This window comes from Struthio camelus, chromosome 10 (genome assembly GCF_040807025.1).
Source record: "Struthio camelus isolate bStrCam1 chromosome 10, bStrCam1.hap1, whole genome shotgun sequence".
Lineage (NCBI taxonomy): Eukaryota > Metazoa > Chordata > Aves > Struthioniformes > Struthionidae > Struthio > Struthio camelus.
This window is the reverse complement of record NC_090951.1, coordinates 197,244-334,479: the sequence shown is the minus strand read 5'-3', so window position 1 is coordinate 334,479 and position 137,236 is coordinate 197,244. Positions and strand designations below refer to the sequence as shown.

At 49.1% G+C, this 137,236-nt stretch overlaps 7 protein-coding genes and 1 long non-coding RNA gene across 19 annotated transcripts; 5 read left to right on the top strand and 3 right to left on the bottom strand.

Moving 5' to 3' along the window:
• The first annotated feature begins 9,061 nt into the window (after positions 1–9,061).
• LOC104151911 (carbohydrate sulfotransferase 4) lies at positions 9,062–15,492 on the top strand. 2 transcript variants are annotated; one of them, XM_068956008.1, is made up of 2 exons: positions 9,062–9,190; positions 13,582–15,492. In XM_068956008.1, the coding sequence occupies exon 2, from the start codon at positions 13,598–13,600 to the stop codon at positions 14,732–14,734; it is 1,137 nt and encodes a 378-aa protein (XP_068812109.1). In that variant the 5' UTR covers positions 9,062–9,190; positions 13,582–13,597; the 3' UTR covers positions 14,735–15,492. The 2 variants fall into 2 exon arrangements, with proteins under 2 accessions (XP_068812109.1, XP_009685269.1); XM_009686974.2 differs by lacking the exon at positions 9,062–9,190 and adding an exon at positions 11,990–13,455 and having other exon boundaries at positions 13,582–15,483.
• A 4,915-nt stretch (positions 15,493–20,407) lies between these two features.
• On the bottom strand, positions 20,408–26,374 carry TERF2IP (TERF2 interacting protein; the record flags this gene model as incomplete). The annotated part of the gene is made up of 3 exons (XM_068956330.1): positions 20,408–24,454; positions 25,070–25,153; positions 25,835–26,374. Coding segments are annotated over 3 exons (1,059 nt in total), but the record flags the coding sequence as incomplete, so codon positions are not given.
• Positions 26,356–37,067, top strand: KARS1 (lysyl-tRNA synthetase 1). 2 transcript variants are annotated; one of them, XM_068956091.1, is made up of 14 exons: positions 26,356–26,489; positions 27,145–27,295; positions 27,498–27,663; positions 28,084–28,177; positions 28,450–28,636; positions 28,823–28,948; positions 31,629–31,748; positions 32,003–32,165; positions 32,270–32,443; positions 33,182–33,267; positions 33,971–34,056; positions 34,374–34,500; positions 36,357–36,500; positions 36,948–37,067. In XM_068956091.1, exons 1-14 carry the CDS (start codon positions 26,428–26,430, stop codon positions 37,032–37,034), a joined length of 1,773 nt encoding a protein of 590 aa, XP_068812192.1. In that variant the 5' UTR covers positions 26,356–26,427; the 3' UTR covers positions 37,035–37,067. The 2 variants fall into 2 exon arrangements, with proteins under 2 accessions (XP_068812192.1, XP_068812191.1); XM_068956090.1 differs by having other exon boundaries at positions 26,433–26,731.
• A 148-nt stretch (positions 37,068–37,215) lies between these two features.
• ADAT1 (adenosine deaminase tRNA specific 1) lies at positions 37,216–73,170 on the top strand. Of its 6 annotated transcripts, XR_011143319.1 has the most exons (11): positions 37,219–37,704; positions 38,464–38,532; positions 41,441–41,495; positions 42,259–42,389; positions 43,753–44,380; positions 47,159–47,304; positions 50,501–50,600; positions 54,413–54,499; positions 60,151–60,295; positions 69,823–70,177; positions 72,927–73,169. XR_011143319.1 is itself a non-coding variant. In XM_009686972.2 (9 exons), exons 1-9 carry the CDS (start codon positions 37,536–37,538, stop codon positions 62,660–62,662), a joined length of 1,518 nt encoding a protein of 505 aa, XP_009685267.2. In that variant the 5' UTR covers positions 37,216–37,535; the 3' UTR covers positions 62,663–66,686. The 6 variants fall into 6 exon arrangements, 2 of the variants coding, with proteins under 2 accessions (XP_009685267.2, XP_068812278.1); XR_011143320.1 differs by lacking the exon at positions 60,151–60,295 and having other exon boundaries at positions 72,927–73,170; XR_695880.2 differs by lacking the exon at positions 72,927–73,169 and having other exon boundaries at positions 69,823–70,457.
• LOC104151908 (uncharacterized) lies at positions 48,038–54,166 on the bottom strand. Its single transcript, XR_695878.2, has 3 exons — positions 54,037–54,166; positions 50,640–50,718; positions 48,038–49,693 (listed from the first exon to the last, which is right to left on the bottom strand). It is a non-coding gene; the product is annotated as an uncharacterized lncRNA (long non-coding RNA).
• On the bottom strand, positions 67,372–74,493 carry GABARAPL2 (GABA type A receptor associated protein like 2). The gene is made up of 4 exons (XM_068956183.1): positions 74,210–74,493; positions 73,858–73,913; positions 69,984–70,156; positions 67,372–67,969 (listed from the first exon to the last, which is right to left on the bottom strand). The coding sequence occupies exons 1-4, from the start codon at positions 74,241–74,243 to the stop codon at positions 67,879–67,881; spliced, it is 354 nt and encodes a 117-aa protein (XP_068812284.1). The 5' UTR covers positions 74,244–74,493; the 3' UTR covers positions 67,372–67,878.
• A 124-nt stretch (positions 74,494–74,617) lies between these two features.
• TMEM231 (transmembrane protein 231) lies at positions 74,618–79,871 on the top strand. The gene is made up of 7 exons (XM_068956182.1): positions 74,618–74,897; positions 74,982–75,151; positions 76,025–76,153; positions 77,541–77,684; positions 77,970–78,051; positions 78,185–78,295; positions 79,190–79,871. The coding sequence occupies exons 1-7, from the start codon at positions 74,756–74,758 to the stop codon at positions 79,372–79,374; spliced, it is 963 nt and encodes a 320-aa protein (XP_068812283.1). The 5' UTR covers positions 74,618–74,755; the 3' UTR covers positions 79,375–79,871.
• Positions 79,872–82,351: 2,480 nt separating this feature from the next.
• On the top strand, positions 82,352–91,969 carry LOC104151906 (carbohydrate sulfotransferase 6). Of its 5 annotated transcripts, none has more exons than XM_009686971.2 (3): positions 82,377–82,460; positions 89,459–89,500; positions 90,331–91,955. In XM_009686971.2, exon 3 carries the CDS (start codon positions 90,360–90,362, stop codon positions 91,539–91,541), a length of 1,182 nt encoding a protein of 393 aa, XP_009685266.1. In that variant the 5' UTR covers positions 82,377–82,460; positions 89,459–89,500; positions 90,331–90,359; the 3' UTR covers positions 91,542–91,955. The 5 variants fall into 5 exon arrangements, with proteins under 5 accessions (XP_009685265.1, XP_009685266.1, XP_068812280.1 ...); XM_068956179.1 differs by lacking the exon at positions 82,377–82,460 and adding an exon at positions 82,829–82,982; XM_068956180.1 differs by lacking the exon at positions 82,377–82,460 and adding an exon at positions 86,304–86,375.
• The last annotated feature ends 45,267 nt before the right edge of the window (positions 91,970–137,236 follow it).

Genomic DNA, 137,236 nt, shown 5'->3' with positions numbered 1-137,236 from the left:
CCCCACAGCCCCTCCCTCTGCGTGGCTCTCCCCACGGCCCCCCCTTCAGGGCCCCCCCTTCACAGCTCCCCTCACAGCCGCCCCCCCCCATTGCTTCCCCTCACAGCTCCCCCCATGCCCCCCCCCCCAGCTCCCCTCACGGCCGCCTCCGCCCCCCGCGCGGCTCCCCCCATGCCCCCCTTCCCAGCTTCCCCCTCCCGCCCCCCTTCACGGCTCCCCCCCTCACAGCCCCCCCCCCCACGCGCCCTCAGAGCCCCTGGGGGCGGGGCGGGGCGGGGCGGGGCGGGGCGGGCGCGCCGTTCCCGCCGGCTGCTGGCGCGCGGAGCCGCGGCCGGTGCCGATGGCCGAGCGCGGCCCGGCGGCAGCTCAGCGCGGCACCGCTGGTTCATGGCGCTTTTATTTTTCTCGGGTTGTTGCTGCGGTCCTGGGAGACCAGGAAGATATTTTTTTTGTCTTAGGCGTAGGTCGAAGGCACATACAGCTCCTGATAGGGCATGTTCCAGCATTCAGCGCAAACAGTTAGGCTTTTCCTGGGTTTCTGGATGGGACGTGAGGCTGCATGTTAAAACGTATTCCTGGTCGTTTGAACCCTGAGAACAGGACACAGACAAGGGTTGCGCCTACGTGCTTGTTTCCACAGTTCATTTGTGTTTGTTTTTTATGGGCTTAACCCATAAAAGTAAGACTGCTCTAAAGCATGGATTCGAAAATGCTTACCATAGGCTGCAGAACGCAAGCCTGCTTAGTCTAGGTTATGACTTGGTAAATTTAAAAGAAAACAACTAAAAAAAGGCAGGTAAAGTTTTGTCAGCTGCCTCAGAAGAGCTTCCTGTACCTGCGCGTGGGCGTTGGGCCTTTCAGAAGGCGAGGGAGCGGGTCCCCCTCACCCCCTCCGCAGAGCAGCGAGACTGAGGCCCTCTCGGCCGCAAACAAAAAACCCTTTGCTGCGCTGCTGTTAACGTTACGAGCCCAATAAAGTAATAAGGAAATGATGGCCTGGAAACTGTGCTTTCTGTGGAAATAAGGGTGGTGGTTGTGTAGGCATGGGAGAATAAAATGTGACGAAAAGGACAGCTTGTTTGGTCAGTCAGCTGGTCAGAAGTTTGGGGAGTTTTCTTTGAGGCTTCAAACGCGGCGCCGGGCGCCAGGCGCCATCGCTTGCGCCCGTGTCCCCGGCCTCCCGCAGCCGCAGAACGGGGCAGACCCCAGCGCCCTCCAGCTGCCCCCGACCTCGGCGGCCCAGCACCCTCCGGCCCTCAGCTGGCCGGGGCGTCAGGGCCCACGGCGGGGTGAAGGGGAAGCACGTCCCAGGGCCCTCCAGCCGGCCGCAGCGCGCCCCGCACAGAGCCGGCCGGGTCGGGCCGGGCCGGGCATCGCTGCCCCCGTGGGCCCGGCGAGGCGCCGTCCTCCTCCTCGGCAGCCCTGGCCGCCCGCCGCGGGGCGAGCGCCGTCCGAGCCGGGGCCTGGGCGGCCGCAGGGACGCACCGTGCCTGAGGGGGCTCAGGTGAGGCGCCAGCGTTGCGTTGCGTTGCGGAGGAGCAGCGCCGGGCAGGGCAGCCCCGCAAAGCTCGCTGGTGTGCCGCGCGGGCCCCGCGGGCCGTGGCGGTCGGGCCGGGCCCCTGCCCAGCTCCGGCGGCGTTGCCAGCCCGGGCCGGAGCAAGGAAACGCTCCGCGCGGCAAAGGGCAGCAGAGGCAGGTTTCCGCAAGGCGGCGAAGCGGCCAGGTGCGGGTGGACGGTGGGTGTCGGAGGAGGCGGCAGCAGCGGGCCGAGGCAGTGCCTTCCCAAGGTGACAGGCAGGGACATTTAACCGGGCTGGCGGGGCCCGGAGCGGAAGGAAGGCTCGGCAAGGGTTGAGTCTTGCCACTGACGGGACAGCTGCGCAAGGCGCCTCTGCAGGGCTACTGCCACCCGGCAACTGGAAGGCACCTGAGATGTGGCCAGCTGAGCTTCGCAGCTGGTCAGAGCAAGGCCGAGGCTGTATCTTCCGTGGTGGCCTTCAGCCTGGGCTGCCAGTGCTGGGGAAGCCCTCTGAGGGGACAGAAACCCTGGTTCTTCCTCACAGTGGGGCTGTCCAGCACGGACGCCAGCATGTGCTTGGGAGTCCAGACCTGTGCCTGCCCTTTGCTTTGCCATGCGTTGTCTTTCATTAGCTTATTTGACTTGGTCAATGCCCCTCCTAGCCTTGCTAGTGCAAACAGGTGCTGTCAGTAAGTCTTGATGACTTCCTGGATGCCTGGTGGAGGTGGTCGGAGCTAGCGCAGGGCCTTCTGCACGCTGGGCCATTAGGTGGCCTATGCGTGCCTCAGCTCTGCCTATTGCTGCTGTCCCGCTCAGCTGTAGGCTAGCTGCTCACTCTGAGCTTCAGGGCATGTCCTGATACCAGGTTTTAGATTGTCTACATGTGTAAACAAGGCATAAAACTGACCAGTGAAACTAAACCAATAGCTGAATAAATTTTTCCTTTTTTTTACTATTTTTCTCTTTTTTTCGTAATGTGTCGGTAAAGTATTATGGGCTCTCATTCTTACAGCCTTATTTACATAAGCTTGTATAGTCTTTCTTCTTTCTCCTCTGTGCTCCCATTTTTCCATTCCCCCACCACTTCAAATATTCAAGTGCTGTAGCATGATGAAGCCAATAAATAAGCATTGCCATTGCATTATTCCTGAACGTGGTCCAGGAAGGTCCTTCCTGAGTTACTGATCCCTATCTCCTGCTATTGAACAGACAGCCTTTGAGAGCGTAGGAACAATTTCATATAATTATTGCAGTAAACAGCGCTTAATCTTTGCTCAGACATTTCTAGAGCAGAGCTGTCTTATTTGCCCAGCCTTTTTATATCATTCCATAAGAAAAGGAAAAATTAGATAGACAAAAATAAAGTTAAGGGATAAAAAAGCATCAGTGAGTAGAAGGCTTAGTAATAAGGAGAAAGTAGTAACGTTAATTCAAGTAATGGAAAGGTAGGTGACGTTGAAGACCTGTCAGTCCAGGTGGGAAATGGAATAATGTCAGACAGATATGGCCTTTGTTCATTAAAGCAAGTAATCAGCAATACAGAAGGAACTACAGCTCCTGGTACTATGTTGTACAGTGGCTGAGAGGTATAGATCACGATTGATTGCCAATAATGAATAGAGCACAGCTATCGAAGGACATGCATTCGGGAAGGGTAGAAACACAAGAAAAAGTCACAAGTGACAAGCGTGACAAGTAAGTGTAAAACTGATGAGTAAGTACTGATGGGGGGGATAAAGCACAATTTCTTGGCTCAACAATCTCTTCTTAGAGGAATTACAAGCAGGTGTGATGGGAGGGGTCTTGTTGACCTCTGTATGATTGCATTCACAGAGCACCTTGGTATTAGAGTTATAACTATAGTGAGAGACTGTGTGATTATGGAAGACTTTTCAGCTTCTCAGGTAGAGACTGGAAAACAAACATTACTTACAGTGATAAGAATCTATTGTTCCTGATATGATGGGGAGATTTGTTAACTGAATTAGTCACTAAGCTAGTAAGTGACACTGCCTTAGACATGGTTTTGGCAAGTAGTCATCATCTTGTAAAAGAGGATCATGGAAAATAACCTCCAATCTTGTGATCCTACTGATTCAGTTTAAATAATGGAGAGAGAAAGAAAAGTCATGTGAACTGAGGGGCACAAATGAGGGGCATGTGGATAAGGCTTACGACTTTCTAGACAGTATGTTATCTTCATATTCAACTCTGTAGTTTGGAAACAAAGCAAATAGTTGGTTGCACTCAGCTGTGCTGATTTCATGATACTTGCTAATAGTTTGTGACCCAGTTCGATGTCTTCCTTGTATCCCAGCTGCTACATCCTTGGTAGCACCATGCATTGGGGCCTTTTTATTACTTTGTAGCTGCAGAGCTAGGGCAGAAAGAGGTTCATGTCAGCCCATTTCTCCAGCCTGGTGAGGTGCTTTGAGGAGCAGCCCTCTGGCATGTCAGGCTCTTCCCCTCCTCCCCACCCCAAGTTAGGTATCATCTGCAAAACTGTTGAGAGTGCACCCTGTCCCATCGACCACATCATTAATAAAGACATGAAACAGCATGTCCACAAAACTCTTCCCTTTCATTCAGAAAATTGTTATGTCTCCAGAGTGATGTGTAAATGCTGTTTCTGTAACACAAGTGTTAATTCCCACTTCTGCTGCTTGATTTTGTGAAAAAGATTATATTTTATCTTACTGCCACTTCATTTTGCGAGGGGACACTCAGGAAACCCACATTTTCATTTGTTGTGATATTCTAGGCTCAGGTGCTTTGCTTCCTTGCTTGTAAGGGTAGCTTGGCTCTTTGGTAAAAGAACTATTTACAGAGATATTGCAGGGGTTACAGAGATATTGCAAGCAGAGGTTTACTTTTTTTTTTCTTTTTGTTTTTTTTGCAGGGTGTGGGGGAGAGGGGTTGTTTACAGGGCTTTAACAGTAAACTGTAAATAAGTTACTTGTTCCCTAAATGGTTTGGCCTTTTAGGCTCTTGATCTAGCTACATAAGAGCAAAGTCTAAAGTTCAAGATATTACACTGCTTCTAACACAAAACAGAACTTTACGACTTACTTCAAACACAACAGAAAGGCTTTAGCAATGTCTAAGTCTGGGAGCAAACCAGCCTGCGCCAGATAATTGATACATACCTGCCCATGGGGAGAGGTTTCACACAGGACATCATATCAGTCATTTGTCTCATGGTCTTTCCTTGCTCTGGAGGCTGCGCTCCAGGGCTAGTGTTCGTTATGATTCCAGTAAGAAAGGCATTCATACTCCTTATAGCATTGCTTAAAATACTATTTATTTGAGCTAACTCGAGAAGGAAAACAAGGTAGTATAGATAATCTTATGTCCTTCCAGTTGCTGGGAACCCCAAGTTGTGCTGCATCAGATGGACATGCATATAGTTGACATCTCCTAAAGATACTGTAATTTACGGGTTTATATCTTAAGCTTTTTGGCTACTAGAAAGATTCTTATCTACAAAGCAATTACTACAATTAATAATGCAAGAGCAGTGACAAGTAACATAAATATTGAATGCGAGAATGGGTGTAGAATAGCAGTGGCATTGCAGCTAAGACCACTGAAGATGTCCCACCACTAGGCTGCACCTCTAGTCCCATGTCCGGTAAGACAATGGTGGTGCAAATATCACCAAACAGTCCAGTTGCCTACGCGATGTAGTAGGCAAGAAGGAGGACAGGGGCATCCGGCGCTTTTTGTTCAGCAACACATAGCATGCAGGGAGCAAAAGCAGTCATGCGAGGCTCCACATAGCGGTTCTGCATGAGATAGAGCAAACACACTGTTTCAATGTACAACGCTGTGTTGGGGGGTGGGGGGGTCTTCTCTAGTACCGTGAATGCAGCCATTAGTTCTGCATGCTGACTTCCACCCCTCCTTTCCTTGCCAGGTCGAAGAGATTTGCTTAGTGGGATTAAAGGCAGCAGCCTTCCACCAACCACCTCTCCCCCAAACATATTTCACAGAGCCGTCTGTGAACTAGGAGCACTGTCAGTGCTCAGAGGTGAGATGTTCAGTTGTGGGGCTTCCTGAACCCAGGTGGGGGTAGCAGCTTCAGATTAGGTTGAGTCATGTTTGTCAGTCCTATCTGGGCAATTTTTTCCTGCCAGGCACTGATTTTGTGGGGACCCGGCTTTGCCTGTGTGGAATATGCCATTTCCATTTTGCAATGCTGGATTGCTGTGCTTTCTGTGCATGAATGTCCCAGCCGTGCTCTCCCTTAGTGTCCGCGACACAGCCCCGGCCTCCTCAGCGTCCTGCTCAGGAGGTGCAGCCAGCGGGATGTCCCCAGTGCCACGGGACAGCTCACATCCTAGCAGCAGGCTACACTCCCCAAAGGCTGAGCCACGCTCCACAGACAAATCGTGACACTCTGCAGCTCTCCCTGAGGGAGCCCCGTGAACGGAAAAGGCCTGCCTTTCCAGGGGAAGGCAAATTCTTCCTGCAAGCCTTTAGCGACTGGGAGCCTGCAGAAGGCAAGCGCTGAGTTGGTAAACAGCACGCCAGGTGCTTGCCTTGGCCCCAGAGCACTCTAATAGGGCCCAAAAGCCAGGCCTCTGCAGTTGCACAGCAGGCCCCTCCGGGGCCTTGCCTGGCCAAACGTGGCTATTAGAGGGCACATGTGGCCACCGCATCAGCCCTGCTTCTAACAGCTGCTAATGGTCCGAAAGGCTATAGCATGCCCCTGGCAGCCGGCACTGCTCTGGCATTGTCAGCTTGGAGGGGGAGCACAGCACAGTGTCCACAAGTCTCCCCACAACCAGCTCTCGCAGCCAGGCTGATCGGATACCGAAGGGATATTTCCCGCTGCCATAGGAAAAAATCTCTGCTGCTAACAAATTGCAACCTAGGATCTGCTGGGGCGTTCTCGTAAGCCGCACTGGTGCTGTCAGTGGTGGATAGCTTTCTAGTTGCAAGGTTAGAAACGCATCTCAAGAGGGTTCTTCCACTCCCTGAATGCGTTAACGTTCATTAGTTTATTCCTGAGGTAATGGGACAAATTTCCATGAGTTAGGGTACTCTGCATCGTCCTATGGCCTTCCTCCCCTGCAGGGCAGGGGTGGGGGGCAATTTAAGGAGACCTGTCATTAACAATTAGCAGACTAAGTTTATCCTGCAGCCAAGGGGTATATGCAGAACAGCACAGACCTGAGGGTCAAGCTATACATGCAGCATAGCATAGCGCAGGCCTATGCCTATGCAGATTAACTGTTAGTACCAACTCCTCAACATATGCTAGTCTTGGGTTAGGACCACTACAGAAGCCACATGGGGCAAGTTCTGCTCTGGCTCAGGAGGAACCTGCTCTAACTGGAATTTAGCATAGACATTGCCCTTCTGCTCCTCTGCATCCTGGTGCCTGCCTGACTGCTGCATTCCTCGTCTTCGTTGGGGTATAAGGGATGGAAAGTCTGACTGCATGGGCAGTTCACAGGGCTCACAAGTCTCTGAGTCCTCAGAAAACGTCTTTGACCATGAAAGGAGGGTAGAAAGCAGAAATGCATTGTCAGCCATTGCGTGATGTGGAAGCAAGGTGTGCAAGGCCAGGCAGCACAGGAGAACCCGGTGGAGAAGTTAATAAATGCTGCGTCCGCTGGTACGTCAGCAGTAGCAAGTGAACTGGGGCTCTGTGTCACCTGTATTTAGCTCACCTGAGTGTGATGTCCTCTAGCGTGGGAGCCCTCTGGACTATGTTGAAGTAGGGTTTCAGGCAACGGGCAGGAGGCTGTAAGTGCTGCCAAAGACCTTGCGTGTTTACTGCTGCTACATACAAGGAGAGGTGCAGCATGCAGCTTCCAGCTCGGCTGTGATCTTGAGGCATTTCTGAAACCAAGTGTAAAGCTGCAGGGCAGTGCTCTGGGGCAGTGCTTTGATGGTCAGGCCAGTGGGTTCCCTGGGTGGGAATGAAGTCAGAGTACTGCTTGTACCCTGCCTCCTCTCTTTTCCCTGTGCCCTCTTCCTCCCTGCAGTAGCTGGCAGAGATCGTCAGTGCCCGAGGACAGAGAAGTGACTGACAGTGAACTCCTGAGCTTGGGCTGACTGCCATCTGCTTCATTCGTCTGTCACTTAAAGCTTATGAATCAAACATACAGGGAGAACCATGTCCATTGTTCAAGAGCCAGAAGATCCCTCCTCCACTTTCCACGGGTCTCAGGGAAGGGAGTGTGTCAGAGCATGGTGCCCTCCCCAGCCTTGTCTCCAAAGGAGAGAGCAGTCTTGCCCTCTGCACATTGCTCATGCTGCAGAGTCTGCCCTGCCGTCTGGAAAGCTCAGCCAAGCTGTTTGCTAGCACTTGGGATACGTGCAGCTGAAGGAAATCCTTCCGACCCCTGTGAACAGAGGACTGCACAGCAGTGTTCAGTGCTGTCAAAAAGCCTGAATACTGGGGTCAAGGGACCGGGATATCCTGGGCAAAATACATGCAGGTAGAACAGGGAAGAATAAGGCTCCAGAAAGAGCCACGCAGTTGTGTCAGCACCTTTACAAACCAGGAGTGCTTGTAACACTTACTAACGTACAGGTAAAGCCTTACCAGAGGTGCCAGGGTTTCAGTGGATTACACAGGCATATGTAACTGAAATCCATATTGCACAGACCATTGCACGATTCTCTGTGCAGGGCCCTACGTGGGCCACTGCCAACTTCTCACCTTGTTTCTCAGTCCAGGGTTACCGGGGCTTGACCATCTATGTTTGTAGTGTAGCAAGTGAAAGGAATTGTGACCTGCCCCATTCAGGCTCTCCCTCCTGCTGGGAAGACTAAACTTGCCCAGACTTTTTTGCTTGCGCTGTCTCCCATGCTCAACTAGTTCTCAGAGCAGCACAGTGGGATCCCTGGGGAGAGAGGACACCATCAAGAGAAGGCCAACACCTCAGCAGCAGGTGTGACAGGGAAGATGACGAGAGCTGGAATAGGAGTGACCCAAAGCAATTGTCTCTGCAATAGTTGCAGAATGACACACGTTTGGAGCCCGGCTCCTACCCTGCTTGGCTACTTTACCTGGCACAGTCTCACTGCAGCTCCAGCACACACGTGAACAATTAACAGACCACGTCCAGCTGCCCTTTCACAGCCACCTCTGGGAATCTGCTAGACGAGCGTACTGGGACAGTACAGCCAGTCCTGAGTTGGTCCACTGGCCTGACACAATTTTCTTTGAGCTCAGCCATGGCACATACGGAAAGGGGCCAGATAAGACTGTATGTGAATCTGCATCTGCTGACAACAGGGCAAGCAGCCAGCTCTGATAGGGAAACAGCTAGGCAAATATTCCCTACCTTGCGTTCCTGGTGGGCAACCCTGTCTTTCCTGCAACAAGGTTTCCTGCCTGTCCCTGGCTCTACCAGACATCCCTAACCCTCCTTTTAAGAGCAGTGTCTTTTTGGGCCTGCAATGGGACTTAACGTAAGAGCTCCTCTCAGCGTCCCCCGAGGATTTCCTGGCCATTCTCATTTACTGGCAGTGTTTGGTCATTCCTGCCCTGGGAGAAACTGCCGATCTCACCCTTCTGCGGCCAGTGCAGCAGGGTGGAGTTTTCCAGTTTAAGGCAAGTCCAGGTAGGCGGGCACTGGGTCGTAATAAATCTTAGAGCTAGGACATACTTACACGGATCCAGGGAACAGGAGGGAGCAAGCGCAAGTACAGGTAAGAGCTAAATACATGTGTATGTGAGAGCCTGGCATGAAGGCTGACTGCCCGTACCTGAATGCATAGGTGTTTATATGACTACCTAGAGGTGTGCGTCCCATAAAAGCATAAGCGTAGGAGGGCAGCAGAGATGACCCTTGCTTGAACCAGGTCTAGCGGTATTTCAAGAGGGCATATTAAGGAGATTTTTTTTTTTTCCAACTCTGTGTACATGCTCTGGTGCCTAGAACTATGTTTGCTGTTCATGCTCAGCAGCCTGAATAGGGAGATAACATTTGTAAAGCACTTTAGACATATCGACATTAGTAAAGCGCTACATGATTTCCCGTGAGGGCAGAAGCTGTTGGTCTGGCTCAGAGGGTAGTTCCTGCTTCTCCAGACCTTTATAATGTCTTCTCAGTGCATCTTCTCAGCATTTCCCACTTGTGGCAGCCATACCGTGTCTGCTTTTCTGAATGGGCAGACGCCACTGCTAATTCGGCAGCAGCTGCTCGGGTCGAATTGAAGGCGACTGTAATGAAACTGTGAGCAATCGTCAGAACTCTCAGAGACCAACATCTGGGGCTTCGGTGGCACTAGATGCTCTTTGCTACACCAGTACCACTACAGCAGTGAGGGATCTGTGCACATCTGGAGAGCTCCCTCAGACCTGGGTGGTAGAGCACTGAGCCACAGTCTGCATAGTGTGAGGTATGCATAGTGTGAGTCCAAAGACTGTACTGTCACCCCCTCCCCACACCCCAGACATGCTTCGGTTCAAGCATCCTGTACTCTGGGCAAATGCCACCCGTGCTCAGCATATAGCTGGTGAGTATGTCTCCCTGGGGCTGCTTGCCGCTTTCTGTAATGCTCTTTCTTTGCCAGGATCAAGCTTCCCCAATACCTCTGTATGTTTCCAGAAAAGTTTGAAATTCTGTTCATTTTTTGGAGACTCTCTAGATGTCTCTCTGGGCAGGCAGACCCCAGTTCCTTGTCCCCTCCTCTCTGTGCTGTGGGAGACCCTGACATGGGGACACTGAGGGTTTTTTTTTTTTTTTCCCAGTAGTTCCTCTTCTTCATCCTTGGCACTTGTGATTCTTCTTGTTCTTTCTTCTCTCTGCCAAACCCTGGGTCATCTCTCCACCAGCTGACAGTAACAATGTGCCTTTTTTGTTCTGCGGTTGACGTTGTCTCAGTCATTCTGGGCTGATCTCTACTCTGCGGCGCTGTGAGGGTCTCATATTTCGCTTTTGCAATGTGAAGTAAGTTGAATCACTCCACTTGTGATTCTGGATGTTTGCTGTAGGGGAAAAAGGGTAGTTAAAAACAAAGGTTAGTTTAGAAACATCCCAATGGCCCTGATCGAGAGATCCAGTGGTGAAGAATAAGGTCATATAAATAGTATTTCTTTCCTATTAGGAAATGTCAACTAGAACCTCTACCTCTCTTTGCTGCTCCTGTATTGCCGTTTGCCAGGCACACAGAGCTCATGTCAATCTTTCTAGCCCTCCTTTGCGGCAGACTGGACAGGGCAAGAATTGTCACTGCTTCTTGTGTAAGAGGGAGGAAATTCCCTTTGAAGCTGCGACCTAACATGAATGCCATTTCTTGGGCACACACCAGAAGCAGTCATAGGGATGGTCTATGCGCTGTGTGAAATGTCTAAGGCATCCAGCTATCCCACTCTGGTTTTATTCAAGATAGCTAATGTATAGCAGGTGTCTCTGACACTGCAAATGAGGGAGAGGATGATCCTTCTGTACTCCTAGCCTTGCTTTCTGGGACAGTGGAAGGCCACAGCTGTTGATAAAGGCACATTCTTGCTTCACAGAAAAACTGAACCTATTCTCTTTTACTCAGACTATTCACACAAAGATTTGCAGAGAAATATTTATTTGTAGGCCTTTAAACCTGCTTGGGCATCTTAATGCTCGTGTTCATGCCTGCTCAAACAGAATTTTCTCAATTAATTACAGACATCTGCATATAGTTCAGAAACTCTGCCGGAGGCTGGGGTAAAGATATTAACAGCACTAGATGCAAATGATACCATCAAAGTTCATTTGGCAGCCAGGACTTCGGGTACATGCTGCTGTATTTATCTGAGAGGAAGAGGCTAATGTGGGACCTATTTCTACAATGATGTTCTTTGTTTGCAGCTGTTCCTAGGCTTGGTCCAAAAGTCTATCTGAAGCAGCTTCTTGTCAGAACCGATCACAGGACATCTCTGTGATCAAAAATTAATTTGCCTTGTTGACCAGGAGACTAGAAGCATGTGGTCCCTCACTAAATGTACAGCCCCTGGCAAGACATCACTGAAATAAAATTTATGTTGTGGTAGCACTTATTGGCTTATAATAATATATAAGCCAATAATATAATATTGGCTTATAAGCTTAATAGGCTTTCCTGTTGTGCTGGGGTTTGCTCTAGCTCTGAGAAACGATAATTGCGGCCCTATAAGCCCTAAGCTCAAAAAGAAGGCAGAGCAGGTATATGAGACAAACAAGCAAACTCATGCATATATGCTGAAGCGAGAGAAGAACAAACTTTAGCAAGATGACTGCTGTTCCTTGTTGGTAAGCAGCAGTGACCGCATCTAGAAATCTGAACATCAGTGCTGCAGGAACCTAAATCATGGGAAGAGACAGCACTTTACCGCCCCACTGCAATGCAAACAACCTTGAAGGCTTTATGAATTGAGGGATTATTATAGCAGACCAAGGAGAGAATGTGGTAGCACAGGGTGAGGAAGCAGTATTTGTCTTGCAGCCAGCTGGGGCGCACTTTATACTCGCTCCTCACTTCTGCTGCTTTGTGGCAGGAGGTCGGTCTGCATGGGCATGGTTGCCTGAGCTCGGTGCAATCACAGTCTGCACACAGCTGTAGACCTCATCTCCGTCCCTTCCTGTGTTAGCAGCGGGGCCCTCTCCAGCACAGGACGGACATGGGACTCCTGCACAGAGGAGCTGGCAGGATCAGCAGTGCTGCCATGTCTGGGAGGACTTCCAGCTCATCCTGCAGCCCTGAAGATCTCGGTGCCCCCATCCTCCCAGGCTGTGGAAGCACCTGGAAAGACTGACTGATGACCAATAAGGTTTTATTTAGCTTATGTTGGGAAGCGCAGAGCAGTTGCACTGGCTGGAGAGGCTTGTCCCTGCCGTAGCACAGCTTAAGTGCCAGCCTGGCACGCGCACTGCCCTGTGTGGGTTCGTGGCTGTTTCAGGAGCATGGAGGGTCCTAAGGAGGAGGGAGCGCTACATGCACTCACCTGCATTCGAGGGGTGGTCAGGCCTGTCTGCGTGGCTCGCGCAAGCGGGGAACAGCAGGCAGAGCGTGCTTTCATGCACATTTTGAAATTAAATCCTTTCTATCTCAAATAGATCCCATTCCTGTCAGTGTACTTCCTGCAGGCTCCTGTGCCTGCCTGTACTCAGGTGCGTGAATTGTCCCCAGGCAACGCAATAGCTCTCGGCACTTTTCAACAATGGAGTCATCCCAGGCAGGCGGAGTAATGGGTTAGTGCCAGAAACATTGCGCAGACCTCTGAGCTGCCCTGGCGTATTGCCCTGTACCTCTTCTCTTGAAAGACCTGCAGGATGAGTGGGGTTAGAGGGAGTGGCAGCAGGACTTAGTCTTTAAGAAGGAGCTAGGCTAAGAAAGAAGCTGGGTGTAGGTGAGCCACACAGAGATGGATAAGATAAAGCCTCATGGGCCTTTTTAGCAAAATTGTCTATGATGCTGTGACTGTGGAGGAGATATTGATATACTTGGGTTTATTGCAGTGCAGAATGACTTCCTTTGATATGTGCAGTTTTGCCTGTGATGACAATAAATGTTTCCTGAAAGGCTGTTAAGTACTACAAATATTATATTTAAAAAATATGCAAAAGAAATGGAAGCCTACGTTGTATTTTTCACAGCATTCTGGCATAAAAGTAATTGTAACCAGTGGTCACAGCTGGAGTTTAGAAGTAACAACACGGAACTGTTGCATTCCCAACAAAAACTTTTTGTTCCATCTTTCCACCATAAAAATTGCCAGTAGCATGTCTGCAGGGATGGTATACACCAAGTACACATTTGCGTGTACTGACTGACTTCAATATGCAGCAGTGAGTATATCTCTTAAACTTTGATAAAGGTAAGGACAAGTTTTTTGCGATGTTCTAAGAATACATTAGAATGGCTTACTCATAAACAGTGTTTTCATTACAGAAAAGTTTCAGCCCTACAATATTTGTGTCCTTTCCGAAGATACCTCTTGCCTTGGCTGTCACAAGGTATTGGCTGGTGTGGCAGTCTTCCAAAGCCCTGGGCCTGCAGGGGGATCAGCAGGTCCCTGATTCACCACATCCTGCCTTCTTCATGACCCTGTGAAGCTGAACTTTCTCTGTCTGTCTCTGCAGGTCCCTTGCCACCGTGATGAAATCTAAAGGAGTGCAGGTGCTCATGATTCTTGTAGTTCTGTCCTTCAGTCTGATCCACTTCCGCTTCCGACCCTGCAGCAACGATGCTCCCACGGAAGAAAAACCCTCTCCAGTCCACATCCTCATTCTCTCCTCCTGGAGGTCAGGATCGTCTTTTGTTGGTCAGCTTTTCAGCCAGCACCCCAGCGTCTTCTACCTGATGGAGCCTGCATGGCACGTGTGGGTTACGATGTACCAGAACAGCGCCAAAGTCTTGCACATGGCAGTGCGGGACTTAGTCAGGTCTGTCTTTCTGTGTGACATGTCTGTGTTTGATGCCTACATGTCTAGCCAGAAGAAAAAGTCTGATTTATTTCAGTGGGAGACAAGCCGGGCCTTGTGCTCCCCCCCTGCCTGTGACTTGTTCAGCCGCAGTGACATAATAACTGCAGGAAACTGTAGGACAATCTGTGGCAAGTACCCGTTCAGCAAGGTGGAGGAAGCCTGTAAAACCTACAGCCACATTGTCATCAAGGAGGTCCGGTTCTTTGACCTGAAAGTTCTCTACCCTCTTCTCACTGATCCCTCTCTGAACCTCAAAATCATTCACTTAGTGCGTGATCCTCGTGCTGTGTTCAGGTCCCGAGAGAACACGGTGGCTGACCTTACACGTGACAGTAACATTGTTGTGGGGTCCCAGAAGACAAAGGGAGAAATGGGACCCTACAACACAATGCAGGAAATCTGTAAAAGCCACGTTGAGATTTACAAAGCGGGCAGACAGGCCATTCCCAGCTTCCTCAAAGACCGCTACCTGCTGGTTCGCTATGAAGACATTGTCAGAGACCCACTAGCACATGCTGCTCATATGTATAGGTTTGCAGAACTCCATTTCACACCAGAACTTCAGAAGTGGGTTCACAACATCACCCATGGAACGGGGCAAGGAGCACAGGCCTTCGACATTGGGTCCAGAGATGCAATGAGTGTATCCCAGGCCTGGAGGAAGACCCTTCCCTTCCAGAAAATAGAAAAAGTGCAAAATGTGTGCAAGGATGCGATGGACTTACTGGGCTACCGGCTAGTTCAGTCCGAAGAAGAACAGAAAAATATGTTGCTGGATCTTTTGTTTGCTCATAACTCCTCTGAGTGACAAATTCTGAAGGCAGAAAAGCTGCTCTCTGTGCCTGCTCTCTGAAGGCTGCAGTATATAGACTGTTTGTGGAGCAAAAGAGGACAGAGGTGCGTGCATATGTGTGTGTAAGTGATTGTGCATGTGTGGGCTGTGAAAGGGCCAGTTACACAGGAGCAGAGGGCTGTGAGGCCCTGACTACACTCATGACAGCTTTGCCAGCAGAGCAGCATCATTCTCCAAGGCCAGGCAAGTGCGTTATCCTGGCACGGCTCCCAGAGGCTCAGCCACAAGGCAGGCTGGAGTAATGCAAGTCCATTTTCCAAATAAAGCCCAGGGTTTATGCAAGAGAGGAAGCATGTGCAGATGGGAGCAAATAAAATGTCCAAGGAGCAGGACCAGACAGTAGACTCCGAATCCTTCATGGGCCACAGCTAAATACCAGTGAAACCACACAGAGCAACTGTACTGCAAAAGAAGAGGAGTTATAAGTGGAATCTGAACAAAGAGGACATTTCCTGGTCATGCTGCTACCACTGTTATGCAATGCCAGAAGAGACACAAGGATGACCAGATACTGGTTTCCAGAAAGGTCCCTTTTTTTGAATGGCTGAGTTTTCTAGCTTAGTTTTCCTTTTTCTCTGTTCCTGTGCATGAGCATCCAGCATTGGTAGCAATGCTGGGAAAATGTCTGTTCATTTACTGTATAATGGGAAAATAGAATAAAGCAGCTGTAGCTGAAAATAAAAATACTGCTAGTTTGGATATGGGGATCCATTTCTAGGACTATGTGAATTCATTTATTTTTCTGCTGAAACAATTCTGCCTTGTAGCTTTCAAAACTAGTGATGGTTCCTCCCCCCAGGAGATCTCACAGTCCACATCTGAGACTGAGAGGATTTTATGCTAAGCCTGAGACTATAAAGACAGGGTAAGGACACAGATTCCATTGGTACAAATACTGGAACTGGAAGGATATGTTCATGGCAGTGAGTTCAAGCAGCTCAAAGAAGAACAGAATAGAAGTTATTCTATTTAATTTATTTAATAGCTTGTGCCGTTCTCCATCATCCACAGTGGGAATATATGGTCTGAAAATGAACAAAGGAATTATTTTTATCTCTTCTTTCTGGTGCTCCATCAGATGAGGAGAAAAGCTTGTTATCAGACTTGGGGAATGAAACGCCCACAAACATCTCCTTCCACACATCCGTGTGTAAATTGCCGATCCCCTTTAAGAGGCATCTGTTTAACAATGCGTTCAGAATTACTTGCTCTAAACACCTTCCGGGAGGCTGGTTTGTGTGGCCTGTGGTTTTTTTGTTTATTTGTTTTGTTTTGTTTTAAATGAAAAGTGGCAGCAATGCCCAATCAATCTTTATTTTATGAAGTTCTACCAGACCAGCACTGTGAACTGAAATGGAGCTCCTGTGAAGCTCTTCACAGGCAAGTCTGTTCTGATGTTTGCAGGAGTCCCACCGCCACTGTTCCTCCTCAGCTCAGCCAGTGCAAGGGATCCTATGAGCTGTCTTCATCTGCTTTGGTGTAAAATTACCTAGTTTAGTTTCAGCTGCTGCTGAAGATAGGCTGAGTTGACGTTGCAGCTCGGTGGATTCAGGGAGCTCACAGAAGCTATTTCTGTTGTGGTGGCAGAGCGTCTGAACTCACGGGGCAAATTCGTTGCCCCGTTCGTTCAGTGATTCGTTGATGGTCAAGGATGTGCAGAGGAGGGACAAGGTGGAAAGCACGTTGACGCAGAAGCTCGGGAGCGGAGCGTGAACCTGAGGCAGGAGGATAGGAAGGAGAGTGCTGTTTGGGCAGCAAGCCCAAGAGCAGAGCTTGGCGAAGGGCAAAGGCTGTGGACAGTGTGAATAAGCCAGGGCAGAAGTGGGCAGGTGGTGGGGGAGCAGAACACACGGCGCGTGGGATGGAGGCCCTGCTGCAGGCCGGCTGGCTCAGAGCAGCAGAAATGGGGTTTTGGAAAGTGGAGCTTTAGGGGAGGCAACACACCTGCTGCCTCTGGCAAAGCCTGTTTCCGGGGCGCTGAGCACGTGCGGACCCCAGAGGTGCCGGGCAGGTCCTCAGTTCTTCGCTGCGTGTTGGAGAGGCAGCAGTTTATGAGCATCTCTCGCGTCAGCACAGGAATCCCAAAGCTGAATTCAGCAAGGCCCCGTGCATCCAGCCTCTCCTTGAACCAGCTCCAGAGTCCAGTTGCTGGTTGTCGGGAGAGTCGGGAGGCAAGCAGCCCCACGTGGCATCGCAGGGTAGCTGCCGGGGCAGGGGTGGCCCCCAGCGGTGCCAGGCAAGCTGGGGTACCTCTCTGCTCCATCCAGAATTGTCTCTAGCACAACACTTGCTTGTAAAGTATGTTTCCTTCTAATTTATTTTGCTTGGCATTTTATTGGGTTTTGGTTGGTTTCGGTATTATTCTGTAGTTCTCCCAAACAATGTATTGTGTCAGTGGGTCCGACTGCACTCCAGTTAGCTTGTTTTTTTCCTGTAAGCTTTCTCTGTGTTTGATTTCTTACAATTGACCAACCAATTGCTGTGAAGGTGGGAGGAGAGTCCCCAGCTTGGCTAAATGATTTTATGCCGTTGTTCTCTGATTGTTCTAGCTTCTGCCACGACCCACAAACTGTGAACGCTGCCTCCGTTTGCCCCATGTGTTCGGATGCCCTGCCGCAGCCCTGGGAGGCCAGGCCTTGTGCCCAGGACTCAGTGCCGGGGGAAACCCAGCGTTGCTCACACCACGCTGCCGCTTGGCCCTGCCCGTGCTCCACCGCTGATATTTCCCCAGCGCTGGAACATCTCCACTACCTTGCAGAGACAGCACGGCAGCCGTGCTGAGCGCAGTGCAAGCATCAGCAGGCAGGAGGCTCAGTGCTGAGGATGCGCAGCCTTGGCAGCAGGTGGCCGAGGCAGAGCTGAGCACTGGAGGAGAGATGAGGAGGCTCGAGGCAGGAGGAGGGTGTCCAGGTCCACGGCAAGCTGTGCCCACCCCACCCTCCCCTTGCAGGCTCCCACCGCACAGCCCAGTTGCAGGGTGCTGAGATGGTCGATGGACATCATGGGCTCACAGCTGTGGATCCCAGTGCTCCTCTTCCCTGTCTGCCCCAGCTCTGCCCCGCTGGCCGCAGTCCTTTTCCCCAAGCCCCTGCTCACTGTAGCCGTCAGCTGCTCTCCTCATGCCGATGTAGCTCCAGCAAGGAGCACGCGTATTAAACCTGCTGGCTAGGAAGGTGTTTGCTACCCTCTGTAGAAAAGTGACAACGTCTACGTGAAGGATCAGCCCTCATTTGCATGTCATTAAAAAATTTGCAATAGCGTGTTTAAAAGAAAAAATATAAACTGCTGATTTTCAACTGCTGGGGGAATACAGTGACCGAGTTCATGTTTGAAGGTGTATAGGCAAGAAACTGTGTCCAGCCTCTACGTACCGTGTGTATTAAAAGTAGGGGGGAGGAGGATTCACCCTAACTGATTAGCAACCTCCAGTAGCAGGAAGAAAGCCTTTCTGACAAATTCACAGCAGCTGCGTGGGTTGTTTTTTGTAGCAGAGACTTGCTGCTTGGTCCTGCTGGGTATTGCAGTTAAGCGACTCTGCAGATAGATGCTGAGCAATTATGTTGATTAGCAAGAGAAAGTAGCTACCAGCTAATGAGCAGACTTGTGGAATGAACTAATCAGCCATCCCTAATTAACAGTGAGCCCTGAGAGCACCAGGAGTGGAAGCCTTGAGGAGAAATGAGAGGGCTTCCCAGCCCAGCAGCGGTCCTCCAACATCCTCTGCTGGGGCTGGCAGCAGTGTCCCATGTCCTGCTCGTCCCTTTGGGGTAAGACTGTCGCGCAGCAGCTGGGGAGAGAGCTGCAGGTGTTGGAGGACAGCAGGCTGGGAGGAGGGGGGGTTTAGTTGTCCCCCGAGGCAGCTCTAGGAGCGTAACTGGTCAGCAGTGGGTGAGATGGTATGGGCAGGAGGGAGGAGGGTTTATTTTAATTTCTGTTATAATTCAATATAATTATTGTTAATGATTTAGATTTCATGGGTCAGTGTTTTGTTGCAGCCTTTCTTTTATCCATGAAGTTCTATGCACGCTCGCCCCTTGTAAGGGGTGGGAGGGGGAAGTATCCAGCAGGGAGAGTTTCCCAGGTTGCTGGGTGCAGGGCTGGATCATTGTTAGGCAATGTTTCAGAAGCAGCCTTTTGAATTTGAATTTGAACTTATTTTGCCACTAAGCAGTGCCAGTACCCTGAATTATTCAGATGCATTACTAAGTCTGTGCTCCACAGAAACTAGATTTCTCCTGTAGTGGCAAATGATATCTTCAGTACAAGGTCAGTAGCTATCCAAATTTCACCTTCAGTCGTCTTTTTTCTCTTGGATGGAGCAGTCAGCCCTGACTGCCAAGGCTAAAAACATCTGAAAGCAGCTGTGGATGAGATGTCTGCTTCTCAGGGACTTGGTTTCTTTCTAGAGACCACTCAGATAAGATTTCTACTTAACATTAGAGGAATCCTATTGTTTAAAACTTATTTTCCTAGTGGTTGGAAAGACTTTAGGTGCTTTTTTCTTTCTGTTTCTACAGTCTGATTCTTCTACTTCATCAGCTATAGAATTGGAATATGATCGTCTTGCTTCTTAAGAGGCAGATCTCAATGTAGTCTTACCCTTGTATCCTTTAAATAAGGAAGGTTTGAAGCTGGATCCATAAAGGAGACATCAGATGCTGTATTGAACACTTAGGCTTTAGTGATGCTTAAAGATTACCTGCTACTATTGTACAGTGGATGTCTAAATTGCTAGAGCTGAGCTCTGAATCCCTACAAAGGGTGGGATGTTGTGTGTTCTGGAAATCACAGCCTTCCTACTAGGGATCCTATTGTTAAACTTCAACATCCATGCTGAGCAGGCAGCACAGGCACTGTGGTAGAAAATCCACCAAAAGCAAAGCATCCAAGTCTTCCCTTACGCAATACTCGTGCAAACTTGGAGCAGGCAGGCTGACATAGAGAAGTATGACTCATGCTGCGCCAAGGAAGAGCAGAGCTGCTGCACCTCTTGTAAAGTCCCTTTAAATCGGAGCTGCCTTCAGCATGTTCAGCTAAAAGCAGTCTCAGCGGCCAGTTCTTACTGAAGGGCTTCCCGCTTTAAGCGCTAACAGGCCTGTTTCTGAGCAAACATAGCCTCTCTTCAGTACGTTACTAATTGTAGTTTTACATTAACCAATCTCAGTCTGAGTGGCCCAAGTTTTATTATGAATACTTGTTTTCAGTGTGCTCGGTCAATTCCTTGTATCAAATGCTTAGCTGGACAAAAATGTTCAGTGTTTCCAGTCACCCAACAAACAAATGATATACGGTGTGTGTGTTTTGTTTTTTAATGTACTGTTTTGAAAATTACTCTCACTTCTGCTTAAGTTCACTCAGAGAAAAACCAAGATCATTGATTTCGACATATCTTCCTTACTTTCTGTTAGCAACGTTTCCTCATTACAACAATTGGTAAGACGTTTTGGGAACGTTAAAACCACGCACAATGTGGCCAGATGAAAATCTGAAGTTGCCATAGTGTTAATGCAAGATAACTTAAAATAATTTTGGAGGAAGAGGGGGAAACACAAACAAAAAAACAAACTTCCAAGACAGTGAGCATGACTGATGATAAAACTAAGGCTACATCCTTTGGCATACACATAATAGACTTCCATTATCTTTATTTTTAGAAGCATATGTCAAGTTTATGTTGTGCAAGTTCAGAAGAACAAGCTCTGCTTTTATACTAAAAAGGTATAAGATGGAGAAGTCGCTAATCAAAGGGTAATTTAAAAAAAAAAAACTGTTTGGTAATCCTGTCTATTGCTTTTTGACTTTGTTAACATTTGAACAGTATATACAGTCAATACTTCACTGGTGGGAAATACTCTAACTATGAATGGCCAGAAATCACTGATATTGTTGAATGCCGACTAATTCGGAAGGAAAGCTATTGGAAATAGCCAAAGCTCAGGCATGGCTCGCAGACCCAGCAGCATCTGCTTCTGGAATTGTCTTTAACTCAGCTCTGGCGTGCATGTTTCCACTCTGCTCCTCCTCCCAAGGCTTAAAAATATTGCTCCAGATAGGGATACAAGGAAGAGATAGGTACACTCCTTGACCTGCAAAAATAGTGTTCCTGACGTAAAAAGAAGTACAGGACCCTGAGATAACACCATGTGAAGACAAACTGTCCCTGATACAGGGGAAGGAATGTAACTGTGTCCCTGGTAAGGAAAGGTGGAGCAGATTTTCTTTTTTTTTTTTTTTTTTGGTCATGGGAGAAGGTGGAGCCAGGCTGCCCTGAAACAGAACTGTAGGATGTGGTGCCATCCCTGCATCTTCTTAATGGGAAGAGAAGTGGAATGAAGATACCTAGACCCATGTGCCTGCATGAACAAGAACGAATCCTTGGATAAATGGTGCTTTTCGAGAGCCCAGAACAGGCCACCTTGAATAAGCCGTGCCTTCTCTGTCATATGTCTTATCTGGTTCCCACACCTAACGGGTGAACTGAGTGAATGAGGAAAAGGTCTCAGAGTTAGATAACGCCTTTGCATGGCTCCACAAAGGTTAAAGCACAATATACGTATTTGGAAGATTGCATTGCAGGTCGGACTGGTGCGGCTCTGCAAAAGATAAACTCTTCCTTAAAGGAAACGTCACTTAAAATAGGTAAAACATAGTAATACTAAAAGGCATACATTTGATTTTTCCATGTTGCAGCCACGTACTGTGCACACCCTCTCATTTTGAATTCCAGAGTAGTTTTGGTTATGTGAAGACTCACACTGAACTGAGATGTGGCTGCCATTGATTCTGCTCATCGGCAGTCCTTGGATTTCCAATCCAGCGGGTAAAGTTCCTAACCTTTTTAAATCTTACTGCTTTATTTGGTGTTCTCCTGGGCTTTCTTGTTAAATACTTGTCTGATAGTCCACAAAAAATCCCAAGGAACCGGTCTGAGCAGCATGAACGTACCGAATTCTCCTCGCTCTTCAGGAGGAATTATCTGTACAGTAAAACATTGTACAGTCTAAAACAGAGTTTTGCCACTTATGTGGTTAACGTTGGTTAACTCTCCAGGTAAGTCGGTTGGTGTTTCAGGACAGACATTTTTTTTGAACTGGAGTAGCAGGCATTATATCATTATCATTGGCTTTTAATGCAATTTGAATTTGGCTTAAAATTGGCTATGTTCTAATTCAGACTTCTTTTTTTTTTAAAGAGTACAGTAATGCAATAAGGAAAGAACCTAAACATAATATTAGTTTAAAAAAAAAATCTTTTATAAGCCCATCTATTTCACCAAAAGATGACTGAATGCCAGATTTACAGGAGTTACGATTACTGGCCAGGTGTCATGTTGAGAGTCATTGTTAAAATAGTGACCAGAACATGATTTCAGTCTGAGGTTTTTCAGATTGTGACTGTATTCTCCCAATGTTGTTCTCCCTCTTAGCTGCTAAGATACCTAAATGAACTCTGAGACTTCATTAACTTATACCTAGCTGTATCAGATGTGAAACAGTATGTGCACCTGGTCATGCCAACTACACTCCATGGCCTGATACAAGCATTATTTTGTTTAGACCAAAGAGGCTGGGGCTCTGCCATCTATAGAGATGCAAGCTGGGTGGTGGGAGGGGGAGGTGAAGGGGGTGTATAATCAAGGTTTTTGGAAATCATGAAGGCAGTGGGTATAGTTAATGTTGCTATCGTGCAATACCAGCAGTCAAGAACTGGTAGAGGTCAGCTTAAAGCACACAGGTACCTTCTGGAGCTTTCTGCCACAATAAAGTCGTTTTGGGGGGGGGGGGGGGGGAACGGGATCAGTGGATACAGAAAGGGATCCGAGAGGTTCATGGACAAACAGGTGCATAAATATATACTAAGGAAACGGGCAGGGATGCACCCTCTAACATCCTTCATCTGATGACTGTGAGCGCTGCTACAGGGGAATGCACTGCAGATCGCAGCCAAAGAGCACACTCCCCACCGCTGTTTTGAGATAAAACACTGGGCTAGTAGTAGCACTGACCTGACTTGTACGCTTTCTAAGAACAAAAATCATTCAATCCTAGCTAGAAACTTCACTGACCATTGCAAAAGGTATCCTTCCCTAGGAGGCGAAAGCTAATGTGGGAATGATTTGAGGCTTTCCCTCTAAATCAAGTTAGCTTTGCTTTAGGTGATCCCACCTAAATCAATCAGGTGATAACTTAGGCCAGAGCTGGCTGGCAGACCTTAAAATTCAGCCTGAGACAGTGAAACATCTCTGCTGCCTACTCGAAGATAGGCTGGGCAAGTGCTGTGCCAAACAAAACTGAAAAGCCTTGCTCTCGAGAAGAAAACAAGATAACTGTAATACACAGAAGGTTGGAAGCTGAAAGATCCTCTGGTTCCTTAAGCCATTTTTTGCTGTCTTGTGTCATCTCATGAATGAGTCTGTTTATGTGGAAGATAAGGACACTTATCTGTTTTTAATCACAAAGAAGAATTACAAGGCATAACCCCCATCTGTCAAGGACAGGGGAAAAGTGATGCTAAGCAATTCTACAGATAGCAAAGCAATCTTTCCCATAGAAATTAATGTAATAAGGGAGGGATGCATACAGGAACTTAAATACATACAATTAAATGCAGGGACTACTGTGTATTGTAACTATCCTGTTTATACCCAGTAACATTGCCCCCCAAAATAGTATTTTTCCCCCCCCACCCCCAGAGCTTGCTTTTTAAAATAGAAATCGAGATGGCTGCCTACTGGCCTGAGATGGTAACTGACAGATTGTTTGGCAGAGCAGGGTATTAGATGATCAGCCTCAAAACTCTGAAGCGAGACGCATGGCAGAGAGCAGGCCGCTATTGTGTACTAATGCGGTTAAAGGTCAAAACTACATGCAGTGCTCTGTCACATTTCGGTGCTCTCTCCATTCAATATCCTTTCCATGCAGCAACGCACAGGTAGGAGTGCCCGCTGGTTTATATAGCAGATGTATAATTTCAAGTTTTATCACTGAAAGTTTGCTTTATACTGAACAGGATTCTCTTCACCATTTTTAAGTCTTCAGTATACTCAGTATTACCAAAAAAAATACAAAATAGGTCCTTTATAAAAAAAGAAAATATAATACAGGCTTGCTCATTTTAAAGAATTTGTGAGACTTCAGAATATTAAATTAAATTTTTCCATCACATTTGTACTTGTAAAATGACTGCTTTCATAAGTTTTTGCCACAGTCCTAGATCAGTCATTCTCTGCTACTTTGCTATCTAACTCTTCCTAAATGCTATTCTTTTTGCTACATTTTCGGCTCCAAATTTTGCTATCAGTTTACTTCTGACCTGTTCATCATCTTTTTGCAATTCTAAATCATCCTCTCGGCTCCACACAGGGTATCCATCCAAGCGCTGTCCTGTCTGCAGAAAGTTTAAAGTAGTCTCTACTTCCCCAGTGTTTTTCAGAAAGGCCTGTGTAACAGTGAGTAGGTCCATGCTGAACTTCTCCATGAACTGCTGTATAGTTTTTACAACTTCTCCTACCACACTGGGAGAAGGGCAAGTGCTTGTTGGTCTTTCCTCCCCTCGTAATTGAGTATCAGGGAGAGCGGAGTCCTCCAGTCCTGTTTTCAAACTAGACGCTGTTTCTTCTGGGGACTTTCCATCTTCTGAGGCAAATTCTGAAATGTCTGAGGTGTCGCTTCCTGACTAAAAGTAAGAGAAATGGAGTTATCAGTTAGACATGGTATTTTCTGCAAAGATTCTTATATTGCTGCTACCTAACCGTCTTCCCTAGTGACTCTACAGCGTATAAAAACGCCCAGTAATTACTAAGTATAATAAAATTCAGTGCTTACAACAATATATAAGGCCATGGGAAAGCATGAGATTTAAGGAAGGATTTGAACAAATTAAGTATAAAAGACAAAGTAACTAACTGCAGGACCGTTCTGCACCTAAGGGTGAAAGGATGACACCCATTTGGCAATACAGCTTTTAGCATGTAATAGTGCACGACGCTCTCACGTTAATTTGCTCAAGTCAACTTTGGGCAGGGAATCAAACTAAAAAGATGGCTTCTATTTCTTACACTGCAGCGAGACGCTGTTCAGCTTAAGTGATGTAGTTTGTGACTCACACGAAATTCCCACTTAGCCACAGCGGAAGTGTTGCCATGGTACAAAGTAATTTTAAAAGTTAACTATGAGTTAAGGCACAGGCAAGTCATTTTGTGACAACGAGTAAGGGCTTCCGGGCCAGGGCGCCTGCAGCAGCGGGTGCAGCGATGCTGCAGTGGCCGACGGCCCCCTCAGTGCTTCCTACCTCAGTGCTTTCAAACTCCCGATTAGCCGCTGCGAAAATGCCCATTTCTGGGGCGGGCTGGCCGGCGGCGTCCGCGCGCCGGGGCTCTGCGGGACACGCAGGCGTGGGCCACGGGCTGACACCGGCCGCAGCGGCTCTGCCGCCACGGGGCCAGCAACAGCCGCTGCCGCCCCTGGCCCCCCCAGCCCCGACCCCCCCGCCCCTGCCACCCCCCCGACCCCGTCAGACCCGGCCCCTGCTGCCCCTGGCCCCGCCAGCCCTGACCCCCGCCCCTCCCACCCGGTCCCATCAGCCTCGACCCCTGCCAGCCCCTGCCGCCCCCGGCCCCCCCCCTCCCACCCGGTCCCATCAGCCTCGACCCCTGCCGGCCCCTGCCGCCCCCGGCCCCCCCCTCCCACCCGGTCCCATCAGCCTCGACCCCTGCCGCCCCCGGCCCCCCCCTCCCACCCGGTCCCATCAGCCTCGACCCCTGCCGGCCCCTGCTGCCCCCCCCCCCCCCCCCGGTCCCATCAGCCTCGACCCCTGCCGCCCCCGGCCCCCCCCCCCCCACCCGGTCCCATCAGCCTCGACCCCTGCCGGCCCCTGCTGCCCCCGGCCCCGCCAGCCCCGGTCTTCACCGCCCGCCGGCCCCCGCCAGCCCCCCCCCGGTCCCCGCCGCCCCCCGGCCCCATCAGCCCCGGGCCTCGCCGCCCCCCGGTCCTCACCGCCCGCCGGTCCCCGCCGCCCCGGTCCCCGCCGCCCGCCGGCCCCGCGCTCACCCGCGGCGGCCCGGCCGCGCCGCGGGCGCAGGTGGCGCAGGTAGCGGTCGCGCATGGCCTGCCAGGAGTGCCGCGTCAGGCCGGCCCGCTCCAGCTCCTTCCAGAGCGCCGCGCCGCCCGCCCGCGCCCCGCGCCGCCCGCGCACCGCCCGCAGCAGCGCCGCGTCCTCCGCCTCCGTGAAGGCCAGGCGGCCGCGCGGCGCGGCGGCGGCGGCGGCGCGGGGCGCGGGCGGCAGCCGGAAGGGCTCCAGCGGCAGCCGCCGGTTGCGCTGCACGCACTCCGCCACGTACTCGGTGGAGACGGCGCCGCCGGGCGCGGCCTCGCCGGGCTGCGCCAGGAGCACGGCGCCCGGCTCCTGCACGCGGCACAGCCGCCCGCCGCCCGCCAGCACCAGCGGCGCCAGCCGCAGCTTGGCCAGCCCGGGCCGCACGTAGAAGCGCATGGGGCTGCCGTCGTCCCACAGGAACAGCGTCCGCGAGGGCGAGGGCGCCGCCGCCGCCTCGCCGCCGCGCTCCGCCATCGCCGCCGCCGCCGCCGCCGCCGCCGGGCCCGGGCCGGGCCGTGCCGCGCAGGCGCGGGCGCGCGGGCAGCGCCGGGAAGATGGCGGCCGCGGCGGAGCGCGGGCTGGAGGCCGCCGAGGCCGAGTTGCGCCTCAGCAAAAAGTGAGGGCGGGACGGGGCCGGGCCGGGCCGAGCCGGGCCGGGCCGAGCCGGGCCGGGCCGGGCCGGGCCGGGCGGCGGCGGCGGCGGCGGCGGGCGTCCACCCGGCTGACCCGGCGCGTGTCTCCGCCAGGTGACCGGCCGCAGCGCGCCATGCTGAGCCCCGCCGCCGCGCGGCTGCTGGGCCGCGCCCGCAGCGCCGCGCCCGCGCTCCCGTGGCCGCGGGCCCTCGGCGGCCCAAGCAGGTCGGTGCTCCGCGCTCTGGGCCCGGGCCGCCTCGGGGACCCTGAGCGGCGGCGGTCCCCTCCCGCCGGGGTTTGCCGCACGCCGCCGTCTGCTGCGCGGGGTGGCGCGGCCCCAGCGCACGAAGGGGGCCGCGGGGGGCCTGTGGGCGCACGGCTCCCCTCCCCGAGGCACGTCTACACGGTGCTTGGTTTTGGTTTCCTCTGAGTGTTTGCGCCTCCTCAGAGGCGAGCTGAAGGAATTCAGAGGAGAAGGCATTTAGACATGGTTAAACATTCATCGTGACTTTTGGGTAGAGTAAGGGGAACGGCAGGGTTACGCATACAGCGAGCTTTGGGCAGAATCTTCTGCCACGTGTTTCCGTATAGAAGTCTCAAAAGTTACCTGCTGTGTCTGGTTTCCTCCTTCATTGCAGTGAGCTGAAGAGACGTTTGAAGGCGGAGAGAAAAATGGCCGAAAAAGAGGCAAAGCAGAAAGAGCAAAACGAAAAGCAATCAGATAAGTCTTGCTTGACTCCTGACTCTGAGAATAACATTGGTGCTGATGAGGAAAGCTTGGATCCGAATGTGAGCATCTGGCCCCCTGCTTATTAATGTTCTGAGAATAAGTGTTATTAATTTACACTTGATTTTTAGTTCCACCAAGCTAAAGGGTTAAAAGGGGAGAGACTTCCATTTTCCTAAATCAGGGCAGCTGTGTTTTAGTTTTTAACCTGCAACAGATTTTCAGTTTTTAACAAAATCCTTTGGTTTTGTTTTTTGGTGACAGCAATATTACAAGATCCGTAGCCATGCAGTCCAGCAGCTGAAGGGCACCAGTGAAGATCCTTACCCCCACAAATTCCACGTAGACTCATCTCTCTCAGATTTTATAGAGAAGTACAGCCACCTGCAGCCAGGAGATCACCTGACTGACGTGACAGTGAGAGTGGCAGGTAAAGTTTATTCTCGGGTATAGAAGGATGGTCCGTTGCTTTGTGAAGCCAAGTCCTAGCTGTTTTTAGAGATGGGGTGGTCTGTTTTCTAATTCTGCTGATCCTTTGCTACTCAGTCACGAAGCTAAGTTTGTAGCAGTGTTAGACTATTCAAGACAGGACCTTTCAGACTGAGGGGAGTATTACAACGTCCCTGACAAGCAAGAGATCGGATTATGACTCGGGCTCCATGACCCAATGTTCATATGACCTTTTGTGCAGTGGTATTAATTGTGAGGCGTTAACTGCTTCTCTTTGACAGTTAGCAATCAATTCTGAGCTGACGATCCTTTGTCCAAATGACAAGACTGTGGCTTTTGCCCTAATACCCTTTCTGTTAGGGACACGTTTCCTGATGTCCTGCGTACTTTTGGTATTTAGGTCGAATCCACGCAAAGCGTGCCTCTGGAGGGAAACTGATCTTCTATGATCTTCGAGGCGAAGGAGTCAAGTTGCAGGTCATGGCAAATTCCAGGTAAGTAGAATTATTCCCGCTAGCATTCTAAGCCAAACTACGCTCTGGGGCCTGGGGATCTGCGTTTGGGCATCCTGTTCCTTCATCTCTTTAGCTAGGTTGTTCAGCTAAGGATGGGCTCAGGCAGCCAGGTAGTGGTGTACTAGGATGTTGCGGTTAGCATCCCTCCTAGGTATTTGTTAAAGGATTTGGTCTGGAGAAGAGACTTGCAGGACGCGGTTTGGAAAGTTGAACTTTAAACGAAACTGCTTAAATTGTTATTGTAATTACAGGCTCTACAAGTCGGAGGAAGAATACTTCCGTATTACCAACAAGCTGCGTCGTGGGGACATCATTGGTGTACAGGGGAATCCTGGCAAAACAAAGAAAGGGGAACTGAGTATTATTCCTTATGAAATAACTTTGTTGTCTCCATGCCTGCACATGTTGCCTCATCTTCACTTTGGCCTCAAAGATAAGGTAGCTGTCGCACCTATTGCTCTTGGAGGCTGTTTGAAAGAAGGTCTAAATGGATGACCTTTTGTATCTGCTGGTGGTATCAATGCATTAGTCTTGCTTTGTTCTTGTGTTTTGTTTTGTGGTTCTTTTTTTTCCTTTCACAATACGTTTTGTTTAGGTTTTTCTAAAAGTATTTATTCTTTTCAGGAAACTAGGTATCGTCAGAGATACTTGGATTTAATTCTTAATGATTACGTGAGGCAGAAATTCATAACCCGTGCAAAGATCATTACGTATATTCGGAGCTTTCTAGATGAGTTGGGCTTTCTTGAGGTAAGGCTTCATGGATTATTTTTCTCCATCTACCAGATATTTTTGGAGCTCCTCAGCTTCGAGGCTACCTCATATTCAGGCTCATATGCAAAATGTGTACAGAAGTGAGAATAATGACCTCAGTACAGCATGTTTTTCCAGTTTTACACAATGGGAACTATTCCTTATTTCTGCTTTTAGAGTTAAGACTATTCGTGAGGTGTTAGTGTGTGATTCAGAGAACTTTTATCAAGCTAGCACTTCAAACTATTGATGCCCTTTTCTTATTTCAGTAATTTAAGGTGGGAAATAACATCTTTGAAGCTGCATTTTGCCTCGGGAGGTAAATGCAGGTTTTACTTCATGTAAGTAAAACTGATTCTGTCTTAACATCTATTGGAGAGTAGGGTATTAGAAAATGATACTAGCTGTGCTCTCTTGTTGCATCCACATTCTTTGTTGAGCTTTAAGTTATGATCTGTTCGCTAACTGTGATGTAGCTGGTGTACAAGTGTTTACCAACTGACTCTGCAAAAACTGCCCGTGGAGTTGTTTGAGGGCGGTGGGAATATGTAGCACTCCAAATCTGTCCTGTGTCTTCACTATCTGGCATAGATTGACTTCAGTATGTTTCTTTGATGTGTTTACTTTTTCAAACTAGTCTTAATCTAGTGCTTACAGATTTTACTGCTCTGATTATAACTTGATCCAAAGGAACCCTAAGAGTTTTTCTCAGTTTATACAAAGTGTCAGCTTGTCATTGGGATAGTGGAGTGAGTTACTTATGCTTGTTGGTGAGTGTGTTGGGAATAAAATACAAGGCAGAGGAGTCAGGGAATTGCCTACCATACAGCAGGCTGCAATTGGAAGATACATGAGCCACTGCTGAATCACGGTACAGCGTCATGGCAGGGACGGATACCAGCTTGGACTGGAACAAGTATAGCTAAACCGTAATGAGTATCGTACTGTGCTCTTCGGCTTATTGTCAGGGCTTGTTAGGTTGGGGTCAGTTCCATGCTCATGAGTTAAATTCAGTTTCTAATTCCAGCACTGCCTGGGATGCTGACTGCTTTCTGTTCTCTGCAGCTCAGCTTGTTATACAGTGTCGATCTGTCTGGAGAATCGCATTAATTCAAAATACTTCTTCAGGGAGCTATATTAATTCATATCCTACACAGTTTCTTCTCTTTTTCACATTCTAGATTCACTCTCGTTCTCGTTTTATCACTCGTTGACTTCTGTTTTTGCCCTGAACTTTGTTCTTTCACAGGAGTCCTGAGTCTCTTTCTAATTCATAGAAGGTTTCCTATTCTGCACCATTTTAGTAGTTCTGTTGTGAACTGTGGAATACTTGTTTTCATGATTCTGGGTTAGTAACAGAAGATTAATTCTGGTTGATGCAAAGATGCATTTCAAATATAAGGACAGGCAGTCTGAAGTTCTTTGTGCTAATGGTGTGAAAGGCAAGCTGGTTTGTCAGCGCAGTAGTTTAAACCGGGCATCTCCTGCAGAATCAATTAGAAAATTGTCCTCACTTGGGCAGAGGATAGGAGCAGATGGTTGTTCCGTTTGACCACCTCCACTGGCCCTCTGAGTAGAGTGGATCAGCACCCAAGGTTTGTGCTGTACATCACTCTGCTGTTCCGTTTCTCCATCATTCATAGCTGCTTTTTCTTTATTTTGTCTCTGTGCCCGGCGGGTGGTTCTTGCCCTGGGAACTGTAGTCTGTATTTGATACTGGCCTCAAGTCTGTTTCTTGCGTAGTTAATAGTGTATATTGCCTGAGCCATAACTGCACATCTTTTAAACAGATAAGGAAAAGCAGTTTGTGTGAAAGTAAATTTGTAATGATTTTTTCGGAGCTGCAGCATGCAGTAAGTTGTGTGTGCGTGTGTGTGTGTGTTTTTTAACTTGAATTTGCATATCTTTTCATAAATTAGTTCATTTGGGCTCTGGAATTCCATCTCTCTCTCTATATATGTATATGTATGTACAGATACATATATACACATGCACACAAAATTAGCAGAAACTTTTTTTAAAGTGGACATATCTGTGTATGCATACATTCTCCTCTCCCTCGAATATTTTTGAATGCTCCACATTTAAAGGTGATATTTTTTATTATTTTTTGTTACAAAAGCAGTATTAAATTGCTTAGGTTTTGCAAGGTTTGCAGTAGCCACAGCGTTTCATGTCTTTCAGTATTACCGCTTTCTTGTTGAGACTATTGTAACAAATTTACGATATGAGCAATGATTTGGAAAAGATACTAAGAAAGACTAGTATTTCTTGTAAGTCTTATGAAAGAGCTCTCTATCTTACCAAGTGGATTTTCTGCAATACAGATAGGTGATTTTGTGACAGTGCCACAGCCCGGGTCCTGGCTTATTACCCAACAGGTTCACTTTTATAATAAATACGAATGACTATTGATAGCAGCAGATAGCTTAAGTAACTCGTCTTTATTGACTGCATGGGAGGAATGCCCTTTATTTTAGAACTCTTTTCATATACTGGAATGTCAAATAATAAACACAGAGGTTTTTCATCAAAGCTAGCTGTGTTTTGTTGTTTCTTTTACAGAGTTCTGCTGTGGAAACAGAAATACCCTAAGGACTAAAGCAGAGCACGCACTTGAGTTAGGAACCTGGTAATATTTATGCCGATGTTGCATTCATTGTTGTTTATTTTTCAGATTGAAACTCCTATGATGAATATAATTCCAGGTGGAGCTGTGGCTAAACCTTTCATCACATACCACAACGAGCTGGATATGAATTTATATATGAGAATTGCTCCAGAGCTTTATCATAAGGTAAAATACAAGCCCCTCATGGCCAAGCTGTTTTTCCTCATTCTAAAAAAGTAAATATAGCTGAAGTAAGGATTGTTCTTGAAGAACAGTTGACTCATTGGACTGGAGAAAACAAAATGCGCCTCGAATGAGATTCACTAGGTCTTGTTGCCATTCCCTCAGGTATACTTGTCTGATCTTTCTTTCATTCTCTTGAAAGAAAGCATTTTCTCTTGAAAAAGTTAGCGTTTTTACTAGTGTTTCCTTTTGTTTAGATGGTGGTGGTTGGAGGCATGGACAGAGTATATGAAATTGGGCGTCAGTTCCGTAATGAAGGAATCGATCTGACTCACAATCCCGAGTTCACAACTTGTGAATTCTATATGGCTTATGCGGACTATCATGACGTGATGGAAATTACAGAGAAGTTACTTTCAGGTGACCTATAGCATATTACGTTTAAAAAAAAAAAAAAATCTTCAAGAGGAATGGCGTTTTATGTGACTTGATGCTGTTTTCTAAACTTCAGTTTCCTCTTTTAGGGATGGTGAAGCATGTTACTGGAAGTTACAAGATTGTTTACCATCCAGATGGTCAAGATGGACAGGCCTATGAGATAGATTTTACTCCTCCCTTCCGGCGAATTAGCATGGTGTGTGAACTGGAAAAGGTCCTGGGAGTGAAATTTCCATCAGCTGATTGTTTTGAAACTGAAGGTTAGGCGCTGAGAATGAATATGCTTTAATTCCTCCTTAACGTGAAGAGGGCAAATACCTCAGGTTCTCCATCTGCAGTCTGTTAGCTATTCTTTTGAAGTGGTGGTAATACATGGGCTTGCTTTTCTCTGGATTCGTCTGTTATCTGGGATTCCAGAAAGAAGTCTTTATGCTTTTCAGTCTTTGGCAAGATCTGACTCTTTTGCTTCTCCCTTTCTTGAGTATGTATGATGCTGTTGTAGTTACCGAGGAGATGATGATGTCCCATACCTCCAACAACATCATTTGTGGAGCTCTTGTTGAAGAGACCCATTTTTTTATTTCTCATTTCTTCTGTCCTTAGTGCTGTTTAGTCTCCATGCCTGTGATTGTAGGATAGGATTATTTTGGTCTTTCTTCAACATGTATGCATCTCGCATTTTATCCCTGGAATCTAGCGCCTTAAGGAAACAAGTTCATATGCCTGCTAGTGATTTTGTGCTAATAAGCTCTAGCAGTCATGTTGTGGGATTATGCGTAACTGTTGCCCAAGTCTCTGAAATCTGAAATAACTTTTATTTTAGTGTAAATTGATGGAAACAGACACCCCTTTTCTAGATTGAAACTGACATTTGAATTAACGTTGTCCACAACGTATACTATTAAAATCTTCAAAGTCACTCTAAGATGTGTTGAAGGATGCAGAAAGAAAATACTGCCTGGGTGGCTTTTCTTAACTTCTGTCTACAACAATTCCAGAAACTCGCAAGTTCTTTGATGACCTTTGTGTGGAGAGAAATGTTGAGTGTCCACCCCCCAGGACAACAGCCAGGCTTCTTGACAAGGTAAGAAAAGGGGGTGTTTTCATAATCCTAAGGTCTTTGAGGATCTATTTGTATGAACAGAAGTCCATGCGGAGCAAAAGCTCGGCTGCATGTGGGGAAACACACTGAAATGCAGTTAAACTCTTTCTGTATCAAAGGGAGAAAACTTGCTGTGTCAAAATCTTTTTCTCTGTTGTCTACAGCAGAACGTAGTGATATGTACTGATGCCTGCTTAATGCCAGCTCTAGAGGATTTTAGTTTGATAACTAGTCTCTTGTGCCTAAGATGAATAAGCCTTATCTCACGTCAGTTTTGTCAGTGCAATCTGTGCATTCCTACGTACCTTACCAAACTAGTAGGCTTACCATGTAATACTCAGACCAACTGTATTAAGTCTTTTTCTTTCAATGCAATGTATTGCCTGATAGCTGTTTTTTTCCTGCTTTTCCTATGGGCTTTTGTCACAGTGTCCAAATTAAAACTTAAATTACTTTTTTTTTTTTTAATACTGTTTGTGCTATGTCATTTTTCTTGTCCAACTTGATGACACGTTCTCTGTTAATGAAGACGTTATCATGATTAGACATTATTAGTTGGGAAACTTTTCACTTCTGCAGTACCTTCTTCAGTACTGAAGGGAAGGAAGTAGGATGTTTGGGGTGGGCAGTGCTAGTAAAGCGACATTGTACTCTACCTGTAATCTGTTCTGTTTTGTCTTCCCAGTTAGTTGGTGAATTTCTGGAAGTCACTTGTATCAACCCAACATTCATCTGTGACCACCCACAGGTCATGAGTCCTCTAGCCAAATGGTAAGAGTACCAGAGACAGTCATGATGTAACTCACTTTAACGCTTCTAACTCCTACTTTGTTAAGAAGGTCCCATATGTGAAAATGGAGATTTTGATGCTATATAATGGTTTGTGAATTCTGCCACCAACCCAAATAGATATTGGTTCCTTAGCTGTGAAACCCATCTTCCAGAGAAGTGCACCAATCCTCAGTAGCGGGAAGTTTGGCAGTAACAGCTGTCAAACGTGGGCCACCCTCTTGAAGTAACGTATGCGGTCTTTTGCTTCTGTAAAGCTGTTCGTTTTAAAGCGCGGTTCCTTTGTCGTCTTGATGTAGGCATCGCCGTTGTCCGGGACTGACAGAACGCTTTGAACTCTTTGTGATGAAGAAGGAAGTATGCAATGCGTACACAGAGCTGAATGATCCTTTTCGGCAGCGGCAGCTTTTTGAGGACCAGGCCAAGGTAGGGCGTGTGGATGATAGTGAATCAACGATTTAGGCGCATAAGCAAATAATGTTTCCTGTGTCTATTCCATATCTGGCATTAGTCCCTGCTGCTGAAAAGGGCTGTTAATAATTTGAGAGTAAGTGTTTCTCACTTGAGTGAAAGCCTGTCATTAAAACTTACTAGGTTTCAAAAGTTACTTCCTTCAGAAAGAACTTAACCATGGAGTTTAGACTTGTTTACCTTGGAGAATTTTTTAGTAGTGATACCATGTTTTGGAATATTTCCCCCTTTTATTCTACCTGAAGTGCAAATCTGAAAAAAATCAGATGTGCAGACTGTTTCCTGTCATCTTAAGGTTGACAATGAGTTATTTTTCCACAGTTAAGCTATTATGTAATCATACAACATTATACTTTCTAGTTTATTAAACTAATTTCTGTGTCCAGTAAGAATTTTAATGGTGCATAAGAAATAAACTAATTTCCAGACCTGAGCTATTATTATTTTAAAGTGGCTTACAGAATAGACCCGCAAACTGTTTGGAAATTATTCAGCCTGCAGATTTATATGACTAGGTTTCTCTAGGTAAGCCTAAGAAAGGAGGGACTCGAACTAATTTTGTGACATAGTTACGTATACACATATGCATGCACACCCATTTAATGGAGGTTAGATGATGTCGTCTGCAGAAACAAGAGTTCCTGTTCTTTCTAATCTCTATATGGCTTCATGCTATCTGAGAGGATTAAACAGTGGTCAAAATCAGGAAAATATAGGTATGTTAACTAATTTACTTGTTAGGAAATTTCAAAACATTCAGTCAGCATGAAATAATATTTTAGCTATCTTTCCCCTTTGGTCTGTGTGTGTGTATATGCATGTGTGTACAGATGCATTTTTATATATATGTTTGCTGCTGTTCTCTTACATGCTTATGGCCAGTGTTTGCAGACATGTGATTATATGTATTGATTGAAAATTTGCCTGAAAAATTAATGTTAAGTTGGAAACTCTGATGAATGGTGGCAGTTCACATTTTAGTGTTTCAGACTGAGGCAGAAAATTATTTAACAATCTTTCTTGAAACTGCCTGAGCCAAAATGTTTTGGTTTTGTAGTTTCAACACCTACACTTGATGCTTTCTAAATCTGAGAGGGTTGGCTTGTCTGTATTTTTATTACTATAGCTTTCACCGTTTGGAGGCTGTCACTGTCAATTTATTTAAGAAGTATGAGTTACCATCTCGGCGTTGTTTTTTCAAATCTTTTTACTTGTGGAAAAAAGTGATGCCTACACTTTGTTTCATGGAGCAATTACTGCTGATTCACATGATTCTGGTCTGTGTTTGTTTCTGTAAACACTAAGGGAGGAAGAGGACTGCAAGCAATAAAGAAGCCCAAAAGCCTTGGAAAGCAATGTATTTACTTCCACGGTGGTCTGCTGCCACACAGGTGGTTGAAGTCCAAAGTCAGATGTGGCCCTGGAGATAGCTTTTACTAAAGTGAAGGGGTTGCACCTTTGTCTATAAAGGAAACTCCTAGATCAGCAAGGAAGTGACATAGCAGACACAGATGGGAAAGTTTCAATAAAACCTGTGGAAAAACTGCAGATCAGATAGAGAGCAGGAAGAGGGTTTGCCAACCTAGAGTTAGTGTTGGAAGCACCTGTATGAGTGGCCTCCAGAACTCTCCAGGTGATGAGATTCCTTAATCTGTTATTTGCTGATGTGGCTGTACAGAAGAGCCTTGGTTGTATCAGTTACCTGGCTCCTACAAGTATAAATGTTCATTCTTTTTTGTTAGGAGTTAGTAGAAGTAGTAGTATTTCTAGCTCTGTGCGAACCCTTTTAAACTACTTATGTTCTCATTTAGGCAAAAGCTGCAGGTGATGATGAAGCGATGTTTATTGATGAGAACTTTTGCGTCGCGCTGGAGTATGGTCTTCCCCCTACAGCTGGCTGGGGCATGGGGATTGATCGCCTCACCATGTTCCTTACAGATTCCAATAACATCAAGGTAAATGTTAGAAACGGCAGCGCCTACTGCTGGCTTTGTCAGAGAACTGGGATGGGATTCTGTGAAGCAGGCCCCCTCTGTAACAGAACAGAAGTAACAGGTAACAAACATGGCTGTTTGGAAATGTTTTAAGGCTAGGATTTGCACCTCAGAAAAGCTCTTATTTGTTGCACCTGTTGAGAACTCGCACCAGACTGTACAGCTGCCATGCGGATGGCGGTAACGTACCCGGCTGGGTGCGTGAAGCACAAGCTGAGCTCGCCGCGGTAGCGTGCGCTTTGTGCGGCTGGGCCATGGCGGTGGCCGTGGCGGTGGCCGTGGCGGCTGGGCTGGGGCTGGGGCGGTGGTGGCCGTGGTGGGGCGTGCTTGCCCGTGGGGCTCTTGCTCCCTGGGCCGGGAGGGCGGTGGGGCGGACCTGGCGCCCGCTGACCGCCTCCTCCTTCGCAGGAGGTGCTGCTCTTCCCCGCCATGAAACCGGAGGACAGCAAGAGGGAGGCGCAGCGCGACCCGCCAGCCGAGGGCACCTCCGTGTGACGGCCGCGAATAAAGGCCGCGCTCTCTGCCGCCCGCCTGTGTCCGTGTCTCTGTGCGCCTGCGCGGGAACTACGGCTCCCGGCGGCCCCCGCGCGCCCGGGGGGCGGCCCGGCCCTGGGCGCTTCCGGCGCGGGCAGCGGGGAGCGGGGGCCGCTGGCGCGGGGTAGGGCCGGGCCGGGGTGGGGGCGGGGTGGGGGCGGCGGCCCCGCGGCCCCTCACGGCGAGGGCTGGCGGCTGCTGTGCAGCGGGAGCCTCTGCAGCGCGGCGAGCGTTGTCGCTTCTTCCTAGCGATTCGGGAAAACGCTAAGACGTTTTTGGTTCATAGGACGCAGCTCTGATAAAGAATCCTGAAAGGGATGATGCAAGTGGGTCTCGCAGATTGGGGTCTAGGACGGGAAAGCGTCGCGCGGGACAGGGTGATAGGGTTTGAAGGGACGAGGGGTGCTGATCCGTGTGGCAGCGGCATTCAGCTGTGCAGAAACTGCCCCTGTGCCAGCAGCCATGTGGTCGGCTGATGAAATTGCTGAGCTGTGTTACACACATTATAGTACCAGACTTCCCAAGCAGGGGAAACCAGATCCAAACAGGGAATGGACTCTACTGGCAGCTGTTGTCAAATTGGAGTCAGCGCCTCAAAAAGAGGTTCATGCTAGTCCGGGGAACCTGCGGGGTAAGAACGAGCTGTGTTTTGTCAGTGGGGGGGGTCTCTCCTTGACGCGCTTCCTCCCCCTCCAAGATACCTTAACAGACAAACAAACAAACAAAACCCCCAGACTCCCTGCTGTCTGTCTTCTCTCCTTTCCCAAATTCTTGTCACTCTGTGGTCCTAAGCTTTTTGCAGCTTCTCTCTGAAAAGAGATGGCCATAGTAAAATCCTTCTCTTCCCAGACTCTAAGCAGGTAGAAGCTTGCGTTTGGCTGCTCAGTAAGTGGTGAAACCCTTGGCAGGACCTGCACGCCTAATGTAGACCCCTGCAAAAACGTGTTCATATAGTAGTCATTAGACTCCTAGAAAGCTCTCAGTTCAGTCGTCTTTAACAGACTACATTAGTGCATTGTGTATTTGTGTTAATTTATCCATCATTTTATTTTTGCCTAATTGATGTTTCCTTATTGCCATGCAGATGATATCCTGTGCTGCTTTCCTGCTGTTTTACATCTTTGAGGAGTCCTACATGCCAGGCAGCTAGTGAACACTGATACGCCTGTGCTAGCATTCCTGCTGGGGAAAGTTAGACTTTTGCTGCACCCACTATGTTCAGTTCCTTCCAAGGGATGCTGTCTCCCTTGTCTGGAACGTGTCTTATCACCTCTCTCACTGTACCTTGCCTCCTACGCAATATTCTTTATGTGATTTCTTACCCAAATGACTATATGAGTGTGATGCTTCTGGAGAGAGTTTGTTCAGTTAATGTTATTTCCTTTTTCAGTAACCAAGGAAGTCGTTGCTATGGGAACTGGAACAAAATGTATCGGTCAAAACAAAATGAGAAAAACAGGTAAGTATGGTGGAAAATCCAAGAACTGACTACCTAGTCTAGCTTTTCTTGCTGATGTCATAAAATCAATGAATAATGTCCATGGCATTGAGTTCAGGCTTTCAGAGGGAAGCCAGAAGTGTAAGGCAGACCTCACACCCGGCAAGCAGAGAGCATCTTAGGCAGCCAAAGTGGCTCCCCTGAACGTTTGCTACGCTTGCTGCCTTAAAGGTAAATAAACTTTTTAGATGTAGAAGCATGCAGTTGAGGCCCTGAGTCTGCAAACCCACATGCTTCCTAGCTAAAAGCAAAACAAAGCTTAACGAAAATAATTGCACTCAGTCAATTAGTAGGTGTTAGTAGGGTCTTTTTCCATATATTCTGAAGGTAGTACCAGCATTTGTACAGTAAGTACACGGGATAGATATGTAACTTGCCACAGATATCAGTTCTTACCATTTATTATACGACGTTCCTTGCTCTGCATATCCATTTTTTTATTTGTCAGATTATATCTATCTCAGCTCCTTAGAGAGAGGAGAAGCCATAGTAATTCATGGTGAAAAGTGACCAAGAGGAAAAGCATTCATGAATGTGCCGATACTGGGCTTTCTACCTTCCCTAGACTTTAGAGGAGGAGTAGAGCGAGATGGAGAATTGATTTTGCACATGTCAGTGACAAGCTGTTTCAGGTTCCATATAATGTACTTCGTATCCAAATGAATTTATAGAGCAAAGGAGACAAAAATAACTTCTGTTTCTTAGATTTCTATGGATATTTCTTGCAACTAAGCCATCTTAGAATAGCATTAGTACAGCCATTTTCCTAATTGATTTAGGAAAATGAGGATTGAACTGTTGTGCTATTTGCAATCTGAATATTAAGAATTAGAGGAGAAATTTAACTAGGAGAGAACTAGTTCTTCTCTCTATCATTCGTAAACTTAAAAAATATTTTTCAATTATATTATATTCTTTTCTTGTTAAATTAAACTTGGATAATTTTTAGTTGGTCATGTTAGTAAAGCTATCTGTTAGAAAACATCCAAAGCTTTTTATACTGAAAATATCCATCACATCTTAGATGTGGCTGAGATATTCATACTGTGGGAAATTTTAGTAAATGGCGACGATGAAAATGTACAAATACACGTGATAGTGTTGGAGTTGTTTTTTTGTTGTTTTTAGAAAGGCTTTTGTGCTTTATAACAAAGGGGATATTAGAAGTCAATATATTGCATGAATGTGTATTGGCAATAAATACACTAGGAAGATGTGAATGTGAGGAAGTCATTTATTCTTCATCAAGAAAAATATTAAGATTCACATGGCAGATATTCTCTTCCTTTTTAGCAAATGTGGTACTTCTGTAAAAGACGTACTTCTGTAGCTTCATCTGGTGCATTTTTAGAAGCATTGAAAGAGAAGTAAACGCAATAAATAATGCAGTAAATTGCCAGGTCCATATGTAGCTTAAGAGTAGCCCAGGAAGAAGCAGTTGATCTGCAAGCCAAGAATACATAATTTCTGATTAGAGGTGGCTACTGTTCCAAAAGCTAAGAAGGTAGTAAATGCATTAGCCGTATTTTATTTTAAAGGCTCTAAGTGTGATCTGGAGAATTCCCCTGGTGAGCAGTTTGGCACATTCATTTTCATTAAAGGCCTAGAAGAAAAGGCTATATAATAATGTCATATTAGAGAGGCTTGGTTTCTCTGAGAGACAGACTATTGTCTTCAATCAAGAGCATGAGATACAGAAAGAGAATTATTAAAGGGTTGATGTTACTGTGGCAAAAAGTTCTGGACTAGCTCCTATTCTTACTTTGCCTCAGAAAGGGGATAAGAGTGGTGTGGGAAAATCTTGCAGATGTTGTAGCACGTTTAAGTTAATTAGAGTTGGGAAAAAAAGAGGAAAACTATAAAGGAAATTAATTTTTAAAAAGACCCAGTAGCATGCTTTAGAGCAGAAAATCTCTACCACTTACATCTCCTACAGGTATTAAATTAACTGTATGCATTTGCGATGGTCGGCATTGGCTTATGCAGCCAAAATATCTCTTCAGCAGCTGATTTGGGGATTAAATGAAACCGCAATTTGTAGGATGCATGGGTAGTGCACCAAAAGGGTGCCTTTGTATAAAACAGTAGCCCTGCTTATCTGAATACAGGGTGCTGTTTTAGTTCCCCTTGCCTTACTAGGGTTGTTGTTGAACTGGTAAGGGGTTTAAAGGAGGACTATGTGAATGATTGTGGGCCTGGAAAAACTTGTGGAAAGGCTTCAAAAAGGTCAGGAATTGTGGCTTAAGGAGGAGATGTACCTTTATCACATGATCTTTTATTTTGAAATAGCACCTAGCTTACAGCTTCTGCCCTGTTCCTTTAGATTCAGGGACAGGCAGGCGCTCCAGGAAGTTTAGAGATAGGGTGTATGAACCTGATAGAAATCTGTATAGCTTACGTAAAATGTAGTTTAAATTCTAGTTTTGAGTGCAACAGTAAGTTTTGACCAAAAGTTTAACAAACACTTGAAAATCATTGGATACAATGCTTATGCTGAGAATATCAAGAGTTACTGTTAAAAATGAGTGTCATTGAAGGAAGCCTGTGTTTATTCAACTCAAAGGATTTCAGATTTCAGAAGATTTAAAATTTAGTGTTTAAATGAGTCTCTGACTTACTGAAGGGGTGAGGACTTTGTGTCCTTTGGTATAGGCTTTTGACCTCCTCTTGTAATGATTGAAAGTGTAAATATCTTGGATTAGCCCAGCTGTTTTACCTCACCTAATACCAATGCTAAACCTTCAAATGCTGGTAAATCTAGAGGAGTGTGAGACCTGTCTGTTAAACTCTGTTCTAGCTGTACTGTTTGCTTTGTTCATCTCCTCTTCAGTAATGGTCTGGTATTTTTCTCATTTGGATGTTGCTGCAGGGGACGTTCTGAATGACAGTCACGCTGAAATTGTGGCCAAGAGGAGCTTCCAGAGGTGAGGCATGAAGTCCATGTTATTCAATGCCACTTGAAGTTGTTGTGCTGTGAATGCTTTTTACCTATAATCTGAAATAGCCAAATTTTGTAGCTTCAGGGGTGAGAAGGTAATGAAAGAGAAGGTATTACCTCTGTGTAGGCTATTTTTCTTTGCTCATTTTATCGACAGGAGATTAACCTCATTTTTACAAGTCTGGTTAGTCTTTTAGGGCTCTTTCACAAAAGTTTGTTCTATCCTCGTTATTGTAGAGCCTCTATATGAAGAAACGGAAAGTGATTTCATGTGATATCAGTGGTGGTCTGATGGCTAGATGTCCAAAATGGTAGCGTTTTTGCAAACTAAGCCTATCTTTCACGTGGAATAAACTATCTCAAGGAACTAAACTGGCAGAATAGTAATACTACAAAAAGAAGTGATAAAGTTTCTGCAGTTTGACACCACTAAACTGACTCTCACAGAATCAGATGAGTGGCAATGTTGGTAAAAAGTAAGCATGGGAAAGGGAACCTTAGATCTACAAATTGAGGAGGTAGCTATCCTCCTCCTCTTCTGAATCCAACCCTTTGAGATCTGTTGTTAAGCTTCTGATCGCGTGTTTTGTTTCTGCAACGTGTTGGATCACATCTGTCTATAGAAGCCTAACCAATCATTGGGGTTCCTTCACCATAAATGAACAAGTGCTAGTGGGCATCTAAATTTTATTGTTTTCACTTGCGCCTCAAATTAAGCATGCAATTCTTGTAAACTTTTTGCTCAACAGGTATCTTCTCCATCAGATGTGGCTGGCAGCTTCTTACCAGCAATGCAGTATTTTCATTCCAGGAACTGAAACTGGAAAATGGAAACTCAAACCAAATATCATATTTATTTTCTTCTCCAGTCATACCCCATGTGAGTACACTTGAGAAATAATTTCAAAAAAGAAATATTGAAAGCAAACTAAGAAGAAAATTGGAGCAAACCAATTTCATGGCCCCTTCTTATGGAATCTTTTCTGCCCCTTACCTTTCTCTGGTCTCTCTGGCGTGAGTGAGGCAGTAACTCATGTCACCAGTATGTACCCTGAGAAGTATTTTGACCTGTCTTCCACAGATATTTGGCATTTTGTCTGACTGGATATGAGCCATGAGAACTCAGTAAACCCAGTATCCTACTTATTAGAGTGAAGTGCTTCACTTTGTTTTTTAAACAGGAATTGGTTACCGTTTTCTTTTTCAGCAAATCCTTTATCTGTCAGAGGCCCTGTTATATTTCCTGACTGCTTTGCCTTAAATGCTATTTCCCTGGACTCAAATTTTAATGAAAATTGTTGACGTTTACCTCTGTTCGTAAAACTTATTATGGAATGAAACGCAACCTTTTCTCTTGCTATAGAAAGCACTTACTCCTTGGGCCTTCAAATAAAAAAAAAAAAAGGGGGGGAGGGGGGAAGTAGTAGTCTGTAGGAGACAAAAGTAAGAATATGACTTCCCAGTCTACCAGCTTATCAGATGTCTTGATGTTACCATGTTGTTACCAGCACGTTCTTCTTCAGCAGCTTGTCTGTTACCAGAGCAAATTAGTCTTAAGTATTCTCAAGATATGCCTGATATTGAAAGACTTGCACTGCGCGAAGCACTAAGTAGCACAGTTGCTCACGCTTTTTCAATTTTGATTACATTGCTGGAGTTAGCTATGATGGTTTTCTTCATTAATGCAAATATAAATATAGAATCTACAGCCTCAAATTTAACAGCAGGAGCATAACCCTGGCTATCTTTTCTTCCCATTTCTGTCAGGATCTGTTTGATTTGAACTCAGCCTCTGGATTTTGTTTCTGAGCCTGTTCTAGTGGCCTGGGTTAAAGCTTCCACCCTGATTTGATAGGGTTTGCATTAATTATTCTTTTGGGGTTGACACTGTTTAATCGGATCAAACTGGTTTTACTTTGAGTCTTCAACGCTGCTTATGGTCTGTTAAACCACTTTGGAACTTTTCTATTTATAATTCTCATTTTAAATGTTGCTGTTGAGGTTATTTTTTCTTCTGTAGAACGCAAGAGTTTGAAATTAAACATATATTGGCCCAAATCTCACCTCAGTGTGAGTCATCATTGTACAGGGCTGTGTTGTTTGAAGAGTATGTTCCTGTAGCTACATTTTCCCGAGTGCAAATCTGTGAAAAACAGTGGTAGCTGTAATATTATTGGCATGATGATTTTCAGTCATCTGAGACACATTTTTGCCCAGCTTAGACGTAACTTCTTTTGTTCTAGGTGGAGATGCTTCTATTATTCCAATGGGTGAAGCAGAGAACCAGCCTTCTAAGCCAGTGGTTGGAGAAGATGCAGATGGGCCATCAGCAAAATGTAGTAGAAACCATGATCGTTTGTTTCCAGAAGATAAAAGGAAATCAGAGGAAACGGCAAGTAATCCTATAATCAAGAGAATGAAAACTGTTAATGATGATTGTTTTTCTGTGATCACCGAAGACCTAGCTTCTCAGCAAGTGTCTCGGAAACAAGCAAGCTTAGAAGACGACACAAATCCAAAGAGCTTTGAATGTTCTGCAGAGATGCAAAGACCTGATAAGGAGGCTGGCCTAGGCAGAGCCAAGGTGATCGATGTGTATAGAACTGGAGCAAAGTGCGTACCTGGAGAGTTAGGTGATGCCCAAAGACCTGGGATAGAGTTTCACTGTGTGGGATTATTACGAGTGAAGCCAGGTCGCGGGGACAGAACAAGCTCCATGTCCTGCAGTGATAAACTAGCTCGCTGGAACGTACTAGGGTGTCAAGGAGCTCTTCTGATGCATTTCTTGCAGTATCCAGTGTATCTATCTGCAATTGTAGTGGGGAAGTGTCCATATAGCCAAGAAGCGATGCGAAGAGCAATTATTGAAAGGTAAGTGATTGCCTTTGAAAATTGGGTAAGATGTACAGAGACTGAGTTATGGAAGACAACGTCTGTCACACAAATATCAGGACTTTTCGCTGAAGTCGTTTGCAGAAAATAGGAATTTCTGCAGGTTCACATTTGCAGAAAGTAGGCCTGTGTAGCATGGAGAAAAGGTGACTGCTGCTGGTGTATCAGACTTGAAGACTTTAAGATACTTTCTATTAGGTTCACGGTCCACCTAGTTCTCCCTCCATTAAGTTATAAGATGATGTTACCCACCTGAGCCTTCTTAGAAGTCTTCTAGCAGAAAATATAACCTGAAAGGGGACAAACTCAGGGTGTTTGTGGTTTTTTTTTTTTTTTAAGCATGATAAAGCTGAACTTTTCTTGCATTCTTCTTAAATTTATTTCCTTAAATAGTGTAAAGAAAAGCTTTTAATTTATTCAGTTATTAATACTTCACAAATCATTCTGAATATCCATAACTTCTCTTATATAGAGTCTCTGTGTTGGTGAGGAAAAGATTTTGTTTCCTTGCAAGGGACTGAATAACACAGACCCTTCCTAAAGTTTAGTTGAATTAAAAAAAAAAAAAAAAAGTTCATAAAGGCAATCTGACTAAAAAGAGTCCAAATGAACGCATAGGTAGATTTGTTGCATGTATTTGTAAGTAGGATGGGTTAAGAAGATGCTGGTTTAAACATTAACCGTTACCAGCCTTTTTCCCTCACATACTTACTTGAGATTTATTTGTCATTTTCTGTTTTCACCCTTTCATACTTCAGTCCTGGATGTATCAAATTCTTATGTCTGTGCCTTGTAAATACCTAACACTTTTTTTTTGAGAGTATGTCATTGACTTTAAGAGGCCAGGTGGTTAAGGATTATAGAAAGATTATGTGACTAGCTGCTTTTGATTTCAGGTAGATAACATATGGTAGTCATGTTGAACATCTGTTTGCAGGTTTGGGACTTTGCTCATTAATAGTTTGCTGTTAATATTACATAGATACTGCTTGGGTATACACTGTTATTATATACTGTTGTACAGAATAACTGTGGAAACAATGTCTTTCTGGTTGTCTTTACAAAGCCTGATACAACTTAGCCTTATAGGAACCTACTAGTTCTTCTGCCGGTTTCACTGATTTTAGAAACTGATTTCAGACCTTCTTTTCAGCAAGTACCTAGGTTAACGATGCAGCATTTTAAGCTTGCTTTGAAAAGAATTGTAATAGCAAGTTTCTTTTTTGCTTTTTAAAGTCTTCCTAAGCTTTGATTCAAACTTAACATTTTCTAGAATAATATTATTTGGGTTATTCCATATGCATACAAGTCCAGACAATGTAAAATTTCAAAATCATTGTTTTGCCTGCTCTCAGTAAAGGTTTCTGAAATCTGTCATTCCAAAGTTTTGGCTGTTTGTTTGTGCCGTCGGTGTGCTGCTCAGCCAGGGAGACTGAATTACAGACTTAACACAGAAACTGCTGCGGTGCAGTCCCTTTTGGTTTCGAAGCGCTGTTTGGCAACCAGATTGGAAAATCATGATTTCACATCAACTTTTGTTTGCATCCTTGTTAGTGGTCATTTGGTAACTTTTGAGCAAAACTTCACACACCGACGCATGCTTCACGCTCGCACACAAGCTAATATCTCTCCTTAGTCTTGTCTGCCGTTTGAACACGCGCTGCTGCGGAGGTGGAACGGAAGCTCACCTTCGCAGTCTTCGTGCGTTCTGAGGGACGCGCTTCAGAATTCTGCCGCGAGATCCTGGGCCTTTAGATTCTGTAAGGATGACATTTGCAGCTCTACAGCTCTGGCTTTGGAATACTTGTTTCTTGTCTTGCTGATCTGGAATCTGAAAAAACTAGAACTTTTGAATATTTCCCACCTCTAGGAATGATTGAAATGATGGATCCCTGCAACAGCTCAGGACATCTAACATGTAGACAGCTTTTACTGGTCAATTGGAGAAAGAGTGGGAGTCGTATTAGACTAGAAGCGCAAAGCTTATGTGCATTTCCATGGTGGTAAAATTGTCTGCGTGTTTGATCTGAAACGCATGCAAGATTTTATCTTTCTCCCTGCAGTGAGCAGTAGAGCTCTCATAATGTAACCTGGCACCTCAGAGGAATTTACACAGGAGGCTGAGTCCACTGCTGCTAAATGAGGAAAGTCATCTGCTGTGCAGTGACTTTCATGCTTCTCAAATCCTTGAGTTGATTAAAACTATGCTAGCACAAAAGGATAAAAAGTGGGTATTTTTCTTTTTTTAGGAAGCTGAATCAATTCAACAAAGGAATCGGTGAACGTTAGAGGAAGGTAACAAGGGAATGCACGGAATTTATTGATTAGGAAGGGAGAAAAGGAGAGCAGGAGAAAGATTGGGGAGCAGAACCGCTCCCTTTAAGAAGCAGGTATTAGACCAGATCATCTGAAAGGATTGACTTGGCTTAGTATCTCATTCTCTCTTTCATACCTTATCTCCATGGATTTATACTAGCTTTTAACTTGATCTGTGTTACAATCAATTCATTGCAGTTTTCTGGGATGGACAAGATCTTACTAAACTATTTGACTTTGTTTTTTAGAACCTAAACAGTTACTGTTTAGAAAGAAAAAACAAACAAACAGACCTAAAACCTCGTTGTATCTCTTTGACAACTCGTGTTCAATTCAGTTTAATATTTAATACACTTCAGTTTATGAAGGGAGGTTGCACAAGTCTGCTTGTCTTCCAAGATCAGACTTCAAATTGCTTGCATTCTTCCATGTTTACTTTAGGTGTCAGCAGATCTCATTTTTACCGGATGGTTTTCTCACTCAGGAAGTTAAGCTGTTGCAGTCAAATCTTCAGTTTGAACATAGCCGTCAGGCAATCCAAGAAGTTCAAACTAACAGCAAAACGAAACTTGTTCCCTGTGGTGCAGGTGAGTTAACTTCAACTAGTTGCATAACTATGTGCAAAAGACCAAACAAAAAATGGTCATTTTGGTGAAGTTTTCTAAAATTTAATTTCATTCATTGCCAGTGCTAGAGACAGTGTGGCTTGTAGCAAGAAATTAGTTTCAGGGCAGAACTTAATTGTTAATAACCAATGACATTCACGCTCTCCTGATAGTTCCCTGTAGGCAGTTTTCGCATTGAATAAAAGGCTTGGTTGATGCCATTAGGAATTTATACTCTAAACTTAAAGATGTAAAGTAACAAGTGAAGACAGATGTCCTAATGGTGATAGGAAGACAAAATAGATCAAAAGACTTCTTATTTCAGTTAGTTGCACGTTTTCTCCTGGTAGCGAATGTAACCCAGCATGACAAGTTTTACAGTCTTAAGCTTGCAATCTCTCCAGAAATCTGTGAATGTAGAAAGAATACAGAGTAGTGCAGTATAAAGATTTAATTGATAGAGTTTTGGGACATTGCATTTCTCGTCATGGTGATGAATGAATGTGAAGGTCATGTGATTTAGCAATGTGGTCTTACGACTTTGCAAAAAAAAAAAAAAAAAGAAAAGACAAGAAAATGAGATTGCCACCATAGGTGTGTAGCTGAACAGTTTCTCTAAAATTGGACATGCATACCTTCTGTTGTTGCATACTTTTCTGGATTAATTAGAACTGGAAATTTTTCTATTGGAATAGATCTGATGATAAAACAGAATGGAAACAAAGTACTCTTTAATGAAATTCATAGACTTGTTAAGTTGGAATTAGTTGCAGGTGCCAGGAAGGAAAAGATTTTGATACTGTGATGATGAGTACTCAAAACAAGCATCAGGAGAGATAAAGTTTAAATAGTAAAAAAAAAAAAAAAAATCCATTATTGAATAATGCTGCCAATTCACTTAGGAACAACAACAAACAAATCTGAAACAAACTGTGTATGAATTCCTGCATTCCTTTTGTTTTGTACAGTTACTCAGGTATTATTAGAAAATGGAGAACAATGCTTTATCATGCTTTTTCATATATGAATTATGCTGAATTAGATTTTGGGAAGGGGTGAAAATCAGAAGTCTAAATTCAGAGTTTTTAAACTGAATATTGAAATGTGCTAAATAGGAGCATTGCAGCCGTTTTTAAAGGGTACGAAGCAAAGAATAAGGATCACTAATTCTGGAGAGCTCAGAGTTCTCTTGGGGCTGAGGTTAGTTAGATTTACAACTGAACGACTCTTACAAAGTGTAGCCTCTCTGAGAGAGGCGGCTAGCATAAATGCAGTTTTTCATGGGGGACAGAAAGAGATCCTGGAAGAACCTGTGTGTAAAGGGACTCGCTCACTGGCAACTAGTTAAGTGATGATGTTTGGTGCAATATTATTGGTAATGTCAAATCTAAAGATAGTATATGAAGAGCTGAGGAAAAAGCTGAGATAAAATGAAGTATATAATTAAAAAAAATTAGTTATGATATAGTGGATTCTAGCTTAGCTCTTATTACTCAGCAAAGAGATCTTTGAGCAGTCTTGGATTGTTCTTTGAAATCATGAAGTCCATCCATGTGTTGACTAATTTTTTTTTGTTTCACTCTTACAGTTTCTATTAGTTTGTGTGTTGCAGAAGTCAGAAATATCAGTTTTAGTTCCCATGGCAGCCATGGTATTCTCTTTTAAGAAATGTTCCTTTGCCACATTTGATTTCTCTGGAACTAATGAGGGCTAACGTCATTGTTTTCACACTGCAGTTAAGCCAGTGAACGTGGAAGAACTATCCGTGTTGTGTATGGTCACAGTATCTTCTAGGATTTGTATGTTAAAAAACTTTAATCTCTTTTATTATTATTGGAAGAGGAAAAGAAGACTTTTTTTCAGTTCCTAGCTTCTGAATCAAATCAAAGTGAAATGGAAAAAATGCCCTTTCTGCACCTTTCCGTGTATATTTTTAAAAATAAAAGTATATTCGATTTAATATTTTGAAGCTTGCAGTAAATAGAAGGCATGTGTTAATTTTTAAGCTGATTTTTGTTTACTTGTCAAAGTCCAGTACTCTCTGACCAGGCTCTTTTAGATATTCCACATGTGGAGAGCTTAATGTTTAATCCTAGATTTACTTATTTGAAGTTACTTGATGTTACATAGGATTTTTATTTAGCAGAGTGATACAGGAGTCTACCTAAATCACAATACAAATACAAATTGCACTTAGCAGAGCATAGCAATGGCAATCTACAACTGAAGTCACAATGAAAATGTGATTCTTGTTACCACTTTTTATAATATAATATGTAATTTCTGAGCATCTTCAACAGCAAGATGGTATCATGAAGGAGAGATGCTGTGAAAATTCTCTTTATAGTCAGTGCACGTGCAACTGTTTTACCTGTTAGGAAGACAGAGAAATGAGAGAATTCAGAGAACAAACATCACAAGGCAGGATGACTCAAAGGAGCTGTTGTTAGGCTATGCAGAGGCAGACTGGGCATGTCAATCATTTTTCTGTTAACATGTTACTAGTGCTTTGCTAGTTATTTATAAATCTATAGAGTATGGCATGCAGGGTTCCAGCACCAAGAAGTTTATAGTCTAAGATGGTAATTAGGTATCGGGGTGTGGACAAAGGTTAAGGATGTTGGCATTGATATCTCCTCCAGTAAATTATTGTTAGTTGACTACTCTCTAGTAATATTTTTAAAGAAGTGTCTACAGATATTTGATGTGTGTGAGTATCAAACATAAAGAGAACTATTTAGATGACCTAAGATAAACTAATAAGGAAAACACAGGATGACTAGTACAGGTGGCTGGAGGGGGAGTAGTTTACAGCATAATATGAAAATAAGCCTGGACATTTCTTCATGCTTTGTCCAGATAGGATACACAAAAGAAGGTAAAAAATCCCTCTAAAAAGGGGGCGAATTACGAAGCTGAGCTGGAGGCCAAATGTTTCAAGAGGCATCGGTTTCTGAAGGAGCTGATTAAGGTGAAATCTCTATTTTTAATAGAGTTTACCTGCTCCTTTAGGTGCTAAAATCTTGGCCTAGTGAACCACGGTTCCTAACTCTTTGTAGTTTATCTGAATTATTTTGGATGTAGCACAGTATCATATGAACACATTGAACAGAAGAAGGGGTAAGTTTTGCTTTTGTGATGAGAGTGTCTTCCTTGTTCATAATCCTTTCTTCCCCAGCTATCAGTTGGAGTGCTGTCCCTGAGCGGCCTCTGGATGTCACCTCAAACGGCTTCCGGCAGGGAACAACAAAGAAAGGGATCGGCAGCCATCAGAGCAGGTGTGGGAATCTTGTAATATCTGGATACATATATCTCACCTCTTAGCATACGTGCGTCTCAGCTCTCTGGGATGCGTAGGGCGTTGTCAGAACAGGAAGAAATATCCACTCACCCTTCCTGAATAGATAGGGAATGGGGAAAAACGAGAAGTCACTGTGTAGGGGAGTAGGAATGGGAAAAGTTGAAGGAGAGTTAACAAGCTTATCCCGTTTCTTGCTTGTCAGCTTTGATAAAGGAGAATATTGTAGATGATGGTAGTGGGGGGCTATGACTAATTTTTTATTAAGATACGGTTTATTTATTGATGTAGTTAGCAAAATTATTGCTTTGTACCTTTCAGGTTCATGACTATGAAGCATGTTGCAGGGTCCTGTTTTTACAGATCTCTTTTCTGTAAGGTTAAGTCCAGCTGTTTCCTGACCTGATGTTGCTTTGAAATGCAAGTTTCTGCCTTAAAGTTTGGAAACGTTATGAAATGCTTGCAGCAGATTTCTACACAGAACATGTCACCTTTCCAATTGTCTTTGTGATACTATGCTGTTTTAAGAACTATCATGAGGTTCTGTCACCCGTTAACGTTTAAAGAAAAGCATATGTATTTTTCTTGTGCTTGAGAGGAATTTCTTGTAAACAACCACAAACAAGTTTCTCCATCATCTCTGTCTAGGCTCCCCTCAGTTTAGGTGAGATGACCAAAATTATCATTATTCTGTGGCAGTTCAGCTTGAGGGTTGTGGTAGTGTTTTGGTCATTGACTGCTTACACTACCAATTTATCAGTGCTCATATTGTCTGTTTTTCCCGGACTTTCTGGGAGGATGAAGATAATTCTGGCAAAAGTGAATGAAATGATAGGTAGAGGAGAATTCATGTGAAAGCGTGCCTGTGAGTTGCACGTTCTGAGCTTCTAGAAGTTATGCCTGATTAGACTGAAGTCTATCCTATTGCATCCTAGTATTTCCAACCCCATCTCTGGAAAGAAGAGGACCAGGAACTTTGTGGTTTGTGAAAAGTATTGGTATCTGGGGTATTGTTATCACAGGTGACCTAGGTGACTTATGTGAACAACAGTTTTCAATATGTGGTGTGTAAGCTATTCCAGAGGGTATATGAAAGATAATAAAATGAAAAACGCTAACCTTCTTTTTGTAGGCTTAGATTTGCTATATAGCGTTTGTGTATCAACTGTAAAACTTCTAGGAGCCTTCTGCTAGCTGCCACTTTGCCCAAAACTGAAGGAACTTAGTTATTGTTGAGAGGTTCTCCTCTCTTTTCCAGATATGTTTGAAATCGGTTAAAATACTCAAAAGTTTTTAGAGGAGGCCTATAAGACAGTGTAACTACAAAGGTCTTGTTTCCTTAGGAAATCAGAATTAAAAACTATGTCAAGGAATAAGTAAACGTTTTATGCTTTTGTGATGAAAGTCCAAATACAGAATTTGTATCCGGAGGGGTGTTTAATATTAAACGTTTAAGACTTGCATTTCTACCCTCTTTTTTTCCCCTTGAGGAATCTAGCTGATTAGTGATTTTTTTTCTGTTTTTTTCCCCCTCTCTGTAGCACAGAAATCTATGCTAGATAAGATTAGATACCAAGGAAGGGAAGGTAAACTGACTGACCAGAAGGAATTTGTAGGTAGACTTTCTGGTATGTGCTTTTGTTAATGCTTAATTAACTGAAACACCAAAAACTACAATATGAACCTTTGACAAATTAACATGAAGATGAAAGTTTAGAGCATCTTTGCATGCCAATTTGTGGGTTCTTAAGCAACTTAATAGCAAAATAAGAAAGCTTTTTAAAAATGTTTCTGGAGAATCCGATTGCATGTTTTGGAAAATTGAATCAGTCATTGTGGGGACAAGTATAGAAAAAGATTTAAATCAGTAGAGAAAATAAGTGGGGCTTTCAAAACAACCCCTATTTTAAAAACAGCTATTCTGGTTGCCTGATTTTTGAGGGAAGAAAAGGGCTTAAAACTGACAGCTAGAGATGCCTATGGTATCTTTAAAAGACTTTTTACATTTTGAATGATCTTCTTTATGATGAGCCTTTTTGTAGTTAACTACCCTGCCACTGTTGCTGAATACCTCCTCTCAGCACTCTTGTGAACAGGACAGAATTGTTCCAGATACTTTGTATTAGTCCAAAAAAAAAAAAAAAAAAAAAAAAGGTTGTTGATTTGGTGAAGCACTTGTGATCCTCTGTGGTTTGACCAGTGCTGAGACCAGTCCTGACTCAACCTCTGCTATAGCTGTAGGCTGATGAGGGTGCAGTCTCGCACAGATAACGCTGTGGGGATATTAAAATGTTCTCTCTGCAAAATGACAACTGCTGCTAGGACTCTCGTACAGCTTACTCTTGGGACAATGCAGCCTTTTATGAGTATGGCCCTTTAAATGAAGGGAAAAGGCTGGTGGGCAGTTCAGATGAGCTAGGAGAAGTTAAATTGTGGAGTATCTTTTTACGTTTCTTCAAGAAGTGAACAGATTTTGTTTTTAATTAAAAACATTGAATAGGGACGTACTACTGTGAGCTGTAAGAGGAAGTGTGTCCTTCTAGATTCTCATGCTCCTGCTCTATTCCTATAGAAATCTTGCAGGGAAAGGAAAAGCTGTAAAACTTCCCTGACAGGGTAAAGGGGGAAAGGTAATTTTGTGCCAGCCTGCTACATTTCTGAAGGTTTCGTGGTTGATGGGCGCTTTAAAGGAAACGATGTGAATGACTACCCGTTCCTTAGCTTGATCTTCCCTTTCTCCTCACTCTGTTTCTTTTTCTCTATTATCTAAATATACAAAATTGTCACTAATAAGTGTATTCTCCAATTTCTCTGAGGGCATCATTTCAGAAGAGCTTGAACTGGTCTAAGACAGGCCCTTCTCCTCCCTCTCTCCCCATTTTACTTGCACTGACCTTGCCAAGCTGCTGTGAACTCTTATGGAGAACGGAACCAGCCAAAAATAATCGTTCTCTCCCCCCGCCCTGCTTCTTGTAGGGTTAGATTGGGGCTTTTTTTGCTCCTGGTAGACAATCACGACAGTGTCAGATGAGTACCAGATTGTAGACAAATCCCATTTTTGTGCTAAAGTCCATGACAAATAGTTTCCTGACTGCAGTCAGCAGCTGCAGTGCTGCAACATGCCTTGGACAGAGCACCAGTGCACCCTCCCTGCTGGTGGTCTGGACCACAGTGAGGAAAGCAAACCTGCAAACCCCTGAAGAAAATGTACCAGGGAAGCGTGGAAGGGTGCTGAGAAACAAGAGGGCAGAACTGTGAAAGTCTTAGCTTCCACAGATTGAAACTGAAGAACAGTTTCAGAAACCTGCAAAATAGTTTGCAGCTGTTGTATTTTATTTGAGGAATTATTATTCTAAATATTTATAAATATTTTCTTCCAAAACATGAAAAGATAGTAATCACTTTTTAGAACGTACCGAAACTTTGTTATTAGAATTTGATATTTCCCACTGGTTTATTAGCATGCGTTGTACTTCTCAGGTGCTTTCCTCTTTTTCCAAGACATGAGCGGACACATAGACTTCACTGCTGAAAATCATATGAAACACAAATAAAAAAACAAAAAGTTTTTATGTGCACTCTCTTCAGTTGTGCTTGAAAGTAGTTCTAGGGGGTACATGGCTCTGGGATTTGGTTAGTTTTAAGAATTTCCCAGGCCAAACTTTATTAGAGAGGACAGTATCAAGTGATCAGTCGTGGCTCTAGGCCTGATGTGACAGATCTATTTCAGAAATACTGTTTTATTTACTCTGAGGAGTCTAATTTGAATTTCTAATTTCTTGTTTCCATCAGATCCAAGATCTGTAAAGTAGAGCTCTTCCATACATTCCAAAAGCTGGTGTCAAGTATTTCGCAAGAGAATCTGCCAGATACTCTCAGGTAAAGTTGTTTTCTTTATAGCTAGAAAAGTGGATTTATCTTCATGAATCCCAAGTGTACTATGATGATACCAGAATCTTCTCATGAGTGTTGCTTTTGATAAACCCATTGTTAAAATTTGACACTTGAAGAATATGATTTGTGCTTGATGGGTTAGGAATAATCTTTTTGGGGTCTTTTTAGTCACCTCCTTGGAGAAGTAGCCAGGGCATCTCATATATTCATGAGAGACAGAAGAAATCACAGGTGGTTTCTTAATTTGGAGTTAAGGTAAGAGTTTGGGACAGCTGATCTGATCTAAAGGCTCACTTCTTTAGAAAAGGGTAAATTATGTTCCTAGTCATGGAGCCTTGTCCTTCCCTTGCCCTACTTCTGGTGCACAGTAGGGCAGGGCATAGTTTCATGCATGCAGAAATAGATCCCTAACTTTGGCTTAGGGATTCCAAGTGATGTAGAAGGTTCCAAATCCATTGTTTCGGAAGGCTTTTCTTGTTTTAGTCTTATTTTCAGCTGTAACTTTGCCAGCTCTGGGACATGATTAGACCAGATGTCAAGCTGATTTAATTGGTTGCAGTTGCTGATGGGGCCATATGGTCCTACCACTCCCATCGCTCCTCCTTTGTATCAGTAGTGCTTCTCCAACGCCACGTTGCCAGTTCAACTAGCTAATATGGCAGAAAACAATTTCCTTGTCTTCTCTGATTTCTGCTAGATTAATGAGGGGAATTTGTTCATGGAAACTAAAACAAGTAATAGAACCCATGCAAAAAAAGTAGGAGGTATGTGTGGCTGGAAGCAGGGGAGATAGGCCATCTCTGCCTTTCAGTGGCACCAAGCCCCCAGATGAGGTGAACTCGGCCAAGGGCACCCTGAGTCTTTAATCAATAGATCGTGCTTGCTTTTATGTTTTGTGGGTTAAGGATTCCAGTTATCTTCTTCAGTGTATGTATGAAATGCCTCATAACTGGCATCTTCTTCAGTGTATATACAGAGGTATACTTTCTCCTTAATTCTGTTTTAAATATAAAATTATTAGCCTCTTTGAGGTGAGAGTTGCTCCTCACTTATTTAGCTACCCTGATTTCCTCAGAGCATGAACTGGTGCATTGTTGGGTAGGTGACTCGTTGTGCTAGTCATGTGCTGCTTACGTAAAGTCACTTCACCTCAGGCCTTTTCTAGATTGCAGCGGCTTTGTAATTTCCTTTGACTTTTTTGTCCTTTACCATTTTTCTCTCAGGGTTTCTCCTGACAAAGTCCAGCTGACTCACAGATGTGGCATCGTTTTTAGGCTGCGCAAACTCAGTTTATATTGTAGAGGTATACACCAGTCAGCCTGTCCAGCTGCTTTCCTTTTGAAGCCTTCCTTCTTCCTACTCCTCGATTAAAAAGCAAAATAGCAAATCTTTTTGTATTGCTGTTTCCTCCTTCTTCCCTTTCCCTTTCTAGAAAGTATTCTGATGTTTTCTTTGTTTTATGTAGTCTGAATTTGAGTGGACTTTAGATAAGAGCTTCCACACCCTCATATTCTTTCCTCTAAACTCCCATGTGTTTAATTCTTGCCCATTTTTTTCTTTTATTTTCACTCAAGTGTATCTCGATATCTCTTCCCACAAAGGGGTGGCTTCAGTGCTATGCTATCAGCCCGCTTCCTCTTCCCTCTTTACCTGTAAGCCCCTGCCCTGCCTTTTCTGGTCCACTTTTTGGTCCGTTGTCTCCAGTCCTTTCTGCTCCATCAATGCAATCTTAATCCATAGTCCTTTTCAATTTGCTGTATATCAAGGACAAGGATCACTCTTTGCTTAGCCTTTCCTTCATCTACTCTTGTGCACTGTCAGACACAGGCTACAGGAACCAGTTAGAGCTTTATGCGAAACTAATATAGTGATTATGAAGTTCTGTTTTCTTGTCTCCTTTGCATAGTCTAGCTTCTCCTGCTTTTTGTGCCTTCCTTTCTCTCTTTCTCTTTTCTTCTTCACCTCTTTCTGTAGGATCAGTGCAGGCACTGTTAAATTGGAACAGGTTGAGAGCCTGTTGGGGCAGAACGTTGATGCTGTCTTTCTGGAGAGGCAAAGCATAATAACAAATGCAAAGCCTCTAAGAGGCTAAGCATAATAACATTTAGTAGTTGCATTTTTCAAGACTTGATTTATTAGGTTTCAACTACAACAATAAAAAGGAGGAGATTTTTGGTTGGCTTAATCTGCTTCTTCATCAGGAACCAGATAACGTTCTGTTGTGCGGTCCCACTTTCTTTCTTCCATTCTGATAATCTTTAAGAACTCCATCTTTAGTGCCTTACTTAAATCCTGGATTGTACCTCTAGCTAGATTATCTAAAATGTTGCCAGTTACTCATATATATGTGTGTGTGTGTGTATACACACACACACATATATAAAAAACTTCTTACCTACTAACACTAAACAAAAGAGAGAGTATTTTGAAATTACTAGTACATCAATCCATCCTTATCTGTTACTGCAGCCAATCTGCTACCTCATTCAGATCCGTTTACTGGCTACCTCTCATTTTCTGCATCAATTTCATGTTTTCTGTGCTTGCTGTCACTGGAATGATGGCAAACTTTTGACCTGTGTCAAGGGCTAGTGTTACACCATTGCTAGGCTCAATTGTTACATAAAACCCCCTGTATTAATGTTCTTTGCACAATGTTTAGTGGAAATAATGGCAAAGGAGGTTTTATTTTGCTTTGTTGGGTATTTTACCTGCTGGTAGAGCCGTGCCTTGTCCATTGCATAAGGAAATAAAAGCCTTCTTTTGTCATATAGCGGCATCCACTCGGTAGAGTCAGCTGGCATTGCTTTTTATGCAAGGTTTGGCTGGCTGCCCATCTCTCTGTCTGAGTATAAATGAGACTTTGTAATGTAAACCCGGCCTGAGTTTCTTGCCAGGCTTGTTACATGGATGACTGATCCTCTCCTCTTTTCTCTTGAGCTGTAGTCAGGAGCCATCGCAATTAAGATTGCGCTTTCTTCCTCCTTCCCATTCAGTCTGCATAATCGGTGATTCCAGTTCCAGTGGCACCTAATGGAAGGGGATGGGCTGTTGTACAGGGGAGCGTGTGCCCATGTTGTTGACAGACAGGCGGTTAAGAATACAAGGGCTTTTAGATGACTTTAAATATCGAGACTAAAGCATAGAACTTTCTCTTGGTTTTCACCTTTAAGAATTTTGCCTGTGTTCGTTTTTACAAACAAAAGGCTTTCTCCAGGTGACAGCTAGATGTTTCCTGCTGGAGTGATTGTGGATGACTGTGTGGAAATGGCAGCCTGCTTAGCATACCTCTGTGGGATAGTCAAATCGAAGACTGTCATGGGAAGGTTTTACTGTTAGAGAACGAACTGCTTCAGAGAAGCAAATACATTTGTTTGCAGCCTCGCTTATTAGTGTTTTGAAAACATTGCAGGTAACCAGGCTGATGACATAGTTGAGCTGGATGCATTTATAAACTGTCAGTGAAACAACTTTATCTGCCGTATGGTATAGTCTCTAGTATGAACGTCATCCAGTAATTGCTGCACATCATCTGTTGCTCCTGCTTGAGTTAGACTGTTATCTCTTAGATGTTGAATCTTGATGCAGGGCTTCAACTGATGGATGATCTACCATGTCCTTATGTAAATTCTTGCAATAATCAATCCTCCATATTCTTAAAAATATGTCCCTTCTTTCCAATCTGAATGTTTTGGCTTCATCTTCTGGCCTCTTATTATGAACTTGCTAGGCCTTTTCTGCTAGATCAGAGAGTCTGTAGCTTACATGAAATGATTTATTGGCAGCATGTGTAGAATTATGGTGGTTTAACTTAAACAGGATTTCTCTTTTCTCTTTCACGGGACAAAAGTATCTGAGTTCTGGATTATAATTTCTTCCTAAAATAACGTGCTCCTGTACTTTAAGTGTGCTATATGCTATACAAATCATGCAGTAAACTGTCTTGGAAGGGCTGCAACTTCATTGTTACTACTGTGATGAACCAGAAAAAAAAAAAAAAGGCAATTAAAATTTTTTTTTAATAAATCTTATTGTAATTTTCTAATCCCTTTTAAAATTTTGTTCCTTTCTGAAGTTTGTACACTAAACAATTTCTGAGATGATCCTGCTACTGCAGAGATTTTTAAGGCCTGAGGGATAGTCAGATCCTCTGATCTAACTAAGAAAGTCTTTTCTTTACTGCAGGTCACAGATCCTTGTTAGACCTTTGCCAAATTTCAGAGCTTTTTTATTAAGTAGTATTTTCTGCCCCATGAAGATACATGCATCTAATCCTCTCAAGACTTGATCTTTTTTAATTACTACGGTGAGCTTCTACATTTTTTCCTCTGTGTGACTCATTTTTCCACATCTCAGAAGGCATTTTCCTGAAGCCCCAAAGCTTGTTTTCCAGTTTTTCAATAATGTTTTGAAAACCTGGACTCCAAAGCTAGCCACAACAATGCAGTAGCAATCTCCCAAATGCTGTAGAAAGAGGTGCTTTCAGTTCTTCATTTCCTGTGCCCACTCTTTCCCTGAATGCATGACAGGATTGTAGTAATTCAAGAACAGTAAATTAGCTGTTCACACTCAGCAGCACTGCCTTGGCTTCAGGTTTTGTTCCATTGTGCATAACCTTACGTTAGTGTTAAAATGCAGGCGCTGCAGACAAAGTTTGCAAGAGACACCGGTTGTTAAGAAGATAAAGAACATGTCACAACGTGGGCTAACTCTGTGAGTGAGTTCCACTGAAATATGTATGACAAGTTTTATCTGAAGCATTGATGAAGGTACTAGTAGAATTGGGCTGAGTATGGTTTCCTGGCCCCTAACGTTAGGGATTTGCTGCCGATTTTTATATATCGATGAGCTGTATGCTTTTGTCCTCTTACATGTGATTCATTAATTTTTGTGTAAGAATAGTTTTTGGTCAAATGCCTTGCGATTCCGTCAACATTTTTTCACATGCAATGTGTCTGCAATCTCAAATGTGCATAATGAGTTGAATGTAAAAGTTTGAAACTGAAAATGAGGTTAAAATGGGGTTTGTCTGTTGCTCTGAAGAAAGCGTGGAATCCGCATGCAGCAGTATATTGCTTTTCTGCACAGACTGCCATGCTTGTGGAAAGAATCATTTCTTTTCTGTCTTGCATGCGGCTGAACACATGAATCTTTTCAAGTGTAATGGTGATTTATATAATGCTTTTTTTCCATGAATGGTGATATCTTTAAGAATGGAATTTTGCATCTGTGGATCGCCTCTCTGGCACGTAACCATCAGAACCACCCGACCCCTCTTATGCAGTGAGGTAGGGGCAAGGCAGAAATAGTAAAGGGAGACATAAAAGGAACGTAGACCGGCATACTTGGATAGGCTGGAGACCTTAGGATTGCACTGGGCTTTGCCTGGGGCAGCAGACAAGTGTTCACTTCTGACAAAAAACAAAGAAACACAGATTTTTCATTGCGGATGCGGAGAGACTTAATAGCACAACCAAAGCTGAGATATAATTGAATCACATGAGGTTTTTTTAGACAGATGTAACATACTTTGAATTTGAAAGCGTTTTTCGTGTGTCTGTACTGAATATTTCTCTGAAGCCCAAGGCAGAGAATTAAATAAACGTGAATTAAATAAATCTGTTTGATTTTGGCAGTTCCGTGAAGAAGCTTTTTAAAATGCAGCGACTCCTAAAAGGCTGCAGTCACGTGTGCTCTTGTAGCTGCTGCTGAATGGTCCATCCTGGTTTCCTGCTAGAAATGTATTCCTCTACTGTTTGCTGTAGCAGTTCCCTAACTGAGGTATGTCGGAATAATCTAGGTTAGAGACATCCATATGTGTTTTAGTTAAACTGGGTCAGGCTGCCGGATATGAATTGAAGAGCCGTTGCTTTACCAATAGAGTCAGGAAAAAGAGCAAAGTTTAGCAAGGATGAAATGAAGAGCCGTTAAGGATCAGAGTCCTTTTCTTGGCTCAGTGGCAAAGAGAACACACACATATGCCTGTATCTACAGCAGATCCAAGGAAGAACATTCCCCTAGGAAAAAAAGCTGCTTCACCTTTAACGCTAGTCTAAAATTTTATCTGTGTTGAATGGTTCCTTTTTGAGCTTGGACTGTCTCCCAGGTGATCTAATAAATAAAATTTGCTGTTTTTTGAATATGTTAACAGCATCTGATATTAGCTGTTCTATAATAAAGGACAAATATACATCATTAAATATACTTATAGTGAAGAAGGGCTAGGTCAAAGTCTTAAATAAACTTGTCAGAAGTGTCTTAAGTGCAAGAAGGATGCTAGCACAAGATAATTTCTTCCCACAGGATAAATAGGTCTTCATCCACATCATGCCTCTTGTTCCACAAGGAATGGTCTTGATGTGGAGGAGGAGGAGTTGATGGCTTGTACTGTGTCTCAGAGGTGCATGTTGGAATACCTGGGAGAGGAACAGCTTGCCTGTATTACAGAGATTTGAGGGAGCTGGTTGGGCCCACAACCCTTCTTGGAACTGTGCTGTTTCCTGAATGCTGCATAGGCAGACATTTGCTGGTCTTCTGCCTCTTCAAGGATGCTTGATCCACCATTGATGATGTGATTCTGTGACTGATACACTGAGCAGGTGGGGGAGAGTTGCAGTGGGCCCTTCCATGGAACTTTTCTGAGCAATGGTTAGTTTCAGAGCTTAATTTGTGTGAAAGAACGATAAAGAAAGCAAAATGGATTAGCTGTGACAAGAGGGCAGGCAGGTTTGTAAGACTATATATCTCTCTATGTACTGCAGTGGAGTGGACAGGTTCTTTCCTCCTGTGCTTTCTGAGGTTAAGGTCTGCAGGATGGATAACATCTCATGGCTTGCTATGCAAGTCACAGTGTTCTAGAAATACATTGATAATGGAATGATGAATGTACGAAATACAGCTTGTGATGGTCTGCCGTGTCTAAGCATCGGCCTTCTCAGCATCTGGATTTCCCTTCTGAAATCCTTGTGGTGGTTTTGCTTTTTTGCTTTTTTTGCTTTTGTTTGAGGGGGGAGGCTGGGGAGCAGGGCTGCCTTTAGGCATAAAAGTCTGCTCTGGAACTTTGTGCAGTGGTTCTCAGGCTGTTTAGATTAGGGACCCTGAAATACTTCAGCTCTTCCTCTTTCTTGTTTTTGGCCCGTGTTCATCTGCTCCTATTGGGTCAAGTGTATAAACATTACGTGTTTCCTGTGGCTGACAGACTGATTGGAAGAGGGAAAAGAAAGGATGGGAAAGGACAGCAAGGAGAGGAACAAAGTCTTGATGAAATTGTTTTGGCATTCCTTGTCCTCTCTCTTTCTCGTGTTTCAGTGATAATCTTTACTTGAATTTCCCTATTTTATAAAACTGGTATAATGCACTCAGCAGAGTGTCCAGTGGTTCCACTGAGATTGTGGGGAGCAGGTGCTGCGTAAAGAAGGAGAGCAGATCACAGAAACTGCTGAGTCTCTCATGCTTCAGGGAGAAGATAAAAATATTTTATCCTTGCCTCCTGTTTCTTTCTGTCACACTTCCCATTTATTTTGTGTTGGAAAAGAAAAACTGTCCTCTTCCTCACTGGCCCCTTCCCCTCTGGCCAACGATCATATCCGTTCTAGTGAGACAAAGCCGCTTCCACCCAATTCAAAGCACTCCTCTCTCGCCACCTTTTCTGCTTTGCTTCTACATTTGTTGCTATCATGGAAGTGTTCTGTAACCTGTTGTCACAAAGTCAGACGTTATCACTTCTATTGCTGAGAACTGTGCATGAAGCATGGCAGAAGAGTTGTGTTTTATTTCCTTCTTTTATAAAGACTGCTGACAACGTCAAGAAACACTAACTCCTTTAGGACCTGGACCTCTTCAGTTTCCTTAGAAGTGTAGGAGGGTTTTACTTAGTAGCACAGAAGAGCTCGTGGAACGTCATGCATGCATCAGCATGTTATGAAATGCATTTGATTTTTTTTTTTTTTAATTTTGTGACATTTGCATCCAGTAGGATAATAGAAATTTGTTCATTGTTGTGTATTTTGTGTCAGGATGAAGACTCTAGAAACCTATTGCGACTACAAGGAAGCTGCATTAAATTATCAAGAAGCCTGGGAAGTGCTGCGTAGCCAAGCCCTGCAGGGTTGGGTCAAGAATGCTAAGGAATACCTGCACTTCACGTGAAAAATAAATGAGACTGTGTAAATCCAGCAATAAGCTCTGGTGCACAGCAGATACCTCTGCACTTCAAGAGCCAGGAAAAGACGTACTCTAGTTTCTATGCCTTAAGGAGATACGAGTGAAAAGGAAAGCAGTTTAAAGAAGCCCTTATTTTGGTTTGATTTGAAGCCCCCTTTTTTGTGAGATATGGAAAAGAATCATTGCAGACTTAAAATTCTGAGCTGCAAAAAGCAATGTGTCACCACCAGGAAGGAAGCAGTGGTGTTCCAGCCTCTCTTATCTGAGAACATGATGTATCACCTATAGTCCACTGCAATGAGAGTAATGTCAGCTGAAATTGCTGCGGAAGAAAGTCCGTAACTGTAGAACTCCAGTGCCGAACTCTTCATAACATTATGGTTGATTTTGTGTTGCTGGGACAACCCTAATGTATAGTCAGTAATACTTTTGTAACTCTTGGCTCTCGCTTTGCTTGGTGCCTAGAAAAATTTTGTTCCCTCTAGTCCCATTGCCCCTATAACTGGAAATACTAGTTCTTTTCAAAGGTAGTTTTTCTGGGAGTCCTTCATGTAAGTGTCTATTTCTAAAAGTAGCCAAAGAGAAGCAAAAGAGTGTTGGGAAGACTACATCAAACAGTAAAGCTTATAGCATGCACTGCGTCTCTCTCTTATTTTCAGGACTTTGCCAGATACCCCTTTAACTGCTGTGCTTCTGTGGATGGGAAAGAAACCTCCTGAATTATTTGGTTCAATCCTGTAATATTACAGGCAAATGTTTACCTACTTTTCAGTGCTTCAGGAACTAGTTTTTCCCCAGTGATAAATGATAATGAAAAGCAGGGATGTCTTAGCCATTTACCTCACTGTTTCCTGGCAAGTGTTCATTAATAGCCTGGCAAAGGTGGAGATGCTTTTGGAGGCCTGGAAATAGTCCTTGGCAGTCTTTGCCTTTGTGCTTCATTGCAGCATCTGCATGGCAAAACAGTCCAAAACTGCTAGATGGGGAGAAGCAGCGCGTGATGCTCCTTCCACTTCCTGTCCCAGTTACTGCCTTCTGAGACCAATTTCAGGACCATGTAATTGCTAGTGAGTACATTCCCTCTCATGATAGTGAGTACATTTTTGTGCTTGTGCTATTGTAACCTAATATTCACAAAATACCTGGGCGAAGCAATGGGAGGACGAAAGAAGTGGATGCCTCGGAATTTAAGAATTCCTTAGTGATTTGAGCTTTCTGTTCTTTAGTGATTTGAGCTTTCTGTTCTTTAGTGATTTGAGCTTTCTGTTCTTTAGTGATTTGAGCTTTCTGTTCTTTAGTGATTTGAGCTTTCTGTTCTTTTTGGTATTTCACTACTGTTTTGTTTTTGAAAAATGGGCATGGTCATTCTCGTAACAACCTTTACAGTGCATCTACTGAGCTGCATATGGGACTGGACAGGTGGTAGGAGAAGAGATCAGATTGCAGTCTGAGAATTGGTTACCACAAATCCTTTTGCTTCACACTTGGGTTGACTTTTCAAATAAGAGGAGATAAGGTTGCAGGAATAACAAAGGACTTCAATTCTCTGTGTGTAAGCCTGTCCACTCAAATCCAGCACTGACATCCAGAAAGACCAGTTCACTTGGGGAAGGAGCAGACATTCCGTGTGCGCGTATGTGGAGGGGAGGGGAATATGGAGAATGATGACTTGCCTGAGTTGTCATAAGCTGGAAGTCAGGCCAGATGCCATTGCAGATGGGTTACCAAGTAAACTGCAGAAAAGCAACTGACAGAAATGTTTAGCAGTTACCGAAACTGAGGAAATAGCACTCCAAGGGCAGAGTCTTGTGGCAGCATAGCTATAGAGCTAACCAGTAAGTTTCCAGGCTCCTGAAGTTACCTCTGTCCTTCCTTGAAATCTTGCAGAAACCATACGTGAACATACTTAGTTTTCCTTTGTTAATCATCAACAAGGTCTGTAGGGAACCTGCAGACCAGACTGGATTGTTCCCATTTCCTATCCAGCTGCAATATTAACACGGGTTACTACATAAGACTAGTTGTTCTGTAGTCTTGGCATTGGACTAGTTTTCAGATGAGCAGTTAGATTATGTAAATTTTCAAGACTTTCCTAACATTTGAACCTGGCTGTTAAGAGACATTGTTTCTGATAAGATTTTCCTGTGCATTTGTAAAATACTCATCAACTGTAGACTGCTGCTTTCTGCTGCTTGTCAGATTTAAAAGCAGCTTTAGAGATGCTGAATGCTAATACTAAGCTCACACTTTGGGTAGAGTTGAGGACATATTTTAGCCTGGAATCAGTCAATGAATACACAAAGAGAGGGAAGGAGTTAAAGCAGCATTTGAAAGACTCATTTGCTAAGCTTGCAGGATCTTATTTGTTAGCATTTCTGAGATTGAAAGTAGCAGTGTTTAATGCTGCATCTGATTAATTCCAAAATATCAGGAAATGCTGTAGCCAGTACTGAGAAACAGCTCTGAAAATCAGAACAGAAAGATGCAGAGGTAACCTCTGCTTTTGGAAGAGGTAGCAAACTAAACTTCTGTCATTGTCTGTAGATCTTTGTAAGAATGGCTCCTGGAATGCAGCACTCGATGTGTTCCAAGCTTGTATGACTTTGCTCTTCCATCCTGGAATAGCTCACATGCTGAAAAACAGAGATGGATAAGGTGTGGGGAGGACATCAGAATGCAGAGACCATGCCACAAGAGAGCTGGTTGGGGAGTGAAGCGTCCGCAGTTTATGGTTCATGGGGACAACCGAACAGTTGTCACTGGGAACAGCAAAGCAGATGAGGACACAAGGATTCCCCAGGCATGTGTAAATTGCTCTGTAGAGCATACCTGTATTACCCAGCTAGGTCTTTGACTTTCCCAAACTAGTATGGGCACCAATGGTCCCTGTTTGCCAGAACAAAGAAAACTGTAATCCTTAATTTGAATTGCCTTTAGCAGCTTCGCTGCTAGAGAAACCATTCCATTCTCAATCATAGGAAGAAGGCAGGGCAGACAGCCTCCTTGTCTTTAAGGAAGTCACAACCAGAGCATAGAAACAGGTCCAGTTTTGTCCAGGTCCAGAAGTAAACAATCAACAGTTTGAGTTTGAGGCTGCAGTTTCAGGAGACAACATGCTCTCACCCCCACCACCTCTGAAAGAGCAAGGTTCTGATCTTGGCATCATGCTTCCACTGCTCACTTCATGCTGGCCTGAGTGCTTATTGATCTCAAGAGATTCAAAGTAATTTGAAGACAATTCAAATTACTGCTCCTTGCAGAAAAATCAAACTATTACCCCAAAACAAGATTGCTGATTTAACTCTTAGAGAAAAGCTCTTCGCCCAGTAAGCGCTAGAGCAAAGGAAGAACCAGGCCCGCGTTGCTGAGAGCAGAAAGGGGAGGAGTTAGGCATCCTTTTGGTGGGGACAAACTATCAGGGAGTTATGAAAACACACCTGGAGACGATGTTTGAGGTATAAGCATGAAAATGAAGAGTGAGGTACTCCTGAGAAGCTGCTGTTGGCAAGGAGGAAAGAAAGGCGTTACAGTAACACTGGGAACCAAATGCAGTCGAAAATGCTTAACGGTTTTTCCCCTCAAAGCATAACCATCCTGAATATCTGAAACTGTCATTATGTGGGGCTTGTGGCAGCACTGATATACAGCCAGAAGCGACACAGTTTTTGAGGAAAGACCGTGTCTACATTCAGGTAGTATTGGCTTATTTATGCAGGAGATGATATTTGGGTTACCTTCAAAGTAGGGGATGTAGAAGCATTACTGTAGGAATGGTTTTGTATTTACTCCATATCTTTGTTCAGTGTATAAAATGAAATGCCTTCCTGCTCTTGAAGAGTTAACAGAAAGTAAAGATGTGATCGTATGGGCACCAGATGAACTAGACAAGTTGCTTTTAATCATTTTGCAAGACTGACTGTGCAGAAGGGGGCAGTTCAGAAGAAAATCTCTTGCTCTGTTTTGTTTGTATCTGCAGATGCAAAATAAAGTTATTGCTGTAGAATCTTTATACGTGCGTTCTCTGGACTGACTTGTGTATCTGGGCTGCCAAATCTAAACTAGTGAAACAGTTTAGCAGTAATTACTGGTTTTTCAGGGGCTAATGAAGGGAATTCCAAAAGTCATTTCAGCCATGCCATTGGGAATAAAATTTCATCTTGCCTGCTTTTGGTTAGATATATCTGTGTGCTAGTATACAATTAGATTTCTCTTGTAGTTATAAGGGCTAAAGTTACATTTTTTACTATCTTGTTAATAGTTAGCAAAAAATAATTACTTGCTACCACAGACAAGCTGCAAAGTTTCAGCTAAAGGAAACAATGTTTTTTCAGTAATGAAAAGTATTAAAAATCATAGCTGAAACCATTTTATTTTCTTCCTTCTGAATCAGAAATTCTGTTCAGAGTAAGCATTAATACTAAATCCATGGAAAGGGGGATGGCAGCAATTCACAGTGGAAATGGTGACAATGTTTACTAAAGCACTGCTATTCATTGCAATGCTGTTCAGAATCATGAAGGGCTTTCCTGAAATCAACAGCACGTCCTCAGATGCAGTAAGCACGTGCAGCACGCTTATTGCAGCCAGAATTTTTTTTTTCTTGTATAAGCACCAGCATGTATAAGACCAGTATAGTGTCTAGTAAACGTGATATACGACTTTCTGACCACAATGAAGGCAAAGAAAGGACAGCATTGCCTGTTTGTGGGAGGAATTTTTATTGTACTTGTTTGTTAATTGAGAAAAGGAAAACATTAGCTCAATTCAACATGATCAGCATCTTTCTACTACTCAGAATAATCTAGCAAAGCCAGCGCTCCCATTACTAATTTAACACTTTCATTTGTTGCTAAACTAATACCTCAAAACAAAATCAGAATAAATGCATATTCCTCCTTTTTATCTTTTAGTAGCCCAACTACTTTGCTTTATTACTTAATCAATGTTGTTAAACATATCCCCCAAAGAAGTGAGGCTCTGGGGATTCACAGCCATGAGAAAAAAATGCACAACAAAAAACAAATAAAATAAAATTTTGATAATTTACCAGTCTAATAAAACAAGACCTATCAGTATATTAGGAAATAAATCCAGTTACAAATGCATGTATATAGAAGGAACGTCTGTGGATGTCATAACAGAAAATGATCAGCTATTTACAAGATACGCAGCAGGATGGTGTAGCAGCCAAGACCCAGGATTCAGAAACCAAATGTGTTCTCTCCACTGTAGGCAACGTACAAGAATCCATCCTCATCCTTCTCCTTCTCATAAAGTTGTCCCATAGTTAAGCTTGAAGGGGGGGGGAGGGGGGGAAAGAGAGAAACAGCTTGCTTGGATCATGACTGCTGCAAATGGTAACAGTTAGAACCTGACATAGACGAGGATTAATAAAAGCTAAAACTTAGAAATCTGTGTGTAAACTGAAATACGTAAATGAGAATATATGAAAAGCAGCTGACTTCTGCGTTCACAAAGCGTTTCTGGGATTTCTGCAGAGTGCCTAGATATTTGTACTTCTACACAAATGTTTCCTCATTTTATTGGAAATTAGCTAATTAATACATTTTGGGTGCTGAATGATACATCACTGATGCCATAACTAATACCAAGATCAGGAGCCTGATAGCACCTAGCACCTTCTCTGAATCCCTCTGTTATAGTCCAAATTGTTCAGCTGGGTCTCAAGTCTGTCAAACCATTATGCTTTTTGGACTGATTTCAAAGTCTAGGTTGTTCTGGGCAGTAAAAGCTTTGTTGTCTGTCTTGTTAAAAAGTGGTGAGTTAAAACAGTGGTAACACCAAGGTATGTGGCCCAAAAAGTGCAAATTAGCCAGAAACTAGTGTTTTTTCAGTGGATAGGGTTTTGACTGTTTTGTCAAAGGCAAGCGTTTTCAAATAGAATAGATGGCCATTCATAATCTATGTAGTCGCAGACTTTAAGGAGATGTCTGATTTGGCGGGGGAGCACTCTGTCCCCCTAGCAATTACTTGGTAGTACAAATGCTCCAACCATCTACCTACAGATGAAATAGGCAGTTGACATCAGTCAGTGGCATAAATAACTCCTCCTCAGCTCACTTTTTTTCTAACTTTCCAAAAGTGTTTGAGAAAAAGCTAGTGAACTGAAAGATACAGACTGAAAGTGAGCAGATAAGCACCGTGTTTTACCTACGGGAGGAGCTGAGGAGAGTTGCAGGCAGAACATGAAATGGAAAGGAATTGGTGAGTAGTAGAGAGAACCTCTGGATGAGGAGAGAAGGATGGCAAAAGTTAGTGGGTGGTCTATGCGGTATACTCAGACTACAACAAGGAGCAGAGCCATTGACCTCTCCATTATATTATTGTTTTTCTATTAGCCAGAGTTACCATTTTCGCATTAATATTGGAGGTTCAAGGCCCCATTTCTCCAGCACGTGCCACATCCTCATTAACATGGCAGATTAGACAGCGTGCCCTTTCTTTTTCTTTCCTGCTTGCCACTAGCCGTTCCACAGCGCTATTAGAAAGACCACGCTTAAGCACTCCTAGTACTCTTAATGCAAACAAAGCAGAAAAAGACAATCCTCACAAGTCCCTATTGCGTATCACAAAGTGACCAAAAATATTCTTAGCAGGGTCCTGCAGGTTACCTGAAGGGCCTGATACTGTTACATAGGTAAGGGTTAACAAGGATAATACTGTATCTAAGCTGTATAACATTACATACTATTTTTCAAATATTATTAAAGTAGCTTTTGCATAGTAAGCAGCTGTAGTAGCTGCTTCTGCTATGCGTTTTCCTGTATGTAGCAAGCAACCAGCAAAAGTTATTCCTATATAAAAGCAACATGAAAACTTGTTTCTATACTCATTTTGCATCTGGTGTTTATAGAAAAAAAATATGAAAAAGAAACAACTAACTAGTCTATAATATAATTTATTTGTGAGGTGACAGAGGTTAGGTGTTTTTCAGAATAACTCAGCATGTTTGCTTTTGTGCATTTAACTACGCAACTTTTTTGTTACATTAAGAACGTTTATTTGTTGGCATTGATGATGTAAATGATGTACTATTACTCAACCTAAGATAGCATAACTCCAGAGCTCACGCTCTTGCCATGCAAGTAAATCATAATATATTTTGCAATCATCTCTCCTTTCAGCTTAGCTTGAGAACTAAGATGTTTATCAAGCTCTTGATCAAAACTACCAGAGTGAAACACCTTCTAAAATCACCAAGTAAGCCTGAGAGGGAAGCTACTGTCTCTCAGACACGCACAGGCTCGGTGAAATGGTTCTGAATACCAAGTGAACAGCCTCTCACCTGGATTGTGGGACAGTCTTATCTACAAAGAGGAATATTGCTTTCTCAGATGGCAGTTGAATCCTCTTCCTGATGATCCACATGAACTGGGCCACAGTGATGTCAGATGGAACTAAATACTTCCTCTTGTCAATATCAACGATCTGAGATCCCGAGACCTTCTCCACTATGACCTATAAAGCACAGGTGGGAAGGTGAGGCTTTTCAGGATTGGTATAAACAGCCAGTTTTGGTAAATAACTTGCTGGTTACAGGCATTGAGGGGAGGGGAGAAACAAAAAGGTGTCTAGACCAGAACTAAACAAGAGTTAAGACTTGCTCAGCACTGTACAACCTGATTTTACAGTTGCACTGAAACCTATATTCATGTGTACAGTGACTCAAAACTTCCTATGCCTGAGGCTGATGGTCATGGGATATAAAGATGCAATATGCCTAAAATAAACCTGTGACAGGAAAGTGCACACATCTTTTAACTTTTTGTACGCTCATGATTTAAAATTATTGCAGTTATTCATGCCAGGACAGTAATATCCTGTTCTGTTTAAATATAGCTATTTTCTAACACAGAACTGCTAATTTTCAGAATATTCTCAAGTCTCCACATGCAGTATCTTAAAATAGCATATTGTGCAACAAAGGCTGAGGTTAAGCTTTGAAAAAAAGAGAGGAATCAGCATCCACTGAGATGTTCAGAAGCACATGCATCTTTAAAACTTCAAGTTTAGGAGTGGCTTGTCTGCACTACTTCCCTTAAACAGACTGCTGAATGAGGGGAGCCCAGGGCTTCTGTCTTCTCACTTACTCCTCTTGATAGTAACAAACTGAGAAGTCCATTTAACCATATTCCTTCCTTGCCCCGTTCAGCTCTAGTGGCGTCATGGAAAGTCCAACAAGACTGCAGCATTGATAACTGAGCAATGGCAGGTGAGCCGAGGAAGTGCGCTCTTTGTACAGATGCTGCTTATTTTGTCTTTGTCACTATCTCAACATAGAAAACCATGCAAGTCATTGCGTGAAATCTTGCGTTACACAGAGTTCTAGCCTGCAATTAGTATACCTTATCCTCTTTCAAAAGGTCGTATGCCTAAATAAAGTCCCACAGTACCGAGAAAAACAATCTTAATTATAAACAGCAGCTCTACCCTTCAAACGTAACTCTTCTTTGAACAATGTCCCAAGACACCCCTGACAGATGGCAGCATGAACTGCCTTCATATGGAGTATAGCCAAAACAAAACAAAAAAAAACCCACTAAAGCAAAAATCAGTATTTAGGTAGACTAGAGGCAGTACCACCAGCTTGGTCTATCACATGATCTGCCACTTTACCTACTGTGCACAAGCAAGAGATGCCAAAAGGACTCTCAGGTGCTTCCATCTGTAGCATTTGAGTATTTACTAATACTTGTTTTTATTTATTTTTTTTTAAGTCTTTTGCATTCACCCTTGTAGCATGGTGTACCATCACACAAACTATACCAGTATATAAGAAACTGTCATGTTAAGTAGAGGCACATACATATCCTAGATAATTCAGTGCAGTACTGAAGAAGCCATGATATGATATGTCTGAACATAGACAGAACTCTGATAGAGCTGTAGTGTGAGTTGTGGTAGCATAATGCAAGGTTGTAGTTTGCCATAAACTGCACGGTCATTTGTTCACAGTGAGGCTCTTGATTTGACCCGTTCTGCTTGGGTTTGTATAATTCATCCTGCAAACATTATTGATCTCCCACAGCCATGTTATTGCTGTCCAGCTATGATTCACTGGATGCTGTTCTCTGCTTTGTGTTATGCTGAACTGACATTAGAGTATCTTACTTTATATGTTACAAAATTAAGTAACTGACTAAAGGACGGAAACGTGGCAAGAGGGCCACAAAGGAAACCACACAAAAAAAGCAAGAGGGTATGGGACGAAGGAGAAATAAACATTGCTTGTAGAAAGGACCTGATGCTCATCACCCCACACAGGCCAGGTCTTGAAGGAAAAATGCAGCATGTGTGCGGCAGCAGGGCTGACAAGAGGTTCCAGTGGCTCCATTGGTTAGCTCTGCATTCCTCGTTGCTGCAGCATATAAGTAATGCTCAAGTAAATTTACAAACTATGCTGTCTTATGATCTGGAGAGAGTTCTCATCTTTTCTTCAGCTTCCAGCAGCTCTGCCTACAGCAATGGAGATGGAGCGCACACTAGCTGGCCCTTGTAATTTAATATGGGGGGATTTCGTAAAGAAGACCAACAGCATGCTGAAAGGCATTAACGCCTTTCAACAAGCCTTAACAACTGATATAATAATAATAATAATAATAATACACTAATACACTGGGCATTTTAGCTTTATGATGCAGAAGCTGTCATAATTGGAAGTCTCAAGGCTGCTGGTGAACTGCTTCTAGTAAAACTTATAGATAGCTTTAATCCTTGGACCACTTGATTCCCAGACAAATTTAAAATAGTAGTGCTTAGGGAGCATGAATTTCTTCCAACTCCCATCTTATTAATCTAAAGGGTCCAGGCCAGAACAAAAGCAAGCTATCATAGGCTATCTCAAAGTATCTTGAGATGCTTGAGCCACCAAAAGATCTCAGAATCCAGGTAGCCAGATACAGCTGAGGACTGCTGAGAACTAAAGTCCCTTTGACCTATGTCACCTGGGATGGAGACTATAATCCGGAAAGCAGAAAACAGGCATTAAGTATGAAAACACTTTTGATTATTCAACGTCAGAATATATTTGATACCAATTATTTTGTAAAAGATAGGCAGCTCAATTTGAAACATCAAGCAGAAAACATGTATCTGCCCAGACAAAGCATCACACTGCAACTGGGGATTTAATTCTTCTATCCATTCACATGTTTTGTCCATTCCTGATATATTACCATGTTATTCTGACTCACACTATCATTTCCCATGTCTCTCCCTTTCCTCTAAGGTTATAAAAAATATTCTGGAAGTGGACAAATGGCTACCTGTGAAGATGTATGGTTATTAGCATGCCACAGTCTGAACGTGAGGAGGTAGTTAGCCAAGTAGAGAAAGGTCAGGATGGGATCAACTTGCCAGACTGCAATTGGAGAAGATGCTGCTGCTGCTGCTGCTGCTGTCACAGAGTTAGGTGCAACTCAACAGCAGAGAAAGGCAAATGACAGCATAAGATTAAAGCTTCTTCTCTGGGCTGTTCTGTCTATTGGATTAGTTATTTACCAAGAGATCAGATAGGAGTGACACTAACTGGCATGTGGTCAGGTGGGATGTGGGAAATTGTACTCACAAGCAGGTAAGTTGAGACTGTGCATATGTTGCTAGCTGTTACACAAGGGTGTGAAGTGTGGTCATTTCACTGACTGAAGAATGATAAAAGGGGTTGTGGGGCAAAAGAGAGAGTCATTCGCTAATTAGAAGGTAGGTAAGTATGCAGTGCAGAAAAAAGGGTCACCAATTGCATGGCTCTTCAAACAACAGGGCTTGCATGAAGGGAGTTCACCAAGATAAGGTTGTTTAAAGGCATGGCACACATGAAGGAAAAGTCACCTCCGTCATGTAGCCATGGTGGAGGATTGCCAAGGTGCAAAGAGTTTATGATCTTGCTTGGGATCAGGCACAGAAGGGAGTCTTCAAGAATCTCAAGGCACAGGATCCTTGCTGGGACATAGCTGCTGTTAGAAGAAACCAGGACATCGATAAACCATAAATATGCCTGGAAAGAGTTCAGAAAGTTGGTTTGGGGACTCTTTAACGATTAAGGGGACAGGAGGGAGGATAAATTTACACAGTGGGATCTGGTCAAAGAAGAGAGAGCAGGATGGAAACAGCTTATCCACTCCGTGTGTAAGCCCGGGGACGAGGCTGGCATGGTTACTCACCGGGACGCGGTCAGGGTATTTGGCTCGGATTTTTGCCGACTCGACGCATCTGTGCTCTGCGAACAAAACTCGCAGTTAGCCACTGCATGGAAGCAGCAGGGCCCCCCCGTCCTAGGCAGCGCGGGCGGCGCCTGCCGGGACGGGAGCCGGAGGGGTCGAGGCCGTCTTGCACCTAGCGAGGCCCCCAGCTGCTGGGGGAGGCCACCGCGGGCACCGCGCCGCCCCGCGCAGGGGCCGCCCGGGGCTGCCCGCCCGGATCACGACGAGCGGGCGCGGGGAGCCGGCCGCGGCCTACGGAGCCGGGCGGCCCCGGCTGGATGGCGGCTGCGGGGCCGCGCGGGGCCGCCCTTACCCAGCGCGTGGTCCTCCTTGAACATCCACTTCATGGCGGGGCCGGGCGGGGAGCGGAGCCAGCGGCGGGGCCCGTGGGCGGGCGGGGCTCGTGCCGGGCGGCCGGGCCTGTCACAACAACAACAACAACAACAACAACGGCGGCGGCGGCCACGGCTCGGCGGGCGGGACTTCCGGCTCTCCCGTTCCCTAGCAACCGCCCGGACCGCAGCGCTTCCGGCCCGGGAACCGAGCGGCGGGGCGGGGCGGGGCGGGGCCGCCGCATCCGGGCACGCCGTCGCGGGGGCGGGGAGGCCCGTGGGCCCCGCCCAAGGCGGTCTCGTGACCCTCGAAGTGACGTCCCCGGCTCTGAGGCGAGCGGCGGTTGCCGCCCCCCTCCCCCTCCTCTTCCCCCTCCCCGGCGTCCCGGCGCTCTCCCGCCTCGCCGCCATGCAGCGGTGCTGCTCATTGGCTGGCGTAGCCGTCCCGCCCACCGCGCTCTGCATTCCGATAGGCCCGCCGTCCCGCGCGTTGCCAGGGTGAGGGCGCTGCCGGGTGCGGGTCCGCCATGGCCGGCGTGGAGCTGTTCTCGCACCCCGCGTTCCGCACGCGCTACCGGGCCGGGCTCTGCTCCGCCGCGGCGCTGGCGCTGCTGCTCATCGCGGCGCTCACCTACGTGCCGCCGCTGCTGCTGGCCTACCGGAGCCACGGTGAGCGCCGCTCGGCCCCGCGCCCGGCCCGGCCCGGCCCGGCCCGGCGCGGCGCTGAGGCCCTGGCGCTGTCTCTGCCCGCAGGTTTCTGGCTGAAGCAGAGCGCGTACCTGGAGCAGCCGGCCGTGCGGTTCCGCTACGAGGTGCTCTTCGTGGCCACCACCGGGCCCGGGCCGGGCAGCTTCTTGGCGTGGAGCACCTTCCCGGCGTTCAACCGGCTCCAGGAGGACCGGCTGCGCGTCCCGCTCCTGTCGGTAGGCCGGGCCGGGCCCGGGAGCGCTGGCGGGGGCGACGGCGCTGCCCGCGGCTCCTCCCCCGAGCAGAGCTTCGCGCCTCCCGGCACAAGTGGCCCGGGGCTCCCCTCTCTGCCCCCGTGTTCTGGTGGCTGGCACGAACGCGTCGCTCTGAATGCGTGTGTTTTAATGCCTGCAGGGCGTATCCTGCTCTGAAGGTTGCAGTTTTAGCTGTTAGCCCCCGGTTTTGAAAGACAACATGTGGCTAGATCCTGTCTTACACCTCTTCTCCCTTCTGGGGTTCAACAGGGCCAGCTCGTTGTCTGGGATACCTCTGTTACGCGTGCAGAAGGCTGAAGTTCTGGGTATTCTCTTGCCGAGTAACACAGAAGTGTAGCAAGCCTTGGCTCGCAACCAGAAACGGCACAAAGCCACAGCCACACAGACGCCCTCAAAAGGCAGCTTGTAATGATGCCGCTGTGGTGTGCGGCCTAAAGGCAAGGGACAGAATCATGGCCGTCTGTCACATGCTGCTAGAGGGTGTGGCAGAAGATCCAGCACTAAGGCACGCTTTGTGGCACGCGAAGGAAATGGTCAGAATGGTCCAGGGCAGAAGAGTCTTCGAAGAAGCTGACAAGCTTTCCCTTTCTGGGGAACACATCAGACACTGTATAACAAATTTAAGAGTGCAGACCTCTTGCTTGTTTCTAATGCCTTATCTTTAAAGACAAGCTGCTTTTTATTGTTTTCTTAACTGTGCAGCTTACTTGCTTTAAGGTTCTTTAGTATGTGCATGTCACAATTGTGGAAATCTCTTGGAGTATTGCATTTTTAAACACAGTTTTATTTTGCTTTTAGCAGAAGCTCTTTAAAAACTCCTCTTGCTTCTTTTAGGCTAGAGAAGAAGACAAAAATCAAGATGGCAAAATGGATCAGTTGTATTTTAAATTGGAGCTTCCATTGCAATCTACAGAACACGTAGTTGGTGTTCAGCTGATTCTGGTCTTTTCCTACCAGCTTCATGTGAGCATTTCTTATTTTATTTGTTGTGATACTTGAGCCCAGTGTAATATTCCTGTAGCAGCTGTGCAAAGGATAAAAGAACTCTTACACATTTGAAACTGGTATCCAAAAGATTTAGTTTACTAACAAATACTTAATTTTCTTCTATACTATCCAATGATAAAGCAGTTTAGGTCATTCCTAGTTTAGTTGTTTTATGTTTTGATATGCTCCATTAGATTTTTTTTTTGTTTTTTTAAGCTATGCGCTCTCTTGGCCTGTAGTGCGGCACAGAGGACAGAGATATACAACCGTGTGTGGGTGGGATGGCGTCAGAACATATCTAAGACTATAGCAGCAGACAGAAGGCTGCATGTTTTTTGTATACCACTATACATCTGATATCAACAGCCAGTTTTCTGAGGTGGAGGAACAAGCTGCCACTGCAGTTTAAAAGTCTGTAAGTTTTGTTCATTTAGCAATTCTTGAACTAACGGTACTTATCTGCCCGGATCTTCTGTACCTCATAAATATGAGGGGGAAGCAGGTATTATAGGGAAGCTGGAAGATATAGCTCTTGTCCAGCAGGGAGCTGGAGGATGAAATGGCAGCAGAAGAGTTGTATCTCTCTCGAGTGGCAGTGAGAGTGCTGAAAACTTGATTCCATTAATACCTAGAGCAGTGGGTGAAACGCTAGTGCACAGAAACCCTATGGATGCATCTGAAAGGAACAACGCAGACAAGGGGAAGTTTTGCTAAAGAGTTTGGGTTTAGTTGGGCCAAGACACTTTGGCTGATTGCAGATGGACGAGCTTAGCAAGCACGTCGGTGTGGTGTAAAAGACATGATTAAATCTCTGGGGCTCAGAGTAAAGGCCTGACAGTCCCAACTTTATGTATGGAAGTTTTTGGTCAATGATTAATATCATATGGAGAGTTCCAGTATTCACAATGCCTTTGTTTTATAGTAATTATTAAAATTTTCCTTCAGATTGAGTGATCAGTGAGGGCTGAGGAACTTCCTTGTTCCTTGTTTGGCCCTTATCACAGGGCAGGAATCCTTAGCTGACTTTGACTGCTGAGAATTTTTTTTAAGCGTGTCTCTCCAGTAAACGTGCTTAATCACCTTATTGCTTTTCACGTGTTATGGCAAGTTCAGTCATCTTGTCATTAGCCACAAATTATTGGTTAACTTCATTCACGGAAGTCCAATGAAGCTGGTTAACTAACAATTAACCTCTCCTGTTTAAAAAAAAAAAAAAATGTTTGGTGCTTCTCCTCTCTAGAATAATGTGGTGATCTGAAACTTGGGAGTCAATAAAATCAAATCCGTGCAGAAAATCTATAGATACAAAGGGATAGAAAGGTTTCAGCCTTCCTAAATTCTCTTCTCTCATTCACTGTTTCAGAGAATGTCAACATTTGTGATGCAGAGCATGGCTTTCCTTCAGTTTTTTTCTCCTCTACCAGGGTCTTACCTCTATGTGAATGGAGACCTGAAACTGAACCAGAGGCAATTACTTAACCATTGTGGACTGGATACCAGATACAATGTGAGGAAACTTTTTTTCTTCCCCGTCTAATTTGCCCTCTCTTATTCTTCTAGCACTATAGATGAAGCCCTAATTACATATACCCAAAGCACAGAGTGGACCCTAGAACTTCTGAATGGTGCTTCTTTAGTAGGCTGAAGGGTGGAAGAAATTTTTCTGCTGAGATGTTCAGTCTGGTGTTTACATGTATGTCTTTAAAGGCATGATTACTTTTTGTAACAAGATGGGCACAACTACTTTCTTGACAAGCAGACAAATAATTCGGGTTTCTCCCTGTGGTGACAGGTGTCTGTGATCAATGGCACAAGTCCTTTTGCGAGTGACTATGATCTAACAAACATCATTGCAGCATATCAAGATAGAAATGGTAAGCCTGAATGTAGAGCTACTAATTGCAGGACAGCAGTAGTCAGCATGTTACCAGCTGTTCTGTGAAGATTTGAGTTCTGTGTTGAGACTGAAAATCTCCTTAACCTGGCTATTGTCTTTATCCATTTTAGTAACAACAGTCTTCTCAGATCCCAACCCTGTTTGGATGATTGGAAGAGCGGCAGATACACCGTTTATCATTAATGCCACTATTCATTACCCAGTGGAAGTTATTTTATATCCTTTCTGAACTGTGACATAAGGACTGCATAATGACATCCAGTTAAAATACAGGCCAAATGAGCAACACTGTCCTTTCTTCTAAACTTATTACTAAACTCTTCCTTTATTAGCTAAGCATACGCTATAGTTTCAGATCAGAGTACCTGTTTGTCCCTTTATATTGCACACAGTTGCATGTCTGTCCCTCTGTGTGCACCCTCCAGATGATTCTGCTTGAACAACCACTTACTGCCTTTCTCTAGCGGAGCATGTGTTGCTTTTCAGCCTTGCTGAACTGGCCTTTAAGTTGGTTTATTAGTAGTTCAGAGTAAATATCCTCAGTAGGTCTTGCTTTGGTTGAGCACCTGCAATCCCAATCTGTTATGGATACCACTGACAAAGCATGATATTATGTTTTCTGAGCTAAAACAAGTCATTCAAAATCTGTAAGCAAGATAAGCTCACCAGACATTACTTCCTGCAGTGGCCCTGACAAATCTGTTACATGCACAGGAAGAGCTGAAATTTTTGACTCCAACATAATTGTTTGTTCATTATATTCGTGTTTGAGAAACTGTGTAAAGAATAAGTCTGTATTTAGAAGAAACTGTATAGAGCAAGTCTCCCATCAGGTTTGCTTACCTGCCTGCTTTCTAGTGAGCCATGGACAAAATGGACACTTTCCACAGAACTGGTTCAGGTGTCTTCTTGGACAGACATTTTGCTGCAGCTTCCATTGCGTATTGCAGTAAAAGGCTTTTTGAGGTTTCCATGCCTCAAAGGCTTGTCAGTTGCCACACAAACTGACATCTAACGCATTTTGTGCTGTTTTGCCTCGGAGTTCTTTTGTTTAGTTACTGTGTGGTAGTATCAGAAGCTTCTCAATTAACGCTCCTTGACTTTCTTTAAATATCAGCCAGGATTTTGGGAAATGATTAAATTTGCATGGATCCAGTATGTCAGCATCCTCCTTATCTTTCTTTGGGTGTTTGATAGGATTAAAATCTTTGTGTTCCAGAATCAGGTGTTGACTACAACTCCGATATCGCCACTTCTGCCAATGTCTCCAGTATTGACCTACAAACAGCACCAGTCCTGAGGAAATGCTTGAAAAAACTTTAAAGAAATGCAGTACGAAAATATATATCTGCTTTTATTCTCTATACCCTTCTTACTGCTTAAGATGAGAGCTTTGTAAGTATGTTATGCATATGTTTGGTTCTTGCTTTGACAGTAATTCTCTCTCCTCCTCCCCTCCCCCCCTTTTTTTTTCCTTATATGTATTCATTCATATACTTCTGTGGGAACACTGCTTTGAGACTGACACTTTAAGTTTTGTTGGCAGTTAAAGAACAACTGGTTACTTTTTGTAATAGGATTGTGTTTCAGAAACTTGTAGAAATCAACGAGACCTTGCTTTTGAATTATCTTAGACTAACTAAACCAGGAATACTGAAAATGATACGGTAACAGTAACAATATAAAGCATTTTGCTGTCTTTTAAATAAATTAACTGCTGAGTTTTAAAAGAGTTTTGTCACCTGTTTGTATGTGCATTCATGTGCACTGTGAAAGGAAGGAAGCCAGTGAGAAAGTATTTTCAAAATAAAAAAAAGAAAAACTTAAGAGTAAGATGGCATCAGAGCTACACTTCTCTAATTAGTGGCTGTGCGTGCTTACCAGTTTAGCTACTAAATTGGATGATGGATAAAGTCAAGACTGATGTGAGAAATTGGGTTGTGGGTGATAGTATCTGGAAGATTTGTGCAGTCATTTGCTATTGGTTTTGTAGCACTAGACCATTAATTGTGGATCAAGAGTAATAAAACAGAGAAGCTTGGTGTTTGTTTACAGAAAACTAACAAAAAACTACCAGTGAAACTTCAGAATTTCAAACCAAATTAAAAATCACTTTCAGAACTTACATGACAGTTCAGATTGAGCAGATCAAAATTAAATCAATTGTAATCACCTGGTGAGCAATGAAAGACCATGTCCACAAAAGGAAAAGCAACAAAATTTAAGTATGTTTTCAGTTTTGTAATTAAGAGTTAATTCTAGCAAAGAGCGTTAGGGAGAGAAGAAGTCTAAAGCAGTTCTAGATGACAGTTAACAAAAATGTTTAGTGTCTCTGTTTTTCTTGAACTCTTAAGACATGGTTCAGCTATTAAATATGGAAGAACAACTTGAACAGCAGAACTCCATATTCAGGACATGGCCCTGTAGAATTGAACGACCTACCAGTTTGAAGACCTGCCTGCTCCTTTTTCTTTTCTCCTTCTCAAAACAGGCAGCTTAGTTTGAACTTCTGTTTCAGCTCATTTCAAACTTTGCAATTTTGCAGCTTGCATTTCTTCCAGCCACTATGTGCTGGGTGGACTCTAACCTATTTTTGATGTAAATGAAATATTAATGTAGGGAGTGATTGTTGGTTATTCAACACACTTATTGTACTTGTGAAACTTGTATACTTGCATGTGAGTAGTGAATTATTTTTAAGGAGCATTCACTGCATATAATTTCTTGGTGTGAAGCCTCCAGTTTGCTTTTTTTTAAGTCTATCCCTGACAGCTTAGAACTACTGATAATAGACTTTGTATCAGCCTGCACAGTGTCTAAGCAAGTGTCTACTGCTTTTTAGTGTTTCTAGGCGCTATTTAGGATAAATGGAGGAGCCTGTGAGTTTGGTTCTGCAATAGCTTAAGCTGATGTATGCTAGGTCTGCTGTAGTCCCAGCGCTCTCCTGCCTTGCAACGCTGTTGGTGCTTGTGTGACTGCATGAGTTAGTTCAGGGAGCTCACTCATTATGATGAGGATTAACTCTACCAAATATAGTCACTTTGTTTTCAGAGAGGTCAGTTCTCTGAATTAACTTGGCAGGTGTCTGCACAAGCATTATACTGGGCGTAAGTGAGGGATGGAAATCTCAGGGGTCACGATAGAACCCTATCTTAGGGGTTTGAGCTGTTGTACTGTTACAAAAATGGAGTTTGTAACAGCCCAACAAGTTGAGCAGAAATGTGCTGGAGCTAGCAACTGGAAGGTGAGAGAGGCTAATGCCAGAAAACAACAATAATAATGGGAGGCTTCATTATCCCCCTCTTACTTCCCTCTCCTGTTGTTTCCTTCCATATTCAGTTATGATAAATGAGACTTCTCTGAGCAACAGTTCACCAAATGCACATGAGATAAGAAATGGTGGAATAGTTCTGGTTCAGGAAGTGTAGAGGAAAATACCCTTAAATTATTTTTTTTAAGGAAGAAGAAAGCTGGAAAAGATCCTCTACAGTAATTCAAAAAGAGAACTGTGTAAATTAAAAGGAGCAACCAAAAACAGTTAAATGCTTGCAGGTGACATAGGGCTGTTTAATATGACCTAAAGCAATCTCTCAGTTTCCTTCTTTCGAAAGAAGTGTTTCACAGCTGGGACTAACAAAGGAGCGTGGTGTAAAAGCAGCAGTAGAAGAAGATATGATAATAGGAGAGGAAAAATGGAATAGCTTTGCTGTCATAACTTCCTAGACCACTTTTATACTGAGCATCATTCTTGGCAAGTCTGCCTCAAACTAATGTCAGTTAAGCAGTATTTAAATCGGTGAAATTTATAGGCTGTGAAAATCTTCTCAAGGGTTTATGCATGGGTTAAAGATAATGAAGCAGTAGGAAGGGTCAGTGTTCACAATTAGAGAAGGCAGCTGAGATGTCTGGATGGGATCTGTAGTTGTACTAATCAAAATGATCTGAAAAAGGTGAGGCAAATAATGCGGTGACAATGTTCAGACAGAAGAATAGTAAAGTGACTGCACATGCTTGGAGAAGCATTCTGCTTCTGAAAGTAGCTAGGTAATAAATTGGTAGATGAAGTTTAATGTCTGTAGCAGGAAGCTGAAGTACAAGAAAGGTATACCTAGCTGTGAACCTATTACAACTAGCATTAAAGTACCTTTCAGAGGCAGGAGTTAGTCTGGGAAGGCTCTTGGCAAGACCCTTAACTTCCGTTGGCTTGCTAAGCAACAGTGAATGAAAGGATCAATACAAATGCAACTGCAATTCGTCACTGTGTTACTAGTAGATCTGCTGTACGCTGGTATGCCAGAGAGGAAACTAACTGCTGTTGACTGAGGAAGGACACGGAGGAATGTCAAGAAAAATCAATTTCTGCAATTGTTTCCATAAGAGGAAAAAGTAAGTAGCGGGTTAAAAGTCAAGAGGTACTGTTCCATCCTCTACATCAGTAAAACGGGGAGCAAAAATGCCTGCAATGCCAAGAGTCTGCCTCAGAAATTGTTCAAGGGCTGGTCGGCAGAGGTTGTGGAGGCTGTCAGCTTAAAAAAGGAAATAGGAAACACTTCATGCTGCACCCATTTCTTAACTAGCCAAGCAAGTTGGTTTTGGTCCTGTGGCCCTTTCGGAGCCCTGACCGGTTCGTGTTTGGCTTCATGGGCGGCCGGGAAGGAGCGGGGGGGGGTCGGGGCGGGCGGTCCCGAGGCGCCGCGGTGAAGCCGGGGCTGCGGGCGGCGGCGGCCCCAACCCCGGGACCCGCCGGCGGGGCGGGGCGGGGCGGCCCCTCCGTCCGGGGATGCTCGGGGGCGCGGGGCGGATCGGCTCCTCGCCGGGCTCCTCCCGGCGCCTCGGCCACGTCTGAAAGCGGCTCATTGTCTGCGCGGGCAGCTCGGAGCCGCGGCAGCGCCGGGAGCCGGCGGGAAGGTACGGGCGGGCGGGCGGGCGGGCGTCGGCACCCTGCGCCAAGACGGACAGACCTGCGTTGCGTTATTTGGCAGCGGTGTTGAACATCGCTTGCGCTGCTCTTCGGGGAAGTTGTTAACCCGTTGGCAGACCCCTGTACTAGCGCCGGTGAATGGGCAGCACCGCCTCGGTTCCGAGCCAGGCTTTCCTCGGGCTGCAGTCAGTTGCTGGTAAAGGCACATCCCTTGGGGAGCCAGCCTTTTCCTTCCCTTCCCTTCCCCCCACCCCGGGGAGAACATGGCTGAATCGCGTAAAGGTGGTTTTGTTTGCTGGAATTAGACTGCAAAGTCAAGTACTGTAAAGAAAACATTTCCTGTCTTTCTGGGAAATCCCTTCCCAGGGAGAATGGTCTCTACTGTGCCCGTTATTTGTTTCTAGGTGAAAACGACATATATGATAAAATAATTTAGCATAAATTCTGGGGTGTGAGGTTAGTAGCAGTGGGGGCACCGTGCAGCGCCCCTCAGAACACGCGGGCTCCCGCTGTCTGAACGTCAAGACGCTGTCGTACCTGTGCAGGCAGTTCCTGAAGGAGGTGAATAACGTTCAGTTGCTCTGAGAATCTCTCTGTCATCTCATTTTCACTATCCTTAAAATGGTCGAAATTCCCTACAGAAACCGCAACCGAGCGTACCTCATCTTTTGTTCACTAGTATTTCTAGTAGCTGAAAACATTTTGTGATACTTTCAGCTGCATTCCACTAAGAGACTGGTGTTGCAGAGCTGGACCTTGGCACTGTCTTTTGTTCAAGTCGGACAAACATAACTCCTGTAATTCTGAACTATTTTGGCAAAAAAACAAAACAAAACAACAACAAACCCTCATCCTCTTAACCTTTTATGTGTAACTTTTATGATCATATCATAAAATCTGTAGTACGTTTCATTGTATTGTAAAATAATTAAGCTTAATGTTCAGGCATTTCACCTGGAAGTGACTCCTCTAATCTAATTTTCCACTAAATTGTAAAAAGAAGGATCTTTTCAAAAGCTAAGTCAACGCTATCGGCTGAAATGATGACATAATGTAAGAATTCAAAATATCAGATTGTAATACTGTTACTGCACGTTTATTACTTCTATTGCCATTTCCCTGTTGGCTTAAAAATAATTAAGTGGGCAATTATTTCAGCTATGTAGTAATGAACAACTAGAAATACTTTAACTCTCTGAAATATCAGTAGTTGCAGCATGTACCTTCTAACCTCCCCCCCCCCCCTTTTTTTGTGCCTATTGAAAGACCAATCCATGTAAGCTTTTGTCCTGTGAGATGTGTCATTTCTAGTTGTGGACAAACACTGGAAAACAACATTTTGTCAGCCAGGTGATTTCTAGTAAGAATTATTGGTAATGTTAGTGTGCATTTTTTTTCTTGGACCTACAGTGTCACAACTGTATTTTCACGTTTCTGAGCAGCCAACTGTGTTTCTAATGGCTCATAGAAGCCATTCTGGTGGTGTTTTTATTTTACTTTATTTGCTTTTTTTATAAGTTCCATTGGTGAGATGTCTTAGGTCTAGTGTGTCATGAGCAAATTTCTCCATAAGGTACTGCAGACCTTCTGATGATCCTTGCTCTTTTTATCAAGACATGTACAAACATTTTCCTATTAATTCTGGACAATATGTGATGCCATTTACCATCAACTTTTTCACAGTCAATATTGAAGTGGACCTTGGCCAGTTATAAGTACATAAATGATACTTACATTCAACTCTAATGACTGTTCTGATAGCATTTAGTGTTTGACAAGCACATGAAAACTATTAAAAATTTGAGCATATAATATAGTACTAGGTATTCTTTTTTCAGTAAAATAGACCCGTCCTGAAAAGGTTTTGAATTTGTATTTTTGCATTTCGTGAAAGTTGAAGTAGTTTCTACATAATCTATAAAGAGATTTGGGGTATTTTTTGGCTTTGAACGTGCTGCATAAATATATTTTAAGAAGTTTTAAGTAAAAGTATGCTGGAATTTTTCTCAGATGCAAAATGGCTGTCTTTACCAAAGGCAGCTAAGATTCAGTTGCTCAGAAGTCGTTCTTAGGGTTGGGGGGGGGGGGGGGGAGTTGGTACTTGTAATTCTTCTCTCAGTTTTCAGCTCTTTGCTTCATTCCAGATTTTGTAGTCTTCCAGCAACAGACCCAAACCTGTTTGTTCTGAGGGAGTCTTTCATCCCTATTTTTTGTCCTGAGCTCAAAGAGAGCCCATGTTTCTTTCCAGCTCTAATGTGAGGCACTCTCTTTCTGCAGCCTTTTTAGTATCCTGGAACAAATGAGCAGCATATTAGCAGGATCTCAGTCTCTCTCTCTCTTTTAGCTTTACAGTTAATTTTTGTTATTTGACTAGGTGTCTTCAAGTTAAATTCTGTACTGAAAGGAAGTTTACTCAACAGTTATGCTGCTCACTGCTAAGCTATAAAGATCTGGTTGCTTGACTCCATCGTTCCTTGTCTTATGCGACAAATGCGTAAAAGTCCCTAAAAGTAAGAGCTAAATGATCGTCCTGTGCACAAGCTATTTCTTCTCTTCTCCATTTTCTTCTACCATTCTGGATCTGCAAAATTGCTTTGTTTAGATAGCGAGCTTTCTGGGATTGACACTGATGCTCACTGTGTGTTGGAACAGTGCTTAGTAACTTACTGGTTAAAGCTATGTAAGTTGCTGTACTGCTTCCAGTCTTTTGGGAAGCAGGAGTAGATCTTAGTGGCCCTGCAGCTCAGGTTTCCATCAGAGCAAGTTTAAGTGATGAAGAAAATCCTCACTTCGTTGTTTACTTTGTATAATTAGTTTTATTTGCACAACATGTAAGAATAGCCATTCTGGGGCAGACCCAGGGGTAGTCTAGTCCAGGATCTTGTTTCCAGTATTAGCCATAAGTAGACAAACCCCAGTGACTGAGCTTGACTCAGGATTGCCACCTAAAACATACATGCAGAGGTTTTTTTTTTTTTTTTTTTTCCCAGATTACATTCTGAGCATTTGCATTAGGTTCTGAAGAAATCATTCTGCCCCAAGAATTCATTAAAATTAAAGATTTAATTTTTCTGCTGTTTGCCAGAGCTCTCCCCAAAGAAACGTCATCACAAAAAAGTAGTAGCGTTGCTTCTGTTGTTAACAACATTTATACTTAGGAATGTCATTTTGTATCAAGATTTGCATTGTGATGCCACCAAGTATGATACTTTAAACCTCTCAGTTGAGAGGTGTGCAAGGTTTTGGAGCGCTTGGCGAGACAACTGGACGTCCTTCTCAATCTGTCTTTCTGCCTCTTCTAGCTCCCTCGCCGCTTCTCCTCTGGCCTCGAGGGTCAGCGAGGAGCGGTTTGCCAGAGGCGAGGGCCGCTGAGACGGCAGGTGAGGTGGCTGCAGCACTCGGACGTCCGGCTGCGCTGCTGCTTCTCCCTGTGCCCCGCGGAGCTGCACGCCGCGTGCCTGCTGCACGCAGCCCTCGGGGAGCAGGGGAGGGAGAACGGCAGCGGGGAGGCGGGAGCAGCCCCTTCCCCTGCCGGGGGGGCTGGAGGGGCAGGGGGCAGAGCGCCATGCAGAGCAAGTCGCAGACTACCCTTTCGTCTGGTAACTTTGTTGGCACGTTACCTTTCTGTGCTAAAAGAGGAGTTTGCCTAACAGCACCCTCTGGTGAGTCCTGCGATGCAGCAAACTGAGGATCAGAAGGAGCAGCCTGCATCGCACGGCGCTGTCCCTCACCGCTGGGGCAACGAGGACGTGTAATCTATTCAGTACATCTATAAAAAACATATTTTTAACATCTTTATGATCAGGTGACTCTTCAGGGTATTCAGCAGCTCTCTGTTTCAGCAACATTTGTCAAAAATCATGAAAGAGCTTTGTAAGTTACAACTGCTGCACGCTAAAGGCTTAACCCAGTGTGAAAGCACCTTAACTACAGAATGCAACTGCAAATGTTTAAAGGATATTTATAGGAAAATAAAATTACACATAGCCAGTAAGAGACCTGTGGAAATAAAAGGCACTGCTTATAGAGAAAATCCAGTGAATTGGATGTGTACTTGGCCTCATGCACCGAAACACTCCAGGATAATGCTCTTGTAGAGGCTGCCTTTTGTTTTGTAATTGTTATAATTCTTAATTTTTTTGGTGTGACGCCTGCATGTGTGCACATCCCTTAAAAACTACCTAAGTTTCCCAAAAGGCTGAAAGATGAATCTTACATGCTGACAATGTAACCTAGTCAGTGCTTTATTTCTATATCATGCTTTTTCTTGTAGTTTGTATTGCACTGAAGAGATACTTAGCTACAGTCATTTTACATGCTATTTGCAGTGTTTTATGTGGGCCAGACCCACAATATGGGCTAATACTGCTGTTAGCTAGTTTTTCTTTGGCACAGTATTGTCTGCAACAGTACTTAGGTGGGAGTTGAGGCAGGGAGAAGTCCAAAAAGTAGTAAAGGCAGATGTGAAATTAAAAAAAAAAAATTCTTGGTTTGACATCTATATGTTTATAGGTTTCCACAGCCAATCAGGTGTAAGGAAGAGGTAGTGTTTGCATTGATTATAGTGAAGCAGCAGTTCTGAGTAGCTAAGGTAGAAGTACATTAATTCTTTGAGAAGCATTATTGGAGCTCTAAAAGCTGTGTAGCTCACAGTGTACTCAGTCCACATCTACTCCAGCCAAAAATTCCAGCATCTTCAGGTGCTGCCCAGACACTGCTGCGAGAGCAGAAAGGGAAGACTGAACTACTTTTCCCATGCTCCTCTGCCTGCAGATATTAGTAGCTATTTGAGTGCATGTTTTGAACTTTGTCTTCTAAAAAGGTATACTCTTTTTGTAGCTTTGAACGTACATATGAAGCTGGAACAGAAAAATAAGGTTGTTTATGAGCACTCTGTTGTACTTGTTATTTTGTAGTTCTCTCCTCAGACAGAAATATGGAAATATGACCGTGTCCTTTTTCCACGTTCTGCTATTGGAAAAAAGTAGTATCTGGAAGTGAAAACAATATAGATTACTAACCAGAGGCATACAGTATTTTGACATGACAAGAGAATTTTAGCAACTTGATGAAAGAGATGCAGGATTTTTTTTTGTTGTTTGCTTATTTTATGGAAGTTGTGTTGGTTCATCCCTTTAGCTGTGTTTATTTGTACTCTGTAAGCCTGGCTGTTAGTTACACTTCTGTAATGTGAGTAGTGACCCAGCAGGCTAGGGTCATTCCCTGTCGTAGGGGAAACTTAGCATAACTCCACCTGAAAGGTCCACGTAAGTGATTGCATGGCATGATTGTGCAGTAGGTGGTCAAAAGGTCTAATGCAGATAATTTAAAGACCTATGTGCACAGCTCAGGCTGTATTGTGTTAGCAGTTACGGACAGGGGCTCTTTCTCTGCTTCTTTCCCATCTCTGCATTCTTCTTCCCTTCTTTGTACCAGCTCCAGCACTGGTCTGTGCTGTGCTGAGTTGTCTTGAGGCTAAAAAGCTAGCCTAATAAAAATAAGTGAATAACTTTCTTCCGGGCTAACGGACTGAAACAGCTTAGCAGAGTGTCTGCTAAGCATTAAGACCAGGCAAGGGAGGGGGTGGGATGGAAGCTGCATAGACTTAGCGGGGCACAGCTCTCATCCCGAGAGGTGCTTCTGCAGCCATGTATCATGGATATTTGTGCAGAGCTGATGAGAATGTGGCACCACTGGGGAAAAGGGCCTTGCCTCAGTGGGCAGCACAACCACAACAACTCGGCAATGACCATAGCCTTACAGATTAACGAATGGTATGGTTAAGCTAGAGAAAGGGAGCATTATAAGGTGAAGTAGAGAGCATAATAAAGCTTAGTAAAAAGCCTTTTTTTTTTTTTTTGATGAGTAGGTCCAAACTAGAGTGGATAAAAAGAGTATAGCATACAAACAACAGATGGTACTTTGGGAGAAAAAAGCCCTTATTTGCTTGAGTCTCCCTACAAAATAAGCCACTGAAGTTTAGTGGCTTATATTGACTCCTTTTTTGCTACTCAGCTCATATTTCTGTTTTTCTTGGCCTAGAAACAAAAGTTTAGTAACAAAATTGTGTCACGGTCATTTAAGATACTGAGAATATGTTTCTGTATGCCTTGACGTAATATTTAGGCAGCAGAAAGAGCTGAAACTGACCATTTCTACCATCTCTTTTATTTGACTGCTTCTTTCAGCTTCTGGGACTTGTGAACAGTGTTTTTCATGTTCATAAGGCTAGTGCTAAGAACTTAATGCATTTATTGTGTCAAATGGGTTTGTATCAATAGCCACTAAACTGCATAGTTTACTTTCAATAGAATTCAGAGTGTGTTAATATATTTACCTTTCATCGTAAGAAGAAAACTGTCTAAACACAGTTAGAAGGCAAATGCTTATACATACAAATCTCAAGTTGATCTTCATACATGAGAAATCTTACTTCCATTGTACTGTGCCTGTTAACTTACAGACTGCCTACAAGTGGAATCTGCAAAAGTCAGAGCACTAAGAGGTAGGTGCCCAAAACTGCAAGTAAAATGTTGTGAGGAATGCACGTGGCTTGCTTGATCTTTAGCTTCAAAGTACGATACAACTCCTCTTAGGGCTGGCATGCCTAAAATTCTCCGTGCAGGCTAATTCTAGCTCACAAGTAGGTAATTCCTTATATGCAAACTCAGAGCAGACAATTGTGGGGTATATGTGCTCCAGCCCAAAAACACGCTCCAGCAGCTTGTTCAGTAGAACATCCATGTCCAGATGGTGCTTCAGATTGCAAGTTTTTGCCCACCTTTTGCAATATTGAAAATATGGGTATGTGCACAGCCAGCAGTTCCCTGTCACTGCAGGGAACAGTTCTCACATTTGATGAGAGGATGATTTTTATTTCAGTAGCCACAGTTAATAATGTTTCTGTCAATTTCGTTTAAGGGTCAGACACCATTCAATTTTCAGATTGCAACTGAAATGCAGTGGAGAGATTCAGAACAAAATTATACTTGGCAGCATCCTCCAGAATTGAAGTTGAGGCTATTGTGTATTTTTTAGATTTTTTTTCCAACAGTTGAACAGCATCAACACAAAACTTCCTTCAGCATCAAACATTTGCTCCAAGCTTATTTCCAGTGTGATCTTGCTGTCATGAATCTCATTCCTTCTGCTTCCAGCACCTCTGCAGATGATATTTTTCCAGTGCTACTAATTAAGGAACCAAGTAATGCCAAATACCTAAATACATATTTAAACAGAGGGCTTACTAATGCATGAATTCATATTGTGTAGGTTTTTAACCATTCTTATGCCATAGCAACAACTATTCATCAACAATTTCCTTTTCTTTTTCAGCCTTTTTTTATTGCTTTTCCTCAGAGACAATGGCAAGGCTTCGGATTACTAGTGCAATTGTTATACTTTTTGTTATGGCTCAGACTGGATTCTTACTCTTCATGTATGCCCGGTACAGCAGCTTCCTGCCTCAATCTGAGGAAAAGCCTTCTCAAGTCCACATCCTCATTCTCTCCTCCTGGAGGTCAGGATCGTCTTTTGTTGGTCAGCTTTTCAGCCAGCACCCCAGCGTCTTCTACCTGATGGAGCCTGCATGGCACGTGTGGGTTACGATGTACCAGAACAGCGCCAAAGTCTTGCACATGGCAGTGCGGGACTTAGTCAGGTCTGTCTTTCTGTGTGACATGTCTGTGTTTGATGCCTACATGCCTTGGAAAAGAAACTTATCCGATCTCTTCCAGTGGGCAGTGAGTCGGGCTCTGTGTTCAGCTCCTGCTTGTGACTCTTTTCAACGTACTGACATAACCAGTGAAATGGCATGCAAGACTCTCTGTGGCCGGTACCCGTTCAGCAAGGTGGAGGAAGCCTGTAAAACCTACAGCCACATTGTCATCAAGGAAGTCCGATTCTTTGATTTGAAGGTTCTCTACCCACTTCTTACTGATCCTTCTTTGAACCTCAAAATTATTCACTTGGTCCGTGACCCCAGGGCAGTTGTCAAGTCACGGGAACAATCGGTCAAAGCATTAACCCGTGACAATGGGATTGTTTTGAGTACCAATGGCACTAAAGTTGAAGACAGCAAATATAAAGTAATGCAAGAAATTTGTAGAAGTCATGTTCAGATTTATGAAACAGCTACTCTAAAACCCCCTAGTTTCCTTAAAGATCGCTATCTAATGATCCGTTTTGAAGATCTGGTAAGAGATCCTTTATCAGAAATCTCAGAAATGTATAAATTTGCAGAGCTTAGTTTGACGCCCACACTCAAAAGCTGGATCTATAATATCACACATGGACAGGGACCAGGAAAAAAAAAAGAAGCCTTCAAAATCACATCCCGAGATGCAGTTAATGTTTCCCAGGCCTGGAGGAATGTTCTTTCCTTCCAGAAAATTAAGAAAGTACAGGAAGTTTGCAAAGGTGCTATAAACATGCTTGGCTATCAGCTGGTGGATTCAGAAAAAGAACAAAGAGATCTATCAGTGGATTTGGTGTTGCCGAGACGACAAAATCAGTTCAGTTGGTCATCGTTTAATCCAAAGAACTAAGACATTACTCCAAGAGATGGGGGGTGGGGGGGTGGGCAGGAATATTTATAGTGCAATGTATAGGTAATTGAAGAAATCCTTGTGCACTGAATTTAATTTTTTTCTGTAACCTGTTTTTCATGCATTTTTTTCTGAGTTTCTTACACCGCAAAACAAAAAAAACCCACAAGAGAAATGAAGCAAGAAAGTTGTCGGACTACAGCCCAGTTGTGCTATTCTCAGCATTTTTTTAAGAATATAATTTAAATACTTTATTTTACGATATGAATTATCAGCGACATCTTTTCTTTCTGTTCATTGATACTAGTTCAATGCTGTTTTCATGCTTCAAATATTTAAGAACCTCTGTTCCTAATTTGTATTGGGGGACAAAGTAGAAACGTGCTTCCACCACTTCGAGACTCCCATGACTTTTCTTTTGAAGCGGTTTTGCAGTTGTGTGTTTCTTTAGTCCTGTCTCGATGTTTTTTTTTTTTCAACGTAAAAGTTCTCCAAGAGCTGGAATAAGCGCAGCGGTCAAACTGCGAAGGCTTCATCGCGCGGTAGCGTTCTTAGTGCCGCGGGACAGCGGCTCCCGACGCTAAGAAACACACGGTACTGGGCAAAGCTGCGTGTTCGCTGCAGCGCGGTGCGAGCGCGGACCGCGCCCCCCAGCGCGGCTCCGGCCGCACGGCACAGCCCGCGCTCCGCCACCCCCGCAGCCCGCGCATGCGTACTGCGCCCGACCGGCGGGGCGTGCAGCAGCCGGGAGCCGCACGCATGCGCTCTGAGGCCAACCAGCTCCGTGCTGCTCCCGAGTGACGATGAAGCAGTACTGCAGCCCAGGATTGACGCATGCGCAGTACCCCACCAGTGCTCCGTGCTGCCCTCGGGAGCCGATAACCCAGTACTGCAGCCAGCCGAGGAACGACTGCGAACTGGCGGGGAAGCTGCGCAGAGCTGCCCTCGGGCGATGACATTCCACCGCTGCAGCAGGACGGCTCACTGCTGCCCTGGCCTGATTACAAACCAGTACCACAGCCAGGCGAAAAAACGCATGAGCACTGGTCCCGGACATGCTCACTGCAGCCCGCGGGTGATGACAAGCTCGTACCGAACGGAGCGAGGGCGGCCAGGGCTTTCCCCGTGCTCCCTGCTGCCCTCGGGTGTCGAAAACGCAGTACTGCACCGAGGGAGCGAGCGCATGCGCGGTGATCCCGCCGTGCTCCCTGCTGCCCTCGGGTGTCGACAGAGCAGTACTGCAGCCAGGGAGCGAGCGCATGCGCGCTGATTCCGCCGTGCTCCCTGCTGCCCTCGCGTGTCGACAGAGCAGTACTGCAGCCAGGGAGCGAGCGCATGCGCGGTGATCCCGCCCTGCTCCCTGCTGCCCTCGCGTGTCGACAGCGCAGTACTGCACCGAGGGAGCGAGCGCATGCGCGGTGATCCCGCCCTGCTCCCTGCTGCCCTCGGGTGTCGACCGTGCAGTACTGCAGCGAGGGAGCGAGCGCATGCGCGGTGATCCCGCCGTGCTCCCTGCTGCCCTCGCGTGTCGACAGAGCAGTACTGCAGCCAGGGAGCGAGCGCATGCGCGGTGATCCCGCCGTGCTCCCTGCTGCCCTCGGGTGTCGAACGTGCAGTACTGCAGCCAGGGAGCGAGCGCATGCGCGGTGATCCCGCCCTGCTCCCTGCTGCCCTCGGGTGTCGACCGTGCAGTACTGCAGCCAGGGAGCGAGCGCATGCGCGGTGATCCCGCCGTGCTCCCTGCTGCCCCCGGGTGTCGACAGTGCAGTACTGCAGCCAGGGAGCGAGCGCATGCGCAGTGATCCCGCCGTGCTCCCTGCTGCCCTCGCGTGTCGACCGTGCAGTACTGCAGCCAGGGAGCGAGCGCATGCGCGGTGATCCCGCCGTGCTCCCTGCTGCCCTCGGGTGTCGAACGTGCAGTACTGCAGCCAGGGAGCGAGCGCATGCGCGGTGATCCCGCCCTGCTCCCTGCTGCCCTCGCGTGTCTACATCGCAGTACTGCAGCCAGGGAGCGAGCGCATGCGCGGTGATCCCGCCCTGCTCCCTGCTGCCCTCGCGTGTCGACCGTGCAGTACTGCACCCAGGGAGCGAGCGCATGCGCGGTGATCCCGCCGTGCTCCCTGCTGCCCTCGCGTGTCGACGAACCAGTACTGCACCGGTAAGGCGCCCGCCTGCGCACTGGTTTTCCTGTTCTCACTGCTGCCCTCCGGTGTCGACACGCCAGTTCTGCAGCCGCCACTGCCCTCGCCGGCACACGGAGAATACTGCAGCCAGCCAGCGCGCACCAGCACACCTGCTGCTCGCCGTGTTCACTGCTACTCCGCCGTGTTTGGGTAACGGGTAAGCGAAGGGGCCGTGCTCCTCGCCCCTTCCCCGTGCTCACAGACCCGCAGCGCAGAGTGCTTTTCCGTACTGGTGCTTCCTTCCTGTTGTCGCGGGGACGGGCAGTGCCGTCTCGGCGCTGCTCCGCGGTGCCCTCACACCGGTGCAGCACCGGAGCCCGCTCGCTGATCCCCGCCGGGCTCTCGGGCACGGACCGAGCAGCCCCGGGGCGCCCGCCGCTGAGCGCGAGCCCCGCGGGGCCGCGGCGGGGGCGGCGGGCTGCAGCCCCGCGCCGGGAACACGCGGGGGCGCCGTTCCCCGCCTGGCCCCCCTCCCGCTCCCCCCCTCGCCCCCTCCCCTCCCTCCGTCCCTCCCCTCCCCTCCCCTTCCCTCCCCTGCCGCTCGGGGCGGAGCCGGCGCATGCGCGGTGCTCGAGAGCTGGGCCCCGGCGCATGCGCGGCGGCGGGGAGCAGCATGGCGGCGCGGAGGGACGGAGTTTTCGCTGGGGCGGCGGCAGGTGAGGGCCGAGGCCGCCCGGAGTCGGGGATCTGGGGGCCCCGGTGAGGTGAGCGCGTCCCTTCGGGCGGCCGCGGGCGTCGGGCGGTTCCTGCCCGCGGGGGCCGTCGCTGCGTGGAGGCGGAGGTGCGGGGCGAGGTTTGGGGAGGGGGCTCGGGCCTGGCGCCGGCAGCGCGGCCCAGGGTCTGCCGGGAGCGCGGGTTTGACCGTCCGTTTGCCGCGTGTCGCCCTCAGGGCCCCGGTTCCTCCCTGGCGCGGCCGGGGCGGGCGCTCGCCCCTGCGGAGGCGGCCGGGAGGAGCGGCAAGGCTGGCGGGCCCCGGAGCGGCGCTGGGCGGACGGCTCCCGTCGCGGCAGGCCTGCCCGAGGGTGCTGGTAAGTCGCAAGGAAGCTTAAAGCTACCGGACCAAACCGGTTTAAGGTCACTTTGAGCCAGGTGCAGTTAGTGCAGCGCCGAGAACGTTTACTTGAGAGTTGTAGCTAGGGAAACGAGAAGGTGGACAGGGGAAAAATATGCCCAGGCACCCTGAGGCCTCCCCCAGTCGCAGGCACAGACTGTGGGCCCCAGCCAACCCGGGCACCAACTGACTGTAACCCCCGCTGAGCCTCGCTGAGCCCCGCGCCCTCCTGCACAGCTGCCCTACAGCTGTGGGGTTCCCCAGTCCAGTGTGTGTCGATGGGTCCTCCGTTGCCTCTTACATCTCCCCAGGCACGCGTATGCTGCACGGGGGTGTGGGTGTCTCCAGCAGTGGCACAGCAGCCTGATGCCTCTTGTCTGGAAGGTGGGGTCCTTCACAGCTCTTCTGGGCTCTTGGTGAGTTCCCTGCTGCCTCTTCTGGCATTCTGTACAAGCTCGTAGATCCTTCCTCCTCCTCCTCCAGTGGCTTCTCCTGCAAAGCTGACAGCCACATGCAGCACTGCTGTGCACTCAGTATGCATCTGGGGTGGCACCCCTGCCCTGAGGGCCCTGCAGATTCCCACCCTTCCTGCATCCAGCTCCCCCAAAAGCCAAGAAACCACCCACAGATCCTGTCCTAACACCCCTACAGACCCCAAAATGCCTCCAAACCCTGCCACAACATTGTCACTGACTCCAGACTTTCCCCCTCCAAGCCCCATACAGTCCTAAAACCACTCCTAGACCCTGTCCCCACAGCAGCGAGGTGTCCTAATTAGAGGGTGTGATCTATGTCCCCCTTGACTCAGTCCTGCTTTGGAGAAAAGAGAATTTGCAGCACTTCTTGGTGAAGAATGTTGGCAGGTGGGTGCACAGATGACAAACAGATTTTTCTCTCTCTTTTTCTGAACCACCTCTCAGAACCCTCTGTGCCTGCAAGAGGACTTTCTAAATGCGGCTGGTCTAGGATAATTGTGCTCCGTGCAATGCTTAAGGAGAACATTAACATACAATTGCAGGCTAAGGAATAACCTAAAAAAATAAAAGGCTCAGGAAAAGCCTAAGAGAACGCTGAAGGGCTATGGGAAGCCCCCAACCATACTGTAGAAAAAAGTGTGGGTCTTAGGCACGTCCTCAGAGAAGGAGAGATGTGTTACTCCAATCCATGGGACAATGGGTGCTATTAATTACCACCTTTAATTACCAAAAGCGTTGTGAAAGCAGAAAGGGCTAGAGATGATGCATAGCAGATTATGGACTATATGTAAAGTTGAAACAACAATCTTCTCTTAAAATAGAAAAACGTTAGTCCTAAGTAATAGATGAATGTAGCTTTGAGTAACGTGAAGAGAAGTGGTTAAGTCAGTCACCCTGAAAACCTTGGAGAAGTGGTCAAAAATCTGGTACCCTCATGGCCTCATCAGTCTTTTGGGTTTGTTTGGCAGGGTGGCCCACTGAAGGGGGACACCTTGAAGAGAAGCAGCTAGACGTCATGATGCAGTTGTTCATTTTGGTCATCGCCTCTGAGGTAAGCATCCAAGTACAGGAGGAATAATCTAGGAGATGTATCAAAAAGGTAACAGGTTTGAAACAGAGGCAGGCAAATTAAGTGCTGTCATTCTTCCATGTAGTTAAAGACTGAGAGAATTGTTGGTTAAGCACGTGTATACAAGGGTTTGAGAAAGGATATTGAACGGTACAATAATACTGAACCAGACTAAGGTTTCATGGAAGATGGCATAGGTGTGTACTAGGTGATGTGCCTGCCTGTCTAATAACCTAGCCCTAGTTGCTGTATGTTTTGTTACCAAACTGTTTACCCTGTAACGTATGATGCCAAGTGCTGTTATAGCACCTTTCCTTTAAGGAAAAGAAAAAAGAGAAAAAGAACATGGTAAAGAGAAAAAGAACATGCACAAATGTAAGCGTTTCATTGAAGGTAAAATGCAAGTTTATCTGTTTGTTACAGAGATGGAAGCAACGATAGCAAATGCTGACAAAGAGAAAAGATGGACAAGCATTTTTTTGTGATTAATACCTAATGGACTGGATGAAACAAGGAAGCAAAAATGGACCCTTAATATCACCAGAAACTGCTACAGAAGGAGGCGTTCCACCATGGGTAACTAAGGTAACTATTATAACAAATAACAAATCCCTGTTATTTCTGTCTTCCGGGGGCAGCACTGGGGACCAAGTAACCCATTCTTACCCTTTGGATATTGTTAACTGTGTCTGCCTCAGTTTTGCTTTGGTTGTTTCTGTTTGGTGTTGTTATCTGATATCCGTATACAAAAAGGAAAAGATATAATACTTGTTAGATTAATTGCTATGGCTGAAATTGAACAGACCAGGAAAACGTAAGCAAGCTGAAGTAATAAAATCAAATGGAACCAACTGAAAGCTGTCTCCATCTCCCAAGAAGAGAAATCCCATTCCTCCTGTTGAGGAAAGATCCCTAGGAATAGTCATCAGGATATCAGATCACCAACGTGTAACAGAAGATTATATGTATGCATCTGTATGTGTTACGAAAAGTATGCTGCATACATATATTTTTCTGTGTGTGACTTTATGTATCTCTGAAAGCTCATATTTTATGAGCTACAAGACAGCAACTTATTATCTTAGGGGAATGATAGTCAAGTGACCAAAGTTCCCGAAGAGGAAGTGAGAAACAGCAGTGTCTGAATTATAAAATTAAGAGGTGAATTTCAGGAAGGCTCAATTGGTGCAACCCCAGGTTAATGACATGGGAATTGTGTTTGGGAAAACAGGAAGACAGGTAGGTAGAGGAAATGTTAAAGCTTTGTGGAATTAAGTTTCCTTCTCATCAGTTCCAACTTAGGGCAATTGCAGGATTTAAATTCTTGTAGCAGTGTTAATGTAGCTTTACCGGTATCAGCAGACCATGGTGGGAATTACGGGAAAGGAGTCAGGAATGGAGCTGGAACAAGGAACAGGATGCTGCTTTCACTAAACTGAAAGAAGCAGCTGTGAAATCTCCATGTCCTCAAATTCCCAGGACAAGGCAAGCCTTTTTCAGTAAGGATTCCCACATCTACTGATTCCGTGGGAGGAGCACCATTAGAAAACAGTGGTAAGGGAAAGTGGGTGCCAGTAGCAGCATCCCTACATCCCCTCTGGGGCCAGAGCAAAAATTCTCTGGCTGTGAGAAAGACTGTTTAGCAGCAATCCGGGCTGTAACTATCTTTGAGACTTTTACCTTTGATGGCGTAGATACAGTCCAGTCTGCTCAATTCCCTCTAAACTAGCTAACGTCAGGGAAATGAATAGGCAGCAGAGTATCCTCTGTCCAGGTGGCACAGTGGGCACTGATCTTAACAAGGGGGGAGTTACAGTGCAAGTGTACCAAGAAGCGGATCATCTTCTGTGCATCTGAATTGAATGAGGGGTAGAGCGCGGTTGTGCCAAAAATGTGGACACAGAAGGCTTCTGAAAGATTAAGCTCTAGGGGCTACTTAGTCTAACTTCCCTTTCACAGCAACCCAAGTGTCCTGATGGCTTCCAAAAGGGGAGTTGGGGGAAGCGGTATTTGTGGCTTGCCTGTGCTCGTTTGCTTTGCTTGTGTGTATATTAGATCTGCTTTTGTGCATATAAACGGGTTTGTCTTATGATTTTCTGCAGAGCTCTGATTTTTTTTTTTTTTTTGCTTTGCTTTATACTTTCAGAGGATGATGGATTTTACCGTGCCTCCATCAACAAGCGCTGGCTGACAAAGTTATAATGTCCCAGCGGAGACTCTTAGGCAAGACGGAGGAGTTCAGACACGCAGCCTGCCAGAAGAACGTCACCTGGGAGGGGTTGCTAGCCTTGAGCTATAGGCGCTGATGCATATGGCTCATTCTGGCAGACACGGAGGGTTTTTCTTTGGTTGCAGAAATTTTAGCTTGACTGTACACCCTATAGCGGCAGTATTTTTGTGTTTATAAATTGTGTTAATCTTAGGTATTCAGAACATCGGGGATCGACTACATGCTGCCATGAAGAACTACAGGCTACGGCTCTCAGACCTTTGTAAGTTACAGCGAGTCAAGAGCGGCCAGGAGAATCCAAATGCCAGTGGAAAGATTCTCTGCGTGGTCCTGCTGAAGAACTTCGGCTGTAGGAAGGTTGGCTGCATCCTCACTGGACTTGTGAGTAATAAGCCACAATTCATGGACCAGGAAAGGAGAAGGGGAATAGTCACAAGGTCTGTGTGAAGCCTCACCTGCCTGTTTGGAGCTTTATTTTTGTCTGTTTACCTGGAATAAACAGTGAGGCCTAAAATAAGAATTTTTGTCGCTAGATGAGTAACCTGTGACCCCACCTGTCTTTGCCTTGCTTTGCTGCTTAATGTAATAACAGTAACTTGGGACCCCAGAATAAAAACTGTTACAGTGCTTAAGGGAGGATCTGATTTGCCCAGGTTAGGGAGCCATAATTAAAGCTTTGGGGGAAAAAAAAAGCTCTAAAACAAGAATCTCCCAGTGACCTTGTGGTTTGATTTATTTGCAGGATAACGTTCCGAGGGCCGGCAACTTGAAGAGGAGCAGCTCAACCCATTTTGTTGATTTTGGTGATGCTGTCTTAAGGAAGCATGTAAGTACAGGAGAGGTCTGGGAGAGTTTTCAAACAAGACAGGAAAGAGCAAGGAAGATTTGAGAGTGTGGAAAAACTAGGTGCTATGAGTACTGAAGTTGTTAAGGGCTGAGAGAATTTGGGGTTAAGCACATGCATATGAAGGTCTGAAAGGGGCTAATGCATGAGGAATAGTAAAATACCGTGACTGAACACAAGGTTCCTCCCCAGTCTGGGTCTGTGGGTGCACCCTCGGTCTTGCAGACACAGACACTCTGGAGGTGTAGGGATACAGGCAAGCAGGCCCACAAGTGGCCTCCACGTGCCTTTCGGTGTGGCTGCGGGTCCTCCACACAGCAGTGCCCAAGTGGACTTTGGGCCCAGCGGTACACAGAGAGCTCTGCAGCTCAGCAGGTGAGTGGAACTGGAGCGTGTTGAGGGCTGTTCCGGGCTGTCTGGATCCATCTGGTTCCACTCGCTGTCCCTCTGTCCAGCGCTCCATCTTTTTCTTTCTTTCCCCGTAGCTCTGTCCGATACCCCGTCCCTTTGTTTAGCTACTCAGTGCCCTGCCCAGTTCCCCATCCCTCTGGTACTCTTTGCATCCCTCTGTCAATATCTTCCTCCCTCCGACTGGCTCCCTATCGCTCTATCCAGCTCTCCATCATCCTTTTCCCCTCTCTGTCCCACTACCTGCCCGCTGTTCCTCTGTCCAGCTCCCCATCCCTCTTCTGCTCTTGTCTGTCTCTTTGTACCTTTCCAGCCTCTGTCCCCCTCTCCAGCCTTCTCTTTCTATTTCTGTCCCTCTGTTCAGCTCCCCATCCATCTATTTGTCTCCCTATCCCTCTTTTCCCCTGTTCTATCTCATCTCTCTGTCTGACTTCCCCTCCCTCTTTTTTTTCTCTCCACCTTTCTGGTTGGCTCTTCATCCTTCTCACTCTCTTCCCATTGCTCTGACTGGCTCCCTTTCCCTCTCTTCCAGTCCCCGTTCCTCTGTCTGGTTCTCCACCCTTCTCTTTTGCTTCCCGTCCCTCTGTCTTCTTCCCCTTCCCTCCTTTCCTCTCTTTATTCTTCTGTCCACTTCTACATCCCTCTTTTTCTCTCTTCTGCTCCCTGGTCCTCTGTCCAGCCCTCCACCTGTCTGGCCCTCTGTCCTCTTTTTCTCTTCCTTTGTCCAGGGCCCTGACCCTGGGGCTAGGTCTCTATCCTTCTCTTTCTTTTTCCATCTGTCAGCCAAGCTCTCTATCCCTCTTTTCTTCTGTTCTGCTCCTTGTCCCTCTGTCCAGCTGAAGGTTCATCATTCCTTTGTGTTTTGTCTGGTGTGGAAGGTGTCAAGAGGCAATTGGTGCTCAGCAGAGACGATCAGTAGCAACCAGAGGGTCCCATCAATCTGCCTGGTTCAGGTCATGTCAGATACCCCTGCAGTGACTCTGTGCAGAGGCATGGGGCTGCGGATGTGCAGTGGGGGAGCACTAATGGGCCAAAGATGCTGTGGGGGGATGTGGTAGACATTAGCATGTGGTAGAGATTAGCAGAGGCTCTGAGTATTCGGGTGTTAGGACAGGTGCAGGTAGGGCAGGGTGTGCTAGGGCAGTCTGGAGCTGCTGTTGTCCGTCTTACACGTCAGCGCAGTCTGCAGTTACTGTGTCTTGTCTGCCTGTGCGCAGACAGGGCTGCTGCGCGGTGCAGTTGGAGTCGTGATTGTGTCGCTGGCATTGAGCCCTGTTTTCTGACTTTATGCAAACTGTTGTCTTCCCTACATCAGCCTTACTCTGCTCCTCTTCCAGGAGCCTGTGCTCAGCTCTGCTTTCCAACACGCTGTCACGTCACAGGGATTTCCAGCACGGTCTGTCTGACTTGGGCCACGTGCTAGGCAGCCTGAATGAGTGAAGCAAAATCCTTCTTCTGTCATTGTCCAGGCCAGAGTCAGTTTCCCATCAGCTCAGTCTCTCCAGGGTTTGGAGCTTTTGGAGGCCTTAGTTTTTATCCTGCCTTGGCTGGACAGTGCTTTCTGAGAGTGTCTGTCAGCGGCACAGTTTCCCTGAGGAGGACCATCTACCGAAGGCTGGAGGTGACCGAGTGCCTGAGCGAGCCTGACTGTATGTGAGGGCTGCCGTGACATCCTTGCGATAAAACGGAGCCTGAGAGAGTGACTGGAGCAGTGTAGAGGGTCAGTCATAATTGTGGGAACAGTTACGGGCCTTGGACAAGGGAGTAGTTCTAGGAGGGCTGTGCAGTTGCCTGGCCTCTCAGTAACTGTTCTGGCTTCTTTGCAGGTGCTGAAGCATAGTCTGGCAGTCGAAGGAGCGGTGTCACAGCTGGGAGCTCTGCGGAGATCTGTGGCTGGCCATGAAGGTCGAGCTCTGACTTGCAGCGTGGACGCAGCTAAGTCTTGGGGCTGCACTGTGTGTGTGCAGGGCTGGGAGGTGGAAGGTGGTTGTCCCCTAGGTGGTTGCTGGAGTCACTGGCTGTGGATGTTTGCCCATGGAGCTGAGGGGACCAAAAATATTAATTGTCTGTAATGGAGTTGAATAAGCGCTTGCAATGTTTCAGGTAGGTTCAGTGGAAGTGCAGCTTACTGCAGTCCTGTGGAGCGATTCTTGCATGTGCTCACATTTGAATGGTGGCTAAGACCAAGCTTATAAACAGCAACTGTAACATGATTCTGATGCATATCTTCCTGTTCTGCTGTACTTCTAAATGAAGGGGAAACTTCTTAAGCTGTGGGCAAAACTTGCAAGCTCATGTGTACTTTGGTGTTTCTTGCTTAAAGCTGAGGGTTTGGAGTTTTTCACTTGAGGTTTATTGTTTAGTTTGTTGTTGAGGGTCTGTCACTCAGGGGCTATGGTTTATTACTTTATTTAGTGGGGCTGTCTTTATCAGTCAGGGTTTACAGTTTGCTGACTTAGCGATCAGGGCGCAGGATTTAAAATCCAACCTCATCCGTAAATTTTAAAGCAACCACTTGGGTTCCAAGATTTGCAGTTTGTCACTTAGGGTTCAGGGCTTACGCCTTACTGATAAATGACAAGGGCTGAATCCTTAGATAATAAACTGTAAGCCCCGAAGCCTAAGCAGCAGGCTGCAAACCCTTCTCTGGGGTTCCTAACCTTCCCCTGTTCCCAGCGTTCAGCTTTGTGCACTGACCTGAGGTCTGGATTTGATAAGGCGCAGGCCCATCGCACTGAGAGTGGTGATGTGACAGGTGAGGTGAGAGCTGTGAAAGTGTCTTGCAGGGCTCTAGTCTGGGGTAGGGCAGTAGTGCAGACAGGCAGGATCAGAGATCAAAGATCTTCTCACCTGTCAGAGCTGAATCCTATCCCTGAAGGAAAAAGTAGAGGGGATAGGCTGTCAGCTACTCAGACGCCTGCCACGTCAAGGGCAGCAGCAGGAGCTGACCCTTCCCCAAAGGACCGACGAACGCCGGTGCAGAGATGACTCTTCAGGTGTCACAGGGTAAGGGGAAGCATGCTGGCACCGAGCTCCATGGCAAACTCCCTCCCAGGTGTTGTTTCTGTGCAGTAAAACAATAAACAGTTGCTTTATTCTTTGCACTTGTGTCTGTGGTTCCTGCCGTCGCTTTGCCTGAAGATGATGCTCGGGGGAGGAGGTTACACATTGTGTCTGGGATTGGGAGCTGGTCCCCACATCCTTTGTAATTGGGGGTCCCTGCGGTTCCCAGGGACCCCAGTGCTGTTCAAAGGGCTCGGGGTAACTTCCCTTGCATTGCCTCGACCCTTGGGGCTCTTGGTGGAGTTTTCCATTATCCTGGGGGCAGCCAGGGCCCCCCCCAGGGCCATGTGAAGTCCCCAGACTGCCCTCAGATTTGCTTTCAGCACTCCGCAATGTCCCTCATGTGTCGGTGGCGGGGGCCTGTGTGCCTGGTGCTGGGAGACAGTTTTCCTGGGGAAAGGGGGAGCCTGCAGGCACCTTGCCGTCAGCTGCATTGAGCCCTGTGACATGCCTTGTGGCCACTTTAGTGTGCACAAAGGCCCTTCACTTGAATTTTGGTTTGCCCAAGAGCCCTGCATTTGCCCTTTGGTGGTCCTCAGGACAGCTCAATTCACGTTTTGGGTTGCTGGCAAGCCCTCTGTGTGCTTTTCCGCGTGCCCTGGGGCCCGATGTTTGTTTTGCAGCACACTGCAAAGTTCCTTGTCCAGGGATCCAGGACAAGGATCCCTGGAAAGATCCAGAGGATCTTTATCCCCTGTCCCAGAGTTTTCTGGGTGATTTTTGGTGTGCCCCAGGGTCCTGCCTTTGCCTTTTGGTGCCCCCAGAGTCACTCTGTTTGCTCTATCATCACCTGGTAATTTTTTTTTTTTTAACTTCTATTGCACCCAGAGGTCTCGATTTGTTCTCTTGTGCCCTGAATACTCCCTTTTCCTCTCTGTACCCCCCAGGGCTCTCCCTTCAGCTTTTAGCGAGCACCTCTCAGGCGCTGGGGTGCCTCTGCTGCCCTGGCAGCCCCAGCTGTCCCTGATGGGGCTGAGGGTAATTCCCTTCCCCTGGTTCCTGAGGGCTGCAGCTGTGGGCCCTGGGGCTGGAACAAGCCCCAGGTGGGGCTGGGGGCCACGGCAGGCATGCGCCGGGGCTGGGGCCGCAGTCGGGAGGAAGCTCGTGCAGGGGCCGGTCTGGGACAACGGAGCTGCCTCTGAGCACCGCCCGCCGGGACCGGCGCTGCGGCCGCACCGCGGAGGAGGTGAGCGGGGCCGGGGGGTGCGCGCGTCCCGGCAGACGGGAGCATCTCGGGCCAGCGGAAACTGCGCCGGGGATGGCGGTGCACCAGGGCGGTGGGGAAGAGCGGAGCACCGGGGCCACGGGGAGTGGTCAGGAAGGGGGTGCGCTGGGGCTGGGGGAGAGGTAGGAGGGGGGCCAGGGCTGTGATGGGGCGAGGAGCGGAGAGAAAAGGGGGGCGCCAGGGCGAGGGTGGAACGAGGAAGGGGTTGCGCCGGGGCTGGAGGAGGAAAGAAAAGGGGCGTCGGGGCTGCAGTGGTGCGGGGGGAGGGAGGACGGGGGGGCGTCGGGGCTGGCGGGGTTGGTTTATTGCGCGGTGGGAGTGGCGCGGGGGGTCCTGGGTCAGACCGGGACCGTGTCGGGGGGGGCGGGGGAAGGAGAGATCCCAGAGGAAGGCCTGGGAGAGTCGCAGTGGGGGCAGGGGCAGTGTCGGAGCTGACCCGGGGCCGGTCCGGCGGCGTCGGGGGAATCTCGGGCCGGGGTTGGGGATCGCGGGGCCGCGCTCCGGGCTCGGCGGCGTCCGGGTGTCAGGGGGCGGGAGGGTGGTTGGGACGGGAAGGAACTGAATCGCCCGAGGGTCAAGCTTCACAGAGCGCTGAGGACCGCGGCATGCCGGGAGCAGTAGTCTTCCGGCATGGGGCTTCCGGGCGGCCATGTTGTTTCGCGGGCCATGCCGGGAGCAGTACTCTTCCGGCATGGGGCTTCCGGGCGGCCATGTTGTTTTGCGGGCCATGCCGGGAGGAGTAGTCTTCCGGCACGGGGCTTCCGGGCGGCCATGTTGGTTCGCCGTGCATGCCGGGAGGAGTAGTCTTCCGGCACGGGGCTTCCGGGCGGCCATGTTGGTTCGCTCTGCATACTGGGAGGAGTAGTCTTCCGGTACGGGGCTTCCGGGAGGCCATGTTGTTTCGCTCTGCCTGCCGGGAGCAGTAGTCTTCCGGCACGGGGCTTCCGGGAGGCCATGTTGCTTTGCGGGCCATGCCGGGAGGAGTAGTCTTCCGGTACGGGGCTTCCGGGCGGCCATGTTGTTTCGCTCTGCCTGCCGGGAGTAGTAAACTTCCGGCACTGAGCTTCCGGGAGGCCATTTTGTTTCGCTCTGCCTGCCGGGAGCAGTCGTCTTCCGGCAAGGGGCTTCCGGGCGGCCATGTTGTTTCACTCTGCATGCTGGGAGTAGTAAACTTCCGGCACTGAGCTTCCGGGCGGCCATGTTGCTTCGCTCTGCATGCCGGGAGGAGTAGTCTTCCAGCAGTAGCTTTCCCGGCGGCCATTTTAATCTGCAGGGCATGCTGGCAGGTGTTACCTTCCCCTGCGGGGCTTTTGGGAGACCATGTTGTGTCTCTCGAGGTGGCAGGAGGTGCAGCTGTCAGCGGGTTTCCCACCCGCTGGCCACGTTGTGTTCTGTGGCATACCAGGAGCTGTAGTTCCAGGTGTCTGTGCCTTCTCAGCCCTGCAGCATTGGCCCAGTGTCTCTGTTCCTCACTGGACATTTGCTGCTCCCAGGAGAGCGTCCATGGGTCACCGAGGCAGTGGAATTTCCCTGTCTTTCCCTGGTACAGGGCAGGAAGTATTTTCCATCTCTGGTGTGCCCAGACAGGGTTCTCCCCAGGGCCTGGGGATGTCCCTATTGTCCCTGGGGAGGGCAGGGAGAGTGTGAGGGGCCGTGGGGGCTCCTGATAGTCATAGCTTTGTTCAGGCTTGGGGCCAGGTAGGCAGCAACAACTAGGAGGAGTGGTGGCGCTGGGAGGGAATGGTGCAAAGCTATCCTGTTTTGCAGCACAAGGAAACGCAACCAGCACTGTGGCTGTCCAAGGACCCTAAAAGAGCCGGAGAGACCCTGGAACAGCCGCAGGCACCCCACAGCAGCCCCAGGGACTGTGTCACTGCCTCCCAAGGTCACTGTGTTCAGCTACCTTTAACTGGGTGGAAAGAGCCTCCAGGAGCCCTGGGCACAGCTGCAGAGGATCCCCAGTTGCCTCTACATATTTTCTTTACAAACATGGGATCTCTTGGATGCCTTGCTGCTGCTTCTGTGTTGCTCAGTGCTGCTGCTTCTGTGTTGCTCAGTGCCTAGGTGTGCTATGTTCGCATCCACCCTCTGTGCTGCCCTCTGCTCTGTTAGAGCTGTTGGCCGGATCAAAAGGGGTGTGCGGCTAAGAGCTAGGCCAGGGGGTCTCAGCTGCCTGGTATAGGACAAATAGGAGGGGGAATGGGCAACAGGACATAAAAGTACATGTGGATGAGAAACAGGTGCTTTAGAGGACTAAGATGCAGGGGCAACTGACAGGAGTAGAAGTAGCAGGGGAAAAGGGTGATGAGGAAGATGTGTTGTTAGAGGCAGTACAGCGGAGAAGAGAGGGGGAAAAATGCTCCTATGATGAAATAAAAACTGTCCTGAAGAGATTTGCTTTTTGCCCTTCAGGTTATGACTCTACATGACTTCCTGAGAACTGTTCTGAGCACATGGTGTTGTAGGTCAAGACTGCCTGGGCAGTGATCCTCAAGTTGTCTGCCAAGACTACGCAACAGCTGACAGCTGCCTGCGGAATGAAAGCAAAGGCCTGCTTCTCAGAGGTAAGAGGCAGGGTCCAAGTGGAAGGATTATGGCAGGTGAGTTAATGTCCCAGAACCTTCAGTTTTCTGCCTCATCACCCCAGGACTCACCCATTTACTCCCTAGTTCCTTCAGGACCTATCCATTTGCCTTCAGGTGTGCTCCAAGACACTCCATTTGTTCTCCTGTCCCCTCGGAAGTCTTTGCTGCTTTCTAGTTCCTGCATGATTACTCTGCCATTTAGTGTCTGTGGGTCTTCTGGTAGCATCAAGACTCCTATGTTTGTTCTTTTGTCCTATTAAGTCCCCTCTCTCTTTCTTCTGGGTCCCTCAAAACCCCTCCATTTGCCATTAGTGCATCCCAGAGCCTTTGTTTTTCCCTGTAGTCCTCTCAGGATGCCTCTGTTTGCCCTCTGAGCCCCTTAGGGCCCACCTCACTGTCTCTTAGTCCCATCAGCAGCCCTCTGATTGCCACACGCTCCCCTCAGGAACCTTTGTTTGCCTTGAGGGCACTCCAGAACCCTGGGCGCTCATGGCACCCTTTCAGTGTGCCCTGAAGCCCTCCTTTTCTATTCATTGCACCACAGAGTCCTCTCTATGCCCTATCCCTATGACCGTTCTGTGTGCCCTCTATCCCATCAGGTCCCCTTTCCTTCCAGTCCCCTCAAGACTCCTCCATCTTCCTTTCTTTTACCTCAGAGCTCTCTGTGTTCTCTAGTCTGATCAAAATCAATCCATGTGGCATGTAGCCTCAAAACTGCTGGCCTTCATTGTGTTCCAGCATTGCCTAAATGCCCCCAAATCCCACCTGAGCTCCTCCTTGGGAGTTCTGTTTCTCTCAGATCCCTTTCTGTTCTCCTTCTTTGCCTCTTAGTGCATACTATAGCCCTCCATTTCCTTGCAGCCTGCCTTATGCCTTCTCAATTATCTTCTACTCCCTTCAGAACCCCCATGTTTGTTCTTCAAAGCACCCCAGAACCCTGTGTTCTCCTGTCGCGCTCCAGGGCCGTTTGCAACCTAGTCCCATCAGAACCAGTCCTTTTCCATTTTGGTGCACCCCAGTGCCCACTGTGTGCTGTCTCTTCCCCTCAGGACCCCGGCATCTAATCCCCACAGAATGCCTCCTTTGGCCCTTGGGCTCCCTAACAACCCCTTCCTGAGCCCTTGATTTGAGCTGGAGACATCCTTCTGACATGCCATCCTAGAACCCAATGAATGCCCTCTAATCTTCTCAAGACTCTTCCATTTTCTAATCTAGTTACCTCAAAACTGCTCCCAAAGCCTTCACTGTGCCCTAGAGGCCTCTCTTTGATGTCTAGTCCCCCTAGGCCTGCTCCAATCCTCTCAGAAGCCCTCCATTGTGCACCAGAGGCTCTCTTGGGTGTGTAGAGTCCTTAGGAGCCCTCTAGTACCCTCAGAACCCCTCCTGAGGCCTTTGTAGTGCCCCAGAGCCCTCTTGGGGTCCAGTAGCTCTCTTAGGACCTAATTCCTTCAGTACCCCTCTTTTGGCCTGCGTTGTGCAGGAGCCCTCTGTTAGCCTTCTAGCTCTCAGGGGACCACTCCAGTCCCATCAGAACCCCTCCTTTTGCCTTCATTGTGCCCCCTTGCTTTTTTTTTTTTTTTTCTTTCTAGCCCACTTACAACCTCCCTAGTCTACTCTAGGTGTCTCTTTTGGCCAAAATTGTATCCCGGAGCCCTCTTTTAGCCCTCCAGATCCCTTAGGACCTCTCTTTTCCCCCTCAGGATCCTTTAGGACCTTTGTTCCCAGAGGCTTCCTTTGATCATATAACCCCCTTATGACCCTTCTAGTGAACTCGGTACCCATCTTTTGGCCTTTCCTGTGCCCCAGAGAGCTCTATTGACCCTCTAGACCCACTAGAACCTTTCCAGTCACCCCTGAACCCCTCTAGAGGCCTTTATTATGCCACAGAGCTGTCTTTTGGCCCTCCTGACCCCTGAGTCTTTTTTTGGCAATGTTAGACCCCTGAGAATCCCTCTAGTGCACTCTGAATGACTCTTCCAAACTTCTTTCTGCCCCAGAACAGTCAGGCCCTTTGGACCCCTTAGGACCCCTGTAGTCCCCTTGGAACTGCCCTGTAGGATTTCGTTGTACCCCAGAGTTCTGTGTTAACCCTCTGGAGCCCTTAGCACCCCTCTAGGCTGCCCTACTCTCCACTTTGGCCTTGAATTTTGACCCACAGACCTCTGTTGGCCCTCTAGTCCCTTCAGAAACCTTCCAGAGGCATTTGTTACTCAGAACCAGTCCTCGGATGCTTGTTGTGCTCCAGAGCTGTCTTCTGGCCCTCCAGCACCTACAGGAGCCCGTTTATCTGCTCAGAACCCCTCCTCAGGTCTTCCTTGTTCCCTAGAGTCATTTTTCAGGGACATGGAGGCCCAAGCGGTCCTCTAGTGCGCTCTAGCCTACTCTTCCAACATTCTGTCAGCCCTAAAGCTGTATCTTGGCTCCTCAGGCCCCTTAGCACCACTCCAGGGCACTCTGGACCACTCTTTGTGTCTTCCTTGCTGCCCAGAGCTGTCTGCCAGCCCTCCGCTGGCAAATAGTTCCTTTGGCTAGGAACTGTCTAGTTGCCTCTGAAGCCCTCCTGAGGTCACCCTTGTTCCCCAGGTTTTCATTTGTTGGCCATCGGGTCTCTTCAGCATCCCTCTAGTGTGTTCTGGGCTACTCTTTTGGCCTGTCTTCTTCCCCGAGGCTGTATGTTGGCCCTCGAGACCCCTTAGGCCCCCTGGAGTCAACTCACAAACCCTCTGGAGCCCTGGGTTGGCCCTCCAGCCCCCTCAGCAGCCCTCTCTTCTGCTCTGGAGCCCCCTTTAGGCCACCTTCTTCTCACTACAGACATCTGCTGGCCCCCATAAACCCCTTGAAGGCCCCCTCCAGTGTGCTATGGCCTACTCTTGCCGCCTCCTTTGGGCCCCAGAGGTGTCTTTTGGACGTCCAGCCCTTTTAGCCCCCCTCTAGTCCCTTCAGAAGCCCTGGGGAGACCTTGGTTTGTCCTGGAGCCCCGCTGTGGCCCTCCGGCCCTCCTAGCAGCCATCTAGTATACTCGGGACGACTCTTGAACCCAACGCTGTGCCCCAGAGTCCTCTTTAGGCCCTCCAGACCCCTTGGGACTGTTCTTGTTCCACAGAGGCCGCCATGGAGGTCCTCCTTCTCCCCCAGAGTTGCCTTTTGGCTAGGCACACGCCTGGAGGGCCCCCTCTGGTGCCCTCGGGACTACTCTGGCAGGTTTCCCTCTGCCCCAGAGCTGGATCTTGGCTCCCTAGGCCCCTTTGCACCGCTCTAGAGCGCTCCGCACCACTCTCTGGCTCCTCCTTGCTAGCCAGAGCTGTCCCTTGCTCGTGCCAAGCCCTCAGGAAAGGTCTAGGTGGCCCAGACCCCCTCCAGAGGTCTTCCTTTTCCCCCAGAGTCTCCTTTTGTCCTGGCACACGCCTTGAGGGTCCCCTCTGGTGCCCTCGGGACTACTCTGGCAGGTTTCCCTGTGCCCTAGAGCTGTCTTCGGCCCCCCCACAGCTCTTAGCACTGCTCTCTCCACCTCAGAGCCCCTGGGGAGACCTTTGGGGTGCCCCAGAGCTGTCTTTTGGCCCCCCAGACCCCTTAGGCACTGTCTAGGTGGCCCAGACCCCTTCCTCAGCTCCTCCTCCTTCCCTAGAGTGGGGTTTTGGGCCATGTAAACCCTTAAGGGCCCCCTCTGGGGCCCTCGGCACTACTCTGGCAGGTTTCCCTGTGCCCAGAGCTGGATCTTGGCTCCCTAGGCCCCTTCGCACTGCTCTAGAGTACTCCACACCACTCTCTGGCTCTTCCTTGCTAGCCAGAGCTGGCTCTTGCTCGTGCTGAGCCCTCAGGAACGGTCTAGGTGGCCCAGACCCCCTCCTGAGCTCCTCCTCCTTCCCCAGAGTCTCTTTGTGGCCATGCAGAGCCCTTAGAAGCCCTCTCGTGACTTCTGAACTACAATTGCAGTACTCGTTGTGCCCCAGAGCTGTTTTTTGGCCCCCCAGATCCCTTAGGCACTGTCTAGGTGGCCCAGATCCCCTCCTGAGCTCCTCCTCCTTCCCCAGAGTGGTCTTTTAGCTAGGCACACGCCTTGAGGGTCCCCTCTGGTGCCCTCGGGACTACTCTGGCAGGTTTCCCTGTGCCCCAGAGCTGTCTTTGGGGCCCACAGAGCTCTTAGCACTGCTCTATCCACCTCAGAGCCCCTGCGGAGACCTTTGGCGTGCCCCAGAGCTGTCTTTTGGCTCTCCGGACCCCTTAGGCACTGTCTAGGTGGCCCAGAGCCCCTCCTCAGCTCCTCCTCCTTCCCCAGAGTGGTCTTTTAGCTAGGCACACGCCTGGAGGGCCCCCTCTGGTGCCCTCGGGACTACTCTGGCAGGTTTCCCTCTGCCCCAGAGCTGTCTTCGGCCCCCCCACAGCTCTTAGCACTGCTCTATCCACCTCAGAGCCCCTGCGGAGACCTTTGGGGTGCCCCAGAGCTGTCTTTTGGCTCTCCGGACCCCTTAGGCACTGTCTAGGTGGCCCAGACGCCGTCCTCAGCTCCTTCTCCTTCCCCAGAGTTGTCTTTTGGCTAGGCACACGCCTTGAGGGCCCCCTCTGGGGCCCTCGGGACTACTGTGGCAGGTGTCCCTGTGCCCCAGAGGTGGATCTTGGCTCCCTAGGCCCCTTCGCACTGCTCTAGAGCACTCCGCAGCACTCTTTGGCTCTTCCTTGCTAGCCAGAGATGTCTCTTGCTCGTGCTGAGCCCTTAGGAACGGTCTAGGTGGCCCAGACCCCCTCCTGAGCTCCTCCTCCTTCCCCAGAGTCTCTTTGTGGCCATGCAGAGCCCTTAGAAGCCCTCTCGTGACTTCTGAACTACAATTGCAGTACTCGTTGTGCCCCAGAGCTGTTTTTTGGCCCCCCAGATCCTTTAGGCACTGTCTAGGTGGCCCGGATCCCCTCCTAAGCTCCTCTTCCTTCCCCAGAGTTGTCTTTTGGCTAGGCACACGCCTGGAGGGCCCCCTCTGTTGCCCTCGGGACTACTCTGGCAGGTTTCCCTCTGCCCCAGAGCTGGATCTTGGCTCCCTAGGCCCCTTCGCACCGCTCTAGAGCGCTCCGCACCACTCTCTGGCTCCTCCTTGCTAGCCAGAGCTGTCCCTTGCTCGTGCTGAGCCCTCAGGAAAGGTCTAGGTGGCCCAGACCCCCTCCAGAGGTCTTCCTTCTCCCCCAGAGTTGCCTTTTGGCTAGGCACACGCCTTGAGGGCCCCCTCTGGTGCCCTCGGGACTACTCTGGCAGGTTTCCCTGTGCCCCAGAGCTGTCTTCGGCCCCCCCACAGCTCTTAGCACTGCTGTCTCCACCTCAGAGCCCCTGGGGAGACCTTTGGGGTGCCCCAGAGCTGTCTTTTGGCCCCCCAGACCCCTTAGGCACTGTCTAGGTGGCCCAGATCCCCTCCTGAGCTCCTCCTCCTTCCCCAGAGTGGTCTTTTAGCTAGGCACACGCCTTGAGGGCCCCCTCTGGTGCCCTCGGGACTACTTTGGCAGGTTTCCCTGTGCCCCAGAGCTGTCTTCGGGCCCCCCAGAACTCTTAGCACTGCTGTCTCCACCTCAGAGCCCCTGGGGAGACCTTTGGCGTGCCCCACAGCACTCTTTTAGCTCCCCAGACCCCTTAGGCACTGTCTAGGTGGCCCAGAGCCCCTCCTCAGCTCCTCCTCCTTCCCCAGAATGGGGTTTTGGGTCATGTAAACCCTTGAGGGCCCCCTCTGGTGCCCTCGGGACTACTCTGGCAGGTTTCCCTCTGTCCCAGAGCTGTGTAGGTGCCCCCCACAGCTCTTAGCACTGCTGTCTCCACCTCAGAGCCCCTGGGGAGACCTTTGGGGTGCCCCAGAGCTGTGTTGGGGCCCCCCATAGCTCTTAGCACTGCTCTATCCACCTCAGAGCCCCTGCGGAGACCTTTGGCGTGCCCCAGAGCTGTCTTTTGGCTCTCCGGACCCCTTAGGCACTGTCTAGGTGGCCCAGAGCCCCTCCTCAGCTCCTCCTCCTTCCCCAGAGTGGTCTTTTGGCTAGGCACACGCCTTGAGGGCCCCCTCTGCTGCCCTCGGGACTACTCTGGCAGGTTTCCCTGTGCCCCAGAGCTGGATCTTGGCTCCCTAGGCCCCTTCGCAACTCTCTAGAGCACCCCGCAACACTCTTTGGCTCCTCCTTGCTAGCCAGAGCTGTCTCTTGCTCGTGCTGAGCCCTCAGGAACGGTCTAGGTGGCCCAGACCCCCTCCTGAGCTCCTCCTCCTTCCCCAGAGTCTCTTTGTGGCCATGCAGAGCCCTTAGAAGCCCTCTCGTGACTTCTGAACTACAATTGCAGTACTCGTTGTGCCCCAGAGCTGTTTTTTGGCCCCCCAGATCCTTTAGGCACTGTCTAGGTGGCCCGGATCCCCTCCTAAGCTCCTCTTCCTTCCCCAGAGTTGTCTTTTGGCTAGGCACACGCCTGGAGGGCCCCCTCTGGGGCCCTCGGGACTACTCTGGCAGGTTTCCCTCTGCCCCAGAGCTGTCTTCGGGCCCCCCACAGCTCTTAGCAGTGTTCTATCCATCTCAGAGCCCCTGCGGAGACCTTTGGCGTGCCCCAGAGCTGTCTTTTGGCTCTCCGGACCCCTTAGGCACTGTCTAGGTGGCCCAGACGCCGTCCTCAGCTCCTCCTCCTTCCCCAGAGTTGTCTTTTGGCTAGGCACACGCCTTGAGGGCCCCCTCTGGGGCCCTCGGGACTACTCTGGCAGGTGTCCCTGTGCCCCAGAGGTGGATCTTGGCTCCCTAGGCCCCTTCGCACTGCTCTAGAGCACTCCGCAGCACTCTCTGGCTCTTCCTTGCTAGCCAGAGATGTCTCTTGCTCGTGCTGAGCCCTTAGGAACGGTCTAGGTGGCCCAGACCCCCTCCTGAGCTCCTTCTCCTTCCCCAGAGTCTCTTTGTGGCCATGCAGAGCCCTTAGAAGCCCTCTCGTGACTTCTGAACTACAATTGCAGTACTCGTTGTGCCCCAGAGCTGTTTTTGGGCCCCCCAGATCCTTTAGGCACTGTCTAGGTGGCCCGGATCCCCTCCTAAGCTCCTCTTCCTTCCCCAGAGTTGTCTTTTGGCTAGGCACACGCCTGGAGGGCCCCCTCTGTTGCCCTCGGGACTACTCTGGCAGGTTTCCCTCTGCCCCAGAGCTGGATCTTGGCTCCCTAGGCCCCTTCGCACCGCTCTAGAGCGCTCCGCACCACTCTCTGGCTCCTCCTTGCTAGCCAGAGCTGTCCCTTGCTCGTGCTGAGCCCTCAGGAAAGGTCTAGGTGGCCCAGACCCCCTCCAGAGGTCTTCCTTCTCCCCCAGAGTTGCCTTTTGGCTAGGCACACGCCTTGAGGGCCCCCTCTGGTGCCCTCGGGACTACTCTGGCAGGTTTCCCTGTGCCCCAGAGCTGTCTTCGGCCCCCCCACAGCTCTTAGCACTGCTGTCTCCACCTCAGAGCCCCTGGGGAGACCTTTGGGGTGCCCCAGAGCTGTCTTTTGGCCCCCCAGACCCCTTAGGCACTGTCTAGGTGGCCCAGAGCCCCTCCTCAGCTCCTCCTCCTTCCCCAGAGTGGTCTTTTAGCTAGGCACACGCCTTGAGGGCCCCCTCTGCTGCCCTCGGGACTACTCTGGCAGGTTTCCCTGTGCCCCAGAGCTGTCTTCGGCCCCCCCAGAACTCTTAGCACTGCTGTCTCCACCTCAGAGCCCCTGGGCAGACTTTTGGGGTGCCCCACAGCACTCTTTTGGCCCTCCGGACCCCTTAGGCACTGTCTAGGTGGCCCAGACCCCCTCCTCAGCTCCTCCTCCTTCCCTAGAGTGGGGTTTTGGGTCATGTAAACCCTTGAGGGCCCCCTCTGGTGCCCTCGGGACTACTCTGGCAGGTTTCCCTGTGCCCCAGAGCTGTGTAGGTGCCCCCCACAGCTCTTAGCACTGCTCTATCCAGCTCAGAGCCCCTGCGGAGACCACAGCACTGTTTTGGCCCTCCGGACCCCTTAGGCACTGTCTAGGTGGCCCAGACGCCGTCCTCAGCTCCTCCTCCTTCCCCAGAGTTGTCTTTTGGCTAGGCACACGCCTTGAGGGCCCCCTCTGGGGCCCTCGGGACTACTGTGGCAGGTGTCCCTGTGCCCCAGAGCTGGATCTTGGCTCCCTAGGCCCCTTCGCACTGCTCTAGAGGGCTCCGCACCACTCTTTGGCTCTCCCTTGCTGCCCAGAGCTGTCCCTTGCTCGTGCCGAGCCCTCAGGAAAGGTCTAGGTGGCCCAGACCCCCTCCAGAGGTCTTCCTTCTCCCCCAGAGTCTCCTTTTGTCCTGGCACACGCCTTGAGGGTCCCCTCTGGTGCCCTCGGGACTACTCTGGCAGGTTTCCCTGTGCCCCAGAGCTGTCTTCGGCCCCCCCACAGCTCTTAGCACTGCTCTCTTCACCTCAGAGCCCCTGGGGAGACCTTTGGGGTGCCCCAGAGCTGTCTTTTGGCTCTCCAGACCCCTTAGGCACTGTCTAGGTGGCCCATACCCCTTCCTCAGCTCCTCCTCCTTCCCTAGAGTGGGGTTTTGGGTCATGTAAACCCTTGAGGGCCCCCTCTGGGGCCCTCGGGACTACTCTGGCAGGTTTCCCTGTGCCCCAGAGCTGTCTTCGGGCCCCCCACAGCTCTTAGCACTGCTGTCTCCACCTCAGAGCCCCTGGGGAGACCTTTGGGGTGCCCCAGAGCTGTCTTTTTGCCCCCCAGACCCCTTAGGCACTGTCTAGGTGGCCCAGACCCCTTCCTCAGCTCCTCCTCCTTCCCTAGAGTGGGGTTTTGGGCCATGTAAACCCTTAAGGGCCCCCTCTGGGGCCCTCGGCACTACTCTGGCAGGTTTCCCTGTGCCCAGAGCTGGATCTTGGCTCCCTAGGCCCCTTCGCACTGCTCTAGAGTACTCCACACCACTCTCTGGCTCTTCCTTGCTAGCCAGAGCTGGCTCTTGCTCGTGCTGAGCCCTCAGGAACGGTCTAGGTGGCCCAGACCCCCTCCTGAGCTCCTCCTCCTTCCCCAGAGTCTCTTTGTGGCCATGCAGAGCCCTTAGAAGCCCTCTCGTGACTTCTGAACTACAATTGCAGTACTCGTTGTGCCCCAGAGCTGTTTTTTGGCCCCCCAGATCCCTTAGGCACTGTCTAGGTGGCCCAGATCCCCTCCTGAGCTCCTCCTCCTTCCCCAGAGTGGTCTTTTAGCTAGGCACACGCCTGGAGGGCCCCCTCTGGTGCCCTCGGGACTACTCTGGCAGGTTTCCCTGTGCCCCAGAGCTGTCTTCGGGCCCCCCAGAACTCTTAGCACTGCTGTCTCCACCTCAGAGCCCCTGGGGAGACCTTTGGCGTGCCCCACAGCACTCTTTTAGCTCCCCAGACCCCTTAGGCACTGTCTAGGTGGCCCAGAGCCCCTCCTCAGCTCCTCCTCCTTCCCCAGAATGGGGTTTTGGGTCATGTAAACCCTTGAGGGCCCCCTCTGGTGCCCTCGGGACTACTCTGGCAGGTTTCCCTCTGTCCCAGAGCTGTGTAGGTGCCCCCCACAGCTCTTAGCACTGCTGTCTCCACCTCAGAGCCCCTGGGGAGACCTTTGGGGTGCCCCAGAGCTGTGTTGGGGCCCCCCATAGCTCTTAGCACTGCTCTATCCACCTCAGAGCCCCTGCGGAGACCTTTGGCGTGCCCCAGAGCTGTCTTTTGGCTCTCCGGACCCCTTAGGCACTGTCTAGGTGGCCCAGAGCCCCTCCTCAGCTCCTCCTCCTTCCCCAGAGTGGTCTTTTGGCTAGGCACACGCCTTGAGGGCCCCCTCTGCTGCCCTCGGGACTACTCTGGCAGGTTTCCCTCTGCCCCAGAGCTGGATCTTGGCTCCCTAGGCCCCTTCGCAACTCTCTAGAGCACCCCGCAACACTCTTTGGCTCCTCCTTGCTAGCCAGAGCTGTCTCTTGCTCGTGCTGAGCCCTCAGGAACGGTCTAGGTGGCCCAGACCCCCTCCTCAGCTCCTCCTCCTTCCCCAGAGTCTCTTTGTGGCCATGCAGAGCCCTTAGAAGCCCTCTCGTGACTTCTGAACTACAATTGCAGTACTCGTTGTGCCCCAGAGCTGTTTTTTGGCCCCCCAGATCCTTTAGGCACTGTCTAGGTGGCCCGGATCCCCTCCTAAGCTCCTCTTCCTTCCCCAGAGTTGTCTTTTGGCTAGGCACACGCCTGGAGGGCCCCCTCTGTTGCCCTCGGGACTACTCTGGCAGGTTTCCCTCTGCCCCAGAGCTGTCTTCGGCCCCCCCACAGCTCTTAGCAGTGTTCTATCCACCTCAGAGCCCCTGCGGAGACCTTTGGCGTGCCCCAGAGCTGTCTTTTGGCTCTCCGGACCCCTTAGGCACTGTCTAGGTGGCCCAGACGCCGTCCTCAGCTCCTCCTCCTTCCCCAGAGTTGTCTTTTGGCTAGGCACACGCCTTGAGGGCCCCCTCTGGGGCCCTCGGGACTACTGTGGCAGGTGTCCCTGTGCCCCAGAGCTGGATCTTGGCTCCCTAGGCCCCTTCGCACTGCTCTAGAGCACTCCGCAGCACTCTCTGGCTCTTCCTTGCTAGCCAGAGATGTCTCTTGCTCGTGCTGAGCCCTTAGGAACGGTCTAGGTGGCCCAGACCCCCTCCTGAGCTCCTCCTCCTTCCCCAGAGTCTCTTTGTGGCCATGCAGAGCCCTTAGAAGCCCTCTCGTGACTTCTGAACTACAATTGCAGTACTCGTTGTGCCCCAGAGCTGTTTTTTGGCCCCCCAGATCCTTTAGGCACTGTCTAGGTGGCCCGGATCCCCTCCTAAGCTCCTCTTCCTTCCCCAGAGTTGTCTTTTGGCTAGGCACACGCCTGGAGGGCCCCCTCTGTTGCCCTCGGGACTACTCTGGCAGGTTTCCCTCTGCCCCAGAGCTGGATCTTGGCTCCCTAGGCCCCTTCGCACCGCTCTAGAGCGCTCCGCACCACTCTCTGGCTCCTCCTTGCTAGCCAGAGCTGTCCCTTGCTCGTGCTGAGCCCTCAGGAAAGGTCTAGGTGGCCCAGACCCCCTCCAGAGGTCTTCCTTCTCCCCCAGAGTTGCCTTTTGGCTAGGCACACGCCTTGAGGGCCCCCTCTGGTGCCCTCGGGACTACTCTGGCAGGTTTCCCTGTGCCCCAGACCTGTCTTCGGCCCCCCCACAGCTCTTAGCACTGCTGTCTCCACCTCAGAGCCCCTGGGGAGACCTTTGGGGTGCCCCAGAGCTGTCTTTTGGCCCCCCAGACCCCTTAGGCACTGTCTAGGTGGCCCAGAGCCCCTCCTCAGCTCCTCCTCCTTCCCCAGAGTGGTCTTTTAGCTAGGCACACGCCTTGAGGGCCCCCTCTGGTGCCCTCGGGACTACTCTGGCAGGTTTCCCTGTGCCCCAGAGCTGTCTTCGGCCCCCCCAGAACTCTTAGCACTGCTGTCTCCACCTCAGAGCCCCTGGGCAGACTTTTGGGGTGCCCCACAGCACTCTTTTGGCCCTCCGGACCCCTTAGGCACTGTCTAGGTGGCCCAGACCCCCTCCTCAGCTCCTCCTCCTTCCCTAGAGTGGGGTTTTGGGTCATGTAAACCCTTGAGGGCCCCCTCTGGTGCCCTCGGGACTACTCTGGCAGGTTTCCCTGTGCCCCAGAGCTGTGTAGGTGCCCCCCACAGCTCTTAGCACTGCTCTATCCAGCTCAGAGCCCCTGGGGAGACCACAGCACTGTTTTGGCCCTCCGGACCCCTTAGGCACTGTCTAGGTGGCCCAGACGCCGTCCTCAGCTCCTCCTCCTTCCCCAGAGTTGTCTTTTGGCTAGGCACACGCCTTGAGGGCCCCCTCTGGGGCCCTCGGGACTACTGTGGCAGGTGTCCCTGTGCCCCAGAGCTGGATCTTGGCTCCCTAGGCCCCTTCGCACTGCTCTAGAGGGCTCCGCACCACTCTTTGGCTCTCCCTTGCTGCCCAGAGCTGTCCCTTGCTCGTGCCGAGCCCTCAGGAAAGGTCTAGGTGGCCCAGACCCCCTCCAGAGGTCTTCCTTCTCCCCCAGAGTTGCCTTTTGTCCTGGCACACGCCTTGAGGGTCCCCTCTGGTGCCCTCGGGACTACTCTGGCAGGTTTCCCTGTGCCCCAGAGCTGTCTTCGGCCCCCCCACAGCTCTTAGCACTGCTCTCTTCACCTCAGAGCCCCTGGGGAGACCTTTGGGGTGCCCCAGAGCTGTCTTTTGGCTCTCCAGACCCCTTAGGCACTGTCTAGGTGGCCCATACCCCTTCCTCAGCTCCTCCTCCTTCCCTAGAGTGGGGTTTTGGGTCATGTAAACCCTTGAGGGCCCCCTCTGGGGCCCTCGGGACTACTCTGGCAGGTTTCCCTGTGCCCCAGAGCTGTGTAGGTGCCCCCCACAGCTCTTAGCACTGCTGTCTCCACCTCAGAGCCCCTGGGGAGACCTTTGGGGTGCCCCAGAGCTGTCTTTTTGCCCCCCAGACCCCTTAGGCACTGTCTAGGTGGCCCAGACCCCTTCCTCAGCTCCTCCTCCTTCCCTAGAGTGGGGTTTTGGGCCATGTAAACCCTTAAGGGCCCCCTCTGGGGCCCTCGGCACTACTCTGGCAGGTTTCCCTGTGCCCAGAGCTGGATCTTGGCTCCCTAGGCCCCTTCGCACTGCTCTAGAGTACTCCACACCACTCTCTGGCTATTCCTTGCTAGCCAGAGCTGGCTCTTGCTCGTGCTGAGCCCTCAGGAACGGTCTAGGTGGCCCAGAGCCCCTCCTCAGCTCCTCCTCCTTCCCCAGAGTGGTCTTTTGGCTAGGCACACGCCTTGAGGGCCCCCTCTGCTGCCCTCGGGACTACTCTGGCAGGTTTCCCTGTGCCCCAGAGCTGGATCTTGGCTCCCTAGGCCCCTTCGCAACTCTCTAGAGCACCCCGCAACACTCTTTGGCTCCTCCTTGCTAGCCAGAGCTGTCTCTTGCTCGTGCTGAGCCCTCAGGAACGGTCTAGGTGGCCCAGACCCCCTCCTGAGCTCCTCCTCCTTCCCCAGAGTCTCTTTGTGGCCATGCAGAGCCCTTAGAAGCCCTCTCGTGACTTCTGAACTACAATTGCAGTACTCGTTGTGCCCCAGAGCTGTTTTTTGGCCCCCCAGATCCTTTAGGCACTGTCTAGGTGGCCCGGATCCCCTCCTAAGCTCCTCTTCCTTCCCCAGAGTTGTCTTTTGGCTAGGCACACGCCTGGAGGGCCCCCTCTGGGGCCCTCGGGACTACTCTGGCAGGTTTCCCTCTGCCCCAGAGCTGTCTTCGGGCCCCCCACAGCTCTTAGCAGTGTTCTATCCATCTCAGAGCCCCTGCGGAGACCTTTGGCGTGCCCCAGAGCTGTCTTTTGGCTCTCCGGACCCCTTAGGCACTGTCTAGGTGGCCCAGACGCCGTCCTCAGCTCCTCCTCCTTCCCCAGAGTTGTCTTTTGGCTAGGCACACGCCTTGAGGGCCCCCTCTGGGGCCCTCGGGACTACTGTGGCAGGTGTCCCTGTGCCCCAGAGGTGGATCTTGGCTCCCTAGGCCCCTTCGCACTGCTCTAGAGCACTCCGCAGCACTCTCTGGCTCTTCCTTGCTAGCCAGAGATGTCTCTTGCTCGTGCTGAGCCCTTAGGAACGGTCTAGGTGGCCCAGACCCCCTCCTGAGCTCCTCCTCCTTCCCCAGAGTCTCTTTGTGGCCATGCAGAGCCCTTAGAAGCCCTCTCGTGACTTCTGAACTACAATTGCAGTACTCGTTGTGCCCCAGAGCTGTTTTTTGGCCCCCCAGATCCTTTAGGCACTGTCTAGGTGGCCCGGATCCCCTCCTAAGCTCCTCTTCCTTCCCCAGAGTTGTCTTTTGGCTAGGCACACGCCTGGAGGGCCCCCTCTGTTGCCCTCGGGACTACTCTGGCAGGTTTCCCTCTGCCCCAGAGCTGGATCTTGGCTCCCTAGGCCCCTTCGCACCGCTCTAGAGCGCTCCGCACCACTCTCTGGCTCCTCCTTGCTAGCCAGAGCTGTCCCTTGCTCGTGCTGAGCCCTCAGGAAAGGTCTAGGTGGCCCAGACCCCCTCCAGAGGTCTTCCTTCTCCCCCAGAGTTGCCTTTTGGCTAGGCACACGCCTTGAGGGCCCCCTCTGGTGCCCTCGGGACTACTCTGGCAGGTTTCCCTGTGCCCCAGAGCTGTCTTCGGCCCCCCCACAGCTCTTAGCACTGCTGTCTCCACCTCAGAGCCCCTGGGGAGACCTTTGGGGTGCCCCAGAGCTGTCTTTTGGCCCCCCAGACCCCTTAGGCACTGTCTAGGTGGCCCAGAGCCCCTCCTCAGCTCCTCCTCCTTCCCCAGAGTGGTCTTTTAGCTAGGCACACGCCTTGAGGGCCCCCTCTGGTGCCCTCGGGACTACTCTGGCAGGTTTCCCTGTGCCCCAGAGCTGTCTTCGGCCCCCCCAGAACTCTTAGCACTGCTGTCTCCACCTCAGAGCCCCTGGGCAGACTTTTGGGGTGCCCCACAGCACTCTTTTGGCCCTCCGGACCCCTTAGGCACTGTCTAGGTGGCCCAGACCCCCTCCTCAGCTCCTCCTCCTTCCCTAGAGTGGGGTTTTGGGTCATGTAAACCCTTGAGGGCCCCCTCTGGTGCCCTCGGGACTACTCTGGCAGGTTTCCCTGTGCCCCAGAGCTGTGTAGGTGCCCCCCACAGCTCTTAGCACTGCTCTATCCAGCTCAGAGCCCCTGCGGAGACCACAGCACTGTTTTGGCCCTCCGGACCCCTTAGGCACTGTCTAGGTGGCCCAGACGCCGTCCTCAGCTCCTCCTCCTTCCCCAGAGTTGTCTTTTGGCTAGGCACACGCCTTGAGGGCCCCCTCTGGTGCCCTCGGGACTACTGTGGCAGGTGTCCCTGTGCCCCAGAGCTGGATCTTGGCTCCCTAGGCCCCTTCGCACTGCTCTAGAGGGCTCCGCACCACTCTTTGGCTCTCCCTTGCTGCCCAGAGCTGTCCCTTGCTCGTGCCGAGCCCTCAGGAAAGGTCTAGGTGGCCCAGACCCCCTCCAGAGGTCTTCCTTCTCCCCCAGAGTCTCCTTTTGTCCTGGCACACGCCTTGAGGGTCCCCTCTGGTGCCCTCGGGACTACTCTGGCAGGTTTCCCTGTGCCCCAGAGCTGTCTTCGGCCCCCCCACAGCTCTTAGCACTGCTCTCTTCACCTCAGAGCCCCTGGGGAGACCTTTGGGGTGCCCCAGAGCTGTCTTTTGGCTCTCCAGACCCCTTAGGCACTGTCTAGGTGGCCCATACCCCTTCCTCAGCTCCTCCTCCTTCCCTAGAGTGGGGTTTTGGGTCATGTAAACCCTTGAGGGCCCCCTCTGGTGCCCTCGGGACTACTCTGGCAGGTTTCCCTGTGCCCCAGAGCTGTCTTCGGGCCCCCCACAGCTCTTAGCACTGCTGTCTCCACCTCAGAGCCCCTGGGGAGACCTTTGGGGTGCCCCAGAGCTGTCTTTTTGCCCCCCAGACCCCTTAGGCACTGTCTAGGTGGCCCAGACCCCTTCCTCAGCTCCTCCTCCTTCCCTAGAGTGGGGTTTTGGGCCATGTAAACCCTTAAGGGCCCCCTCTGGGGCCCTCGGCACTACTCTGGCAGGTTTCCCTGTGCCCAGAGCTGGATCTTGGCTCCCTAGGCCCCTTCGCACTGCTCTAGAGTACTCCACACCACTCTCTGGCTCTTCCTTGCTAGCCAGAGCTGGCTCTTGCTCGTGCTGAGCCCTCAGGAACGGTCTAGGTGGCCCAGACCCCCTCCTGAGCTCCTCCTCCTTCCCCAGAGTCTCTTTGTGGCCATGCAGAGCCCTTAGAAGCCCTCTCGTGACTTCTGAACTACAATTGCAGTACTCGTTGTGCCCCAGAGCTGTTTTTTGGCCCCCCAGATCCCTTAGGCACTGTCTAGGTGGCCCAGATCCCCTCCTGAGCTCCTCCTCCTTCCCCAGAGTGGTCTTTTAGCTAGGCACACGCCTGGAGGGCCCCCTCTGGTGCCCTCGGGACTACTCTGGCAGGTTTCCCTGTGCCCCAGAGCTGTCTTCGGGCCCCCCAGAACTCTTAGCACTGCTGTCTCCACCTCAGAGCCCCTGGGGAGACCTTTGGCGTGCCCCACAGCACTCTTTTAGCTCCCCAGACCCCTTAGGCACTGTCTAGGTGGCCCAGAGCCCCTCCTCAGCTCCTCCTCCTTCCCCAGAATGGGGTTTTGGGTCATGTAAACCCTTGAGGGCCCCCTCTGGTGCCCTCGGGACTACTCTGGCAGGTTTCCCTCTGTCCCAGAGCTGTGTAGGTGCCCCCCACAGCTCTTAGCACTGCTGTCTCCACCTCAGAGCCCCTGGGGAGACCTTTGGGGTGCCCCAGAGCTGTGTTGGGGCCCCCCATAGCTCTTAGCACTGCTCTATCCACCTCAGAGCCCCTGCGGAGACCTTTGGCGTGCCCCAGAGCTGTCTTTTGGCTCTCCGGACCCCTTAGGCACTGTCTAGGTGGCCCAGAGCCCCTCCTCAGCTCCTCCTCCTTCCCCAGAGTGGTCTTTTGGCTAGGCACACGCCTTGAGGGCCCCCTCTGCTGCCCTCGGGACTACTCTGGCAGGTTTCCCTCTGCCCCAGAGCTGGATCTTGGCTCCCTAGGCCCCTTCGCAACTCTCTAGAGCACCCCGCAACACTCTTTGGCTCCTCCTTGCTAGCCAGAGCTGTCTCTTGCTCGTGCTGAGCCCTCAGGAACGGTCTAGGTGGCCCAGACCCCCTCCTGAGCTCCTCCTCCTTCCCCAGAGTCTCTTTGTGGCCATGCAGAGCCCTTAGAAGCCCTCTCGTGACTTCTGAACTACAATTGCAGTACTCGTTGTGCCCCAGAGCTGTTTTTTGGCCCCCCAGATCCTTTAGGCACTGTCTAGGTGGCCCGGATCCCCTCCTAAGCTCCTCTTCCTTCCCCAGAGTTGTCTTTTGGCTAGGCACACGCCTGGAGGGCCCCCTCTGTTGCCCTCGGGACTACTCTGGCAGGTTTCCCTCTGCCCCAGAGCTGTCTTCGGCCCCCCCACAGCTCTTAGCAGTGTTCTATCCATCTCAGAGCCCCTGCGGAGACCTTTGGCGTGCCCCAGAGCTGTCTTTTGGCTCTCCGGACCCCTTAGGCACTGTCTAGGTGGCCCAGACGCCGTCCTCAGCTCCTCCTCCTTCCCCAGAGTTGTCTTTTGGCTAGGCACACGCCTTGAGGGCCCCCTCTGGGGCCCTCGGGACTACTGTGGCAGGTGTCCCTGTGCCCCAGAGCTGGATCTTGGCTCCCTAGGCCCCTTCGCACTGCTCTAGAGCACTCCGCAGCACTCTCTGGCTCTTCCTTGCTAGCCAGAGATGTCTCTTGCTCGTGCTGAGCCCTTAGGAACGGTCTAGGTGGCCCAGACCCCCTCCTGAGCTCCTCCTCCTTCCCCAGAGTCTCTTTGTGGCCATGCAGAGCCCTTAGAAGCCCTCTCGTGACTTCTGAACTACAATTGCAGTACTCGTTGTGCCCCAGAGCTGTTTTTTGGCCCCCCAGATCCTTTAGGCACTGTCTAGGTGGCCCGGATCCCCTCCTAAGCTCCTCTTCCTTCCCCAGAGTTGTCTTTTGGCTAGGCACACGCCTGGAGGGCCCCCTCTGTTGCCCTCGGGACTACTCTGGCAGGTTTCCCTCTGCCCCAGAGCTGGATCTTGGCTCCCTAGGCCCCTTCGCACCGCTCTAGAGCGCTCCGCACCACTCTCTGGCTCCTCCTTGCTAGCCAGAGCTGTCCCTTGCTCGTGCTGAGCCCTCAGGAAAGGTCTAGGTGGCCCAGACCCCCTCCAGAGGTCTTCCTTCTCCCCCAGAGTTGCCTTTTGGCTAGGCACACGCCTTGAGGGCCCCCTCTGGTGCCCTCGGGACTACTCTGGCAGGTTTCCCTGTGCCCCAGACCTGTCTTCGGCCCCCCCACAGCTCTTAGCACTGCTCTCTCCACCTCAGAGCCCCTGGGGAGACCTTTGGGGTGCCCCAGAGCTGTCTTTTGGCCCCCCAGACCCCTTAGGCACTGTCTAGGTGGCCCAGAGCCCCTCCTCAGCTCCTCCTCCTTCCCCAGAGTGGTCTTTTAGCTAGGCACACGCCTTGAGGGCCCCCTCTGGTGCCCTCGGGACTACTCTGGCAGGTTTCCCTGTGCCCCAGAGCTGTCTTCGGCCCCCCCAGAACTCTTAGCACTGCTGTCTCCACCTCAGAGCCCCTGGGCAGACTTTTGGGGTGCCCCACAGCACTCTTTTGGCCCTCCGGACCCCTTAGGCACTGTCTAGGTGGCCCAGACCCCCTCCTCAGCTCCTCCTCCTTCCCTAGAGTGGGGTTTTGGGTCATGTAAACCCTTGAGGGCCCCCTCTGGTGCCCTCGGGACTACTCTGGCAGGTTTCCCTGTGCCCCAGAGCTGTGTAGGTGCCCCCCACAGCTCTTAGCACTGCTCTATCCAGCTCAGAGCCCCTGCGGAGACCACAGCACTGTTTTGGCCCTCCGGACCCCTTAGGCACTGTCTAGGTGGCCCAGACGCCGTCCTCAGCTCCTCCTCCTTCCCCAGAGTTGTCTTTTGGCTAGGCACACGCCTTGAGGGCCCCCTCTGGGGCCCTCGGGACTACTGTGGCAGGTGTCCCTGTGCCTCAGAGCTGGATCTTGGCTCCCTAGGCCCCTTCGCACTGCTCTAGAGGGCTCCGCACCACTCTTTGGCTCTCCCTTGCTGCCCAGAGCTGTCCCTTGCTCGTGCCGAGCCCTCAGGAAAGGTCTAGGTGGCCCAGACCCCCTCCAGAGGTCTTCCTTCTCCCCCAGAGTTGCCTTTTGTCCTGGCACACGCCTTGAGGGTCCCCTCTGGTGCCCTCGGGACTACTCTGGCAGGTTTCCCTGTGCCCCAGAGCTGTCTTCGGCCCCCCCACAGCTCTTAGCACTGCTCTCTTCACCTCAGAGCCCCTGGGGAGACCTTTGGGGTGCCCCAGAGCTGTCTTTTGGCTCTCCAGACCCCTTAGGCACTGTCTAGGTGGCCCATACCCCTTCCTCAGCTCCTCCTCCTTCCCTAGAGTGGGGTTTTGGGTCATGTAAACCCTTGAGGGCCCCCTCTGGGGCCCTCGGGACTACTCTGGCAGGTTTCCCTGTGCCCCAGAGCTGTGTAGGTGCCCCCCACAGCTCTTAGCACTGCTGTCTCCACCTCAGAGCCCCTGGGGAGACCTTTGGGGTGCCCCAGAGCTGTCTTTTTGCCCCCCAGACCCTTTAGGCACTGTCTAGGTGGCCCAGACCCCTTCCTCAGCTCCTCCTCCTTCCCTAGAGTGGGGTTTTGGGCCATGTAAACCCTTAAGGGCCCCCTCTGGGGCCCTCGGCACTACTCTGGCAGGTTTCCCTGTGCCCAGAGCTGGATCTTGGCTCCCTAGGCCCCTTCGCACTGCTCTAGAGTACTCCACACCACTCTCTGGCTCTTCCTTGCTAGCCAGAGCTGTCTCTTGCTCGTGCTGAGCCCTCAGGAACGGTCTAGGTGGCCCAGACCCCCTCCTGAGCTCCTCCTCCTTCCCCAGAGTCTCTTTGTGGCCATGCAGAGCCCTTAGAAGCCCTCTCGTGACTTCTGAACTACAATTGCAGTACTCGTTGTGCCCCAGAGCTGTTTTTTGGCCCCCCAGATCCCTTAGGCACTGTCTAGGTGGCCCAGATCCCCTCCTGAGCTCCTCCTCCTTCCCCAGAGTGGTCTTTTAGCTAGGCACACGCCTGGAGGGCCCCCTCTGGTGCCCTCGGGACTACTCTGGCAGGTTTCCCTGTGCCCCAGAGCTGTCTTCGGGCCCCCCAGAACTCTTAGCACTGCTGTCTCCACCTCAGAGCCCCTGGGGAGACCTTTGGCGTGCCCCACAGCACTCTTTTGGCCCCCCAGACCCCTTAGGCACTGTCTAGGTGGCCCAGACCCCTCCTCAGCTCCTCCTCCTTCCCCAGAATGGGGTTTTGGGTCATGTAAACCCTTGAGGGCCCCCTCTGGTGCCCTCGGGACTACTCTGGCAGGTTTCCCTCTGCCCCAGAGCTGTGTAGGTGCCCCCCACAGCTCTTAGCACTGCTCTCTCCACCTCAGAGCCCCTGGGGAGACCTTTGGGGTGCCCCAGAGCTGTGTTGGGGCCCCCCATAGCTCTTAGCACTGCTCTATCCACCTCAGAGCCCCTGCGGAGACCTTTGGCGTGCCCCAGAGCTGTCTTTTGGCTCTCTGGACCCCTTAGGCACTGTCTAGGTGGCCCAGAGCCCCTCCTCAGCTCCTCCTCCTTCCCCAGACTTGTCTTTTGGCTAGGCACACGCCTGGAGGGCCCCCTCTGGTGCCCTCGGGACTACTCTGGCAGGTTTCCCTCTGCCCCAGAGCTGTCTTCGGCCCCCCCACAGCTCTTAGCAGTGTTCTATCCATCTCAGAGCCCCTGGGGAGACCTTTGGGGTGCCCCAGAGCTGTCTTTTGGCTCTCCGGACCCCTTAGGCACTGTCTAGGTGGCCCAGACGCCGTCCTCAGCTCCTTCTCCTTCCCCAGAGTTGTCTTTTGGCTAGGCACACGCCTTGAGGGCCCCCTCTGGTGCCCTCGGGACTACTCTGGCAGGTGTCCCTGTGCCCCAGAGCTGGATCTTGGCTCCCTAGGCCCCTTCGCACTGCTCTAGAGCACTCCGCAGCACTCTCTGGCTCTTCCTTGCTAGCCAGAGATGTCTCTTGCTCGTGCTGAGCCCTTAGGAACGGTCTAGGTGGCCCAGACCCCCTCCTGAGCTCCTCCTCCTTCCCCAGAGTCTCTTTGTGGCCATGCAGAGCCCTTAGAAGCCCTCTCGTGACTTCTGAACTACAATTGCAGTACTCGTTGTGCCCCAGAGCTGTTTTTTGGCCCCCCAGATCCCTTAGGCACTGTCTAGGTGGCCCGGATCCCCTCCTAAGCTCCTCTTCCTTCCCCAGAGTTGTCTTTTGGCTAGGCACACGCCTGGAGGGCCCCCTCTGGTGCCCTCGGGACTACTGTGGCAGGTGTCCCTGTGCCCCAGAGCTGGATCTTGGCTCCCTAGGCCCCTTCGCACCGCTCTAGAGCGCTCCGCACCACTCTCTGGCTCCTCCTTGCTAGCCAGAGCTGTCCCTTGCTCGTGCTGAGCCCTCAGGAAAGGTCTAGGTGGCCCAGACCCCCTCCAGAGGTCTTCCTTCTCCCCCAGAGTTGCCTTTTGGCTAGGCACACGCCTTGAGGGCCCCCTCTGGTGCCCTCGGGACTACTCTGGCAGGTTTCCCTGTGCCCCAGAGCTGTCTTCGGCCCCCCCACAGCTCTTAGCACTGCTCTCTCCACCTCAGAGCCCCTGGGGAGACCTTTGGGGTGCCCCAGAGCTGTCTTTTGGCCCCCCAGACCCCTTAGGCACTGTCTAGGTGGCCCAGACCCCCTCCTCAGCTCCTCCTCCTTCCCTAGAGTGGGGTTTTGGGTCATGTAAACCCTTGAGGGCCCCCTCTGGTGCCCTCGGGACTACTCTGGCAGGTTTCCCTGTGCCCCAGAGCTGTCTTCGGGGCCCACAGAGCTCTTAGCACTGCTCTCTCCACCTCAGAGCCCCTGGGAAGACCTTTGGGGTGCCCCAGAGGTGTCTTTTTGCCCTCCAGACCCCTTAGGCACTGTCTAGGTGGCCCAGAGCCCCTCCTCAGCTCCTCCTCCTTCCCCAGAGTGGTCTTTTGGCTAGGCACACGCCTTGAGGACCCCCTCTGGTGCCCTCGGGACTACTCTGGCAGGTTTCCCTGTGCCCCAGAGCTGTCTTCGGGCCCCCCCACAGCTCTTAGCACTGCTGTCTCCACCTCAGAGCCCCTGGGCAGACTTTTGGGGTGCCCCACAGCACTCTTTTGGCCCTCCGGACCCCTCAGGAACGGTCTAGGTGGCCCAGACCCCCTCCTCAGCTCCTCCTCCTTCCCTAGAGTGGGGTTTTGGGTCATGTAAACCCTTGAGGGCCCCCTCTGGTGCCCTCGGGACTACTCTGGCAGGTTTCCCTCTGCCCCAGAGCTGTGTAGGTGCCCCCCACAGCTCTTAGCACTGCTCTATCCAGCTCAGAGCCCCTGGGGAGACCACAGCACTGTTTTGGCCCTCCGGACCCTTTAGGCACTGTCTAGGTGGCCCAGACGCCGTCCTCAGCTCCTCTTCCTTCCCCAGAGTTGTCTTTTGGCTAGGCACACGCCTGGAGGGTCCCCTCTGGTGCCCTCGGGACTACTGTGGCAGGTGTCCCTGTGCCCCAGAGGTGGATCTTGGCTCCCTAGGCCCCTTCGCACTGCTCTAGAGGGCTCCGCACCACTCTTTGGCTCTTCCTTGCTGCCCAGAGCTGTCCCTTGCTCGTGCCGAGCCCTCAGGAAAGGTCTAGGTGGCCCAGACCCCCTCCAGAGGTCTTCCTTTTCCCCCAGAGTCTCCTTTTGTCCTGGCACACGCCTTGAGGGTCCCCTCTGGTGCCCTCGGGACTACTCTGGCAGGTTTCCCTGTGCCCCAGAGCTGTCTTCGGCCCCCCCACAGCTCTTAGCACTGCTCTCTTCACCTCAGAGCCCCTGGGGAGACCTTTGGGGTGCCCCAGAGCTGTCTTTTGGCTCTCCAGACCCCTTAGGCACTGTCTAGGTGGCCCAGACCCCTTCCTCAGCTCCTCCTCCTTCCCTAGAGTGGGGTTTTGGGTCATGTAAACCCTTGAGGGCCCCCTCTGGTGCCCTCGGGACTACTCTGGCAGGTTTCCCTCTGCCCCAGAGCTGTCTTCGGGGCCCACAGAGCTCTTAGCACTGCTGTCTCCACCTCAGAGCCCCTGGGGAGACCTTTGGGGTGCCCCAGAGCTGTCTTTTGGCCCCCCAGACCCCTTAGGCACTGTCTAGGTGGCCCAGACCCCTCCTCAGCTCCTCCTCCTTCCCCAGAATGGGGTTTTGGGTCATGTAAACCCTTGAGGGCCCCCTCTGGTGCCCTCGGGACTACTCTGGCAGGTTTCCCTGTGCCCCAGAGCTCTGTAGGTGCCCCCCACAGCTCTTAGCACTGCTCTATCCACCTCAGAGCCCCTGCGGAGACCTTTGGCGTGCCCCAGAGCTGTCTTTTGGCTCTCCAGACCCCTTAGGCACTGTCTAGGTGGCCCAGAGCCCCTCCTCAGCTCCTCCTCCTTCCCCAGAGTGGTCTTTTAGCTAGGCACACGCCTGGAGGGCCCCCTCTGGTGCCCTCGGGACTACTCTGGCAGGTTTCCCTCTGCCCCAGAGCTGGATCTTGGCTCCCTAGGCCCCTTCGCAACTCTCTAGAGCACCCTGCAACACTCTCTGGCTCTTCCTTGCTAGCCAGAGATGTCTCTTGCTCGTGCTGAGCCCTTAGGAACGGTCTAGGTGGCCCAGACCCCCTCCTGAGCTCCTCCTCCTTCCCCAGAGTCTCTTTGTGGCCATGCAGAGCCCTTAGAAGCCCTCTCGTGACTTCTGAACTACAATTGCAGTACTCGTTGTGCCCCAGAGCTGTTTTTTGGCCCCCCAGATCCTTTAGGCACTGTCTAGGTGGCCCGGATCCCCTCCTAAGCTCCTCTTCCTTCCCCAGAGTTGTCTTTTGGCTAGGCACACGCCTGGAGGGCCCCCTCTGGTGCCCTCGGGACTACTCTGGCAGGTTTCCCTCTGCCCCAGAGCTGTCTTCGGCCCCCCCACAGCTCTTAGCACTGCTCTATCCAGCTCAGAGCCCCTGGGGAGACCTTTGGCGTGCCCCAGAGCTGTCTTTTGGCTCTCCGGACCCCTTAGGCACTGTCTAGGTGGCCCAGACGCCGTCCTCAGCTCCTCCTCCTTCCCCAGAGTTGTCTTTTGGCTAGGCACACGCCTTGAGGGCCCCCTCTGGGGCCCTCGGGACTACTGTGGCAGGTGTCCCTGTGCCCCAGAGGTGGATCTTGGCTCCCTAGGCCCCTTCGCACTGCTCTAGAGCACTCCACACCACTCTCTGGCTCTTCCTTGCTAGCCAGAGATGTCTCTTGCTCGTGCTGAGCCCTTAGGAACGGTCTAGGTGGCCCAGACCCCCTCCTGAGCTCCTCCTCCTTCCCCAGAGTCTCTTTGTGGCCATGCAGAGCCCTTAGAAGCCCTCTCGTGACTTCTGAACTACAATTGCAGTACTCGTTGTGCCCCAGAGCTGTTTTTTGGCCCCCCAGATCCCTTAGGCACTGTCTAGGTGGCCCAGATCCCCTCCTGAGCTCCTCCTCCTTCCCCAGAGTGGTCTTTTAGCTAGGCACACGCCTTGAGGGTCCCCTCTGGTGCCCTCGGGACTACTCTGGCAGGTTTCCCTGTGCCCCAGAGCTGTCTTCGGGGCCCACAGAGCTCTTAGCACTGCTCTATCCACCTCAGAGCCCCTGGGGAGACCTTTGGCGTGCCCCAGAGCTGTCTTTTGGCTCTCCGGACCCCTTAGGCACTGTCTAGGTGGCCCAGAGCCCCTCCTCAGCTCCTCCTCCTTCCCCAGAGTGGTCTTTTAGCTAGGCACACGCCTGGAGGGCCCCCTCTGGTGCCCTCGGGACTACTCTGGCAGGTTTCCCTCTGCCCCAGAGCTGTCTTCGGCCCCCCCACAGCTCTTAGCAGTGTTCTATCCATCTCAGAGCCCCTGCGGAGACCTTTGGCGTGCCCCAGAGCTGTCTTTTGGCTCTCCGGACCCCTTAGGCACTGTCTAGGTGGCCCAGACGCCGTCCTCAGCTCCTCCTCCTTCCCCAGAGTTGTCTTTTGGCTAGGCACACGCCTTGAGGGCCCCCTCTGGGGCCCTCGGGACTACTGTGGCAGGTGTCCCTGTGCCCCAGAGGTGGATCTTGGCTCCCTAGGCCCCTTCGCACTGCTCTAGAGCACTCCGCAGCACTCTTTGGCTCTTCCTTGCTAGCCAGAGATGTCTCTTGCTCGTGCTGAGCCCTTAGGAACGGTCTAGGTGGCCCAGACCCCCTCCTGTGCTCCTCCTCCTTCCCCAGAGTCTCTTTGTGGCCATGCAGAGCCCTTAGAAGCCCTCTCGTGACTTCTGAACTACAATTGCAGTACTCGTTGTGCCCCAGAGCTGTTTTTTGGCCCCCCAGATCCTTTAGGCACTGTCTAGGTGGCCCGGATCCCCTCCTAAGCTCCTCTTCCTTCCCCAGAGTTGTCTTTTGGCTAGGCACACGCCTGGAGGGCCCCCTCTGGTGCCCTCGGGACTACTCTGGCAGGTTTCCCTCTGCCCCAGAGCTGGATCTTGGCTCCCTAGGCCCCTTCGCACCGCTCTAGAGCGCTCCGCACCACTCTCTGGCTCCTCCTTGCTAGCCAGAGCTGTCCCTTGCTCGTGCTGAGCCCTCAGGAAAGGTCTAGGTGGCCCAGACCCCCTCCAGAGGTCTTCCTTCTCCCCCAGAGTCTCCTTTTGGCTAGGCACACGCCTTGAGGGCCCCCTCTGGTGCCCTCGGGACTACTCTGGCAGGTTTCCCTGTGCCCCAGAGCTGTCTTCAGCCCCCCCACAGCTCTTAGCACTGCTCTCTCCACCTCAGAGCCCCTGCGGAGAATTTTGGCGTGCCCCAGAGCTGTCTTTTGGCCCCCCAGACCCCTTAGGCACTGTCTAGGTGGCCCAGATCCCCTCCTGAGCTCCTCCTCCTTCCCCAGAGTGGTCTTTTAGCTAGGCACACGCCTTGAGGGCCCCCTCTGGGGCCCTCGGGACTACTTTGGCAGGTTTCCCTGTGCCCCAGAGCTGTCTTCGGGCCCCCCAGAACTCTTAGCACTGCTGTCTCCACCTCAGAGCCCCTGGGGAGACCTTTGGCGTGCCCCACAGCACTCTTTTAGCTCCCCAGACCCCTTAGGCACTGTCTAGGTGGCCCAGAGCCCCTCCTCAGCTCCTCCTCCTTCCCCAGAATGGGGTTTTGGGTCATGTAAACCCTTGAGGGCCCCCTCTGGTGCCCTCGGGACTACTCTGGCAGGTTTCCCTCTGTCCCAGAGCTGTGTAGGTGCCCCCCACAGCTCTTAGCACTGCTGTCTCCACCTCAGAGCCCCTGGGGAGACCTTTGGGGTGCCCCAGAGCTGTGTTGGGGCCCCCCATAGCTCTTAGCACTGCTCTATCCACCTCAGAGCCCCTGCGGAGACCTTTGGCGTGCCCCAGAGCTGTCTTTTGGCTCTCCGGACCCCTTAGGCACTGTCTAGGTGGCCCAGAGCCCCTCCTCAGCTCCTCCTCCTTCCCCAGAGTGGTCTTTTGGCTAGGCACACGCCTTGAGGGCCCCCTCTGCTGCCCTCGGGACTACTCTGGCAGGTTTCCCTGTGCCCCAGAGCTGGATCTTGGCTCCCTAGGCCCCTTCGCAACTCTCTAGAGCACCCCGCAACACTCTTTGGCTCCTCCTTGCTAGCCAGAGCTGTCTCTTGCTCGTGCTGAGCCCTCAGGAACGGTCTAGGTGGCCCAGACCCCCTCCTGAGCTCCTCCTCCTTCCCCAGAGTCTCTTTGTGGCCATGCAGAGCCCTTAGAAGCCCTCTCGTGACTTCTGAACTACAATTGCAGTACTCGTTGTGCCCCAGAGCTGTTTTTTGGCCCCCCAGATCCTTTAGGCACTGTCTAGGTGGCCCGGATCCCCTCCTAAGCTCCTCTTCCTTCCCCAGAGTTGTCTTTTGGCTAGGCACACGCCTGGAGGGCCCCCTCTGTTGCCCTCGGGACTACTCTGGCAGGTTTCCCTCTGCCCCAGAGCTGTCTTCGGCCCCCCCACAGCTCTTAGCAGTGTTCTATCCATCTCAGAGCCCCTGCGGAGACCTTTGGCGTGCCCCAGAGCTGTCTTTTGGCTCTCCGGACCCCTTAGGCACTGTCTAGGTGGCCCAGACGCCGTCCTCAGCTCCTCCTCCTTCCCCAGAGTTGTCTTTTGGCTAGGCACACGCCTTGAGGGCCCCCTCTGGGGCCCTCGGGACTACTGTGGCAGGTGTCCCTGTGCCCCAGAGGTGGATCTTGGCTCCCTAGGCCCCTTCGCACTGCTCTAGAGCACTCCACACCACTCTCTGGCTCTTCCTTGCTAGCCAGAGATGTCTCTTGCTCGTGCTGAGCCCTTAGGAACGGTCTAGGTGGCCCAGACCCCCTCCTGAGCTCCTCCTCCTTCCCCAGAGTCTCTTTGTGGCCATGCAGAGCCCTTAGAAGCCCTCTCGTGACTTCTGAACTACAATTGCAGTACTCGTTGTGCCCCAGAGCTGTTTTTTGGCCCCCCAGATCCTTTAGGCACTGTCTAGGTGGCCCGGATCCCCTCCTAAGCTCCTCTTCCTTCCCCAGAGTTGTCTTTTGGCTAGGCACACGCCTGGAGGGCCCCCTCTGTTGCCCTCGGGACTACTCTGGCAGGTTTCCCTCTGCCCCAGAGCTGGATCTTGGCTCCCTAGGCCCCTTCGCACCGCTCTAGAGCGCTCCGCACCACTCTCTGGCTCCTCCTTGCTAGCCAGAGCTGTCCCTTGCTCGTGCTGAGCCCTCAGGAAAGGTCTAGGTGGCCCAGACCCCCTCCAGAGGTCTTCCTTCTCCCCCAGAGTTGCCTTTTGGCTAGGCACACGCCTTGAGGGCCCCCTCTGGTGCCCTCGGGACTACTCTGGCAGGTTTCCCTGTGCCCCAGAGCTGTCTTCGGCCCCCCCACAGCTCTTAGCACTGCTCTCTCCACCTCAGAGCCCCTGGGGAGACCTTTGGGGTGCCCCAGAGCTGTCTTTTGGCCCTCCGGACCCCTTAGGCACTGTCTAGGTGGCCCAGACCCCCTCCTCAGCTCCTCCTCCTTCCCTAGAGTGGGGTTTTGGGTCATGTAAACCCTTGAGGGCCCCCTCTGGTGCCCTCGGGACTACTCTGGCAGGTTTCCCTGTGCCCCAGAGCTGTGTAGGTGCCCCCCACAGCTCTTAGCACTGCTCTATCCAGCTCAGAGCCCCTGCGGAGACCACAGCACTGTTTTGGCCCTCCGGACCCCTTAGGCACTGTCTAGGTGGCCCAGACGCCGTCCTCAGCTCCTCCTCCTTCCCCAGAGTTGTCTTTTGGCTAGGCACACGCCTTGAGGGCCCCCTCTGGGGCCCTCGGGACTACTGTGGCAGGTGTCCCTGTGCCCCAGAGCTGGATCTTGGCTCCCTAGGCCCCTTCGCACTGCTCTAGAGGGCTCCGCACCACTCTTTGGCTCTCCCTTGCTGCCCAGATCTGTCCCTTGCTCGTGCCGAGCCCTCAGGAAAGGTCTAGGTGGCCCAGACCCCCTCCAGAGGTCTTCCTTCTCCCCCAGAGTTGCCTTTTGTCCTGGCACACGCCTTGAGGGTCCCCTCTGGTGCCCTCGGGACTACTCTGGCAGGTTTCCCTGTGCCCCAGAGCTGTCTTCGGCCCCCCCACAGCTCTTAGCACTGCTCTCTTCACCTCAGAGCCCCTGGGGAGACCTTTGGGGTGCCCCAGAGCTGTCTTTTGGCTCTCCAGACCCCTTAGGCACTGTCTAGGTGGCCCATACCCCTTCCTCAGCTCCTCCTCCTTCCCTAGAGTGGGGTTTTGGGTCATGTAAACCCTTGAGGGCCCCCTCTGGGGCCCTCGGGACTACTCTGGTAGGTTTCCCTGTGCCCCAGAGCTGTGTAGGTGCCCCCCACAGCTCTTAGCACTGCTGTCTCCACCTCAGAGCCCCTGGGGAGACCTTTGGGGTGCCCCAGAGCTGTCTTTTGGCCCCCCAGACCCCTTAGGCACTGTCTAGGTGGCCCAGACCCCTTCCTCAGCTCCTCCTCCTTCCCTAGAGTGGGGTTTTGGGCCATGTAAACCCTTAAGGGCCCCCTCTGGGGCCCTCGGCACTACTCTGGCAGGTTTCCCTGTGCCCAGAGCTGGATCTTGGCTCCCTAGGCCCCTTCGCACTGCTCTAGAGTACTCCACACCACTCTCTGGCTCTTCCTTGCTAGCCAGAGCTGTCTCTTGCTCGTGCTGAGCCCTCAGGAACGGTCTAGGTGGCCCAGACCCCCTCCTGAGCTCCTCCTCCTTCCCCAGAGTCTCTTTGTGGCCATGCAGAGCCCTTAGAAGCCCTCTCGTGACTTCTGAACTACAATTGCAGTACTCGTTGTGCCCCAGAGCTGTTTTTTGGCCCCCCAGATCCCTTAGGCACTGTCTAGGTGGCCCAGATCCCCTCCTGAGCTCCTCCTCCTTCCCCAGAGTGGTCTTTTAGCTAGGCACACGCCTGGAGGGCCCCCTCTGGTGCCCTCGGGACTACTCTGGCAGGTTTCCCTGTGCCCCAGAGCTGTCTTCGGCCCCCCCACAGCTCTTAGCACTGCTGTCTCCACCTCAGAGCCCCTGGGGAGACCTTTGGCGTGCCCCACAGCACTCTTTTGGCCCCCCAGACCCCTTAGGCACTGTCTAGGTGGCCCAGACCCCTCCTCAGCTCCTCCTCCTTCCCCAGAATGGGGTTTTGGGTCATGTAAACCCTTGAGGGCCCCCTCTGGTGCCCTCGGGACTACTCTGGCAGGTTTCCCTCTGTCCCAGAGCTGTGTAGGTGCCCCCCACAGCTCTTAGCACTGCTCTCTCCACCTCAGAGCCCCTGGGGAGACCTTTGGGGTGCCCCAGAGCTGTGTTGGGGCCCCCCATAGCTCTTAGCACTGCTCTATCCACCTCAGAGCCCCTGCGGAGACCTTTGGCGTGCCCCAGAGCTGTCTTTTGGCTCTCTGGACCCCTTAGGCACTGTCTAGGTGGCCCAGAGCCCCTCCTCAGCTCCTCCTCCTTCCCCAGAGTGGTCTTTTGGCTAGGCACACGCCTTGAGGGCCCCCTCTGCTGCCCTCGGGACTACTCTGGCAGGTTTCCCTCTGCCCCAGAGCTGGATCTTGGCTCCCTAGGCCCCTTCGCAACTCTCTAGAGCACCCCGCAACACTCTTTGGCTCCTCCTTGCTAGCCAGAGCTGTCTCTTGCTCGTGCTGAGCCCTCAGGAACGGTCTAGGTGGCCCAGACCCCCTCCTCTGCTCCTCCTCCTTCCCCAGACTTGTCTTTTGGCTAGGCACACGCCTGGAGGGCCCCCTCTGGTGCCCTCGGGACTACTCTGGCAGGTTTCCCTGTGCCCCAGAGCTGTCTTCGGCCCCCCCACAGCTCTTAGCAGTGTTCTATCCATCTCAGAGCCCCTGCGGAGACCTTTGGCGTGCCCCAGAGCTGTTTTTTGGCTCTCCGGACCCCTTAGGCACTGTCTAGGTGGCCCAGACGCCGTCCTCAGCTCCTTCTCCTTCCCCAGAGTTGTCTTTTGGCTAGGCACACGCCTTGAGGGCCCCCTCTGGGGCCCTTGGGACTACTCTGGCAGGTGTCCCTGTGCCCCAGAGGTGGATCTTGGCTCCCTAGGCCCCTTCGCACTGCTCTAGAGCACTCCGCAGCACTCTTTGGCTCCTCCTTGCTAGCCAGAGATGTCTCTTGCTCGTGCTGAGCCCTTAGGAACGGTCTAGGTGGCCCAGACCCCCTCCTGAGCTCCTCCTCCTTCCCCAGAGTCTCTTTGTGGCCATGCAGAGCCCTTAGAAGCCCTCTCGTGACTTCTGAACTATAATTGCAGTACTCGTTGTGCCCCAGAGCTGTTTTTTGGCCCCCCAGATCCTTTAGGCACTGTCTAGGTGGCCCGGATCCCCTCCTAAGCTCCTCTTCCTTCCCCAGAGTTGTCTTTTGGCTAGGCACACGCCTGGAGGGCCCCCTCTGGTGCCCTCGGGACTACTCTGGCAGGTTTCCCTCTGCCCCAGAGCTGGATCTTGGCTCCCTAG

Bases quoted from the DNA above. Each gene is read 5' to 3' on its own strand.
- LOC104151911 (XM_068956008.1), top strand. From the start codon at position 13,598: ATGAAATCTAAAGGAGTGCAGGTGCTCATGATTCTTGTAGTTCTGTCC.
- KARS1 (XM_068956090.1), top strand. From the start codon at position 26,640: ATGCTGAGCCCCGCCGCCGCGCGGCTGCTGGGCCGCGCCCGCAGCGCC. The intron at 27,296-27,497 runs GTGAGCATCTGG...TTTTGGTGACAG, and splicing joins AGGAAAGCTTGGATCCGAAT to CAATATTACAAGATCCGTAG. The intron at 34,501-36,356 runs GTAGGGCGTGTG...GTTCTCATTTAG, and splicing joins TTTTTGAGGACCAGGCCAAG to GCAAAAGCTGCAGGTGATGA.
- ADAT1 (XM_009686972.2), top strand. From the start codon at position 37,536: ATGTGGTCGGCTGATGAAATTGCTGAGCTGTGTTACACACATTATAGT. The intron at 37,705-38,463 runs GTAAGAACGAGC...TTCCTTTTTCAG, and splicing joins TAGTCCGGGGAACCTGCGGG to TAACCAAGGAAGTCGTTGCT. The intron at 54,500-62,529 runs GTAAAGTTGTTT...ATTTTGTGTCAG, and splicing joins AATCTGCCAGATACTCTCAG to GATGAAGACTCTAGAAACCT.
- GABARAPL2 (XM_068956183.1), bottom strand. From the start codon at position 74,243: ATGAAGTGGATGTTCAAGGAGGACCACGCGCTGG. The intron at 70,157-73,857 runs GTGAGTAACCAT...TGTGCTTTATAG, and splicing joins AATACCCTGACCGCGTCCCG to GTCATAGTGGAGAAGGTCTC. The intron at 67,970-69,983 runs GTGAGAGGCTGT...CCCCCCTTCAAG, and splicing joins AAGACTGTCCCACAATCCAG to CTTAACTATGGGACAACTTT.
- TMEM231 (XM_068956182.1), top strand. From the start codon at position 74,756: ATGGCCGGCGTGGAGCTGTTCTCGCACCCCGCGTTCCGCACGCGCTAC. The intron at 76,154-77,540 runs GTGAGCATTTCT...TCACTGTTTCAG, and splicing joins TCTTTTCCTACCAGCTTCAT to AGAATGTCAACATTTGTGAT. The intron at 78,296-79,189 runs CTTTCTGAACTG...TCTTTAAATATC, and splicing joins AGTGGAAGTTATTTTATATC to AGCCAGGATTTTGGGAAATG.
- LOC104151906 (XM_068956178.1), top strand. From the start codon at position 90,360: ATGGCAAGGCTTCGGATTACTAGTGCAATTGTTATACTTTTTGTTATG.